The 137,573-nt window shown below is 51.1% G+C and overlaps 7 protein-coding genes and 1 non-coding gene across 11 annotated transcripts; 1 reads left to right on the top strand and 7 right to left on the bottom strand.

The window, feature by feature from the left end:
* Positions 1 to 15,714: 15,714 nt before the first annotated feature.
* Positions 15,715 to 29,887, bottom strand: LOC123345776 (zinc finger protein RFP-like). Of its 2 annotated transcripts, none has more exons than XM_044982824.1 (7): positions 29,202 to 29,887; positions 23,067 to 23,162; positions 21,968 to 22,198; positions 21,256 to 21,278; positions 20,054 to 20,181; positions 18,233 to 18,265; positions 15,715 to 16,849 (listed from the first exon to the last, which is right to left on the bottom strand). In XM_044982824.1, exons 1-7 carry the CDS (start codon positions 29,616 to 29,618, stop codon positions 16,335 to 16,337), a joined length of 1,443 nt encoding a protein of 480 aa, XP_044838759.1. In that variant the 5' UTR covers positions 29,619 to 29,887; the 3' UTR covers positions 15,715 to 16,334. The 2 variants fall into 2 exon arrangements, with proteins under 2 accessions (XP_044838759.1, XP_044838760.1); XM_044982825.1 differs by having other exon boundaries at positions 20,054 to 20,169.
* On the bottom strand, positions 23,959 to 24,030 carry TRNAR-UCU. The gene has a single exon. It is a non-coding gene; the product is annotated as a tRNA-Arg (tRNA).
* A 4,888-nt stretch (positions 29,888 to 34,775) lies between the features above and the next one.
* LOC123345778 (E3 ubiquitin-protein ligase TRIM7-like) lies at positions 34,776 to 45,686 on the bottom strand. Its single transcript, XM_044982828.1, has 7 exons — positions 45,273 to 45,686; positions 44,005 to 44,100; positions 41,971 to 42,201; positions 39,893 to 39,915; positions 38,018 to 38,133; positions 37,433 to 37,507; positions 34,776 to 36,600 (listed from the first exon to the last, which is right to left on the bottom strand). Exons 1-7 carry the CDS (start codon positions 45,678 to 45,680, stop codon positions 35,723 to 35,725), a joined length of 1,827 nt encoding a protein of 608 aa, XP_044838763.1. The 5' UTR covers positions 45,681 to 45,686; the 3' UTR covers positions 34,776 to 35,722.
* A 5,725-nt stretch (positions 45,687 to 51,411) lies between these two features.
* On the bottom strand, positions 51,412 to 82,567 carry LOC123345777 (zinc finger protein RFP-like). Its single transcript, XM_044982827.1, has 7 exons — positions 82,112 to 82,567; positions 81,162 to 81,257; positions 55,233 to 55,463; positions 54,884 to 54,906; positions 53,676 to 53,791; positions 53,032 to 53,061; positions 51,412 to 52,171 (listed from the first exon to the last, which is right to left on the bottom strand). The coding sequence occupies exons 1-7, from the start codon at positions 82,526 to 82,528 to the stop codon at positions 51,999 to 52,001; spliced, it is 1,086 nt and encodes a 361-aa protein (XP_044838762.1). The 5' UTR covers positions 82,529 to 82,567; the 3' UTR covers positions 51,412 to 51,998.
* A 3,260-nt stretch (positions 82,568 to 85,827) lies between these two features.
* On the bottom strand, positions 85,828 to 94,899 carry LOC123345023 (zinc finger protein RFP-like). Its single transcript, XM_044981575.1, has 7 exons — positions 94,399 to 94,899; positions 92,854 to 92,949; positions 90,827 to 91,057; positions 89,826 to 89,848; positions 89,046 to 89,161; positions 88,400 to 88,429; positions 85,828 to 87,491 (listed from the first exon to the last, which is right to left on the bottom strand). Exons 1-7 carry the CDS (start codon positions 94,813 to 94,815, stop codon positions 86,971 to 86,973), a joined length of 1,434 nt encoding a protein of 477 aa, XP_044837510.1. The 5' UTR covers positions 94,816 to 94,899; the 3' UTR covers positions 85,828 to 86,970.
* Positions 94,900 to 100,453: 5,554 nt separating this feature from the next.
* On the bottom strand, positions 100,454 to 114,430 carry LOC123345899 (zinc finger protein RFP-like). Its single transcript, XM_044982959.1, has 6 exons — positions 114,023 to 114,430; positions 112,149 to 112,244; positions 108,997 to 109,224; positions 107,524 to 107,546; positions 104,890 to 104,999; positions 100,454 to 101,018 (listed from the first exon to the last, which is right to left on the bottom strand). Exons 1-6 carry the CDS (start codon positions 114,428 to 114,430, stop codon positions 100,510 to 100,512), a joined length of 1,374 nt encoding a protein of 457 aa, XP_044838894.1. The 3' UTR covers positions 100,454 to 100,509.
* Positions 114,431 to 118,456: 4,026 nt separating this feature from the next.
* LOC123345897 (zinc finger protein RFP-like) lies at positions 118,457 to 132,019 on the bottom strand. 3 transcript variants are annotated; one of them, XM_044982956.1, is made up of 8 exons: positions 131,896 to 132,019; positions 129,223 to 129,645; positions 126,040 to 126,135; positions 124,852 to 125,082; positions 122,940 to 122,962; positions 121,155 to 121,270; positions 120,436 to 120,468; positions 118,457 to 119,745 (listed from the first exon to the last, which is right to left on the bottom strand). In XM_044982956.1, the coding sequence occupies exons 1-8, from the start codon at positions 131,971 to 131,973 to the stop codon at positions 119,240 to 119,242; spliced, it is 1,506 nt and encodes a 501-aa protein (XP_044838891.1). In that variant the 5' UTR covers positions 131,974 to 132,019; the 3' UTR covers positions 118,457 to 119,239. The 3 variants fall into 3 exon arrangements, with proteins under 3 accessions (XP_044838891.1, XP_044838892.1, XP_044838893.1); XM_044982957.1 differs by having other exon boundaries at positions 131,888 to 132,013; XM_044982958.1 differs by lacking the exon at positions 131,896 to 132,019 and adding an exon at positions 131,766 to 131,895.
* LOC123345900 lies at positions 131,794 to 136,804 on the top strand. The gene is made up of 4 exons (XM_044982960.1): positions 131,794 to 132,326; positions 133,010 to 133,105; positions 134,825 to 135,375; positions 136,258 to 136,804. Exons 3-4 carry the CDS (start codon positions 134,853 to 134,855, stop codon positions 136,707 to 136,709), a joined length of 975 nt encoding a protein of 324 aa, XP_044838895.1. The 5' UTR covers positions 131,794 to 132,326; positions 133,010 to 133,105; positions 134,825 to 134,852; the 3' UTR covers positions 136,710 to 136,804.
* The last annotated feature ends 769 nt before the right edge of the window (positions 136,805 to 137,573 follow it).

Raw genomic sequence — 137,573 nt, 5'->3', positions numbered from 1 at the left:
TGCCAGCCGAGGTCCCCTCCACAGCCCCCCTAACCTTGCTTCCAGTTGGAGTTCCAGCACAGGCCCCCTGCCAGACAAGGTCCAGGCTTCCGGCCCTGCTCAGCCCTACTAGCCGCCAGCTCCACTCACTTCAGCTGCTGATCTGGGGTTCCAGCCGCTGACCTCCTGCCAGCCGGTTATCAACTTATAACTCAGAAGCCTGTGTGCAGATTAAAGTATCTAAATCGGTGCCACCAGACATTGGAAAACTCAGCAAGGAAAAGCAAGGGCAAGGATCACACTAAACTAATAAGATCTGCATTTTAATTTAATTTTAAATAAAGCTTCTGAAACATTTTGAAAACCTTGTTTACTTTACATATAACAGTAGTTTGGTTATATATTATAGACTGACTTATAGAGACACCTTCTAAAAAATGTTCAAATGTATTACCGGCACGCAAAGCCTTAAATTAGAGTGTATTCATGAAGACTCAGCACACCACTGCTGAAAGGTTGCCGACCCCTGACCTAAGCTCTGCCCTTTCTACTTTATCTCCTACCGACCCTCCATCCTCCTCTCCCACCATCCTTTCTGTGTCAGGTGAGGAGAGGCCCCTAATGAAGGAAGTTTTGTGCAGGACTTCAAAGCAAAATCTTAAACCTGTTCAGTCAATCTACTGCATTTGCAAAGTTTGCCTCGGGCGTTAAGGCTCAGAGTCAGTGCAATCTGTGCCCACAGAGGCACACAAAGTGGTAATGAAACATTCAGTGATAATTAAGGCTTCGATTTTTTCACAGAGGTTGCGGAAGTGACGGAATCTGCGACTTCCTGTGACCTTCATGAATTTAGCCCTGTTGGCCGGGAGCTGCAGGGTCCCCCCCCCCCCCACCTGCTGCAGCAGGAGGACTCCACAGCTCCCCATGGCAACGGGTAACAGGGGGCCCCCGGAGCTCCCAGCCACTGCGGGCAGCAGAACCTCAGCTCCTGGCCACAGCGGCAAGGGCCCCCCTGGAGCTCCAAGTTGCTGCAGGCAGTGGGACTCCCGGCACAGCTCCTGGCCGACACAGGCGGTGGGACCCTTTGCAGCTCCCAGCCTCCGCATGGGGCAGGGGACCCAGGAGCTCTGAGCTGCTGATGGCAGCAGGGCCCCAGGAGCTCTGAGCCGCAGCAAGCACCAGGGTCCTTCAAAGCTCCCAGCGGCCACAGGTGGCAGGGGTACCCCAGAGCTCCGAGTGAAGGGACCCTGGAGCTCCAAGCCCCCACAGGTGGTGGGGGCCCCCAGAGCTTGGAGCAGCCCCTGCAGCTGCCTAACTTTTTCAGGCAGTGTGGGGACTGCAGCTGGGCTCCCCAAACTGTAGGGGTATTTTTAGTAAAAGTCACAGACAGGTCACGGGGGGCTTCCATGCATGTTTTTTTATTGCCCATGACAAAATCTTAAGTCTTAGTGATAATATATCAGATGTTTGGGGAAAGTCAATGATCCCCAGTCAGATCCCTCGCCCCCCTGCATCTCCTGCCCTGAAGAATTATGGCAGAGGCCAGACAGCAGGAGCCGTGGGACTCACGGCAACCCGCATGGACATTAGGGGATGCCCAGGAAAGCAGGGCTATCCATGTAATGTCCCGGGGTCCCTGCACCAGATCAGACCCCCAGGCTGGAACCACTAGGGATCTCCCTTGGCTACAGCTGCCTGCAGACACCCAGATGGCGCACTCAGTGGGAAGGGTACCATGGCCCAGACCTGTGCATTCTTCAAGTTCTAAAGTAAGTTCTAAAAGACATAGTGGAGCTGATATGCATTCCCACCCAGCTGGCCACAGCTCCACCTGGACCCCCTTGTGGCTTCAGTACAATGCGGAAAAGCCTCAACAGGACTTGGGAGAGCTGACGCCACACAGGGTATGTCTACACCGCACACTAAGCTTGGGCTGTGACTCAGGTTTGAGCCCAAGCCCCATTTCCGTCCACACACAAATCTGTGTGACTCGGGTCAGTGAGTGTCTAGGGCCCCGTTATGGGAATAGCTCAGAACCCGAGTCCTGCTGTGGCTCGGGTCCAAGCCTTGTCATGGTGCAGTGTGGACACAGCTCAAGCCGCAGACCCGAGTCAGAGGAGACCTGGGTTTACAAGGCAGTGTAGGCTTTTTATTTATTGACTAGAGCACATGAACTTGGGAGATTCTTGCTCGGCCCTGGCTCCTAATGGAGAGAACACAGTCCTTTCCACTGAGTGACAGGGAGCTTCAGGGGTAACTGCCATGGGTGACAGGTATTAAGGACCAGGGCAGGCTAAGCTTCCCCTGACCCAGGCTGTGACCCCACCGATGTTCCCCGGGACCCCCACCCTCCCTCTCCCCAGAAGCCAGCGGGGGCTCAGCTCCAGCCAGCAGACTGAAGCTCACGCCCACCAGCAGCCAGGGGCAACACTTAGGCTGGCCCAGGAAGGGGGTCAGCTTAGTGGCCCAGTCTGGTGCTCGTGGCTGGCCTGGTGCTTGGGGACGTTGGCAGCTTACCTGGGGGCTGAGGCTGGTGGGCTGGGGCTCCTCCGGTTGCAGGGGGGACATCTTGGGGCTCAAGCTGGCAGGGGGGCGGGGGCTTGAGCTCAAGGGGCGGAGCCAGTGAGCTAGCCTCCCCAAAGGGGGGGGGGGGGGGTTCGCCCCCCACCCCTGGTAATAGGGTGACCAGATGTCCCAATTTTATAGGGACAGTCCCGATTTTGGGGTCTTTTTCTTATATAGGCTCCTATTACCCCCCCAGCCCCGTCCCGATTTTTCACACTTGCTGTCTGGTCGCCCTGCCTGGTAATTGCTTTGGCCTCTTTCTTATTGGTAGATAAAATCAGGACGCAGAACCCAGCCCCAGCCCAGAGCCTGCACCCCCAGCAGGAGTCCTTACCCCCCCTGCACCCCAACCCCCAGCCCCAGCCCAAAGCCCACCCCCCCACCCCAAGCCCCTCATCTCCAGCCCCACCCCAGAGCCCACACCCCCAGCTGGAACCCTCACCCCCCTCCCACACCCCAACCCCAACCTCAACCTCCTGTCCCAGCCCAGTGAAATGAGTAAGGGTGGAGGAGAGTGAGCGGGGAGGCAGGGCTCGGAGAAGGGGCAGGGCGGGGGTGTTCAGTTTTGTGCGATTAGAAAGTTGGTAACCCTAGTTACACAGAACAAGCCCCACACTCCTCCACGGTAGTTAGGGGCCTTACTTCCACTGATTTCAATGTGAGTTTGGGGCCTGAACACCTTTAAAAATCTAAGGCAGCCCTGCCCTAAAGAGCTTCCAGGCTAATTCAGAGCCGGGCTAAGAACATAAGAATGGCCAGACTGGGTCAGACCAAATGTCCATCTAGCCCAGTATCCTGTCTTCCGACAGCGGCCAGTGCCAGGTGCCCCAGAGGGAATGAACAGAACAGGTGATCATCAAGTGATCCATCCCCTGGACCCTTTCCTAAAGTGTGGGGAAAACAGTTTCAGTTTTCAACAGCTGAATGGAACTCTGGGGACCCGTCACAACCCAAACTGTATGTTACCCACGTTCATCTCCCCAGAAATGTAAAATTGAGAAGAGAAACCTGCAGGGTCAGCCTTACGGGTGGGCAACCACCCAGAAAGCCGTGGTCAAGAGGCAAGGATCAGGGTAGGCCTGGAGTGCAAGGCTGTGGAAGGGAGCTTGGGGCAATGGGGGATGGGGAGGCAGTGAGAACTAGGGGTGATAGGAGGAGGAAGCCGGGGAGGCTGTGGGAACATGGGGCAATGGAGGGATGAATGAGGTGACAGCAGGGGCCAGGGGCAATGGGGGCTGGGTGGGGAGGCATCAGGACCAGGGATGATGGGGGATGGGTGGGGACCCCAGGGAGGCAGCGGGCGACAGGGATGATGGGGGGATGGGTGGGGAGCTAGGGGAGGCAGAGGGGGCCAGGGGGGATGGGTGGGGAGCCTAGAGAGGCAGCACCCAGCCCCAGCCCAGAGGCCTGAGGGGTGGGGGGGATCCTGGAGAGGCAGTGTGGGTCTGGGGGGATGGGTGGGGAGCCCAGGGAGGCAGCAGGGGCTTGATGGGATGGGGGGATGGGTGGGGAGCCCAGGGAGGCAGCAGGGGCCTGGGGGGATGAGCAGGGAGCCGGGGAGGCAGTGGGGGCCAGGGACAATGGCGGGATGGGTGGGGAGCCTGGGGAGGCAGCAGGGCCTGAGGCCCCACCCACCCGCCACTCCTCTCCGTCTCCTCCCCCGAGGCCCTGCCCACCTGCCACTTGCTCCTCTGAAGGAGCAAGGGGCAGGCGAGGGAGGCGGTGGAGCGAGGATGAGGACTTGAGGGAAGAGGGGGAGCAAGGACAGGACCCCGGGAGCAGAGCGCAGGCCAGGCCACAGTCCAGGCACTGGAGGCCCCCCCACCCTGAGCCCAGGCTGTTGCGTGAACTGCTCCAGCTGGGAGCAGCCCTGGGAGGGGTGTTATTGGGGGATGCGTTTTGCACACACCCCCTCTGCCCGCTGGGGGGAGGGAGGGGGGAATTGCTGCAGCCCTTCAATGGATCTGTGCACCGCCCTCCACTTGCCGCGGCCAGCTGGATAATACCACAGTGCAGCCATTTTGCCCCACTGGGGCTGGATTCGCTGGGCTCCGAACCGGCCGCTTTGTTCCAAAATCACTTCCCTCCACTCAGAGCCTCCGCTCACCAGTTTGCCTCTTCTGCTGTCCAGGCAGATACATGAGGCTTTGCCTGGCATCCGCTCACAACGTCCTGGCATCCACTTCCCGTCTCTGCAGCCCGTCACCAGCCTGCCTCTCCTCAGGGCATCGCTGCTGACTCACTGTGGAGCTTCAGGTCCGTGCGCTGCTTCTCAGTGCTTCGTGGTGCTTTCTGCCCTCTGGCTTAGAGGCGGACTCTTGTGTCAGCTGAAGGGCTGGTGAGAGTGTTCCTGAAACCTGTGCATGAAACAAGGGAGCTGGGCCGAAGTTTATGTGCACCGAGGCCTCTTTTCAACTTCACCCCTCGGGCAGTGTGAAGGGGCCTTAAAGTGGGCAGTCACTGACCCAGAGCCAACAGGGAGCCCATGAGGCTAGCCCAGGGAGCCCAGAGCCACCCAGCCCCGCTCTGCCCGCAGTTCCGCTCCGGCCCGGGCCCCCCAGTCCCAGCTGCCAGGACACTAAAAGTCCGGTTACTAACCGGCCTCCACCACCAGGGGGTGGGAAGACCAGCAGCTGCTGCTGAAGCCTGGAGGAGCATGCAGAGCCGGCTGGAGGCTCCCTCATCCTGCCCCGAGCGTGGCTCCCCCTCCCTGTCCCAGTCACCTCCCCACCTCTGGAATGGAGCTTCCCCCTCCCCCATCCTGCTCCATCACCCCCCTACCCCAGCTCCCGTGGGGGGGCATGGACCAGATAAGGGGGGCGCAAGTGAAAAAGTTTGGGGACCACTGCTTTAGGAGGATGGATCACAGAGCCTCAACACCAGGATTTTGTGCCACCGAGGTCAATGAGGGTATGAACTATGCCACTGCCCCGGGCAGTTTGCCGATGCCTGGGCCCCTTCCCAGCACGGTGCCGGGGGGGGCGGGGGGCGGGGGAGTTGGAAGGAGCCATGTGCATGATCAAGGTATTTCCAATGTCCTAAGAGGGAGGAAGAGAAAAGGAAGTTCATTCCCAAGCTGATAATAATCATAACAGTGACCAATTACACACGGCACCACGCAACCATCAGGACGTTCACTGAGCTGCAGCCAGCTTGTCCCTTTGAAGCACAGCTCGGTGGCTATACAGTAACACCACCTCTGTTTTGCAGCGGTGCATGTACACAAGAGGTGAGCCATTGGCCTGCAGTACAATGCCAGTGTAGGTAGGCTGGTGGTGTCAGGGATAGCACATGCAAGCAATGCCCTGACTCACAGGCGCCGACTTTCTCATTTCTCCAGGGATGCTCGACCCCCCAGTCTGCCCCAGGCCCCACCCCACCCCTTCACCCACAGCTCCGCCCCCCAAACGCGCCCCGCCTTCACTCCGCCACTTCCCGCCCCACCTCTTCCCATCCTGTTCCGCCCCGTCCCCCCTGAACGCACCCTGAACCCCCCTTTTCCTGCCCCTGCTTCTCCCCCTCCCCACCCAGTGCCTCCTGCATGCTGTGGAACAGCTAATCAATAGCAGGCGGGAGGCACTGCGGGGGGAGGGGTGAAGCTAATTGGTGGGGCCAACCAGTGGGTGCTGACCATGCACAATTTTTCCCCCAGAGCACCCATGGAGTCGGCGCCCATGCTCTGAGGTCTTTTTGTGTCCAACACGGAGCAGGAGAGGAAAGCTTCAAAGCAAAGAATTTAAAATATCTGTAATCATACCCCTCTCCTAGGACCTCACCACCCCAACAAATCACAGCTGGAAAATGAACTAAAATAATGATCATATAAAGCCATGGAAAACAAGGGAGAGTTTATACTTAACCACCTATAGTGAGATCTATGAAGTTTCAGTCCTGTGTGGCTTCTGACTTTAACCTTTTACCCCTTCTCTATATTTCCCTGCAAAGATCTGAGGTCTCACCGGCAGGAACTCACTCACTGGCTGCCAGCACTTCCCCTCCATCTCACGATCAACTTGCTGAGATGGGAAAGCACCTCCGAGAGTGTGGTGATATTTTCCTCCTGTATCTTCATAGTCTCCTCCTCCAGCTGGGCCAGCAGGAGCCGCTCTTGTTCCTCCAGACAGTGGTGCAGGTGCTGAAACAGAGCCAAAATCAGCTGTCTCTCAGACTCAGTCTGTTCCTGCAAAGAGGAGCAAAAACAGGCAAAAAGATAGTTCAGAAAGACAGGGTGGATGAAAATCATCATTAAAAAATAGATTTCATGTGATTTTTTATATTGCAGTTGCTGGTTCTTTCCTTTCTTCCCATGTAAACCTGTTAAATTGCTAACAATTATGTTTTGAGCCTGTTTGTTTAGTTTCCCAAATTATTCCTAGAGTTTCAGATTTTATAGAGAGGTTGATCCTAGGACATTTCATAGTTAACATAGCACAGAGCCCAGGGCCTCCTTAACATCCTTACTGGGAGAGCAACAAACTCAAGCACAAAGTGGATAAGCAAGTTTACAACCAGCAAACACCATCATCCAAGGGATTGAAATGCCTACAGTCAACAAAGCTGAAGCCAGGAGGCCATGCTACACTTCTCCATTAGGGTTTGTAGTGAGAACTCAATGGGATTTGTGATTGTAAATAAGGGAAGGTTCCCTTCATTCCTTCCTAATATCCTGCTTTTTTAAGCCTCCTTCCAGGTGAGGCAGAGAGGCACCAGCTGTCTCTCTCCCTCCCTTCCCATGCAGGGGGAGGGGAAGAAAAGTACTTTGGGGCAGAGGAAGAAAGAGCACATGGTGGAGAGAATGGGGAGTGGAGAGGGGTGCAGTCAGAACCCCTGGTGGAGTGGGGGGGGGTTTAAGGGACCCTGCCATTGGGTTAAGGGTGAATGAGGGTGCACCCAAAGCTGCTGGTGTGGGGGAGATTGGGGGAGTTGCAGGGAGTCCCTGAAATAGAGGGGGACAGGAGAGTGGCCCTGAAGGATGGGGGGCTGGAGAGATGCAAGGAACCTCTGCTGTGTGCCATGAGCTTTGGACAGAAGCCACAACATTGTATTATACATTTAATCTTAAATTCCAATATCCCCCGTTTGCAGATTAAGTTCGCCAAGCCACAGCCTGACTACTGTAAAATAAAATAATAATTGCCTGGTGGAATCTGTCAACCTTAAGCAATGCTGATTTGTTGGGGGTGCTGAATCTGGGGAACCCCCGGCAGAAGTGACCTCACATTTTGTCCTGCAGCCCCATGAGACCAGAATGGATAAAAGTCAATGATAAAGAGGAATTTTTTAATAAAGAGGAAAAATGGATTTTGATTTAAACTGGATTTTTTTTTTATTATTTTAATCATATTTTTTAAAAAAATAAACCTGTTTAAAATGAAATATTTATTTAATATAACATATATTAAGGCCTAAACTGATTATAATGTAGTTGTAAATGTTTAAGTAAGGTGGTTTTGTTTTAATAGAAATAAATTGCATATGCTGTTTTGTGCGTTTAACTAAATGCCAGTTACCTTCCTAATGCAGCTTGACAAGCATGTGAACAAAAAGTTAATTAGTTAGTAAATAAGCAATATATCAGTCCCCACTTTCTAACACACTAAAAATGTACAATTCATAAGAATCTGAAAATATCTTGCTATGCAATTGCATATATGAATGTACAGAGAGTGCACCCTCTTAGGTAGCAAAATGAGGTACCAAACTTAGTGCAAAGGCTCTTTTGAGCTGTAAATCTGCATGTTTCAGTGGTGCTCTCAAACAGTGAGAATGTCCCTTTCTTCAGAAAATAAGTGAAGTACAAAAGAAAGTTGATTCAAACGGATGGTTTAAAGCCAGGCTTCCCATGTGGTGATTTGAATCAATCCACCCTATATGAGACACACCCAATTGCAGCACAATCTGAGGAAGCAGGCAGGTTTCAGAGCCCTTAAAAAAGAGCATTAGCTTCTCCAGATTCCAGGGTGCCTATAGTACAGCTGCCTATAGTACTGGCTGCTTATTATCCTGGGACTGGCCAAGACACACAAGAATGACTCCACACCAATGGTTCTGTCAGGGGTACATGTACCCCTGGGAGTGCACAGAGGTCTTCCAGGGGGTACATCAACTCATCTAGATATTTGCCTCCAAATGGGCCTGGATTTGGTCCTGAGCAAAGAGAAAGAGACGGGGGGGGGGGGGGGTCAGTTGATGGGTGTGCGACATGCACACAAGTTTAGTTTGGAGATTTTTTCATGGGGCGGAGGAAGTTGGTCTCTTTCTCTTGTGAGGCCTCTGCATCAGGGATGACTCCTGCCCTCTGAAATACTAGAGGAAGCAATAGTGATCAAACCTAACCTGGCAGTGGTACAAGTTCTGTAGCCCTAGAAAAGGATCTTACCTTTTCTGGGTACAGGAATGGGCAACAGGGGATGGATCACTTGAGGATCACCTGTTCTGTTCATTCGCTCTGGGGCACCTGGCATTGGCAACTGTCAGAAGACAGGATACTGGGCTAGATCAGTGGTTCCCAAACTTTAACAACCTGTGAACCCCTTTCACTAAAATGTCAAGTCTCATGAACCCCCTTCTAAAAAGGAATATTTCTAAGGATTTTCTCCTTTATCTGAGTATAAATTATAAAAGCAGTGATCTTGGAAATATAAAATCTGTTTTTGTGACATGCTTATTACACACTATTTATTATTAATTATTATTTATCATTACAGTATTTTTATTACATTATGAAAATGGCAACAATCTTCCAAGATCACACTTTCATAGCTTGTATCACTTTGCATAAGCCTGTTATAAGACAAGGCTCCTATGTTTCATCAAGGAGTATCAGATGTGAAACAGCATGAAGGTATTTAAGGTATTTAAACATGAAGGTATTTAAGAAGTCAACTCAAAGTCCAGGCAAACAACACATGTTACAACAAAGCTTAAACTTGTTCTTCATAATAATTTTTAAAACAACACTAGCTGCCTATTTAATTTTAAAAACAGCAAAAAATATCCACTCCCTTTCCATTTCTTATATGGAGTCTTGAGGTTTAAATCTCCTCAGTGTGATGGATATGCTTGCTTTGATCTGCTTAGCTCTTGGAAGTCCAGGGGCTCTGCCTTGTGCTGCCTGGGGTCTCTAGAGACAGCTCTGTCCACCATTAGGGATTTTTTTTCCTGAGAACCCCCTGTAACATTTCACAAACCCCCAGGGGTTCACAAACCCCCGTTTGGGAACCACTGGGCTAGATGGACCTTTAGTCTGACCCAGTGTGGCCATTCTCAAGTTCTTACCTTATAACCCTGGACAGCCCCCTCTATGGGAGCCCCTACATGAGCTCGGGGAGCCTTGGACTCTCTGCAAACCAGACAAATGGGCAGTCACAGAAGAGTTTCAGGGCCTCCTGGCATTATTGCTCACATCCTCCCTCCCCTCCTGAGCTTCTGGCTGCCTGCAAACTCAGACTTCTGGCTATTTCAATAACATGCCCCAGCTCCCCAGTGGGCCTGAAGTTTCTTCTTTGGGCTGTTTTTCTGCACAGCGGGCAGGAGACGTTTCTACCTACCCGATCCCTCCCAGCACTGGCTGATGCAGGGTCAGCAGAAATTGTGCCCGCAGGGTATGGACACCGGCTCTTTGAAATAATCCAGACAGATGGAACAAGTCAGCTCTCTTTGGAGACTCTCTACAGTGGCTGAGGGCTCCTCCAGGCAGCAGCAAATCTAGCTAGCAGGGCAAATTCTTTGTGACATTTTTACATGTTCTGCCTGTTGCAGGAAAGGGGTGTTTCCATGCCTGGGCCAGCCCTGGTTGGCTGGGCTGCAATGAGTCCTGAATAGCAGTTCCAGGCAGCCCCCGGGGTAGTGGAGAGTCATGTGACTCCTCTCTATGCAGGGAACCTTAACATCTTAAATCCCTGGGTGGTGACACTGTGGGAGGAAGAGAATAAATCCGTTTGGTGTTTTGTCATGGGGGGGGGATGACCAGACCGCAAGTGTGAAAAATCAGGACGGGGTGGGGGGTAATAGTAGCCTATATAAGAAAAAGACCCCCAAATCCCTATAAAATCAGGACATCTGGTCACGCTAGGGGAGAGTGGGGTTACCACTTGGCCTGTATTTGACCAGCCTGCAGTGGCGCTGTTTAATAGTGCGGGTGCCGAAAGCCAGCCCCCTTACCCCTGTCTGCAACCCCCCTTTGCGGCCCACCCCCACCCCCGAGCTGTGACCAAGAGCAGGGCCATGTCTCCAGGAGGCAGGCACCCAGACAGGGGTAAGAGGGATGAGGCCGGAAGCTGGGACCCTAGCGCAGGGCCGGCAAGGCAGCCAGGACCCTTGGGCACGGGGCCGGGACCTTGGGCGTGGGGTCGGCAGCTGAGCCCCAGGAGCGGGGCCAGGACCCCATGTGGGGGGCCAGAAACGGAGCCTCAGGTGTGGGGCCAGGAGCAGAGCCCGGGTGCAGGGCCGGCAGCCAGGACCTACATGCAGGGCCAGGAACAGAGCCCCATGTAAAACCTGCAGGTGCTGCAGCACCCCCCCCACACACACACCCCTAGATCCTATGCCTATGCCAGCCTGGGCTTTTTTTTTTATGCATATGCCTGTTGCCAGAAAAAATAATCTAATCTGCCGGGTTTGTTTTATGTGGGTCTAAAGCTTTGCATTATTCTCACAATACACTGGCTGTCTAATGTTAAAAGTTTCTGTGCCCGGCTAAAGATGCTGCAGTGTCCCCACTGCCACAATTTAAGCGACAGATCAACACAGCAGCTGTCTGCCCACCAACACGCAAGCGCACCACGCGCATGTGTACGAGAGAGGGTTTGAGTCAGCGAGGAGACAGGCGGAAAAAAAGCTAGCCTCAGAAATAGCACATTCAATGACAACTGGCTAAATGAAACAGACTACAAAGACTGGCTGGCAAAATGTGCTGATAAAACAAAGGCCTGTTTGTTATCAATGATGTTACCAATCTTAGCTATATGTGTTCTTGCTCTAGATACTATAAGTGGCTGTTGAAGGGGGGTGCAAGGTTGCCTTGTGGTTAGGGGTTGGGGTTGCCGTGGGCTTGCCTTGTGAGGGGGCAGGTGCTGGGTTTTTTCCATTTCAAAGGTGGTAACCCTAGGCGAGTGAGGAAGGTTTGCAATATGTGAACAGATCAGGGTCAGATTGGGGCCCTGTGGGTCTGGGTGGACACAGCTGGTAACTGACCACAGTCGAAGTTTAGGGCCTGGGGAGTCTGGTATTATTGCTGATGTATTTTTGTTTATTGACAAGGGACATACAAAATCTTGTTTCTCTGAACACAGGAGGAACTAGAAACAAAAGGAGATGGTAATTTCTTTGCTTTCAGCTCCCAGCATGATACGTGGAAATTGGCAGTATGCGCTTGTTACCCAGGGTTCTTTCAACCCAAAGCTCTTGGTAACTTTACTCTGTGCGAGGAGGTGTCAGGAAATAAATCAGGGGAGACACGGCCGTCCGACCGATAGATGGCTGCACAAACAGGACAACACAAGAGTGCTTTCACTTAAAGCTAAACTTTGCTTAGTCTTAAGCACTTACGTACGACCACAACAAGTTACTAAAACACCCTCAACCCTTGATAATTACCAAAGCTGAGTGTGGCTTTCGAGTGATACAGCGGCAGCCCGTCTGCTGCTGGGGAATACAAGATGCATCCAGAGGGAGAGGCCAGTCCAGAAACAAGTCCCACCCGTCTCAAGCTTTTCCCTCTTATTTATACATTAGTAATTAAAGAAACCTTGTTAAGTAAGCAGTTTCAAGCAAGAGGTACCTTCTGATTATTGATTAATCAGGTGTGGGTTTTTCCAGAACTTGCAGCCTTGAGACCTCAATAGACATTCCTGGGGCATATCCTACTCTTTGAAAATTCATGTATCAGCAATTTTAACTCAATTCTTATCAGGAAGGATGTGAGGTCAAGCTGCCCTTTCGGTGGCACCCTAAACCCACCCCGCCTTGGTCAAGCTGAGACTTGCTTTTAACAGCTTGCTGACTAGGCTGTCTTTAACAATAAGCCATAGTGGTTTCAGGCACTTTACTGGTTTGCCAAAGTCTCCCTGTACACGCTCTCTGTCTCTCTCTGGTCTGGTTATTCCCTCTGGGCAGTTTACGTAAGGCAGCTTATGTTGACCTAACTATGAAAGTGTCTACACGAAAATTTCACTCCCTCTGATTAAACTTCCCTGCTATGGCAACTTAATAACTCCACCTCCATGGGCAGCATAGAGTCATGGCTGATGTAGTTAGGTGTCAGTGTAGACACTGCATTGCTTCTGTTGACTGCTACTGGCCTCCAGGAGCCATCCCACAATGCCCCATGCTGACAGTACAATCGGTACAACTGCTCCCGGTGAGGACACGCATTGCTGACACAAGGAGCAAAGTGCAGTGTAATTGCTGTGGGGGCTGTACACCAATATGAATTAGGTCGACTTAATTTTGTAGTGTAGACGTGGCCGCTGCTTGTGCAAACCAAAGGCCCACATGCCTGGAATGTCCATCAAGCTGACATTTCCAACTAGGAGGAAAATTAAAGAAACTCTCATCTTCCCTCCACTGCTTCATCCCTTTTTCTCTCAGTAATCGCACAAAGCAAGACAAATGACCACAAAGGTGTGTGTGGGGGGGGGGGGGGGGCTCAGGGAAGAACAGGAGAAGGTAGAAAAGTACAGCCTCACTCTCTGGGGTGCAGCTTAGTTGTAGGCAGGCTGCAGACCCAGCTAAATGCTGCTGGACACCAGTGTTGCCCCCCCTGCCCCACCCCCAGAAACAATCTGACTGAGTTGCTCTGGGTTTTACTGTTGTACCTGCTAGTGGTCCATTCCCCCAGGAGACTGGCCACGTCTACACTGCGGGCATCACAGTGGCGCAGCTACAGCGCTGTAGCTGGGCCCCTGTAGTGTTGTCATGCAGATGCTTCTTACAGCGATGGAAGCGGGTTTTCTGTCGCTGTGGGTTAGGCACCTCTCTGAGAGGCAGGAGCTAGTCTCATGACCAGGGCCTAGGTGCTCATGGCCTAATGGTCAGAGCAGTGGCAGTCAGGCCTAGCAGTGACAGCAGTGGCGGTCAGAGGCCAAGAACAGCACCATAGGTCAGAGCCAAAGTCAGGGACCAGACGTCAGAGCCAAGGTCAGGCGTCCAAGCGCGGGCCAAGAGGCAGGGTCATCACTACAGCGGGCAGGGAAGTCCTGCTTGCTGTGCTGACGGTTCCTGGAACTCCTCCTGGTGTTTCTCTCCACAGAGGCCATGGGGTAACACACACAGCCCTATTGCAGAGGTACAGAGAGGCCGACTGGCCCACAGACCCGGGTTCTAGCCAGGGGCACTGGAATGGGGGGCAGAGCCCCAACCTTTTTTTCTTGCCTTAAGAGTGAGCAACAGGGGGAGGGGCAGAGAGGATTGAGTGGTGGGCGGGGAGGGGAAACAGGAGGAACGGGGGGGGAGGGAAAGAGGCAAGCAAGGGCGGGGCCTCAGGTGAAGAGGCGGAACAGGGGCAGGAGGAGGCCGAGCAAGGATGGGGCCTTTGGGGAAGAGGTGGGGTGAGGACTCGGGGCAAAATGGGGGAGGACTGAGGGTGGGGCCACAGGGGGAGGGGTGGAGATCAGGCAGGGCCCCGAGGGGAGGGGCAGTCCAGGTGTCGGTGGCCAACCCATTTCTAGGGAGCTTCCGGTGCTCATGGTTCTAGTTCCCACAGACCCCCTCCACTTATAAAAGTGATGGAGCCATGGCCTCCTGGCCCCCCTGTTCCAATGACCCTGATTGGAAGCCTGCTCATTGAGGGAGCCTGCCCTGAGCTGGGATGCCTTCCTTCACTGTAGCCATCTCACAGTGCCACACCCCTCTTGGGTCACATTGGAGCCAGCCTCAGCCCTTGCACAGACATGACCGAATAAAGACCATCATGGCAGCTGCTGCAGGGTTGAACGCGGCTACGGCCCATGTGGGTTTGGGACAGTGGCAGCCAGCACCACAGAAACACACAGGCACAGAAAGGGGAATCCTGTTCAGAGCCCTCAACTCAGATCACACTAACCCGGCCAAGACAAACTGGGCCAGTCTCTCCCACACCACAGCTGTAGTCACCCTTGCCAAGACACGCTGGGCCAGGAGCAGCCCTGGCATACAATGAGTGCATCTGCCATTGAACTCACCGGTGCTAGCATCTATTTATTGATTTTGCATGAAGCGATGCCCAGTAACTCATGACAGGATACAAGATACATGGCCTGATTCCACTCTCATTCACACCAGTATCAATCAAGAGTCTCTCCCATTGGAGTCACCGGGGCTGATTCCCCTCTCACTCACCTCAGTGTCAATCAGGAGTAGTGTGACCGGGGTCCTAGTGGGGGCCAGCTATGGTCACTCGATTAGGGTGAACTCCAAAGAATGGGGCAGACAATCCCCATAAAACTGGTGGATATTCCAACACTTAGATTTACCAAGCCAGCATAAAACAGCTTCTTTATTACCTTACTGGTTACTCAGAAGTCCAAACAACACAGTTCCCTTAAAGTGATCCAGCCTCAGGCCTCCATCCACGTACTCATGTCAAATATGATGAAAATTTCTGTAAATCTTATTTCGTCATATAAAAGAAAAGGTTCCACCAATGCCAAAGTATCGGACACATTACCTCCCAGGTTAATGCATGTTTCAGATCTTACCCAAACACACGTTACAGCCAATTCTTATTAACTAAACTAAAATGTATTAAAAAAACAAGAGAGGGAGAGAGTATGGTTAAAAGATCAATATACAAACAAACATGAGTTCAATTTATTGAGGTGCAGATTCATGGCAGAGATGGTGAGCTCTGTGGTTGCAAAGAGTTCTTTCATTAATAGTTCAAAGATTATAGTCCAATGTCCAATATCACCTTTGGTGAGTGTCAGCATAACTGGGACCTCAATCTTGCGACTCAAACGTCCCCTGATGAAGTATAAGCAGATCTGAGATGACAGAATCAGGATCCAAGGATCTTTTGTACAATTTCATGTCTTTTGACAAGTTGGAGTTCCTCAGGGAACAAAAGGTAATTAGGATGACTTTGAAGGAAGTCCATCACCGGTACTTAGCTATACGAATTAACACAAGGCCATTTGCTTGTTCCTCCACCATTCGCAGTACATTTCAAAGAGAGATGACTATCGAGATATCCCATGTTTACAATTCATTTAAGTGATAGGTTCTTCTTTTGACCTCTGAATTCTCAGAATACAGCATAGGCAGAGACTGTTGATTACATTGTAGACCCTACTCATGCATATGTAAATACAAAAAAACATGGGATGTGTAACCTTTTCTAGCCATGTCTCCCATTGGAATAATTGGGACTGATTCCCCTCTCATTCACACCAGTGTCAATCAGGAGTCATTCCCATTGGAGGTGATTCCCTCCTGGCCTCATTCACTCCAGTGTGAATCAGGAGTGACCCCCTCAGGAGTCACTGGGGCTGATTCCCCTCCCCCACCCTAGTGTAAATCAGGAGTGAAGTCACTGGAGTAAAACTGCTCTCCAGCCCCCACCTTTGTCCCTACCCTCAGGCTTCCTCTCCCTCCATCTGCCCAGCAGACTGCCTGAACTCTCCAGAATCAGAGTGGATAGGACCAGACTGGACAATAGGATTGGGCTCTCTGCCCTAATCACATCCAGCAACCTAAGGTTGTGTCAGTTCAGAGGCTCCCTGCACTTGGCCAGAGTCCCAGAGATGAGGAGCCAGGTGCCAGGGGAACCTCTGCCTGGAGGAAAGGTGCAGCGGTGAATTTCGCCCTGCGTCTCAGGGGCACAGCCTTAGCTGCGATCCCATCTCCACCCAGAGCCAGGGGCGGACTCGCTCCCCCATGAATGAGGCCGGTGGGAAAGTGAAGATTGGGGCTTCACTATCAGCATCAAAAAATGCCACCTGCCCCTGTGTATAGTCCAGAGAGACCCGGATCCTCCTGGGCACCCAGCTCAGGGACAGGGGTCTCGCAGGAGAGGTGAGAACCAAGTACCGAGTCCTCCACAGCCCCACAGCCCAGATCCCCTTCTCGGGTTGAAAGATGAACTCTCCCTTCCTCCTCACAGACTCTCTGGCCACCCCCACAGCCCAGCCCCCTTCATCCCCCACCTCCACCTCCCAGCAATGTCGCCCCGAGGTGAACCCCACACAGCCCAGCACGCAGAGCTCAGCGTCAAATCTCTCCAGATTGTAGGGAAGATGCTGCCGCGTGTGTCCCCGCTTCACGCCTTTCCGATCCTCAGACAGGACGAGTTCGGGATGAGCCGTGTCTGGATCCAGAGTCACATTCGCTGGGGGGTGGAGAATCAGAGTGTTAGGGCCCTACCAAATTTATGGTCCATTTATGTGCCATCTCCTGCTTCCCTGTGGGTGCTTCAGCCCCAGAACACCCACGGAGTCGGTGCTTATAGGGAGGGCAGCTGGGAGATGCCTTCCCAGCCCCGCCAGCCAGGAGGGAGGAACCAAGAGATGGCACATAAATGGACCATAAATTTGGTAGGGCCCTACTCTGGTCAATGTCAGTGTCATGGGGTTTTCACGGTTTCTGGTGTTTACATCTGAAATTTGACAGTGTTGTAACGGTGGGGGATACCAACCCAAAAGGAGGTCATGGGAGGGTCACAAGGCTATTGCAGGGGAGTCGTGGGATTGCCACCCTTACTTCTGCGCTGCTGCTGCCTTCAGAGCTGGGCAGCCGGAGAGCAGCGGCTGCTGGCTGGGCGCCACCACCAGTGCGACCATCAGCAGCAGCGCAGAAGTGAGGGTCACAGGGTATGGGGTGGGGTGAGTTATCATCCATCTGGGTTTTCCCCGCAGCCTTCCTGCCTGGGTCAGAGGCTGAGAGCTGGAGCCGCAGCCTCCTGACTGGGTCAGGAGCTGTCCCAGCCAGCAACTGCAGAGCTTCCTGCAGCTGGGGGAGGTTCCCAGAGGTGGGTCTGACCCACCTTTTGGGGCAGCCCCTGCAGGAGAAGAGGAAGTCCTGTCCCTCCCCAGCCTGGACTGGGACTAGCCACTGGAGCCTGGCCCACAGTGGGAGCCCAGGCCTGCTCCTCCTCTGTCATAGCCAGATTTCACGGGGGAGATCAGATTTCAAAGTCTGTGACCGTGAATTCAGTAGGACTCTACACAGGAGGGACAGTGTGCAAACCCCACTCCAGAAGGAAGAGGCTGGGGATTGACACTCGGCGTGGGGCAGAGGGAGGGGTCAGCAGCATGTGGAAGGCGGAGGAGGGGATGATGAGACACACACACACACACACACACACCCCAGCGAACGGGGGACGGATGGCAAGGACAAGAAAGAGCCCCCAGCCCACAAGGGGAGGAAGAGAAGGAGGCACCAGCCGGAGAGGGTGGACAAGATGGGGCAGCATCCAGGAGTTCCCAAGGACAGGGTGAAGGGAGACCCCACAACCCAGCAAGAGGGAGAGAGATGGAAGAGGATGACTGGAGACAGCAAGGGGCTCGGTCCGACCAGTTAAGGAGTTAATATGCTGGAGTGTTTAAAGCTGTCCCCCTCTCTGGAATGCCCATTCTCTAGTCATAACAGCTTCTGCTTTGTTTGATCTCAGAAGCTTCTTCTGCAAGTGAATCCAGGGTCACCAACACAAACTGTTATGATCTCTTCCCATTTGCAGCCTTCTTCCCCAGCCCCACCTTTCCCAGAGACTCACCCCATTCTCTCTCCAGTTCGGAGGGCAGGGTATCTAGAGAGAAAGGAGAAAGATGAGATATTATGCTGTCACATTACGGTGTGATTTCTGCTGTCCATAGCCAGAGCTGGGATGAATTTGGGGACATGGTGAGAAGAAGTGTTGAAATATTACCCGATGGCAAAAGGGAAAGAAAAATGTAAAAGTGAAAAAACAAAACAAAAATACCGCCCCTTGTAGTCAGTGCCAAAAAAAAAAAAGGGTGGGGGGGAACCTGGAAAATCAAAAATTAGAGAATTTGGGGGGGGAGGAGAGAAACAAACAAAATTGTTTGTTTCTGTTTGTTTTCTTTGTGGATCTGGAAGGGTTTTTTTGAGCAGGGGGGATTTTCCATCAAACTTTTTTTGAATTAAATATTTTGACCAGTTTTAATACTGGTGTCATGGTTTAACAAATAATCAGGATACATGTGCTTGAGGACTGGGCCAAACGCAGAAGGAAAGGGACAGAGATACCCAGATAGAAAGAGAAACTAAGGGTATGTCAGCACTGGGAGTGAGCTCTCCCAGTGCTCTAAAAATCCCACCTCCACGAGGGGAGTAACTCCCAGTGCTGGAGCACTGTCTACACTGCCACTTTACAGTGCTGAAATGTGCAGCGCTCAGGGGAGGTTCACACCCTCTGAGCTAGAAAGTTGCAGCGCTATAAAGTGGCAGTGTAGACAAGGCTTAAGAGTGAATATGAAATGTCTCCCCTCTCCCATGTAGAATGACCAACCTATGCATGACTTAAGTCCACTTAATATGGTGTAAGGAGGACTGATGTGACAAAGTGGGACTGTTCTTAATGTTTCCTCTGAATACTGTGTGGGTGCCTCAGTTTCTGGCCAACACTCTGTCTCCTGGCAGCTAATGGCCCTGGCCCTTCCCCCCTGCAAGGGGATGCTAAAGGTGTGGGAAAACAAAGAGGTCAGGTGACCTCCTGGCCCGGGAAAGGAACTCAGCAGAGAAGGAGGGGCTGGAGGGACTTTCAGTATGGAGCAGGCTGGGGATGGGAAATAAGGGCAGACGGGGTTGTCTGGCTCGCTGGGCCCCAAAATGGACCTGGCTGAGGGGCCCCGTTCTCTGTACCTAAAAGCTCTGTTTTAGACCATGTTCCTGTCATCTAATAAACTTCTGTTTTACTGGAAGAGTCACATCTGACTGCTAAGTGCGGGGTGCGTGCAGGACCCTCTGCACTGGGCGGACCCCCGCCTGGGCGGACTTGCTGTGGGAAGCGCACGGAGAGGCATACGCTGAATGCTCCAAGATCAGACCCAGGAAGGTGAAGCCGTGTGAGCTTCTTGCCCTGAAGACAGTCTGCTCCAAGGGAGAGGAGGCTCCCCAAAGTCCTGACTGGCTTTGTGGGGAGCAGTTCCAGAGCATCGCCCGGGAACTCTGTGACAGCTTCATGCACCAGACTTGTCCTCTCTTATCAGTCATGAACTTTATTTATCCGCAGAGAATTTCTACTGAGGCCAGACTGAAACTGAACCCAGGCAGGAATATAATCAGAGCACTCTGTATGGCCGTAAGGCTTGCTTCATCCAAAGAGACTGCATTCCTCTATAATTCAGGCAAACAAGTTAAGGTGACAACGATTCACATTCATATTATGGCTGTTTCTCAATCAGAATTTCATTTGCCCTAGAAAATTCTCCAGCCCAGTCCCCTCATTCAAGAATTTTGATCTATCTCTTTTTTGTTATTTTTAAATTAGCAGCTGATTGGTCACTGCTCAGCAAATCCCACAATTCTAGAGACAAGTTTTTATTTCCCTTCCTAGATCCCTTCCTGGTCCTACCTTTCAATTTCTTCAGAGTCTCCTTTAGAACAAAGATTTTCGGACAGAAATCACAGAGTCTCTTCTCCAGCTCAGGAGAAATCTCCACTGGCTGCTGAAACTGCCCCTTCTCGCACCTAGGAGACAAGCTGTTCTGATTCATCATTTGATTACTTAATCGCTATTCTTCATTACTTTGGTATTCATCATTTAATATCAGTCGCATGTCAGTGGAAGCCGATGGGCTGTGAAAGCTGTTAAGTTGAGCACATTTCTCTGTGTAACCCAACCTCAGGCCAGGTCCAGCCCAACCAATGGTCACAGTGACCCTTGTGACGCTGGCAGGCCAGATGCCAGCTGCTGCCCAGGCTGCAGGCATTAGCAAAGAACTGGCAAACTCAAAGTTTGAGACCAGACCAGTTCACTTGTGTGTTAGTTTTGCCCACAATAGCTATTAGTCTTATAAGAATGTATTTAGTATTTAGATTCTGTGAAATGCTGGTAAGTTGCTGCATGCATTAATCTCACTTGTAATGTCGATATTCCATGCTATAAAAATATGTAGGTTTTGCTCTCTAACTTTGAGAATGTTTGCTGTGAATTTGGGAACCCAGACATGGGAATGGTCCTCCCAGCCCACACAGAAGAATTGTCAAAATCAGATGGGCCATCAAGAAACATCACAATACAAAGGATTGGTTAACGCCCTATTGCACCTTGGAAATGCTACCTGCAAGAAAGCTCAGTCCTGTGGGCTTGGAAGCTGAAGGATGGAAATAAAGCAAAGTCACAGGAAAATTTTCCATCTCTTTGCTGTTTGATATCTGACGGGGCCAGAATCCTGAAATACACTTTGGGTCCACCCTGACAGACACTTTGAGTTGACAGATCACTACAGCTCTGTCACTCTTTGGATTAATTCCAGGTCTACACTATAAACTTACATGGGTATAACTCCCTCACTCAGGGGTGGGAAATATCCATACCCCTGACCTAACCCCTGGTGTAGGCAGTGCCAGTTCTTCTGGCACAGGTGGAGCATGGAGTTTTTATAGCATGTTCCTATATTCAGGTTAATAATTAAAGAGCATCAAGCCCAAGTTTCAGCCCAAGCCTGAATACCCTGCCCTGCATGCTTTGCTGCTATCTGTGAAGGAGATGAGGATTGGACAAGAGCCCAAGCACAGTGAAGCGTGAGAGGGGACTGAGAAGATGCCACGTACCTGGTCAGGGTGTTTCTGACGTCCTAGAGAGAAGAAAGGAAGCTCAGTCTCACAGTGATAACAGCGAGAATGAATAATGCCTAATCATCGAATCTGTTTCTATGTCCCACGGGTGGAGGGGGCACACACCACGTTCCCAGGGAGGTGTGTCAGCAGTGTCACGGTTAGCACCGCCACATTGCAGAGACAGAGCCCGGGCTCCTGTTCCAGCCAGCAGACTTGCGGTTAAAGCACTGAACTTGGACGCAGGAGATCTAGGCTCTATTCCTTGAACTGCCCTAGACACCCCTAGTGACTTGGGCAAGTTACATCATCTGGCTGTGCCTCAGTTCCCCAGCTTTATAATGGGTGCAATAGTGTGATTCACGTAATATTTCCCAGCCTTCCAAGTGGAAGATAAATTCGTTCACTATTCAGGTGCTTAGACTCCACAGCGATGTGGGCCATAAACATTTCTAGATACATGTGCATGAAGAAATAAAATCTCTATAGACTAAGCAGCGCCTTTTCCCTGATCTTGGTCGCCTGATAAACTATGAGTCATAAAATTCAGAACAATAAAATGAAGACCAAAGGGAAGTGATAAAGAAGATTTCCATATAAGCAATATGTACAGTGAGTTACAGAGGGAGGTTTGAATCCTGGACCCCGTCTCACAAGTCTCACTTCTATGTTGTTTTCCAAAATTCTATACCAGGAGCCAAGATCTCACCTGCAGGAATTCACTCACTGGCTGCCGGCACTTTCCCTCCATCTCACGGATCAGCTCACTGAGTCGGGAAATCTCCTCGCAGAGTTTGGTGAAATTTTCCTCCTGCATCCTTGTCATCCCCTTCTCTAGCTCTGCCAGCTGGCCCAGCAGGAGTCGCTCTTGTTCCTCCAGGAACTGGCGCAGCTGCTCAAATTCAGACACAATCTTCTGCCTCTGGGCGTCTGTCTTCTCCTGCCATGAAAGAGTGAAAAGGCAGGTCAGGGACGTGGAGAAGATTGGGGGATATTTCCCTGGGCCCTGAGTGTGCAGTGGGGCGAATTTCATTACAGATCCAAACTTCAACACTTCCCATTTAGAGAAAAACTTGATTATGAACCATCTCCAAGTTGTCAGAGAGAAGATTTTGCCCAGAAATCCATCTTGGTCCTACTTTCTCTGATGTCTGGGAAGAGAGGAGGTAGGGCCATGGCCCCACAACCTGCACTGGCCAGAGAAGCAATTGCATCCCTCCCTTGGCTGCAGCAGCTGCTGCGCTCCCTCAGGGCTGTTCTGGGATCCTGGGGATCTGGTCCAGCCCCACTGAAGAGCAGAAATCATTGGCACAATCCAGCCCATGGAGAGACAGGAATATCCACAGAGGGCGACATGCACAGACACAGGAAGCACGATTCTCAGGCCTTTTTAAACTGCGCTGAGACTAACCCTGTGCTGTGGGTTGCCTCGACCAGGGGAGAATGGCATTTATGTTCCACAATAGTCCTGCTCCCGGCCCATGGGATAAGAGGTGCAACAGCAGTGTGGAAAAAGCCCACTGCATCCCAGCTGGTCTCTGCTACTCATGCCCCTTGGGGAGTCAGAGCCAGCTTGTGCAGCCCCGAGGCTGCTCTAACTTGCATGGAGGGCCCAGAATTCAGGGAGGGCAAAGGTCAGTTTAAGCCATGTGAGACCATCCCTAGGCAGGAACTGACTTGTGTATTGGTTCCCCGCGATCCCACCAAACGTGGTCAGAGACACACACACACACACCCATCCCCCTACTCATCCAGGGAGACAGACTCCTACCCCATGTCTCTGCTGGCTGATAACATTGGACACGTACCAGATACTCCCGGCTTCTCCCTTCTGCTGATACTTTCAACCCCAGGAGCTTTTCTCTCTCTTCCTTCAGAGTCTGCAGCCGGGTCTGGAATTGTTTCTGAGCAAAGAAAAATAGCGTGGCTGGAATTGACTTTCTGTGTTTGTTTGTGGGCAGTTTCCTCAGCAGAGATCGAGGAGTCTGTCCTCCCTACAGAACCCTGGACACAAGACAGGGCCTCCCTCTGGCACTGGCTGGCCTGGACCCTTCTCCCCTCAGAGTGGCCAAGCCCACCTCTGGCACCTGAACCCTCCCGCTGGGACCCCACCTCTCGATCAGGGAAGCCCCCTGCGCCAGAAGCTGTGAGGTTCTTTCCCAACCCCCTAAAGTGCAGGTCTCGGGGGAAAAGGCCAAGGCTTGTCCCAAAGTCTGATTTTCTGGAGATGGCAGCCAGGGAGCTTCTCAGGTTGGCACCTAGGCCTTGCTTTCACCACCTCTATTCAGAGTGAAGATGATTAAACCACCTTTAGCCCCAAAGGTTTTGTCCACCTTGAGCTCAACTGAAGACACCCATGCTAGGGGTGAAAGCACGCCTCCTCGCACTGCAGAGACTTCTACCACATGCTAGCCTGGTCCGCCTTTCTGTCCTTGTCTTGGCCCCAGTTGGCTGCACTCAAGTGGCTGCCTATTCTGTAGGAGCCACACTAGCAGACAGCTAAAGAGACTCTGGTGGGATTTGAGCCCACAACCTTTGAATGATTGTCTTAAACCATGCTATGCACTGTTCCTTAGAAGGCCAACACACATTCTATTGCACCACAGAACCCTTAGATGAGTTGGCTACCTCATCGCCTCTCTCTACTTTGCAACACTGCAATTGCTGTGGTAAAAGCAGGGGAAGCTATGAGGAAAACACAGCACTGGCTGGGAATTAAACCCAGACCAACTACTTAGAAGTCAGCCATGCTAACCACTACACCACCAATGCTGCGTTGTTAATAGCCCTTAAAACCCATAACTATGCATTACCCAGAACCTGTCTTCGGCCAGACTGCAGCCAAAATGACACTGGCAGGGTTCAATCATCTACACTGCAGTTTTTTTCACTTCCCTCCTGAGGCCGGGAGCAAGCCCTCCCAAGGGACTCTGGTGGCTGGCTCCAAAAGTCTGGTACAGACCAGCTGTCACCCACTCCAGGCGCAGTCTCAGGTGGGGACATTCACTAGGTGCTACACCAGCCACATCCTCGCCCAGGTGTCTTACAGCCAGCTCAGGGTGGACAGAAACCTTCCGTGGAGCTGAAGGGCTAAAGGTGGTTTAATCTTCATCTTCATTCTAATAGAGGGGGTGGAAGCAGAGCCTGGGTGCCAAACAGAGCAGCTCCCTGGCTGCCATCTCTGGAAAATAAGCCTTTGAGACAAGCCTTGGCCTTTTCCCCCCAAGACCTGCGCTCCAGGGCGGAGCCCTCCAACAGGTTGGGAAAGGGCCCTGCAGCGCCTGGTGCAGGGGGCTTCCCTGCTCGGGATGTGGGGAGAGTGATCCCGGGGGGAGGATCAAGGTGCCAGAGGTGGGCATGGCCACTCTGAGGGAAGAAGGGCCCATATGAGAGGAGGAGAGCAGGGCGAGCCTGCCAGGATGAGTGTCTGGCCACCTCCTCTTTTCGCCTCTCTGGGGTCCTGGGAAGAGCAGGTGGATGAATGGGCCTGAGGCCCCAGGCCACGGTCCTGCCACCCTCCTCAGCTGCCTCCCCGACTCGTCGGAACACCAGCCTGAGCTTCTGGGGCCACCAGCTCAGCCCTCTGGACACACGAGCTCGACCTACCGACCGCAATTCTTTCCGGCCCAGGTTTCCTCCTCAAATGGAGCCCTGCAGGGCCCGTTCTCCCCAGCAGGAGAACCCAGGCTAAATACTGCGGCTGCAGCACAAGGTGGAGCGACTTAAGAGTCAACACCTAAGTTAGTGGAGAGGCTTAAACATTTGTCTCTTCAGTGTGAGGCCAGGGATTGCTGGACCCCAGCTGCCCACCGCTCAGTGGCAGCGCCCCAACCCTTGCATGGCCAGAAGGGGGCATCCAGATGGGCTGGAAAGGAGCAGCTGCAGAAGGCTTGTACCAGGCCTCAGCCACTGGAAGAGGCTTTCGTTTCTTTTTCTCCTTCCCATTTTTTCCTTAATTCTCGAGGGGGTTAAACACGTCTCCCTGCGCAGCAGAGATGCAGATAGAGGCTTCTACCTACTGCTAGCCAGGCACACCTTTTGGCCTTGTCTTGGCCCCATTTAGCTGCACTCAAGTGACTGACTATTGCTGGGGCCCTACCAAATTCACAGCCATGAAAAATGTGTCATGGACTGTGAAATCTGGTCTCCCCCTGTGAAATCTGGTCTTTTGTGTGCTCTTGCCCTATACTATACAGATTTCATGGGGGAGACCAGCGTTTCTCAAATTGGGGGTCCTGACCCAGGAGGAAGTTGCAGGGGGGTTGCAAGGTTATTTTAGGGTTAGCGGTATTGCCACCCTTAATTCTGCACTGAGTTCAGAACTGGGCGGCCAAAGGGTGGCAGCTGCTGACTGATGGCCTAGCTCTGAAGGTAGCAGCACAGATGTAAGGGTGGCAATACCATATCATGCCATGCACTGCTGCTGGTGGTGGCTCTGCCTTCAGAGCTGGGCTCCTGGCCAGCAGCCACCACTCTCCAGCTGCCCAGCTCTGAAGGCAGTGCCACCACCAGCAGCACAGAAGTAAGGGTAGCAGTACCTCAACCCCCCTCTTCCCCGCAACACACAATAACCTTGTGACCCCTCGCCCCAACTCCTTTTTGGTTCAGGACCGCTACAGTTACAACACCATGACATTTCAGATTTAAATAGCTGAAATCATGACATTTACAATTTTTAAAATGCTATGACTGTGAAATTGACCAAGAGGGACTGTGAATTTGGTAAGGCCCTACCTATTGCATAAAAACCACAATGGCAACAGCTAAACTGACTCAGGTGGGATTTGAACCCACAACCTTTGAATGACTTGGCTAATGGAGGTAGGCCAGGAACTACTCCCTAGAAATCCAACACACTAGCCATTGCACCACAGAGCAGCTATGCTAGCTCCCCTCCTCTCTCTACTTGGCAACACTGCTTTGCTGTGGTAAAAGCAGGGAAAGCGCTGAGGAAAACACCACACTAGTTTGGCATTGACTTCAGACAGACTTAGCCATGCTAACTGCTACACCACCAATGCTACTCCGCTAGTTGTCCTCAGGACCCATGAATATGCATTACCTAGAACAGGGGTGGGCAAATCTTTTGGCATTGGTGTTGAGGAAACTATATGGAAGGCCGAGTAGGGAACGATGTGCCTCCCCAAACAGCCTGGCCCCCACTCCCTCTCACTTCCTGCCCCGACTGCCCCTCTCAGAACCCCTGACCCATCCAACTCCCTCTGCTCCTTGTCCCCTAACTGACCCCTCCTGGGACCCCCCACCCCTAACCACCCCCTGGAACTCCACCCCCTATCCAACCCCCCCTGTTCCCTGTCCCCCTGACTGCCCCGCCCCCTATCATCACCCCCGCCCCCAGACAGGCCTCCCCGGGACTCCCACGCCTATCCAATGCCCCCGTTCCCCGTCCCCTGACTGACCCCCCCTGACAGAACCTCCATCCCATCCAACCGTCCCCTGCTCCCTGCCCCCCAGGACCCCTGCCCCTTACCCAACCCCCTTCTCCCTTCCCTTGCTGCTCAGAGCAGCAGGAGCTCGCAGCCATGCCGCCCGCGCTGCCCAGCAAAAGTGGTGGGCCAGACCACTGGCAGCATGGCAAGCTGAGGCTGCAGGGGAGGGGGAACAGCACGGGAGGAGCCAGGCACTCAGGGGCTGGACAGACTGGGTGTGACCCGCAGGCCGTAGTTTGCCCACCTCTGACCTAGAACCTGTCTTCAGCCAGAGTGACACTGTCAGGGTTCAGTCCAGTGATGAGCTGCCAAAATCTTAACAACTGGTTCCCTACCGGGTCTTCGGCGGCAGGTCCTTCATTCGCTCCAGGTCTTCAGCAGCGCTTCGGTGGCGGGTCCTTCAGTGCCACCGAAGACTCAGAGCGAGTGAAGGACCTGCCGCCAAAGTGCCGCCGAAGACTTGCAGCGCCGCCCGGTGAGGAAGCCCCACGTGTTTTTTTACGTGTTTTTTTTTTAAGTCATCCCTGCCGGGGCCCTGTCAAAACTGTTCAAATCGGGTCCCACACTTCCTAAAGCTGGCCCCGCACATCAGGGTTGCAAAATTGTATCAGGGGCCAGGTAGGGAAGGCTGTGCCTCCCAAAACAGCTGTCCTCCCCATCCAACACCCCCCCATGTCCTGCCCCTGACTGCCCCCCTCAGAACCTGCAATCCATCAACCCCACCCCTGCTCCTTGTCCCCTGACCACTGACTCCCAAGATCCCCCCCACCCTAACTACCCCCGCAGGTCCCCACCCCCTACCCAACTTGCCCTGCTCCCTGTCCCCTGACTGCCCCGTCCCCCTCCACACCCCTGCCCCCTGACAGCCGCCTCCCGAAACTCACTGTTGAATAATAACTGACTGCATCTCCAAATATAATACATATGTAGCCAATAAGTCAGATTTAATAGTCTTTATTGGATTCTGATATTTATTGCAAAATTGAACTAAGTGCTTTGATGAAGCAGTTTTTACAAGCACTAGTATGAATTGAAGGTAGCAGTTACATTAATTTAATCTCTGTTCTGTGGATATGATGAAAAGCTTGGCAAGCATTGAGACAGTAGCCATGGCAAATGTTACAGAACACCATCGTGGGGTAGGGGATTATATAGCTACTGCCAATGGCTGTAAACAAAAGAAATGATGTTTTAACAGTTAGCCAGTGAGAAACTACAGTATTTTCATTATTATACAAACAGGTCTTAAAGTCATTGCCTTTCTTCCTGATGTGTTAAAAGCAATTACATTGGTTAATAAAATTCAAAGACAACTTTTGTTTTTCCTAGTCACAAAGTGTAAAGGACAGAGCCTCTTTAGAATGCTGGGTGATATAGTCTTACCATTATCTCTCCAGCTATTTTTCTATGTAAAACAAGTTACATATTTAACCCTGTCTGAAACAGAGAAACAGATTAACATGAATAGATCATATAGGCTTTAAAAACAGAACTATAGACTGGAGAAAATGAGGCAAAAATAGAAAGGAAATGTTGAGGAGAGGATTTTGCTAGGGGAACAGCAGCTATTATTAAGAACATACAGACAGGCAACTCACTGCCCCCGCCCGGGATCCCATCCCTCCCCTCCCCCCAGCCTCATCTCCTCCCGCCACGAGCCTCGTCATCTCTCGATTCCTCCACCCCCTCCCAGCCCCGTCACTCTCTGATTCCTCCCCTCCCCTTCTTACCTTGGGCTCCGCAGGCTGCCAGCTGCAGTCTGATTCCCCTGGCAGCAGCCATAGCTGCTGCTGGGAGACAAGACACCTCGGCTCTGTGCAGCTGAAGAGCGATGCATCCTTTGGCCGAGCGCTACCTTCCCCCGGTTCGCCCCACAGCCCCCCGAACCTCATCACCCCCAATTCCTCTCCCCCCGGGATTCCTCCCCTCCGAGTCTCGTCTTACCTTGGGCTTCGGCAGGCTGATTGAATCAGACTGCAGCTCAGCCTGCCGGAGCTGATTCAATCAGCCTGCTGGAGCCCAAGGTAAGACGAGACTCGGAGGGGAGGAATCCGGGGGTGACGAGGATGGGGGGGAGAGGAACCGGGGGTGACGAGGTTCAAGGGGCTGCGGGGCAAATGGGGGGAAGGTAGCACTCGGGCAAATGACGCTCTAGCTGCACAGAGCCAAGGTGTCTTGTCTCCCAGCAGCAGCTGTGGCTGCTGGCTGTATGGTAACCCTAACAACTGGTTCTAAACCGGCTTCTAAATTTAGCAACCGGTTCCTGCCAACGGGTGCGAACCATCTCCAGCTCATCACTGGTTCAGCCACTACACAGCTGTTTTTTTCACTTCACGCCAAGCGTCCGGCGCAGGCCGGCTGCTGCCCACTCTGGGGACAGTCTCAGGTGGGGACTTTCACTGGGGCGCTACGGCAGCCAAAATATAGAAAATAACCATCGTCAAAACAAAACAAAACTATTTTAGATGACAACACAGGACACCCAGGCTTTACCTTGTACTGCTGGGCCGCCTCCTCTACTGGGAACACAGAGTGCGCTCTGTGCGCCTGCGACTCTCTGCAGATCACACAAATTAGTTGCTGATCCGTTTCACAGAAGAGTTTCAGGGCCTCCCGGTGTGTCTCACACCCTTGCTCCCCTCCTGGGGTTACTGTGACCTGGAAACTCAGCTGCCTGGTTATTTCCACAACTTTCCCCAGCTCCCTGTTGGGCCTGAAAAGCTTCTGCTGGGCGGTTTCTCTGCACTGGGGGCAGGAGAAGTTCGTATCTGTCTCCTCCCAGCACTGGCTGATGCAGGCCCGGCAGAAGTTGTGCCCGCAGTGGATAGACACCGGATCTTGGAAATACTCCAGGCAGATGGAACAAGAGAGTTCATCCTGGAGACTTAGTACAGAGCTGTGCGCGGCCATGGCTGCGTGACAGGGTTAGTTTCATTTCCTTGTCTTTGGCCTCTGTTCAGCCTATGGGGCGTTCCCCTGCGATCTGGCTGATTCGCTGCTGCTCCCGTGAGCTGTGGCTGAGAGTGTCAGTCTGGGGAGGGCTCTAGTCTGGGGAGAAATGTGACTCTCTGTGTGCAGGGAGCAGGGTGACCAAACGTCCCGATTTTATCGGGACTGAGCGGATATTTGCTTGTTTGTCCCACGTCCGGACCAATGTTAGGTCGGGACACTGGACAAACAAGCAAAGGCTCCAGAGCCCGGAAGGGCTCGCGCCCTCCCCTGCCCCGACTCCACCTCCTCCTTCCCCCATTGGATCCCGCCCCCTCACTGCCCCATTGGCTCCCTCCCCAAATCCCCGCCCCCTCACTGCCCCATTGGCTCCCTCCCCAAATCCCCGCCCCCTCACTGCCCCATTGGCTCCCTCCCCAAATCCCCGTCTCTTGCCAAGCACGCCGTGCCCAGGAGCGCGGGTCGGGGTGAGTATGAGTCTGGCCTGGCCCCGAGCAGACAGGACTCGGGTAGGACGGTACCTGGAGGGAGAGTAGCGGGGCGGCCCGTGGTGCCAGCTGTTCTCCCCACCTGGGCAGCAGGACTCGGGAGCAGCCGCTGCTGCAGCTCCCTCTGCCGCGGGGGGAGGAAGTGGCCAAGCACATGGCGCTCGGCGGCTCTGGCGCCCGGGCCCGAACCGCCCAGGCCTGCTGCGGGGACCCAGCAGCGCGCGCTGCGCCCAGCCCCTGGCCAGTCGCGTCTGGGCTGGCTGCCCAGCTGGTGCAATCCCGCGGCGGAGGCATCGGCAGCCCAGCCCCGTTCGTTCCCCTGCGGGACCCGAGCGGGATTGGGGCGGGGGGGCTGGGGCCTGCTGCCCCCACTCCGGGGCCGCCCGCGGGATTGCACCGGCTGGGCAGCCAGCCCAGACGCGACTGGCCAGGGGCTGGGCGCAGTGTGCGCGCTGGGTCCCCGCAGCAGGCCCGGGCTCGGGGGGTTCGTGGGTGCCAGAGCCGCAGCCGCCGAGCTTGGCCAGCGGCCGCTTCCTCCCCCGCGGCAGTGGGAGCTGCAGGAGCGGCTGCTCCCGAGTCCTGCTGCCCAGGTGGGGAGAACAGCCGCCGCCTGGCCCCGCGGGCCGCCCCCTACTCTCCCTTCCAGGTACCGCGCCCGAGTCCTGCCTGCTCGGGGCCGGACTCTCACTCACCCCAGCCCCGCGCTCCCCTGAGTCTCCCGGGCCTCCCTCCAGCGCTTGCAGAGGGAGGAGGAAGCGGGGGTGGGGTGGTTTTGTTTTGTTTTTTGCTCTGCTGCCATTTTTTTCCCCTCTGCCACGACCCCCCATCCCGATATTTGAGCTGGGTGATCTGGTCACCCTAGCAGGGAGCCATGTCAAATGCCCAGTGGTGGTGCTCAGGGAAATAAATTTCATTCTGGTGTTTTAAGGTGGTAGAGTTTCATAAGAACGGCCACACTGGGTCAGACTAATGGTCCATCTAGCCCACTATCCTGTCTTCCAACAGTGGCCAATGCCAGGCGCCCCAGAGGGAATGAACAGAACAGGTGATCATCAAGTGATCCATCCCCTGTCACGAGGGTGACCAGATGGCCTGATTTTATAGGGACAGTCCTGATATTTGGGGCTTTTTTTAATATGAGCTCCTATTACCCCCACCCCCTGTCCCGATTTTTCACATTTGCTTTCTGGTCACCCTACCTGTCGCTCATTCCCAGCTTCTGGCAAACAGAGGCTAGGGACCCCAGGAGAAGTACCCTGGATCTCAGTACTGGGGAGACAATGGAGGAATTGCTGTGCCAGTGGCTGATATGCAGGAGGGGGCAGAGCCAGTTGCAGCAGCTGCAGAGGGCAGGCACTGCCAGGTCCTCGCTCCCTGCTGCCGAACTGTGGCCGTGGCTGCTCTGAATGGGGTTGCCAGTTCTCCAGGCTTTCCCGGGATTGTCCCTCTTTTGAGAGTGCAGCTCCGGGCACTCCGTAAGGCTGCCAGCTGTCTAGTGTTATGGGTTCAGGAGCATCCTCGATACCCCTGGGGGGGGGTGGGAGGGGTATCTCAGAGGTGGGAACCCCAATTCTGCACCGCTGTGTCTCTCCTGCCTAAGACTCGGCTGGTGCGTGATCTGTCCCACATCTGGAGCAGGCCTGGGAGGGGTGTGATTGTGGGGACAGCCCCTCTGAGAAACAATTCCTGCCCTGCTCCCCTCTGGTATTGTATAGAGGGGGGGGGGCAAGGAGTGCAGTTACAGCTACCTTGGAAAGGATACCCTTAGGCCCCAGATTATCCTAAGTATTTAGGCACCTAACTCCCATGGGTTATGTGCCTAAATACCTTTGGGGCTCTGGGCCTTACTGCCCCTTGCCAGCAGCTCTCTAAGGCCCTGATCCTGCAGACACTTGCACACAGGGGCTTAACTTTACTCCTGTGAGTAACAAGGCAATGGGGACATCTCATGACAGCAGAGATCAGAGGGTCGCTGAAGAGGATGTTGCCGCTGTTTAACCGCACTGTAGAAGGATTGACCGTAACATGAACTGGCTACTTCATTCCCAAGTGGCTCCCACCCCGCCCCTGCTGTTCTCTGGCAGCTGGATGCTGGCACCTCACTCACACACCCACAAGAGGCACAGACAATCCGAGGAAGCATGCAGACTTTACAGCACCTGGGCAAGGGCAAGGGCGGCGGGTAGGGGAGGCTGGGGGAGGCTGTCTCTTCCCAAACAGCCAGGCGTGACCCCTCTCACACTCTGCCCCCAGACCCCTGCTCTGACTGTGCCTCTGGGCTCCAGGGGCTGGAGGGCACGCTGCCCGCCTCCCCGGGGTTGGGGTGTGTGGAGCAGTGCAACAGCACTGTGCACTCTCCCTCCCGGCGCTCTGGGGCTGAGGAGGCTGTAGGCACTAGCCAGCCTGGGGCGGGGGCTCTGGGGGGTGTGGAAGGGGTGGGACTGGAGGGGCTAGCCTCCCCCAGCCAGCAGTTCACGCGCCGCCCATGCATTCAGAGTATGTCAACAGGGCCGGCTTTAGGAAGCGCGGGGCCCAATTCGAACAGTTTCGACGGGGCCCCGGCAGAGATGACTTTAAAAAAAAAAAACTGCATGTAAAAAACACGTGGGGCTTGTACTCACCGGGCGGCGCTTGGCCTCCAAGTCTTCAGCGGCCTGTCCTTCACTCGCTCCAGCTTGGAGTTTGAAGGAGGTGCTGAGTATAGAGCTGCCTGTGTTGGGTCTGTGGTATAGACCAATAAGGATTCCCAGGGTCTGACAGCCTTTCGCTACCAGGAAATTCATTCGGACAAATTAAATAGAATAGAATAGAATGGGCCTGGCTGGTGGGTGTGGAGTCAGCTTGAGGGAAAGACAGGATCTAAGCATTCCCTTTAGGAACATAGGCCCAGCTCAAGGGATTTAGGCACCTTTGAGGATATGGTCCCTACAGGACTAAATCCCGCTCCGGGATTGTCAGACTTGACCAGCATTTCCTGGTACTGCTACCCAATCCTAGGAAATCTTGGAGATTTCCCTCAAAAATAAACCAAAGTGTCTTCATTTCTAGCACATTCCCCACTCAGGAATGCTTTACTGAGTTATGTAATTAATCCCATTCGGGCTTGTAGCCTATAGGGCTATTCTGATTGCTTGCCCATATATCTTTTCTTATGAGTTTGACCATTTGTTACATTAGAAGTATGTTCTTTATTATTACAATAGGTTTATTATAGAAGGTCCTTGGAAATTCTGTGTAGCCAGATTCTGGGCCAAGAACCTTATTCTCTTCTGATCAGATGAATTGGCAAGACTATAACCCATATTATCTATAAATCGGGCAACGTCCTGTTAATCCGTAGTTGAAAATACAACCTACATTACAGGGAAATGCCCTGATGATTCATTGTTATTTCTCCTTGAACCTGGAGCATATCCTTGGCTCTGCACAATAAACGGTCCCTTCCCCGACTGATGAGGGAACTTGGAATCCACTGTGGAAGTGGGACCTCTGCCCAACCAGCGCTTTGGATCAATGTGGTTAAAGCAAAGTATCTTGACAGTAAAAAACATCAGAAGCAAGATCTGCTGAAGGCAAATCAGACTGCGATAAGCGTATCTCCTAATCTCTGCCATTCAAATACGATTTCTCACTTCAAGACAGTCACCTTCCCCACTCCTGGACAGTCTGGGGATCTGAGCTGCATCCAGCTGAAGTCTACAGAAAGACTCCAGGGCCCAAGATATTTAGGTGCCTAACTCCTATGTGATTTAGGCACCGATGGACTTTTGAGGATGCTGGAGCAGGAGCTCTGAGACAACCTGAGTGATCGCAGCAAGCTCCCAGCTAGTCCTGTGGTCACAGTAGAGGAGATGGGAGAGGTTTACAGGATGAAGGTATCTTGTGGGAGTGACCCCAGCCCCTCTCCTCTCTATCCCTGATGCAATTTGAGGGGAGAATCTCGACACATCTTCCTCTCCCCCGCATCTGCTCAGATTTTGGGTAGTGGAGATACAAACATACCCATAAAGGAATAAGGCCCACAAGGTATTTAAACACCTAACTCCCATTGAAACCAAAGGGAGTTAGGCACCTTTGAGGATCTGGGCCTAACTCTTTTATCCCCAGGGGTACAAGCAAGTAATTTGGGGCTGAAGGTCCTAGTTTGGATCCCTATTAATAACCATGTCTGTCCCGAGGCCCATATACAGGGCCTTGAATATGCTCCATTGAGGCTTCGAGATTTGGATCTAGCAGGCTAAACAGAGCACAACAGGGCAGGATACTTCCTAAGCTGCTTCTTTTATATGGCTTGGGTAGATAGCAACAACTACAAAGGTATAGCTAAGTTTGATAGCCAGCACATTGCCGCAGTAGAGAGCTGATTAAAGTCCTTCAGGTCCCTGGGCAAAAGAACGAAGGGGACATTCAGATATGACGTGCTCTATCGCTTGGGCCTGGTGACCAGTTGCATACAGGTGTTTGCCTCATTTTCCCTTTAATGAGGGTTTGTCCACATCTCCCATTTCTAAACTGACAAAGGGGGACACTGTTTGGCTGGCTGCAGCTACCGTTCCCTGTAACCCATCTTGAGGGTAAAGAATGTTTCAATTAAAAAAAAAGGCAAACAAAGAAGAAGCAACTCTTTTTCTGATCACTTCCGAATTTATTTCTGTATTTAATGCTACATGGCCCAGACAAGAGAGCCCTTTAGCATCCCCTAGAGACCCTGTTCTAAAAACTCTTTGGGCCCAGATTGTGTGAATCATTTAAAAAAGAGAGAGAGAGAGAGAGAGAGAGAGAGAATTTGCTAAAATAACCCTGGCTAATGTCCACCAAACCCTCTTTGTAGCTGCGGATTCTTAATTTCTAATGGGCGGGAAATCCTGTAAAATACAAAACGGTGCTGTAAAGAAAGAGAAATACTTCAAGTGGCAAGTCATTCACTGATGTTATTGTGTAGTATTGGAACTGTGGTAGCACGTGCCGCTCTGGGGCCCCTGGTGCTGTATTTCAAGACATCCCCTGCCCTGAAGAGTTCACAGTCTTGTAGATAAGGAGAGAAAGCAGGTGGACACAAAGTAGGATGGACTCAAGAATCAGCATGTTTAGCACAATAAGCAGCCACTGCACAGCCGCAACCTGGCCCCTTGCTCCTAAAATAAGCAGACTAATCTGTAAAGTACAGAAACCTCAGCCCTGTTCACGAAGTGACCGATACTCCAAAGCCTCCCACTCCAAGGGGCTCTGCCCTCTCTGCTCCCCTCCAGTCACACAACTTCCCAGCCTGCCCAGCGCTATTGACCACTCCCGTAACTCAAGGAGTGACCCTAGGGCAGCAGGGGAGAGGCTAGTTCTTCAGCTGGAAGGCGAGGAACAGAATTCCAGCTCCTCCCTGGTTGGCCACTCCCAGCTGCCAGGGCCCACACAGGCCTAGATCCCTCTGCAGCTCCAAGCTTCTCTCCAGGTAGAGAAAGTGGCTCGTTCTGGGCTCTCACTGGGAGACAGTTTCTAGCAGGCAAAGAGGAGCAGAGCGGCTGGGGACTCGAGATCATTACCTCGGGGCACAGGGACAGTGAGGAGCAGGGCAGCTGGAATCTATTTATATCTTTTCAGGAAGTCGGGCCAGGAATAAAAATTTGTGGGCTGGGGGGTGGCTGCCTGGGCCAAATGGGGCTCTGTTCCCCTTACAGGATAGGTGGCACGGGCTGGATTGCGGTGGGCCCGCCTGCGCGGGTGATAAGTGTTTGGCTTCGGTTTCCCTTGCTGGAAGGTACTGGGCCGAGAGTTGCCGGAGGCGGGGATTGCACGCTCTGCTGAGGCAGCGGCTAGGTTTGGTTCAGTGCTGCTCATTCCTTCTGCACTGTGGAGAATCCCTGGGGGTGCGACGCGGACGTGATTGTGACCTTTTTGGGGGAAATGACGGTTGGAGACGTGGCTTTGAAACCTCATTTCTGAAGGAGCCAGTCGGAGCCAGGACATCTTTCCCACCACCCAGAAGAAAGGGAAGACTCTCTCCTCAGTGAAAGAGGCTATCAGGTAGCGGAAGATGAGGGACTTGTGATCAGCATCGAAAAATGCCACCTGCCCCTCTTCATAGTCTAGAGAAACCTGGATCCTCTGGGGGACCCAGCTCAGAGACAGGGGGATTTCTTCAGGCGAGGTGAGTGCACAGTACTCACCTCTGCGCAGAGCTACAGCGCAGATCCCTCCCTCAGGGCTATATTTGACCGGTTCCTTCCTCTTCACTGACTCTTTGGCTACCCCCACGGCCCAGCCTCCCTCTTTGCCCACCTCCAGCTCCCAGTAACATCTCCCCGAGGTGAATCCCTCACAGCCCAGCACGCAGAGAGAAGAATCAAATCTCTTGGGATTGTGGGGCAGATCCTGCTGGGCAGATCCATATTTCACATGTTTCCAGTCCTCAGACAGGATGAGTTTGGGATGAGCCGTGTCTGGATCCAGAGTCATATTCACTGGGGAGAGAGAGAATCAGAGTGTTAGGGGCAGAGCTTAGCCCTGGGGAGGCTGGGACCATTTCTCACATTCCCCAGCATCCCTGTCCTGGCTGGGAGCCTCCCTGATTTCCTGCCTGTCTCAGGTCCCAGGGAACTGTCCCTGCTGGGGGCTAAGCAGCCATTTCACGGCAGCTCCCTTCTGCCATGCGAAGGTGCTGTAAGAACTGACTCTGCTTCTGCTCCTACCAGGGCTGCTGCTCTCCCACAGCTAGGACGGGAGTGGGGGCAAAGTTGAGTGAAAGAGGGAGCGTTTTCAGCTGTCCACCGGGGAAGCCCTCTGGCTAGCCCAGAGGGAAGGGGAGAGGAGGGGCAGCATGGGAAAATGGAAGTGACACTGGGTGGATGGAGAGACCCACCGCCTATGGGGAAGGAAGGCAGTGGGAACCCTGTAGAAGAGCATCTAGCCCGTGGAAGGGCGGGAAGTGTGGGAATACGGCATTTGAGTCCAGGAGGAAAAGACAGGAAAGCAATGGGACTGGAGGAGAGAGAATGATGGGAGTTATGCCCCAAGGAGACACTGGAGGCTGATCAGGCTGACCAGACCAGCCCCGCCCCCTCCCAAAAGAGAACAGAGACATCACACCACTGACTCCCAGCCCATCTGTACATCACCCCTACTGTTTACAGCAGTAATGGCCTCTCCACCCAGCCCCTTTCCTACAAGTCTCCAGAGGTGGGAAACTGACTCTGTTTGATCCCAGAATTTTCTTCTGCAAGTGAATCCGGATCTGCAAACCCATCTCCTCTTTGTTTCTTCTCATTGTTACGATATATCCCTGGGAAAACTTACCCTTTTCACCTAAGTTTTCCATCTCCTTTGCCAAAAATTGACTCCCTTCCACCTCCAGCTCAAATACCAGCGTGTCTAGAGAGAAGACGGGGGAGAAGAGATGTGTTTTCATATGCTCATAATTATGCCAAGGTTTCCTACAACTGATGTGCTCTATTTCTGTGACACAAACACAGGGGAAGGGAGCTCAGATACCCAGAGAGAGAAACAAAGGAAGAGAGCGTGAATAATAAATTTCACTCTTATTGTTGTTGGTTCTCTATTGTATTTTCTCTTCCCTTGGCCCTTCCCAGGAATGTATAACCTAGTCTTTTACTCTTATTGAGTTGGGCTTGACATCAACACTGTTTATCCAGAACCCATGTCCTCCCACAGTGACATTTTGATGTGCCCTTCTTGGGGGGAGGGATAGCTCAGTGGTTTGAGCATTAGCCTGCTAAACCCAGCATTGTGAGTTCAATCCTTGAGGGGGCCACTTTTAGGAATCTAGGGCAAAAATCTGTCTGGGGATTGGTCCTGCTTTGAGCAGGGGGTTGGACTAGATGACCGCCTGAGGTCCCTTCCAACCCTGATATTCTATGATACCTTTGAATTTCCTCAGACTCATCTCCAGAACAATCCTTTTCTCAGAGAAATCACCAATTCTCTTTTCCAGCTTGGAAGGACTCTCCCCCACCGCCTGGGCCTTCCCTTTCTCACACCTAGAAAGAAACAGGCTTTGCTAAGGAATCGCAGTTTGCAGTGTAATTATTTCTTTTAGGCATGACTCCTTCGCGTTCGTTATGTTCTGATCATCTTGGAAGTGAAAGCTGTGGAGTCGAGCAGCCTGCTGGATAACTTGCTCTACTCAGGGCAAGTAGGCCCAGATCCACAAAGTTACTTGAGCAACAAAACCCCAGATTTTGGTGTCCACGTCCCGATTTTAGGTGCCACAATCCACCTGCCCCAGCTGCTGCCAAACTCTACAGGCACCTAAATTTGCTCAGCACTGCCATGTTTGTAGGTGCCTATGTTCTTGCTTCTCACCAGGTGCCCAGATGTCCAAGCCCCAGAGCAATCCACTAACTGGGGGAAGAGATGCATTCCTCTGCCTAAGAACCCCGTGAGGCCCGATTTGGTAACCTTGCTCAGACATCACCTCTGCTGGATCGGGTCCCTATTGGCATAGGTGGCACGTGAGTTTTCCATTTGGGGAGGGGCTCACATGTGACCGCCGGAAGCTGCCTAGAAGTGGGGCGGGGGCCATTGATGGCTGGACCATGGCTCCACCCTTGAGACCATGTCCCTGAGTCCCCACCCCTATTTGGCCTCTTCACCCTGAGGGCTCTGCCATGACCCCATCACTTTTTCCTGCCATAGGCGAGCGACCCGGTCGGGGGGGGGGAAGAGAAGGGGTGGGCGGGGCAGAGAGGAGCAAGCAGTGGGCAGAGAGAGGCCTCGGGGGCAGAAAGACACAGCAGGGGCGGAAAGAGGCAGAGCAAGGGCAGGGCCATGGGAGAAGAGGCCGAGTGGAGCTGGGGCGGAGCGCAGGCAGGGCCACGGTCCAGGCACCGGAGGGGGACCCCTCTACACTTCTATGGAGCTTTGCTTCTGGTTCTCCAAAGGCAGTGGCTGGCCAGTGCGCCTCCGGATGGGTCACCCGTGCTGCATCCGTGACATTTCCCCCCTGCATGGCCAGCCTTTTTGGGAGGCTCAGCCTTCCCTGGCCTCTTATACACACCACCCATGCCTATTGGAGAACTTACACAAAATGGCTGTGGGGAGAAGAACTTCAGAACTTCTAGCCCAGTGATTACAGTAGTCACCTGGGATACTGAAAACCCTCAGTTCAAGTACTTCCTCCAACTGAGGAGGGGAAAGGGTTAGGCCCAGACTGTCAAACATATTTTTAGGTGCCTATCTTCCACTGAAATCAATGGGAGTTAGGGGCCTAAATACCTTTGAGGTTCCAGGCCCCAAGAGTCTAAGTCTGGTGCTATTCAGGCTCCTAAGTCACTTGGGCACTTTTGGAAATGGTTTTGTCAGTCTTTTGTTTGCAACTTTTTTTTTCAACTGGAAAAAAAGCAAAATACTCACGAAACATAAGTAAATAAATGACAATGGGTGAATTAAGGAAAAGGAAACGCTGTTTTTTTAAGCTTGTGGAACAAAAATGACTTTGCCATGTTTGTATTTCCCACTACCCCCCCCCCTTTTTTTTATCATAAGAACATAATTACAGTCATACAGGAACAGACCAAAGGTCCATCTAGCCCTGTGTCCTGTCTTCCGACAGCAGCCAGTGCCAGGTGCCCCAGAGGGAATGAACAGAACAGGTGATCATCAAGTGATCCATTCCCTGTCTCCCAATCAACTCTACCCATCACGTTTTTAAGCAGGGAAGGTTAGTGGCTGGGAAGATGCGGGTGCAAGCCCTTTCCAAGCATAGCGAGGGATCAGAGGGAGTGAGGAGCCACGTACCTGCTCAAGATGCTTCTGATATCCTAGAGGGGGGGGAAGAGAGAGAGCGAAAAGGAGCTCAGTGTCACAGTGACATGAATCAGAGCTAATAAATTATCTTGGTGCCCATTTATTTTTTTATTTATCTCATAAGTAAACTAGAGCAACAGAGCCTAGACAAACCTGCTCTAAGATCCGTCCACAACTGGCTGAAAAACCGTACTCAGAGAGGAGTTATCAATGGTTCATAATCAAGCTGGAAGGGCATATCAAGTGGGGACCCACAGGGATCTCTCCTGGATCCAGTCCTATTCAATATCTTCATAAATTATTTGGACAATGGCATAGAGAGTACACTTATAAAGTTTGTGGATGATACCAAGCTGGGAGGGGTTGCAAGCACTTTGGAGGATGGGATTAGAATTCAAAATGATCTGGACAAACCGGAGAAATGGTCTGAATTAAATAGGATGAAATTCAATAAGGACAAATGCAAAGTACTCCATTTAGGAAGGAACAATCTGTTGTACACATACAAAATGGGAAATGACTGCCCAGGAAGGAGTATTGCGGAAAGGGATCTGGGGGGTCATAGTGGACCACAAGCTAAATATGAGTCAACAGTGTAACACTGTTGCAAAAAAAGCAAACATCATTCTGGGATGTAATAGCTGGAGTGTTGTAAGCAAGACACGAGAAGTAATTCTTCTGCTCAACTCCGTGCTGATTAGGCCCCAACTGGAGTACTGTGTCCAGTTCTGGCCAGCACACTTCAGGAAAGAAGTAGACAAAATGGAGAAAGTCCAGAGAAGAGCAAAAAAAATGATTAAAGGTCTAGAAAACATGACCTATGAGGGAAGATTGAAAAAAATTGGGTTTGTTTAGTCTGTAGAAGAGAAGACTGAGGGGGGAACATGATAACCGTCTTCAAGTATGTAAAAGGTTGTTATGAAGAGAAGGGTGATACATTTTTCTTAACCACCGAGGACAGGAGAGGAAGCAATGGGCTTAAATTGCAGCAAGGGAGGTTTAGGTTGGACATTAGGAAAAATTTCCTAACTGGCAGGGTGGTTAAGCTCTGGAACAAATTACCTAGGGAGGTTGTGGAATCTCCATCACTGGAGGTTTTTAAGGCCAGTTTAGACAAACACCTGTCAGGGATGGCCTAGATAATACATGGCTCTGCCTTCATGCAGGGGACAGGACTACATGCCCTCTCGAGGTCCCCTCCAGTCCTACTTTCTATGATTCTATTTAACAGTGTAATCTCATGGATATCCTCTGTACCTAACTGCTTAGTTAACTGTACTTCCCTGTCACAATCACTTTGGAACACAAATAAATGTAACAGTAATTAACAATTATCATCCTCAGCCCAGATCTGTGTTTGAATGAAGTAGCCACACAGGACTGGGTATCTGGCTACACACCATCCCAATGCTGCTGAGTTGGTGTTGTAGTGGTTAGCAGATCTGCCTTCTAAGCCCTTCTCCTGGGTTCTTTACCCAGCCAGCAACGGGCAATGATGTCTGTAGGAGAGGATGTTTGGCCTTGTGGCAAAGCACTCGACTGAGGTGCAGGAAATCTCCATTCAGCTCTTGGGCACAGACACAGTTGCACTGGGACAGCTACACTGCAATCCGAGGTGTGACTGCAGCATGTGGAGACGTACTTGAACTAGCTTCGATCGATCGAGCTAGCTCCAATCAAAATAGCAGTGAAGCTGCTGCAGCAACACGGATTATACACCCCAGCCAGGACCCTTGGTATGTACTTGAGCAGTGAGTCCATGGTGCCACCTGCACTGCTCTGGCTTCACGGCGATTGTTATTGGAGCTAGCTAGATCAAAGCTGGCTGAGGCATGTCTACATGAGCTGCAGTCACAACCTTGCTGGCAGCAGAGATATACCCTTAATCTCTTTGGGTCTCAGTTCCCTACTCTCAGGAGGAGGAAAATTCATTAATAGCAACATAGATAATTTGTTTTTAAAATACACACTATGAGTTCTATACTGAGGTTTGAATTTTGCACTCCATGACTCATGAGTTTCATCCTCTACCCCTTCCCCAAATGCCTTGCAAGAATCAGGGGTCTCACCTGCAGGAATTCACTTGCTGGCTGCTGGCACTTCCCCTCCATCTCACTGATCAGCTCGCTGAGACGGGAAATCTCTGCTGAGAGTTTGGTGACATTTTCATTCTGCAGCTTCACAATCTCCTTCTCCAGGCCTCCCAATTGGGCCAGCAGGAGTCGCTCTTGTTCCTCCAGGAACTGGCGCAATTGACGAATTTCAGACATTATTTTCCGTCTCTCAGCATCTGTCTTCACCTGTAATGGACAGACACAAATAAGGAAAAGGTAGGGCAGGGGGACATGTCGTGGGATACCTTGCACCAGATGTAAATAAACTAGGGCTGTCAAACGATTCAAAAAATTGTGAGATTAAAAATAATCGCAGTTTTAATCACACTGTTAAACAATAATAAAATAGAGAGAGTCAGGAGTGCACAGCGGGCCCACCACAGTCCCAGACTGCAGGCCGGGGGGATCTAGTCACACAGAGCGTTGGGGTTCTTAGGGATTGGCTTGTTTTGGCCTTGTTTTGAAACGTGATTAGCTTGATTTTTGGCTTACTGTGAAAGTCGGGGTGCTTATTTACCACGTGAAAGTGGGCAACTGTGACGCACACATGGCTGCAAACATGCATGCAAAGAGAAAGAGAGGAACAGGGCAGTTTTGCAAATCCAAGAGACATCCCGGAACAGGGCCACTTGCCCCATGAGCTGAAGACCGTGGGGCTAAGCCAGAGGTCTCCAAATTGTGGGGCACTCCCCCCTGGGGGGCAGGGAGGACCCTTCAGGGGGCACAGCAGGGCAGCTCACACGGGGGCAGGGAGGAAGCGCCACCCAGCCCCTCCCTGCCCCCAGCTCTGCTCCAGTCCCACCTGCAGCCGTGGCCCCAGCTCCCAGCCCCACACCTGGCCCCAGCTTCAGTTCAGCTCTGTTTCTGGCCCTACCCCTAGGCCCTGGCCCTGGCTTCAGCCCCAGCTGTGGCCCCAGCCTCTGCCCCCTTACTCCGTCCTCTCTCCCCCACCACCCAGAGCCATGGCCCCACTCCCAGCAGGGGCAGGCGTGGACAGGGATAAGGGGGGGGCATAACCCTCAAAAGTTTGGGGACCACTGGGCTAAGCCAATCCAGACTTGGGAATAAGCCCCACCCAAGGGGAATCAGGCAACTGCCGACAAAGAGCAGATAGAGGTGGCTGTGCTCAGGGAATGGCTAGTGCAAAGAGGAAGGCCATGTCTACAGGTACAGTGCTCTGTGCTCTCCTGTCGGCATAAGAAAAGCAGCCCCACGAGCAGCATAAGCTATGTCAGCGGGAGAAGCACCGTGAACATGTCGGTGTAACTGACGTCTCTCAGGGGGGTGGAATATTCACCCCCCTGAGCGACAGAAGTTTTGCTGACCCTAGGCGGCAGTGTAGACATAGCTGCAGAGGAAGGCTCCAGCAGGACCATACCACCAGGAAGCTAGGAGAGTAAAGCCCAGTGAGCAGGAGGCTCAGGGCGCTGGGAAATGCTGACTGTGTTTGGGAGTGGGTGTCAGAGCTCCAGTGAGGGGAAACAGTTTGGGAGATCAGACCAGAATAGAAGAAGAGCCCTGAGGGGGGTGAGAGAAAGTGCCCGAGCTAAATATCTTCCATAGCTGGTCAGGATATTAGACAGACACGGTAGGTGAGGTGACATTTTTAGTGGACCAGCTTCTCAAAAGCTTGTATGTTGCACCAACAGAAGTTGGTCCAATAAAAGATATTACCTCATCCACTTTCTCTCTCTCTCTCTCTAGAGCTAAGTATGGACTTTTTCTTTGTGTTGTTCTAATGGACTTTAGTTTGGGACTCTGGCTTGTTGTAAACTGGTTCTGGTATGAAACTAGGGGTACCATTTATCAGAGAAAGCCTGTGTGAGTTCTGACCCTGAAGAGAGGGAAAAATGGAGGCCGGGGGGCTTTAGAGACACCCCTAGTCAGTAAGTAGTCGTGTTATTACGCCCTTCCACCCCACCCCCACACTACACCACACCACACAGCGTACCACCACCTCCCATCCACAGATTCATAACAGGCACCTACCAGGTATTCCTGGCTTTTCCCCTCCTCAGCCTGTCTGTATTTGAGGAGTTTTTCTCTCTCTTCCTTCAGGGTCTGCAGTTGTGTCCAGATTTGCTCCTGAGCAAAGAAACACAGTATGTGATCTGTTCTGCTGGGAGGGGCATCCTGGGTGTCTTCTTCACAGAAAATAATTTAAATAAACAAAACCTATGGATCCAATTCAGACTTTAGAAAGAATTGACACAATGTATTCAACTTTATAGGAGTTGCTGGTGCTGTTTGTAGGAAAACTCACTTCCTGGAGCTTTTGAACGTAACCAGATTTGCATCTACTGGATTGCTTTATTGGTTAGCAATATTATAACCCTGGTCTGGATAATCCATGTAACCCAGAGGCTCTGAATAGTCCGCTGTGCTGGTTTATGATTGGCCAGGATGTTTTGGAAGGAAGAATTGGGTTATTACTCTTTGGAGCCTGAAATGACTGGCACAGACAGAGGCAGAATAAATTCCTCTCTGGTTGGGCTGTTTTTCTTTTTCCAGTGAGAGGCTACCAGCAGCTGAGCAGCTACTAACAGATGAGAGATTCATTCTTCTTTTCCTTGGGTGTGACTGAAATACTTCCCTGATGGTTGTATTTCCTAATGGACAACCTACCCCAAATTCTCAATTCTTGGGGGACTATCTTCACTCATTGATATATTTGCTTTCCACAACCCACTCTCTGTATATCTTTTCATGAGTGATGCACCCAAATACTTGGATGCTAACAGCTAAACTGTGTTGTTAAATTTATTCACCTAAATTTGGGTTATTGCTGATTATGTACTATATGTATCATATGACTTTTAAAACAAACTCTGTATTTGTGGATAATCTAAGCACTATACCCAGATGTACAGACATGTTTTTCTTAACCTGTGTACTATGAAATTTGTTAACATTAGCTTTAATTAATGTTTTAATCTGTCCCGCTCCTACAGGACCTGGTTAGAGAGCAAGCTGTTCAACAGGCAAAAGGCAGCATGACTTAGGTCTAATTCACAGGCCCTAGGGTGACCAGATGTCTCCATTTTATAGGGACTGTCCTGATATTAGGGGCTTTGTCTTACATAGGACTCTATTACCCCCCACCCTGCTTTTTCACACTTGCCATCCGGTCACCCTAACTGACCCCGTACACCAAAAATAAATCCTTTACAGTAAAGAACACAGATTAGTAATTCGAAGGTCAGATTTTATCCAATTCCCGCCATCTGAGTTTCAAATCCTCGATGGCGTTTTCCTACCTTGTACTCCTGGGCAGCCTCCTCGATGGGAATCACAGGGTGGTCTCGGTGAGCCTTGGATCTGTCACACACCACGCAGATGGGGCTTTGCTCCTCCTCACAGAAGAGTTTCAGAGGCTCCTTGTGTTTCTCGCACACTCGCTCCCCCCCTGGCTCTTTCCCCGCTTGTAACTTCAGCTGTTTCACTAGCTCCACCATGTTCGCCAGCTCCCTGTTGGGCCTGAAGTTTCTCTGCTGGGCGGTTTCTCTGCACTGGGGGCAGGAGAAGTTTGGCTCCGACTCCCCCCAGCACTGGCTGATGCAGGCCCGGCAGAAGTTGTGCCCGCAGTGGATAGACACCGGGGCTTTGAAATACTCCAGGCAGATGGAACACGTGGCTTCATCCTGGAGTTTTTGCACAGCGGCCATCGCTCCCTGCACTGCAGCTGTGTGGGACCAGGATAGTTTCACTTCTCTGGTACAGCCCAGCTGCGGGTCTTATTTCCTGGATCCCTCTCATTGGCTGAGCTGTATCTGAGACTCCCAGCCCCTGGGGGCTCTGCTCTGGTGACCCTGGCTGCGCTGGGAGCTGTGTGATTGTGCTGGTGGACAGCCCCGTTCAGTTCTAGAGAGGAGAATACATCTCTCTGGTATTTTAGCCCAGTGGGTCTCAATCAGGGGTACGTGTACCCCTGGGGATACTCAGAGGTCTTCCAGGGGTTACATCAACTCCTCTAGATATTTGCCTCCTTTTACAACAGGCTACAGAAAAAGCACTAGCAAAGTCAGTGCAAACTAAAATTTCATACAGTGACTTGTTTATACTGCTCTATAGACTATACACGGCAATGTAAGTACAATATTTTATATTCCAATTGATTTAGTTTACAATTATATAGTAAAAATGAGAAAGTCGGCATTTTTTCAGCAATAGTGTGGCTGTGACACTTTTGTGTTTTTATGTCTGATTTTGTACATTTTTAAGTGGTACGCTTTGGGGTATGCAGGACAAATCAGACTCTTCAAAAGGGTACAGTAGTATGGAAGGGTTGAGAGCCACTGCTCTAGGGGAGCTGGTGAAACTGCACCTGGAAGAAGAAATGCAGTTGCCGTGGGGAAGCAGGTCCTGGCTGCAGATGCTAGTTCCGGGACCCGGAAGGGGATAAATACAGTGTTCCAGCCACGGCATCTTATTGTAATGGGAGAAATACATTTGAAGCTGAACTGGTGACAGGGTTGCCACGTAAACTCCACTGAAATGGAGAGTTCTCTCTGCCCCCGTCAGACCTCTGCATCCCTCCCTCCAGCTCCTGGGACTTCCTCGTGGAAGTGGTCACACCCAAGGAACTGAAGAATGGATCTCTCATCCGCTAGGAGCTGCTCGGTTGCTGGTAGCCTCCCACTGGAAAAAGAACAACAGCCCAACCATTTTGTATCTTCTTTCCACTCCTTGCCCAATCTCCTCATGAGAGCCTACCCCCACCTTCTCCTGTCAGAATGACACCAGCGAAAGGCCCTTCAGCATGTTTCATCCCTGGGACACGACGCCCTTCGCTGAAATCACAGCGGCATTAATGTCAGGATTTTGCAACCTTCTTCATTCATGCGGGAGGACAGGGGGAAAAATGGTGGGGGGAGAATCCGTAACTCCCCAACAGAGTGCAGCCAGAAATGGCCTGCTGCAAAATTCTCCATGTGCAACTCCACTTCTGGGCACATAACCATAAAGGACCAAAATATTTTTCCAAAATGCACTGTGAGGTAGGGTGACCAGGTGTCTGTTTTTTGACTGGAAAGTCCAGCCAAAAAGGAGACCTGACTGTGTCCGGTCAGATCTACTGACTGGACACCTGAAGTCCAGTTACTGCAGGCAGGGGAGGCACTGAGTCATCACCCACACCAGCCCCTACTCAGCCGAAGCTGCCTCCTACCTGCATCAGGCGGCTGCAGGCAAATCCCTCCTGACCCACTCAGGGAGTGGGGAGAGGGGAAGAACAGTGAGCATAAAGGGGAATGGGAAAGAGGAGTGAACAGGTGATGTGGCCTCAGGAGGAAGGAACGGGGCAGGGGTGAAGCCTTGGGGGAAGAGGCAGGGCAGGGGTGAAGCCTGGAGGAAGGGGTGAAGCAGGGAAGGTTCTGATACTCCTGCTAGTGTGTTCGGTTTTTATATATTACAAAGTTGGCAACCCTACTGCGAGGGTTGGGAAGGAGTGGCTTGGAATAGCGCAGTGCTGAGAACCAAGGGATATGCCCCCACCCAGAGGCAACGTGGGGGGGGGAGCGTATGGGGTCACCTGTCTCCCTCTCCCCTCCAATTTCCTGTTCAGTTTGCACAGTAACACTGCTGAAGCCGGCCGCCCTCACTGTGTCCCCCCACAATTGACAGGCACGGGTCATCTCTGCCCTCACCTTCACTCCAGCCAACATGACCGCAGTGAGCACATGCAGCAGTAACTCAACAGCCTTTTGTGCTAGGCCACACTTGCTCCAGTGAAGTTAGCAACACCTACATGCCTACAATCGGAGCTGTGATCCTGGCCCCATCCGGAGCCAAGGGAGGATTCTCTCCCCGGTGAAAAAGGCCAGGGACAAGGTGAGGATTGGAACCTCACTATAAGAATCATAAAATGCCACCTGCCTCCCCTCATAGTTCAGAGAAACGGGATGTTACCGGGGTTCCTGCTCAGATGCAGACGGGTCTCAGGGGAGGTGAGAGCAAAATACTTAACCTTGCACTGCGGCAGAGCCCAGATCCACTCTGCAGGGTTAAACCTGATTCATCCCTTTCTCCTCACAAACTCTCTGGCCAGCCCCCAGCCCAGTATCTCCCATCCCTCACCTCCACCTCCCAGTAACATCTCCCCAAGGTGAAGTCCTCACAGCCCAGAGCACAGGGCTCAGCGTCCAAGCTGTGGAAGTGTCTTCACTTAAATTTGGCTCCTACTGATGACAGCTCAAAGGAGTCACTGCTTTAAGGCAAGGGGTCGGGCTTGTGAATTCAGGGCTGAAGTTCCCACTTTAGATCCCCACTCATAACTTTGACATCTGCATATCTGCCAGATTCACCCGCAGGACCATGGGCCAGTTTCATGGGCCATTCTGTCTGGTCTCCGAATGTATCTGTCCCCGCAGCAGACCAGCTCTACAAAATGGGGTCCTCTGCACAGTGCGTCCTCTCATACACCATAGGAATGAGGTCATAGTCTCAAAAACACACTACTAACAGGGTCCAGACGCCATTTTGTAGAGTAAAATGGCATCCTCTGCACAGCATAACCTTGCACACGCTGTATGTGCAAGATCATGTCAAACAGACGAGGATGCCCTTTTGTTTCTGAATGCAGCCAGTAGAGGTGTCGTAAATCTACGCATGTGACCCTGGTCACTGAAAAGGTTGGACGAGGAACTAGCTACATGTCACTGTTTGTCTGAATGCCTGATGCACCCAGGCTGGGAAATTTGGATCCAGCAGACACTGGATGAAAGCACCTGAATATGGCCCAGCAGAGACATGATCAATACTGTTGTTGTGATTCCAGAGGGGTTGTTTTACTTGCAATTCCAATGGCCCATAACCCACCTCGATCCCATTGAGCAGGTCAGGGAAAAGCAATCAAACCCCCCACCAGTTTATCAAGTAGTTCTGATGGCTCCTGGGTTTATTACTATATTTACCCAACTGGAGAGACAAGAGAATCCATTGTGAGCCACAAAAATTTCAGCATCTTTGCAGCTGGAGATACAGAATCCACTTGGTGAAAGAACAAAAACGCCTGCAGCAGCCAATGATTGTGAAAACAATAAAACACAACCAGAGGCTAGAGAATCCCATTTCACGGCCTGCAGGGGGATAGTTAACCTTGTGTACCAGGAACAGAGTCTCAACTGGGTTTCACTGTACCAGACACTGAGACAAGGGTGGATTCTCTCCCCATTAAAAGAGGCTGGGGGGAAAGTGAAGATCGGGGACTTGTCAGCACAGAAAAATGCCACCTGTCCCTGGTCATAGTCCAGACAAACCCAGACCCTGACCTGGCCCAGTGACACTGTGGTCTTAGGGAAAGTGAAAGCATGATATTTTGACCCCCACACTGCTGCTCCACAACCCAGATCCCCTCCTCAGGGTTAAAGCAGATCTGTCCCTTTCTACTCACAGACTCTCTGGGCACCCCCACAGACCAGAATTGCCCATCCCCCCACCTCCACCTCCCAGCAATGTCTCCCCGAGGTGAACCCCTCGCAGCCCAGCGTGCAGAACTAAGTGCCAAATCTCTCAGGGTTGTCAGGCAGATGCTGCCAGCAGGGCCTCCCTTAGGATTTATGGGGCCCTACACAGTATTATTGAACTGGTGCCCCTGTGCCCAACAGCAGCCAGGGCTCGCAGTGTGGGGGCGGGGAGGGATGAGGCAGCAAAGGATACGCAGACGCCCAGCCTCATGGCAGCAGAGAGTCACAGCTCCCCGCAGACCCTCGTACCCTTCTCCCTTACGCAGAACGTGCTGTGCCGGCACATTCGGCTCTGTGAAGACGGCCTCTGCCTAAGGAGACTGCAGCACACGCTGGGTGTGTGGGAGCCGAGCTGCTCTTACCTGTTGTCATGGGCAGTGGGTGAAGCTGCTGCTTGGGGAGGTCAGCTCCCCAGCCCACCTCTTCTGCCTGTGGCCCCGCCCATACTCCACTCCAAGCCCCGCCCCACTCCACCCAGGCCCCACCCTCTCCCCACTGTCTCCTTCCTCTCTTCCCTCCTGCACCATCCATGAACCCAAATGATGCAAACGACATTTGAAAAAATCACTCTTCTGCAATTTCTTTCTAAAGAAAATGGAGCATGTTTGCCACTGCATGCCACATGGTGAAGACTGGACATGCAGAAGGTACCTAATTAAAAGCACTAAACTTGGGAATAAAAAATGTCAGTCACCGGTTTTTTGATATGCCCTGAAGTTTGTCAGAGATTTATTTGCAAAAACTCCAGGGCTGGAGCACCCATGGGGAAAAATTGATGGGTGCTCTGCACCCACTGGCAGCTCCTCGACCCACCCCTCTGCCTCAGCTCTCCTCCACCTCCACTCTGCCTCTTCCGTGAGCGCGCCACGTGCCCGCTTTTACCCCCCAGCTGTTTCGTGCAGCAAGCGCTGGGAGGGAGGGGGAACGTGGTGCTCTCGGGGAAGAGGTGGGGCTAGGGCTGAGATTTGGGGAGGGGTCCAATAGGGGCAGGGAGGGGGTGGAGTTGGGGCGGGGACTTCGGGGAAGGGGTTGGAATGGGGGTGGGGCAGGGCTGGATTGGGGGCGGGCAGGCACGAGTACCCCCGGCTGGCACCTATGGTAAGGGCGAGTCATCTGTCCTGCTGAATACAACATTAAATATGATGGAATACATGATGCAGCTCTTCTCTGTTTTACATTTTCTTAATCAGTATTTCTAAGCTGATTTTATATTTTAAATGTACTCTTAAGCCTTCATAAAGTAATCATTCCAGATTACTACATATTTATCACACTGAAACAAAGACATTATTTTAAATTAATCAGTCACAGAGGTTTAATGTGTTCATAACAATGTTCATTGCTTTTAGAAAAAGGGAACAGTAATTTACTTTGTGTGATCTCCATAACAATATATATGTTTATGACATTTCACCAACTTTAAAAAATATGTTTCCAAAGATTTTAGGCATAACAAAAGGATTTTGTATCTTACTAAGGTACTGATTTTGCTGGAGGGTTCTCTTAAAACTAGTTCATCAAATAGTCAGAAGTAAAGAAAGGGAAACTTATTTGTCCTGCTATCTGGAAGGAAAGGGGTGTTGTCCCTTTAAGGGCTTTCTTCAACAGCCAGGTGAAGGGGGAAAGGAATGGACAGAAAGGCCAGGAAGACTTTGGAAGCAAGTTTTCTGTAGTATAGTAATTAAAATTAAAATGTGTATTTTAGATAAGGGTGGTCTTGAATGATTTATTTAAAAACGATATGTCTGAAGATCCAAGCATTTGAGGCTAAATATGATTGTGCATCTAAAAATCTATTCAAGGATTTTTTAGAGATGTGATTTTATAATCTTCACTAACTCACTAATGAAATATTTTTAAAGCAAAATTTAAACTAAGGTCCTGTAGACTGACATGTTCTGAGTAAACTGAGATAATGTTTTCACCTCTAGCCAAAAGGCCGAGAAGCGATACAATCATGCACAACTGTTTTTGTCAGTAAATTCAGAAACTAACAGTACATACCAGGGGGTTGGCAAATGCCTGTTAAATGGCTTCATGACCACTTGAATGGCTCTTTAACAGTTTCAATGTTGTGATAATTGGTCTGGCAGGCTGGAGGCCTTTTCATTTTTAAGCCTTTTTCTATACTACACAGCTTTTGGAACACGGCCATGTTGACATGGTCCTGTTGCTAAAAGCTGGGGAGTGTAAACCCTGTTTGTCAGCACTCTTGCGGACAAAATACTTCCACCTGCTACGAGTGGGGTTCTTGTTGTGGACAGGAGAGCGCGCCTGCCGACAAGGAGCCATTTACACTGCCACTTGCCAAGGCAAAACTTTTTCTCTGGGGCTAGGGAAGGGGAGGCTTCTTTAAGCACCTATGAACGACAAAATTTTTGCCCTTCAATTGGCAGTGTAGACAAAGCCTAAGATACTAGATCATCCCCAGAGGAAGACTGGCCAGGCTGCAGCAGTCAGCTGTGGTGGGAGCCTGCAGGAAGGGTCAGAACAGGGATAGGAAGACGCGGAAGGTGGACACTAAGACCCAGGGGTGCCCCAAATATTGGGGGGCCTTACACCGCTGTGCATGCTGCGTATGACCCGGATGCCTGACGGCCCTAGCTCCCGTCTGCCTCGCCATCTCAAACTTTTCTGAACCTCAGACAGATAGGACCAGGGAGGAGCTGTGGCTGGATCCAGAGTCACATTCACTGGGTGGGGAAGAGAGAGAATCAGAGCGTTAAGGGCAGAGTGGGACCATTTCTCACATTCCCCAGCAGCCTTGTTCTGGCTGGGTCTCAGGGAGCTGCCTCCGTGCTGGGGCTGAGCCAGGATTTCACAAGGGCTCCTTCCTCCCAGGCCCTAGAGGTGCCATAATTGCTACAGTTTTGGCTGCATCTCCCTGCTCCCCCTTCTGGGGCTGACCCACTCCCAGCAGCAGGGACAGGGCAGGGCAGGCAGCTGAGCCTGGGGTGGGACCGAAGGGGCATCATCCTCAGCTGTTGGGGAGACAACCGCAGTCAGCGGGAATCAAGGAGGGAGCAGAGAGAGGAGCACACACCCTAGTCCAGGTGGGGTGGGGGGAGGAGGTAGCAGCCCTGGGCAGAAAGAGGGGGGCCCCCAGCCCATAGGGAATAGACGAGAAGGAGGCAGCACCGGGGAGACCTCCCAAAGATAGAGAGGATGGAGGAACCACGTTGGCAACACTAGAGCCCAGGGGGAAGGGAGAGGTGGAACCTACAGGGAGAGACAGAGAAGGGGGTGATGTCCTACGGGGACACCGAGGGAGAGTCAGACCAGGCACCGACCCTCTCAGCATAACAGAGGGGATCAGAGCCCTCACTCAAGCAGTGCACTGCACAGCAATTAAGGAGTTAATAATAGATTGGAGTGCTCCAGCCCCCTCCCCTGCAATGCTCACTCTCTATAGATGAGGGGCCTCTGTTTTGTTCGATCTCGGAAGCTTCTTCCTCAAATGAATCCCGCGCCACAAACACAAACTGTCCTTTTCTCTCAATCCATCTAAAACCCCACCCATTCCACTACCCCCTTTTGCCAGAGGTCCACTTACTTGCTGTCTGCAGTTCAAACATCAGAGCGTCTACGGAGGAGAGGGAGAGAAAGAGATTGCATGGTATCAAAATTAGGTTTCATGCAGGATTTTTACAATTAATTGGAACAACTGTGCTTTAGTTCTGGGCCATGAACAGAGGTAAAAAGGAAGGGAGACCCAGAGAGAGAAATACAGAGAGACACATAGTGGAAAATGTGCCAATATGGAGATGGGCCAGTATCAGGCGTATGGACCCCTTTCTGCACAAATAACATGGTTATAAACATGGCGTAAGTGGCATTTAGTGTTCCTTGCCTTTCTACAAGAGAAAAGTCCTTGACAGGTCAGACCAGAATGAAACAGACTCAGGAAGAGAAGATGGAGCCCATTGCATTAGCACAGAATTTATCTCAACCAAGGTCTTTGCAGTCCTCAAGAATTAGGGCAAACAAGGTGACAATGAATCACATTCAGACTATGCTTGTTTCTCCATAAATATCTTGTGTCTTGAAAAAAATTGCTTAGTTAATTCAAGACTTTGTCTATATTTCTTCCATGTTCTTATATTGGGTTTTACATTCGCAGCTAATTGGACAGGGCCGTTTCCTCCAACATTCACAGGGATCAGACTCCATTTTCCTTTTTCAATCCCTGCTCAGTACCTTGGAATTTCTTCAGAGTCTCCTTTAATACAATGTTTTTCTGGGTAAAATCACCAAGTCGCTTTGCCAGATCAGGAGAAATCTCCACCGGCTGCTGGAACTTCCCCTGTTCGCACCTGGAGAGAAACAGAATTCTCTAATTGATTGATTGTAAATCATGAGTTTATCCTCTTTTCAGATTAATTTCATGCCAGTGAAAGCTGCTGGACTGCGGGGCCTGGAGGTTGGATTGTTCTATGTATCCCGGCCTCAGAGCAGGTACCACTCAGGCAAGGGCAGCACAAGCTTCACCCGCAGCAGCCCAGTTTGTTTCCAGCATGACCTGGCGAGAGACGACATCGAGGGGAAGTGGAGGAGGCAGATGGGCCAACAAGCTGCATTGACTCCGCTACGCTTTGTGATGTGCACACCTGCCCAGTCAGAAATGAATGGAGACCACTAACGCCAAATCACCTCACACAGGGCGCCAAACAGACACAAGCTGGACATATTTGACTACTGCTGCTCTGGAAGCGTCCATATTGCCGTTCCCCGGGACATAAGAGATTTAATGGACCTGTTAACTTGCCCTCATGCTTCATCATTTCAGCATCTTGAATAAAAAGCATCAATCCCAGGAGTTTCTGAAAATTTCCACTACATGCATCCGATGAAGTGGGTATTCACCCACGAAAGCTCATACTCCAATATGTCTGTTAGTCTATAACAGGGGTAGGCAACCTATGGCACGTGTGCTGAAGGCGGCACGCGAGCTGATTTTCAGTGGCACTCACACTGTCCGGGTCCTGGTCACTGGTCCGGGGGGCTCTGCATTTTAATTTAATTTTAAATGAAGCTTCTTAAACATTTTAAAAACCTTATTTACTTTACATACAACAATAGTTTAGTTATATATTATAGACTTATAGAAAGAGACCTTCTAAAAAGGTTAAAATATATTACTGGCACGCGAAACCTTAAATCAGAGTGAATAAATGAAGACTCAGCACAGCACTTCTGAAAGGTTGCCGACCCCTGGTCTATAAGATGCCACAGAACTCTGCTGCAATCCCAGGAGTAAAGTCAGCAGAGGGGAGATTTGGATCTGAGGGGTAACCCTGCCCCACACAGTTGGCCGTGGTACCCTGAAGAGATGTGGGCCTCAAATGGGGTTCAAGCCCCTCCCCTGCATAGTGACGTCTCCCTGAGAGTGAGACGGAGCCACGTACCTACTCAAGGTGCTTCTGACGTCCTAGAGTGGGGGAGACAGAGGAAAAAGAACTCAGTTACAAGTGATATAGAAGCTGTTCAAACCCCTAATCAAATTATTAATAATAGAAAAGAGAATAATAAAACAGAAGCAAGTGGAAGTGATCATAAACCAGAGATTTCACAACTTTAACTGTACAGTTCCTAACAATAAAATAAGGTAACATTAAGCGAGAGCGAGAGAGAGGATTCCTATGTAAAAACTAGAAACAGTGAATTTCATTGTAGCGTTAGGATCCTGCACTCCAAGCCACATGGGTCTCCCCGTTCATCCATTTCCCAAATATCTCCAAGGCTCTGAGGTCTCACCTGCAGGAATTCACTCGCTGGCTGCTGGCACTTCCCCTCCATCTCACTGATCAGCTCGCTGAGACGGGAAATCTCCGCGGAGACTTTGGTGATATTTTCACCCTGCAGCTTCACAATCTCCTTCTCCAGCTCTCCCAGCTGGGCCAGCAGGAGTCGCTCTTCTTCCTCCAGAAACTGGTGCAGCTGCTTAAACTGAGACACAATTTTCTCTCTCTCAGCTTCTGTCTTTCCCTGTAAAGAAGAGGGACAAACAGGGAAAGGGCACATCATGGACACATGGACAGGCAGGGGAAATTTCACACAGCCCTGCGTCAGCAGGAGGGGGAATTTCATTGCAACCTCTAAGTATTCAGCACCTCAAAAACAGACAGAAACTTTCCCCATTTGACCAGAGAGAATATTTTCCTAGAAAGTCCCAACTTGCCCTAAATTCCCTTCCCATCTGACATGGTTTGTTTCTGTTGTGATCAGTGATCTCTGACAATCTCAGTCCTTCCAGCAGTAGAAAGGGCAGGACTCCAAAGTACATGAGCAGAGACTCCTGAGAGAGACTGAACGGGGTAAAGAAAAGACAAATTAAAATAAGAAAACAAACCAAAACTCCCAAGTTTCACTGAGGAACTTCCTGATATTCACATGCCCCAGAAGGATGCCCAGTCCCACCTCTGAAGAGACATAAGAATTCAGTGCCTAAAAGCTAACTGTGTTAGTGCAGAGCTCAGGATCTCTAGTGCACAGGGGCGGCTCTAGGAATCCGGCCGCCCCCAGCAGGGCAGCACGCCCCAGGGGGCGCGCTCCCGGTCGCCAGTCCCGTGGCTCCGGGGGACCTCTTGCAGACGTGCCTGCGGAGGGTCCGCTGGTCCCGCGGCTCCGGTGGAGCTTCCGCAGGCATGCCTGCGGGAGGTCCACCCGAGCCGCAGGACCAGCGAACCCTCTGCAATCATGCCTGCGGGAGGTCCGCTGTCCCGCGGCTCTGGTGGACCTCCCGCAGGCATGACTGCGGAAGGTCCGCCGGAGCCGCCTGCCGCCAAAATGCCTCCCCACGCATGCGCTTGGCGTGCTGGGGTCTGGAGCCGGCCCTGCTAGTGCAGCCCCAGAACATAAACTTATACCATGAAATCAAGAATGAAGCGAAGACAAACACAGCTCTGAAATCAAGGGAATGCAGAGTTAAGTTCATGCCTCCCACAACACACTGCCACCCAACCTTAACTCTGCCCTCTTTTGCACAGCTGCCTGCTACCGCTATGCGCACTGGCTTGAGATGCAACTGTCTCCTGGAGCATGCTCACATCACTTTCCCACGTGCATATCCGAGATGTATGCATATTTACAGAGACTGAAAGACCCTTTAATAACTTCTAAGATGCTGCTTCCCTGGTGTGGCCCAATCCAATTAGACCCAGCTCAGTTTGGGGCTGATCGGTGCTATGATCTGAGCCATAGGCAGGCACAGAAAAGTTATGAGAATGGGAGACAAATTGAATGTCAGGTTCTTTTCCTGAGCTCTTCACCTCTGCATCCCATTGGCCATATGACTCCTGATTCGGTCCAATAACCCTGTCTCAGGCCTGGATGGGGCACAGTGATTTCCCAAGACAAGGTGAGGATGCAGGTGGGTTTTACAGCCCTGTGAAACCATCAGCGCTTAGCATGAGAGCTTGGCTATCACTCAGCTGTTGACTCTCTAGTGCTCACCTATAACAGAGAGAGAGACAAGGGGCTGAGGTGATATCTTTGATTGGAGCAACTTCTGTTGGAGAGAGAGAGAGAGAGAGAATCTTTCCAGCCACCCAGAGCTCTCCAGCCCAGACTTGAAGAAGAGCTCTGGGCAGCGTGCAAGCTTGTCCCTCTCACCAACAGAAATTGGTGCAGTCAAATATCTCACCTCTCCCCCTTGTCTCTCCAATATCCTGGGACCGACACAGCTTCAGCTGCACCTTATAGCGCACCTTATAGCGCAAACTTTTTGGCGCCAAGGGCCACATCTGAGTGGGGAAATTGCATGCAGGGCCATGAATGTAGGGCTGGGTCAGGGGGTTGAGGTGCAGGAGGGGGTGTGGGAGGGGGTTCAGTGTGCAGGAAGGGGCTCAGAGCAAGGGGTTGGCGCTCAGGAGGGGTGCAGGGTGTACAAGGGGGCTCAGGGCAGTGGGCTGGGGTGAAGGAGGGGTGCAGTGTGTGGAAGGGGGCTCAGAGCAGGGGGTTGGGGTGCAAGAGGGGTGTTAGGATATAGATATTCAGGCCTGTCTGCAAAGGCCTGTACTTTAAGAATTTAGGTGTATTCTTATCACTTAGCTAGTTATAGAGGTATAAAAGAAAGAATCAAAATCCCTGTCTGTGGAATGGCCTTCTCTTACTGTGACAGGCTAAGGCCTTCAGCTAAGACGTAGTTAGGCAGCCATAAGCTGGGAAGTGTATGGTCACATCCTCACATTCCAAACTAGTCACATTGAAATAAGGTGCTATTGGGCTGTTAGGAATACAATCCTGTCCTGATATTCCTATCACCTCCAGAGAAAGGGTAGAGCCTAGAAGATGTAAAAGGAAACTTAGGGCTTGGCTACACTTACAAATTTGCAGCGCTGCAGCAGGGTGTGAAAACACACCCTCTCCAGCGCTGCAAATTGCGTCGCTGCAAAGCGCCAGAGTGGTCAAAGCCCCAGCGCTGGGAGCGTGGCTCCCAGCGCTGTACGTTATTCCCCACAGGGAGGTGGAGTACGGACAGCGCTGGGAGAGCTTTCTCCCAGCGCTGGTGCTTTGACTACACTTAGCGCTTCAAAGCACTGCCACGGCAGCGCTACCGCGGCAGCGCTTTGAAGTGCTAAGTGTAGCCACAGCCTTATAGTTTAATAGCATCCTGTCTGGTAAGAACACAGCTAGAAAACCCTTATGTTTGTATAGATGTAGTTGAGAAATCCTCACTTCTGTATTGTTTTGTATGTTTATTTGCATGGTCTCTATCTGGTTCTGTAATTGTTTCTGTCTGCCGTATAATTAATTTTGCTGGGTGTAAACCAATGAAGGTGGTGGAATATAACTGGTTAAATAACCATGTTACAACACGTTAGGATTGGTTAGTTAAATTTCAGTAAAATGATTGGTTAAGGTATAGCTAAGTAAAACTCAGGTTTTACTATATAGTCTGCAGTCAATCAGGAAGCGGGGGGGGGGAAATGGGAACAGGGACTGGGGATGAGGAAATTGGGATCATGTTTTACTAAGGGGGGAAATGGGGATGGGAACTGAAACAGGGACACAGGCAAGGCTCTGTGGTGTCAGAGCTGGGAAGGGGGACACCAAGAAAGGAAACTGGAATCATACTTGCTGGAAGTTCACCCTAATAAACATCGAATTGTTTGCGCCTTTGGACTTTGGGTATTGTTGCTCTCTGTTCATGTGAGAAGGGTGAAGGGATAAGCCCCCTAACATCTTGGTGCCGGTGACTCGGATGCATCGCGTTGGATAGGTGAGTGGCAGCCTGTAAGTCCCCCTCCCCAACAGTCCGTGCAGCTGCTTGGAGGGGGTATGGCGAACTCTCGTGATGGTAGTTATGAGTTCTGGCAAGCCAGGGTAAAGGATTTTTTGGATAAATGGATAAGGAAGAACCAGAGCCCATACCAGGTGCAGGGGTCAGCCTGGGATGAGATTAAAAAGGAAATGGAGGAAATGTTAGGGGACCCAGAGGGATGAGGGGTGGCTGAGGAGCCCACCCTCCTTTGGTATATGGGTAATGGAAGAAGATCCCTGCCCATGGGGACTGGATGCCTTCCAGGGAAAGGAGGCAGTTCAGTCCACTTGTGAGAGGTTTGAAGTAGGGCAGCATTATGGGAAGCTGCCAGTAATCTTTCAAGTTTGGTGCTGTTTCAGCAGGGGCTGCTGAAGTGTTGTAAATTAGTGGTTAAAGGTGATTTGGCACAACAGGGTTTAGAGTCAGAAGCAAAGTTAACAGACCACTCCTAGAGACAGGAGCTGGGACCTGGTCCTGGGCAAGTGAAGGAAAAAAAGAAAAGGTTTTAAGGTGGAAAATGGCAGGGTTTGCAGGAGCAAGTAACAACCCCCACTCTTCTCCCAGAGCCAGGATGAGAACCTGGGGGTGAGGGTTCCCAGCTGTTTCAACCCAGGGAGCCTACTCTTGGTTCAGAGCTATCTATATCCTTTTCTTCCTTTCCTCCTTCTTTCCCTCAGTTTACTTAAGCCTGGTCTACACTAGGCGTTTAAACCGGTTTTAGGAGCGTAAAACCGATTTAACGTCACAACCGTCCACACTAGGAGGCACCATATATCGATTTTAATGGCTCTTTAAACCGGTTTCTGTACTCCTCCCTAACGAGAGGAGTAACGCTAGTATCGGTATTAACATATCGGATTAGGGTTAGTGTGGACGCTGATCGACGGTATTGGCCTCCGGGAGCTATCCCACAGTGCAGCAGTGACCGCTCTGGACCGCAATCTGAACTCGGATGCAGTGGTCAGATAGACAGGAAAAGCCCCGCGAACTTTTGAATATTTCCTGTTTGCCCAGCGTGGAGCTCCGATCAGCACGGGTGGCAATGCAGTCCGAAATCAAAATAAAGAAAGAGCTCCAGCACGGACCATGCGGATGTGATCGCTGTAAGGGCAGGCAAATCCGTTCTATCAGCGCTCCGTTACAGAAGATGAAATTCAGAATCCTTTTTTAAAAATCTCCAGACAGACGCCATAGCAGGGACTCAGCGCACTGCAGCGTGACAAGCGTAACGGAAAGCCAAAGAATCAAATGGACGCTCATGGACTGGAGGACTGAAGCTATCCCACAGTTCCTGCAGCCTCCGAAAAGTATTTGCATTCTTGGCTGAGCTCCAAATGCTTCTAGGGTCAAACACAGTGTCCGCGGTGGGTCAGGGCATAGCTTGGCAATCTACTCACCCCCCCCCACCCCCAGAAGTGAAAGGGAAAAACATCCTCTGACTCTTTTACATGTCACCCTATCTTTACTGAATGCTGCAGATAGACACGATGCTGCAGCCGTCAACACCAACATCCTCACTCCCCCCTGCCATGGGTGGCTGATGGTACAAAAGGACTGGTAACCGTCCTCGTCATCAGCCTATTGGCACATGGGGCAGTAACCATGCTGACTAGCATCCGTCAGGTCGATCAAGGGCGCCTGGCCCTAATTTTTTCTGGTGGATGGTGCAGTATGGCTGGTAACCATCGTCATCATAGCAACAGGGGGCTGAGCTCCATCAGCCCCCACCCTTCATGTGTAAAGAACAGATTCAGTTGCCCCTGGACTAGCAGAGGGATGCTGGGCTTCTCTCCTACACACTGCTTAATGTCCTGTCTGGACTATCATAGCAGCTGGAGGCTGCCTTCCACTCATTTCTCACTAACAAGTCACCATGTCTTTTTATTCCTGCATTCTTTATTACTTCATCACACAAGTGGGGGGACAATGCTACGGTAGCCCAGAAAGGCTGGGGGAAGAACGGAATCAACAGGTGGGGTTGTTACAGGAGCACCCCCTGTGAATAGCATACAGATCATAGTTTCTGCAGGATCTGACACAGAGCAGCTGTGCTCTCTGGTTCTATGATACAGTGGTTATCTAGTACACTTACCTATATTCTAGGCAGGACTGATTCTATTTTTAGATACCAAAAAGGAGGGATTGACTCAGGGAGTCATTCCCAATTTTGGCTTTTGCGCCCCTGGCTAAGAGCAGCCAGGGGCACTTATGACAGCAGCAAATGGTACAAAAGGACTGGTAGCCATAATCATCCTCAGTTCCAATTTATGGAAGGGTTTGGATGGTGCAGTATGACTGGTAACCATCTCTGCTGTCATGCAAAAGCAAAAGCATGCTTCTGTGTAGCACTGCTGAATCGCCTCTCTGAGCGGCATCTAGTACACATACGGTGAGAGTCACAAAAGGCAAAACAAGCTCCATGATTGCCATGCTATGGCATCTGCCAGGGCAATCCAGGGGAAAAAGGCGTGAAATGCTTGTCTGCCGTTGCTTTCCCAGAGGAAGGAGTTACTAACGACATTTACCCAGAACCACCCGCGACAATGATTTTTGCCCCATCAGGCACTGGGATCTCAACCCGGAAGTTCCAAGGGGCGGGGAGGCTGCGGGAACTATGGGATAGCTAGGGAATAGCTACCCACAGTGCAACGCTCCAGAAGCCGACGCTAGCCTCGGACCGCGGACACACACCACCGAATTAATGTGTTTAGTGTGGCCGCGCGCACTCGATTTTATAAAATCTGTTTTACAAAACCGGTTTATGCAAATTCGGAATAGTCCCGTAGTGTAGACGTACCCTTAATTTGCTGCTGGTAGCCTGTACTTTAAACTGACCTACAGGCTTAATTGGTATCTTTCCACCTCTTCCCCCTTCTCTCCCCCTGCCTTTCCACAGTTTTGTTTTTCTGAAGTTTTAATGAAGGGTACTTTGGATACTTATGTGAAATGTTTTTGGGTTTCGTTTGTTTGTTTTTGTTTTGTTTTGGACAAAGTATGACAGGTCTGCTGTATTCCACTGGAATTTTTGGAGGAAAGATCCATGGGCAACCATGGAGACAAATGTTTTACTGCCTTTTTAAACAGTCTCAGGGTAAAGACAGCACAGGTTAAGGCAGCTGTGTGGCAATAATTGTACTTAGTGGCTAAGCTGTTAGAAACAAAGTGAACTACTTTAAAGAACTAAATGTAGGAGCAAGTAATTTAAAAAAAGTAAGTTAAAAGTTACAAATACCTTTTTGCAAAAATTAATAATACAGGGTTTGGAGGAAAGTAAACATTTGGGAGTTGTGAAAATGGTACAGGTAACAGTTGTGAAGATGTTAAAGGTAACAGTTGTGGTGTTACAAAAAGAAAGTTTTTGGTTTCATAATAAAACCCAGTTATATAAATGTAACTGTATGTGCAACTCTGTGCAGTCACATTGGATGGAAGCTTGGTAATTAAATTATACAGGGGGTCAGGTAGAGTGGCTACCACCACCACTATGCTTCTGTCCCCAGAAGCCTTTACAGCTATTTTGAGGGAAAATGGGCCCTTTTCCACCAGAAATGGTCTATAGGAGACTGCTGCAGGCAGCAGGTGGAGGATTAATCTGATCAAAATTATTTGACTACTGGGTAATGTAATAAAAATCACTAAAGGAATGTCAGGGGTTTCTATTGGAACTTAACTTGACTGTCCCTGGCTGTCTCTGGTTGTACAAGATGGGAGTGTAATCGGGGTACAGTTGTGTAAAAAGAGTAATCACAGTGCAAGGGATGTTAGACAAAATAGAATTTTGTGTGTGTGCACAGAAAAGGAAAAGGGGAACAATGACGGGAACATTGAGCCTTGGGGTGGCTCTGGGACATGGGACTGTCACTTTGGGGGTGCATGAAAACTCTGGACATGGGGGAGGCAGTCACACCTTGTGTAAAATTAATATGGCTGATATAATGGAGGTTAAACTATTTCCCAGGACATGTGCAGTGTATATTGGACAAGGGGTAAAAGAAATGCAAACAAAACATGGTACTTAATTAAAATCCTGCTAGGGCTCCAAAAGGAGCCATAGTAGATTGTGCTTTCTTTTTCAGATCTGTGTGTTTTGGACCAGGAGATGAAAGTGAAAAGTAATCAGAACTCTGGTGGAAGTAGAATGTGTCCCTTTTAAAACAGTCTCTGAGCTGCTAATAGCTCTGAATCCAGAGGCAAGCCAAGAAAGCCTCTGTGTGGATGCAAATTACCTAGCTGATGGGGGAAGGAGGAAACTGCCCTTTGCAGCACAAAGAACCTGAGAATAATGAATACATCTGGTCAGCAAACAAGCTACTAGAAGACTCAAATTATGGCCCTCCAGAAAAGGGAGGTGAAAAAAAACAAACAAGTCAAGCCTGAAAATAAGGGGGACAGGTTAATCCTAAGGGGGGGGGGGGAATGTGTGTGTGTGCGCGCACGCACATGCACGCGCAGAGTAGAAATCTGAAGCTGTCTCTCAGCTATTACCTGAAAATAAACGTAAATCTTGGTACAGCAAAGAAACTATTGCAAACCTGGTCTGTTGTACAAGAGGGGAAACTGAGGCACACCACCTCATAAATGACCAGTGAGTGGGGTAATTCACTAGCCTGACTATAGAACAAAATAAAGACAGCCTGGAGGTAATTCTTCTGTTTTTCCTGCAATTAGCAAGGAAATTTGTAAAAGGAATTGGTATTATTATTAAGCAATAATCTGTCCCCACCAGGGGAATGGAAATTGTTTCTTTTGTTTTTCAGACACTCTACAAGCATGCTGGCGCCAGCAAAAAAATAACCCAGAATACCATAAATCTATGTTTTGTGTTGTTTGTCTGTAATGTTTGTCTTGTTGCTGGCATGACATGGGTTCAAAAGGCTGACCTGTGGGGAGGGGGAGATGTGTATGGGAATGCAAAATGCTCAGCTAGAAGGCCAGCACCTGTGTAATGGCTACTATGGTGCCTGGAAATAAAACGGCAACTAAGGTGGGCCCTACAAGCCCTATGGGAATAATGAGAAGGGGAGGAGCTCACTGGGAATCAGTGGAGGGGTGTGTAAAATGGTGTAAATCAAAGAAAATGTTTGGCTGTGCCCCTCTCCTGTGACTATGCAGGAGCAGAATAAATGGCCTATGGCAAGGGGTGGACAATTGGGTGTACTGTGTATGAGGTGTTTTGCTGAAAATGTACATATTCCTGGGGGCACAATTACACCAGCCCCCAACCAAACTACACACCTCTGCATGCTGCTATCTGGACTTTGGTGCACAAATGGATCTGTAAATCTTATTGCTGTGAATAATCTAACCAGGGCATACGGCCTGATTCCATACCAATGGTTAAGTTGGTTTGGACAATAACCCATTTCTCTGTGGACATTCAATGTACTTATACTATGGACAAAAGCATGTAAAACTTGCAAGGGCAGCTTGTTGCAGCTGCCAGCAACTGGACACATTAAGATCTTAACCCTGTCGAAGGAGGAGAGGGAGTGTTTAGGTCGTGGCTCGGACGTTGGACCATACTGCAGTGGTCAGGACTCAGTGTTGCTGTCCATTGTATATTGTTAACAGTACTTGTGTTACGCTGCATATGCAGATAACCTATAAGTAATGTAGTAAGCCCTCCTCAACCCGCAGTGTGCAAGACAACCTGGACCCAACCTTCTCGGGCCCAATATAATGGGAAGTCTGGGACACTAATTGGAATAGGTGTGGTATGCCCATACGAGAGAAGGTGCAGGGCACTATACTACACAAGGGGCAGTGGGAAAAATGGAATATCGACACCTTCCATCTTGATGCCTGGACCTATCAGGAAATGTGTCACCATATGTCCTGTGCTTTTCCAGGGATACGTGGGCAGGAGGATCCCAAAAGAAAAAAAGGGGTGGAGTGTTAGGATATAGATATTGAGGCCTGTCTGCAAAGGCCTGTACTTTAAGAATTTAGGTGTATTCTTATCACTTAGCTAGTTATAGGGGTATAAAAGAAAGAATCAAAATCACTGTCTGTGTAATGGCCTTCTCTTACTGTGACAGGCTAAGGCCTTCAGCTAAGATGTAGTTAGGCAGCCATAAGCTGGGAAGTGTGTGGTGACATCCTCACATTCCAAACTAGTCACATTGAAATAAGGTGCTATTGGGCTGTTAGGAATATCAGGGCAGGATTGTATTCCTATCACCTCCAGAGAAAGGGTAGAGCCTAGAAGATGTAAAAGGAAACTTAGTTTAATAGCATCCTGTCTGGCAAGAACTCACTTATCAATAGACACAGCTGGAAAACCCTTATGTCTGTATAGATGTAGTTGTAAAATCCTCACTTCTGTATTGTTTTGTACGTTTATTTGCATGGTCTCTGTCTGGTTCTGTGATTGTTTCTGTCTGCTGTATAATTAATTTTGTTGGGTGTAAACCAATGAAGGTGGTGGAATATAATTGGTTAAATAACCATGTTACAATATGTTAGGATTGGTTAGTTAAATTTCAGTAAAATGATTGGTTAAGGAATAGCTAAGCAAATCTCAGGTTTTACTATATAGTCTGCAGTCAATCAGGAAGAGGGGGGGGAAATAAGAACAGGGACTGGGGATGAGGAAATTGGGATCATGTTTTACTAAGAGGGGAAATGGGAACAGGGGATGGGAACAGAAACAGGGACACAGACAAGGCCCTTTGGTGTCAGAGCTGGAAAGGGGGACACTAAGGAAGGAAACTGAAATCATGCTTGCTGGAAGTTAACCCCAATAAACATTGAATTGTTTGTGCCTTTGGACTTTGGGTATTGTTGCTCTCTGTTCATGCGAGAAGGACCAGGGAAGTGAGAGGGTGAAGGAATAAGCCCCCTAACAAGAGATGCAGCAAGGGATTGGGGTGCAAGAGGGGTGTGGCTCGGGGCTGAGGGTTGGGGTTTGAGGTGCAGGAGGGTTTTGGGGTTTGGGCTCTGGCCCGATGCCACTTACTTGGAGCAGCTCCGGGGTGGCAGTGGCGCGCACCGGGGCCAGGGCAGGAAGCGGCTGGCACCACATCCCTGTGGCCCCTGGATGGGGCGGGGCAGAGGGCTCCGCACGCTGCCCTCGCCTGCAGGTACCTCCCCGAAGCTCCTATTGGCCGCAGTTCCCTGTTCCTGGCCAATGGGAGCTGCGGGTGGCAGTGCCCGCAGGCGAAGGCAGCACACGGAGCCATCTAGCCCCCCCACACACACACACACACTGGCTGCTGGGACGTGGTGCTGTTGAGTCTGAACTTTTGATGATCTTAAACTTAACCCAGACTTGATGTCTCTGTCTGAAACTTTTAATCAAAGCTCTGACCTGCGAACTACTCATGACACCCCCCCTCCCCTTAAGTAGCCATCTCCCCTTTTGTCTTTTTAAATTTACATTTTAACCTGTTTTATCCTGTAGAATCTTGATTGATTATGCATGACCATTATGATCTGTTAATCACTTTGTTTACTTCTGTGTATAAATATTGATGCTCACCCCTAATAAACTTGCCACACTTACTCCGAAGCCTTTTAAGCTAAGGATAGTGTGAGCCCGTTGATCAACGAATTGGTGTCTGGTCTCTGACAGATTGTGAGCCCCATACCAACTCCGCACGAACTCGGGTGCTGGAGAGGTGAGTAAGGACTTGCTTTTTACCTAACAATTTGGGGGCTCGTCCGGGATTTTCTTCTGGTGCGGTGCCTCTGTCCAGTGGTCAGACCACTCATATATGAATTGGCAGGCGCCACGGGAGATTTCTCCCAGCCAATTCAATATTGAGGGGTCGTGTACTGGACAGCAGGATAAACACCAGTTGGAGGGCTCCTGTCAGACACCATGGGTCAAGGGACTAGCGTGCCTCTTGAGAGTCTGCTGGGGATTGTAAATAAGTTATGGAACGAAGGGAAACTCCCAGTACAGACAGGAATGTCTAGGAGGAAGTTGTACACACTGTGTGTAAGGAATTGGACTGGGTATACCGCGGTATTGGCCGACCCGGAGATGAGGTGGCCTTCGTATGGCTCTTTCGAACAGGCTGCCTTAAGAGGAGTAAGGAGCCAGATCGAAAAAGACCATCCGGGACAGTTATGTTACTGGTTTTGTTGGGACACAGCAGCAGAGCTGTGGAAATCTTTAAAAATTATGGCAGTCAGGTATTCTCCCGAGAGTGAACCCCCTCCATGTTATTTCGATGAAGGGTGTAAACCACGGCGTGTTTTAACTCGTCAGTTGGTCCCCACTGCACCTGCCCCTATTCCTCCACAGGGGGACTCTCTCCAGAGCACAGAGGGGAATCTGCAGGACTCCAGATTGGAATCTCTGCAGAGGGATAAGGAGGAAATGGAGGGGCACACCTCGGGAGGAGTAATTACTAGGCAAAAGATCAAGCAAATGCAGCAGGATGCATATCCCTCCCCTGAGGATAGCCCAGAGGCTGCCTCCGCCAAACCTTTTATGAGTAATGAAGGTGTAAGTAGAGAAATGCCTTTACAGGTGCACGACCAACCTTTTGTGGACAATAATGCCCAGTTACAACATACTAATATTGTGGAATATAAAGGATGGCTAGAATGGGACTTGAAAGAGTGGGGATGGTTGTCAGGGTCCTTTGGGGAAAATCCCCGAAAGATCACAGAACTTTTAGAAAGATTGTTTTCAAGTCATAATCCTACTTATACGGATGTAGATCAGTTGTTGAGTAGAGTTTTGACCGGAGAGGAACGTAGTAGATTGTGGATGGCAGAAAGGACATGGGGGGATAGCGATGCGGTTAATACCACTTGGATGGATAGGCGGGATCAAGCCGCTGGCTGGAATCCCCTAGACTGGAGTCAGCAAAGGCTGACTCAACTGCAAACAGATCGAGAGCGATTGTTAGAGAGACTCAAAGAAATGGCTCGCCGCTCGCCTAATCAGGCTAAGTTCATGCAGATTCGGCAGGAATCTGAAGAGCCACCCAGAAAGTTCTGGTCGAGGCTATTGGAGGGGGCCCGAATGTTCACTCAGATGGATCCTGAGAGAGAAGCAGACCACCCTACTCTTATTTCGTTTTTTGTGAATCAGTCAGTACCCCCTGTAAGGGATTATTTCTTAAAGTTTCGCCCTGGTTGGGGAGGTGAGTCAGTCACTTCAGTGTTGGACGTAGCTGATTTTGCATGGGAGAAAGAAAGGGAAAGTAGTAAAAAGAAAGAGAAAAAGGAAGAATATAAGTTGATGGCTTTAGCTTTTCGCGGCGGTATTCGAGGCAGAGGCCGTGGCCGTGGCAGGGGATTTCAGGGTGCTCGGGGAAGAGGGTCCTGGCAACCCCAGCCACCAGGAAATTGTTTTCAGTGCGGACAGCCCAGTCACTTTAAACGTGAATGCCCCTGGGGACGCCCAGAGGGTCCGGTCGCATCCGCAGATACTTACACCAGGGACAAATACACCCCTGCACCACCAGCCCAGCCCGTTCCTCAGGCCTGGATCAACTATGGGCAACAGCAGCAGCTGCAGCAAACTCAGCCTCCTCAATGACGGTACCCCGGGGGCGAAGGCAAACAATGTGATGGTCTTATTTCCTTAATGTCTTTAGCCGGCTCCTTCCTCACTTTCTCCCCTCCCAGCAAAGAGCCTCGTCTAACCCTTTCAGTCCAAGGACTGCCTGTCTCTTTCCTCATTGATACTGGAGCTACTTTCTCTCTTTTAAATCATGCCCCCTCTCCCTGGCTATCCTCTGAGGTTAAAACTGCAACTGGGGTGGAGGGCAACCCACAGTCTCTGGGACTCACTTTACTTCTAAATGTTATTTATGCTGATAAATGTTTTTCTCACCGTTTTCTTTTTTCCCCAGCTTGTCCAATCCCTTTGATGGGCCAGGATTTACTCTGTAAGCTTGAGGCTACTTTAACCTGAACTCCTGAAGGGGTAGGATTATTGATGACAGTGTTAGGAGATTCGGCCCCAACTCAGGGTAATTGGGAAACCCCCCCTCTCTCTCCCCTGACCTCACTGACTTGCCTTTAACCCTCTGGGGAATTTCTGACACTGATGTTGGCCTGCTCCTTTCGGCAGAGCCAGTAAGGATTCAAGTGAAGCCCTCCTTAGCCCCCCCGTCAGTCCCCCAATACCCCCTGTCGCTGGAAGCCCGGGAGGGCATCCGCCCCATTATCGAGGGATTCATTGCACAAAAGTTAGTCCGCCCTCAGCGCACTCCCTGTAACACCCCTATACTGCCTGTCAAAAAGCATCCTAAAAAGGACGGAGAACCTATTCGTTGGCGCTTTGTACAGGATCTACGGGTTGTTAATCAGTATGTGGTCCCTCTTCATGCAGTAGTTCCTGATCCAGCTACTATCATCAGCCAAATCCCCTGGGATGCTGAGTGGTTCACTGTTATTGACTTAAAATCAGCCTTTTTTAGCATTCCCGTGCACCCAGACTCTCAGTATCTCTTTGGTTTCACCTGGGAGGGACAAAGTTATGTCTGGCAACGACTTCCTCAAGGCTACAGAGACAGCCCCACGATTTTCAGCCAATGCCTCCGCCACGACTTGGAAGGCTTCACCAGTCCGCAGGGATCCACGTTAGTCCTATACGTAGATGACATCCTATTAGGTAACCGCGAAGAAGCTGCCCTCCGCATCGATGGTAAGGCACTTTTATTATACCTACACACCAGAGGCCACAAGGTAGACCCTAACAAGATTCAGTGGGTCTCACAGAAGGTCCGATATCTGGGCTTCCTGTTAACCCCAGAGGGGAGACAAATGGACCCGGTCCGCATAAAGACTATCCAAAACTGCCCTCTGCCAAACACCAAGAAACAACTTCGAGGTTTCTTAGGATTAATTGGCTTCTGTCGCCCCTGGTTGCCGTCCTGCGGGGAGTTAAGCAAACCGCTCCACCGACTCACTGCTAACCTTGCTCCTGACCCTTTGCAGTGGTCCCCAGACACGATCCAAGCCTTTCAGTTACTCAGGGACAGTGTGGCCTCCTCCATGTCTCTCCGCCCCCCCCAATTACAGCAAACCCTTTCACCTTTTTGTCCACGAGAGGGGCGGAATTGCTAGTGGCGTCCTTACCCAGCTGAGCGGGCCCCACCATTTCCCGCTTGCTTTTTACTCCCAGCAGATCGACCCTGTCGCTCAGGGAACCCCATCCTGCACCCGGACTCTGGCAGCAGCTGCCCTGCTGATCACAAAGGCAAAGAGCCTGACCCTGGGTCATTTTACCACGGTCTGGACCTCTCATGCCTTGTCAGCCCTTCTGCGTAAGGGCACGACCCAAGTCTTTTCGGCCCATCGTCAGCAGCAGCTAGAGGCCGAACTCCTAGAAGACACTAACCTAATTTTTGAACGGTGTGGGCCCCTTAATCCAGCTACCTTGCTTCCTGACCTGCCAGTCCTCCAGGATCAGCACGACTGTGTGGAAGTAGTTCATAGCATCTTACAGATAAGGAACAACCTGTTTGACGTGCCACTGGACAACCCCGATTGCATCCTCTTCTCGGATGGGAGCTCCTTCTATGTTGATGGCAAGCGTTTCACCGGTTATGCAGTCACCTCTGAATGGGACATTCAAGAGGCCGCCTCACTGCCAGGCAACTGGGGATCCCAAGCCGCCGAACTCTATGCCCTGGCCCGAGCTTGCCAGTTGGCTGCTGGTAAGACCGTTACCATTTTTACTGATAGCAAGTATGCTTTTGGAGTTGTGCATTGTCACATCCACCTCTGGAAGTTTCGAGGTTTCCAGACAGCTGCCGGTAAACCCATTCAGCTCCTCCCCCTCATCCACAAGCTTTTGGACGCCCTCCAAGAACCCTCAGTCCTGGCTGTAGTTCACTGCCGGGCCCATACTAAAGATGATAGCCCCGTCACCCGTGGGAATGCCCTGGCTGACGCCTCCGCCAAAACGGCTGCCGTCTTACCCTTAGCCATGCCCACGTTGGCTATTGTAACCTCCTCCTTTACTCCGCCGCACCCTGTACCAGTACCCGCTGCTGAACTACAGTCATGGGAGAGCCTCGGAGCCACTCTGGTCAAAGGGACCTGGCTTATGCTGGATGGCCGAGCCTGCCTCCCTCGCTCCACATACCCCGTGGCAGTTCGCTGGCACCATGATAAGGGGGGTCACTACGGCACACACGCCCTTGTGGACACCATCGCTCGCTTTTGGTATGCTCCAGGCATTCAACCCTACTGCCTGTCAATAGTGAAAGCATGCAGCACATGTCAACGTAATGGACCTGCTCCGCCCCTTAGCAAAATTAAGGGTGGAAGACCTCCGCCTGCTGCTCCATTTCAACATCTTCAAATTGACTTTGCAGATATGCCAAAGGCTTTTGGGAAAAAGCACCTCCTTGTTTTGGTTTGCCCTCTGACTTCATGGGTCGAAGCTTTTCCTACTGCTAATTGTACTGCTGCCACAGTGGCAAAGATTCTCCTTAGAGACATTGTACCCCGTTTTGGCATCCCTCTCGTGCTTGACTCAGATCGCGGACCCCACTTTACTGGTAATGTCCTTGGCCGTTTAGAACAAGGACTGGGCATTTCACACTCCTTTCATACACCCTACCACCCCCAGTCTAGCGGGAAAGTTGAGCGTATGAATAGGGAGTTTAAGCTCACATTGGCTAAATACTGTCAGGAAACAGGGTTAAAGTGGCCTCAGGTACTTCCCTTGGTCCTGTTTCACCTTCGTACTCGCCCAACCCGCGTATTGGGATTATCCCCCTTTGAACTGCTCTATGGACACCCCCCTTTCAAAGGCGGGGCGCTACCACGTGCTGATGTTTCACTATTGGGAGGGGATCATATGACTGCGTGCCAGTTTCTCTCCCTACAGGCTCGCCTCCGTACCCTTTGGAAAGCCTCGCAGTTTTCCCAGACCGTGCCACTAGAAGAACAGATCCACCCGTTCCAACCAGGGGACTTCATCTGGGCCAAAAAGTTAGTTCGTGGCGACACCCTCCAGACGAGGTGTACTGGACCCCACCAGGTTCTTTTAACAACCCAGACTGCAGTGTTCCTGGAAGGACGCAAATCCTGGATCCACTACTCCCACGTCAAGCCAGCCGTAGTGGACCACAGTGACGGACCAACAGCTCTTGCCACCACTGAAGACACTGCCTCTGACCAGTGGACCAGCTTACCTCTTTCAGACATCAGACTTAAATTGACTCGGAAAAAATGAGAGGACCTTTTATTCTGACAACTGTATGTTTTTTATTACGCCTTTTTAGTTTATTTTCTGCTTATGAAGATAATGCTTTTATTAGATATTCCCACGAGGTTAAAACTCGTATTTTAGGAAATAGAAGTAATTGCTGGGTATGTACTCAATTTCCAGTAAATGCAGAACAGGGACTTCCCTTCACACCCATTCCCCTGACCACTGCTAATATGACTTGGATGTCACCGGCTAGAGTAAAAGATCCAGTCCAACACAATCTTACATGGGACAAAACAGGAGTGCCAATTAACAGATATCTCAGGGTAACCAATCAGACAGGATCACTGTGTTTTGTTAAAGAAAAGGGGTCAACTTTTGTGGGAACAAGTAAATGCAACATGTATTTTAATGGCACCGCCTTTAGTAAAAATCTTGGCTTCAAGCCTTGCGCATCCCACTTATCCCATATGTGGATCCCTCACCCCGATCCAACTTTTTCATGGGTGGGCAAGCCTTCAGAGTCAGCTTTTAAGAAGCCCTGCTCAGATCACGAGGGTGTCCAACTAATTGTTAAGGGATATACGATTGCCTTCTACAACTGCTCAAGCAGTACTACACTGCACTTTGAAAACACCACTACCAAATTGTGCCTCTGCAGTTCGCACAACGACCCCTCTGCGTTACCAGGGGAACAGTGGTCCAACGGGTGGTGGGTTACCTCCTACTTTGAGAAATGGAATACCCGAAACGCAATGTATGGAACATACTGGGTGTGCGGGCCCAAAGCTTATTACTTTCTCTCCCCTGATTGGGCAGGGTCATGTTATTTAGCGTGGCTCACACCGCCTTCTCGCATCTCCCTCACCCCCCCCCCATTTTCCCCACGTTCGTAACATCCGTGAAACCTTCAGAGATATTAATATCCGTGATGGTTTGTCGTGGCAGCGGTGGGCTGGTCTCATTAGCTTGAGGGGTGGTGTCATCCATCTACAGGGACTACTAGAATCTTTAACCAATGAAACTGCGACCCTATTTGAGAATCAGGCCGGGAAAATGTCCCAACTGCGCCAGTTAGCTTTGCAAAACCGAATGGCTTTAGACATAATGTTAGCAGCCCAGGGAGGAACTTGCGCCCTCATAAATGAAGAATGCTGTGTTTTTGTAAATGACACCTACCCTGACACCTTTCAACGTACCAAACATCTAAGGGAAATGGCTAAGAACTACTCCTCTGGCCAGCCACCTTATGATTGGTGGGGAGCCTTATGGAATTGGCTGCCTGGATTTGGGTGGGTTAAAAAACTCCTGGTGGGTATTGTTGGGGCCATAGTAATCCTTATAATACTGTGTTGCTGTATTCAGTGTGTCCCCTCCCTCATATACTCATGTGGGTCAGTTTATTCTTTTCCTACTTCAGCCAAAGGCCTTACTCTCTTCGAGTTGGCCCAGGCTGAAATTGCCAAGCGGCCCTTGGCTCCTTAAAATGGGGTGTAGCTTTTGGTAAATAGTTATCCCAAAGCTACAAATGGAGGAATGTTGAGTCTGAACTTTTGATGATCTGAAACTTAACCCAGACTTGATGTCTCTGTCTGAAACTTTTAATCAAAGCTCTGACCTGCGAACTACTCATGACACCCCCCCTCCCCTTAAGTAGCCATCTCCCCTTTTGTCTTTTTAAATTTACATTTTAACCTGTTTTATCCTGTAGAATCTTGATTGATTATGCATGACCATTATGATCTGTTAATCACTTTGTTTACTTCTGTGTATAAATATTGATGCTCACCCCTAATAAACTCGCCACACTTACTCCGAAGCCTTTTAAGCTAAGGATAGTGTGAGCCCGTTGATCAACGAATTGGTGTCTGGTCTCTGACAGATTGTGAGCCCCATACCAACTCCGCACGAACTCGGGTGCTGGAGAGGTGAGTAAGGACTTGCTTTTTACCTAACAGTGCCGGCAGCCCCGTGGGTCAGATCCAAAGCCCTGACGGGCCACATCCAGCCCGAGGGCCGGTTCGCCCACCCCTGGCATACAGCGAAACACACAGTGTGTGCAGACACAAAGATCAAGCCTGAAGCCGAGCCGAACAGGCCACTCCGATAGCTGGGGATGGACCATGAACGCAGCCTTGGCGCTGCTTGAGCTGAAGGGAGGAGGTCGGGCCATGACCCCTGTCATAAGTAGTTAGTTAAGGGTTAAGGTCTACCTGTAAAGGGTTAACACAGACCTGGTGAAACACCTGACCAAAGGACCAATCAGGGAAGAGAATTTGAAAATCCCAGAGAGCGGGAACTTGGGTCTCTGTGTTCTTTGTTCTGAGTTCTTAGCCGTCTGGACCTACACCAGACCAGACGCTTAACCAAGTCTGCTCATCTTTCTGAACTAATTTCTTCTATTCAAGCTAGTGAGTATTAAAAGAACTGGGTAATTGCATATAAGAATCCTGTGTCTGCAATTCTGTGTGTTTGCATTGATTATTCGTAATTTTGCCTGTATTGTTTGTACTGAGGAAAAGGGAGAAATTTCTCCAGGGATTAATAAGATTAGACCCTATGAATGTCTGTCTTGGATTCATAGAGATTGTGTATTTTTTCTCTTCTTTCTTTTATTCTTTTAATAAACTCTTTTAAGTTCAGGACTTGGTTAAGTTCCTTACCTGTGGATTCAGGGGAAGGAAGCTAGGCACCACTCGGTGGAGACAAGGGTTGTCTCCAAGCAGAGAGAGAGCAGGAGAGGGAGGGGGGAAGTGGGCTGCTTCCCTGTGTGTAGAGATTCAAGGGGTTTGAATCTGGGTTCCCCAGGGGAAGCTTGGGGGACAGGCAGTGTGTCAGACACTTTAACCTGACTGGTGGCAGCGCAAAGGAGACCTACCCTAAGGGTTAGGGTGGGGGAAGAATACATGCGGGTCCCCATCTTTGAACCCACAAGCTCAAAGTGGGGGTGAGATCCCATGACATGGTGGCAGCGGAGTTTCGAATCCATTGTTAGAAGGAGTTTTTTCAGCTGGGCTACGCTGAAGGAAGCTATTCTCTTCTTCTAGAGCAGGAAAGCAACCTGAGAGAAGAGGTAGTTTACTAGTCTTCTGTTTCTAAGTGGTATTGTTAGAAGCAGTTCCAGCAGTTTGGCTGGAGGGAATTAAGTTTCCAGCAGGCTTTGGTGAAAGCAGTTTCTTTCGGGTGGCATAGAAAAGCACCTTGGAGGAAAAGAAAGTGTGTGCATTCCTTAGGTGGGGGGAAGTGCCCTCACAGGTTGCAAGGAGGTGTGTCCCTCCTTTGTGTGATCAGGATTCCTTGGGTGGGGGGAGTGCTCCTCCGAGCTCATCCCGTCCAACAGGGAAAACAGGTTTGGTGAGGAGAGAGAGCTCCTGAAGCCAGTTTTTTTGTCCTGTGACTTTTGAAATGCAGAAGCCAGGAAGCCGAGATTTTCACTAGTCTTTTCTCACAGAGAGACAGAGTTTTTTAGATTTTCCCTGTTGCTCAGTACAGAACAATAGAGAGTTGCAACACACAATTTGCTATACACAGAATTAATTACCCTTTCTCTACTCAAGTTATCATAAACAGGGAGGGGGTGTCCAGCACCCCAAGGCACAGATATGACGGAAACAAGTGACCAACTAGAGCTTGCTCGATTGCAAATAAAAATCCTGGAAGCCAAAGAGAGAGAACACCAGATGGCCATGGCGGCCATGGAGGCAGACCAGAAAGCCAGAGAGGCAGACCACATCAGACAAATGGAATTAAGAGAGAAAGATCTGGAAATCCAGAGGCAGGCTCTGGAAGTAGAACAGGCTAAGCAGCATAATCCACCACCCCATCCACCTACTGATCACACTTTTCGGAAAAAATTTCCCGCCTACAAGGCAGGGGATGATGTTGAGGCCTTTTTAGAAAACTTTGAGAGGGCCTGTATTGGATACCATCTTCCTAAAGACCAATACATGATGGAGCTGAGGTCACAGCTCAGCGGACAATTATCCCTTGTGGCAGCTGAAATGCCTAAAGACCAGATGGACGACTTTCCACTGTTCCTAACCAAGGCCAGACTCAGAATGGGCATCACACCTGATCACGCCCGTCAGCGTTTCAGAGCCCAGAAATGGAAACCAGAGATGTCATTTCCAGAGCACGCTGCTTACCTGGAAAGACACTATTTCTCCTGGATATCAGGATCCAAGGTTGAGGAGCTAGACGACCTACACCTCCTGATATTGATGGAGCAGTTCCTAGATGGTGTTCCTGAGAACATTAGACGCTACATCCAAGATGGTAAACCTAAAACTCTCACTGAGGCAGGAGAGATTGGAGCCAGATGGATGGCATCGGTAGACAACACGAAAGCTACTGCCAAAGGGAGCGATTCACACAAGGTACCCACCGAGACTAAACCGTACCATCGAGGGCCAATCAAGCCCACACCTACAACCCAAGCACAGTCACACCCTACCTCTTCTTCTACCTCACCAGTTTCCAGTAAACCAACACCACCCCGTGACCCATCAAGCGGGCGATGTTTTGGATGCAATGAACTGGGGCATATCAGAGCCAAATGCCCAAAGAACCTGAACCGGGTCCAACTCCTTGCACCTGCACACCAAGGAAACCCGGAATTAGATATCTCTCAAATACCCATATGCTTTAGGGAAACTTTGAGAGTGGACGGAAAGGAAGTTATCGCATGGAGAGACACTGCAGCACATGTGTCAGCTATCCACCGAACCTTCGTGGACCCCAAATTCATCAACCCGAAAACCAAAGTGACAGTTCGCCCCTTCATGTCAAAACCTGTAACATTACCTACAGTGCGTTTACCTGTCCAGTACAAGGGCTGGTCAGGGACGTGGACTTTTGCTGTCTATGACAATTATTCTGTCCCCATGATACTGGGCAACCACTTGGCCCATCACGTTGAGCCGCCAGAAACAGTGGGAGTGGTTACACGCAGCCAAGCCAGACGAGCTGCTGCACCCATACCTGTTCCTGAGCCATCCACCAAGACCCCGTCTGTGTTACCAGAGACCCAGACAGAGGTGGTGGAACCGGATCCCATGCCAACACCTACAGCAGCCATACTACATCCAGTCCCAGAACCGGAACTGGAAGAGCAACCAGCGCCAGCACCGGCGCCAGCGATTACAACTCCACCGCCAGAGGGCGACAACGGGCCTGGACTGGAAAAACCAGCACACAAGCCTACCCTAGAGGCTCAGCCGGAGCCTGAAATAACACCTCGTGGACCAGCGGAGAGCGGTTCACAGTCAACAGAAACAATCTCATCACCTACATCACTTCCAGAGGAACTGGTGTCTCCCGCCTCAAGGGAACAGTTCCAGACAGAGCAGGAAGCTGATGACAGCCTCAAGAAAGCATGGGCGGCGGCACGCAGCAACCCACCGCCTCTCAGCTCCACTAACCGATCCCGGTTCGTTGTGGACCAAGGACTTTTATACAAGGAAAGTCTTTCTGGTGGACACCAGGAGGGCTGGCATCCTCAAAAACGGTTGCTAGTTCCGACGAAGTACCGGGAAAAGCTCTTAAGCTTAGCCCATGATCATCCCAGTGGCCATGCTGGGGTGAACCGAAGCAAAGACAGGTTGGGAAGGTCCTTCGACTGGGAGGGGATGGGCAAGGACGTTGCCAAGTATGTCCGGTCTTGTGAGGTATGCCAAAAGGTAGGAAAACCTCAAGACCAGGTCAAGGCTCCTCTCCAGCCACTTCCCATAATTGAGGTCCCATTTCAGCGAGTAGCTGTGGATATTATGGGTCCTTTCCCAAAAAAGACCCCCAGAGGAAAGCAGTACATACTGACTTTTGTGGACTTTGCTACCAGATGGCCGGAAGCAGTAGCTCTAGGCAACACCAGGGCTCAAACGGTGTGCCAGGCCTTAACTGACATTTTTACCAGGGTGGGTTGGCCCTCTGAGATTCTTACAGATTCGGGAACAAATTTCCTATCAGGGACCATGAAAGACCTGTGGGAAACTCATGGGGTGCATCATTTGGTTGCCACCCCGTACCACCACCAAACTAATGGCCTAGTGGAAAGGTTTAATGGAACATTGGGGGCCATGATCCGCAAATTCGTCAATGAACACTCCAATAATTGGGATCTAGTGTTACAACAGTTGCTGTTTGCCTACAGGGCTGTTCCACATCCCAGTTTAGGATTCTCACCATTCGAGCTGGTGTATGGCCATGAGGTTAAGGGGCCATTACAGCTGGTAAAGCAGCAATGGGAGGGGTTTACACCTCCTCCAGGGACTAACATTCTGGACTTTGTAAGCAACCTTCAAAACACCCTCCGAGACTCTTGGGCCCTTGCTCGAGAGAACTTAAGAGATGCTCAAGCAGAGCAAAAGGTCTGGTATGACCGACATGCCAAGGAGCGGTCCTTCAAGGTAGGAGACCAGGTCATGGTCTTGAAGGCGCAACAGGCCCATAAGATGGAAGCGTCCTGGGAAGGACCATACATGGTCCAGGAGCGCCTGGGAGCTGTTAACTACCTCATAACATTCCCTGATTCCTCTTTAAAGCCTAAAGTGTTTCATGTTAACTCTCTAAAGCCCTTTTATCCCAGAGAATTACAGGTCTGTCACTTTACAGTTCAGGAAGGAGATGACACCGAGTGGCCTGAAGGTGTCTACTACGAAGGTAAAATAAATGGTGGTGTGGAAGAGGTGACCCTCACCACAACCCTGCAACGTCTGCAGCGTCAACAGATCAAGGAGCTGTGCACTCACTTTGCGCCCTTGTTCTCAGCCAACCCAGGACGGACTGAGCAAACCTGCCACTCCATTGACACAGGTAATGCTCACCCGATTAGGACCCCACCCTACAGGGTGTCACCTCATGCCAAAGTTGCTATTAAACAGGAGATTGACAACATGTTGGAGATGGGTATCATCCGCCCTTCTACCAGTGCATGGGCATCTCCAGTGGTTCTGGTTCCCAAACCAGATGGGGAAATACGCTTTTGTGTGGACTACCGTAAGCTCAATGCTGTAACTCGTCCAGACAACTATCCAATGCCACGCACTGATGAGCTATTGGAAAAGTTGGGACGTGCCCAGTTCATCTCTACCATTGATTTAACCAAGGGATACTGGCAGGTACCACTAGATGAAACCCGCCAGGGAAAAATCTGCCTTCATCACCCATGCAGGGGTGTATGAGTTTACTGTGCTTCCATTCGGACTGCGGAATGCACCTGCCACCTTCCAAAGGCTGGTGGATGGTCTACTAGCAGGATTGGAAGACTGTGCAGTTGCATACCTCGATGATGTGGCCATTTTCTCTGATTCATGGCCTGAACACCTAGAACATTTGAAAATGGTTTTTGAGCGCATCAGGCAGGCAGGACTAACTGTTAAGGCCAAAAAGTGTCAAATAGGCCAAAACAGAGTGACTTACCTAGGACACCAGGTGGGTCAAGGAACCATCAACCCCCTACAGGCCAAGGTGCAGGCTATCCAACAGTGGCCTGTCCCAAGATCAAAGAAACAGGTCCAATCCTTCTTAGGGTTGGCCGGATATTACAGGCGATTTGTACCACACTACAGCCAAATCGCTGCTCCACTAACTGATCTGACCAGGAAAACCCAGCCAAATGCAGTTAAGTGGACTGATGAGTGTCAGGAAGCCTTTATCCAGCTTAAGGCGATGCTCATGTCTGACCCTGTATTAAGGGCCCCGGACTTTGACAAACCCTTCCTAGTTACCACCGATGCATCTGAACGTGGGGTAGGAGCGGTACTAATGCAGGAAGGACCGGATCACAACTTCCATCCTGTCGTGTTTCTCAGCAAGAAGCTGTCTGAGAGGGAAAGCCACTGGTCTGTCAGTGAAAAAGAGTGTTACGCCATTGTGTATGCCTTGGAAAAGCTACGCCCATACCTTTGGGGACGGCAGTTCCAGCTACAAACCGATCATGCTGCACTAAAGTGGCTTCATACTAACAAGGGAAACAACAAAAAACTTATCAGATGGAGTTTAGCTCTCCAAGACTTTGATTTTGAAATTCAACACATTTCAGGAGCTTCCAACAAAGTTGCTGATGCACTCTCTCGTGACAGTTTCCCAGAATCTAGTGGCTAAAAAGTGTTCTTTACATGTTATATGCTTAGTAGTATATGTAATAGTGCATGTGTTTATTACTCTGTTGGTTTTGCAGTTTAGGAGGAAATCGCCGCCAGTGGATCCCACTGTGACGATTTGGGGGGCGTGTCATAAGTAGTTAGTTAAGGGTTAAGGTCTACCTGTAAAGGGTTAACACAGACCTGGTGAAACACCTGACCAAAGGACCAATCAGGGAAGAGAATTTGAAAATCCCAGAGAGCGGGAACTTGGGTCTCTGTGTTCTTTGTTCTGAGTTCTTAGCCGTCTGGACCTACACCAGACCAGACGCTTAACCAAGTCTGCTCATCTTTCTGAACTAATTTCTTCTATTCAAGCTAGTGAGTATTAAAAGAACTGGGTAATTGCATATAAGAATCCTGTGTCTGCAATTCTGTGTGTTTGCATTGATTATTCGTAATTTTGCCTGTATTGTTTGTACTGAGGAAAAGGGAGAAATTTCTCCAGGGATTAATAAGATTAGACCCTATGAATGTCTATCTTGGATTCATAGAGATTGTGTATTTTTTCTCTTCTTTCTTTTATTCTTTTAATAAACTCTTTTAAGTTCAGGACTTGGTTAAGTTCCTTACCTGTGGATTCAGGGGAAGGAAGCTAGGCACCACTCGGTGGAGACAAGGGTTGTCTCCAAGCAGAGAGAGAGCAGGAGAGGGAGGGGGGAAGTGGGCTGCTTCCCTGTGTGTAGAGATTCAAGGGGTTTGAATCTGGGTTCCCCAGGGGAAGCTTGCGGGACAGGCAGTGTGTCAGACACTTTAACCTGACTGGTGGCAGCGCAAAGGAGACCTACCCTAAGGGTTAGGGTGGGGGAAGAATACATGCGGGTCCCCATCTTTGAACCCACAAGCTCAAAGTGGGGGTGAGATCCCATGACAACCCCACATCCCCTCCATCATGGGCAGAGGGAAGCACAGGCTGCACCTGCTGCTGGATTCGATCAGCATCTGCCCTGTCCCAAGGCTGCCCAGAGCCCCTGGGGAATCTGTCCTAGCCCCAGAGCCAGGCAAGGAGTCCCAGTCCCACTCCAGCCCACAGAGGGGAACAGAGAGAGACACACACAATCCCAAACCAGAAGCACACAGCCCCAGAGACGCACAATCCTCCCACACATTCATCCCCACGACCCTCCTGGGTAACAACACTGGGCTCCTACCAGGTACTGTGAGCTTCTCTTCTCTCCAGTCAGTTTCCATCCCAGGAGCTTTTCTCTCTCTTTTTTCAGAGCCTGCAGTCGGGTCTGAAATTGTTCCTGGGCAAAGACAAATGGGAGCAGCGGGGGGGTGTTAATTTTTTTTCTTTTGGAGCATGAGGAGCAATGATTTCCCCCTCTCCCCCTGCAATAATGTTGCTGCAGGGATTTACGTTTCCAGCTTATTTACAGCAGCTGGCCAGGAGAGCACCCACATGGCAACTCAGGCCAGGCCATGGATGCTGCAGGAACTGGGGGAAAACAGCAGGTAGCAGAGGAGAGCTAGTTCATTCTGACACCTGGGGGCTAGGAGCACAAACTGGGTTTCATCATCTGTCCACCAGTCAGGAGCTCTAACTACACCACTGCCTCACCTCACATCCCTCAGCATCTTTTTGGGACCAAGAATCAAGTTATTTCTCCATTGGTTTGAAAGGACTGAAGCAGAGCGTGGAAGGATAAATTCCCAGAGTCTGACTGAATCTTTTCAAAGATCTCAGGATTTTAGAACGGTGGGGGCTGGTAGTGCTGGTTCCGGTGTGTCCCGCTCAGCAGGAACGTGGGTTGGAACAGAAATATTAGCTCAGGAAAAGGGAATCACAAGAGAATGAATATTTTCCCCTACCCACTTCTGGAAATTGGTCCTCACATCAGAGCAGAGATCCATGTGTAACGTTCTAAATCTTTATCACAACACTGTAGTTAGCAAAAAAAACAAAAAAAACCATCCTTTATGACAGCAGGACATAGGAGTTCTGTGACACTAGAAGGAAACCCAAACATTGGAAGTCTGGGAACCCACAGTTATGGCCGCAGGCTACATGGTGTCTGCATGAGCAGCTGTACTATGGGCCTGGAAATAGATTTGAAAAACCCCTAGGTGCAAATACTGATTCTGGGTGGAGATTTCCTACCTTGTACTCCTGGGCAGCCTCCTCTATGGGAACCACCGTGTGAGATCTGTGAGCCTTGGATTTATCACACACCACGCAGATGGGGGTTTGATCCTCCCCACAAAAGAGTTTCAGAGCTTCCTGGTGCCTCTCACACACTCTCTCTCCCTCAGGCTCTGTAACCGCCTGGAACCTCAGGCGTTTCACTAACTCCACCACGTTCCCCAGCTGTCTGTTGGGCCGCAGGTTTCTCTGCTGGGTGGTTTCTCTGCACTGGGGGCAGGAGAAGTTTGTTTCTAACTCCCCCCAGCACTGGCTGATGCAGGCCCGGCAGAAGTTGTGCCCACACTCGATAGTCACCGGGTCTGTGAAATACTCCAGGCAGATGGGACAAGAAAGTTCATCCCGGAGACTTTCCGCAGGGCTCTCTGCAGCCATGGCTTCTGGCAGGAAGGGTAACAAAAAGTTACTTTCAATTTCCAGCTGTCTGGGACAGAAATTGGGTGTCTCCCTTCCTGGCTCTGTCTCATTGGCTGACCTAGAATCAGCTGTGTCTGTGAGTTCTCCCAGCCCCTGGGGGTTCTGATGAGAAATGGGACCCTCTCTCTGCTGGGAAGAGTGCTCATCTCAAAAATAAATACATGAAAGCTGAGTTAAAAAGTTGCTAACCATATCCCTTATTTTTATTACTAGGGCACATTTTTAAAATAGTGAGTCTACTTCAAAGGGCAATTCATTCCCTCTCTGCCTGTGTGCATGCAGCCACCGTATAAAATGCAGCAAAGGAAGAGGATGGAAAGATTGGGGGAGGTTTGGAAGCCCATGAAGCATGTAAACAGAAAAAAGAAGTATTAATGTACCCACCTGAGCTCCCTTCCCCATTCCCAGTGGGTTATGTGTCTGGGCTTGTCTGGAACTGGAAGAACTCCGGGTTGTTTGCAGGCAACCTCAGTGAGCTCAGGGGGAGGGATAGCTCAGTGGTTTGAGCATTGGCCTGCTAAACCCAGCGTTGTGAGTTAAATCCTTGAGGGGGCCATTTAGGGATCAGGGCAAAAATCTGTTTGGGGATTGGTCCTGCTTTGAGCAGGGGGTTGGACTAGATGACTTCCTGAGGTCCCTTCCAACCCTGATATTCTATGAACATCACTGGGTGCTGCTGAATTTCCTTCCTCCAGGTGTTCAGAGTGGGGGTGTTGTCTGTGCCAAGCATGATGGGCCCAGAAGTCAGCCTCTGCAAGACCATTGGTCTCCTTTGCCTAGTGGTACAACTCCCAGAATTTCTTCCCCTTTGTCTGGCATTGCTGCTCTTCTCTGTCCTACCTCAATGTCTGGCTCGCCTTTGAAATGTGAGAATAGACACCTTTATGTCTGCGGGGATTCTGTAGCAGGGCTTGCACTGCTCCCCACCCCAACACAGGCTGAAGACATCTACTCCAGGGTGTCACGACTCAACCCATGGACTGGGACCAAAAATTGGATCACCAGAATGTTTCAAAGGGTCGCATGGCAGCTCCTATCTCATGGGACTGGCTGGGCTCACCTCCCTGCTCCAGGCACCGCAACCTCTGGGGTCCCAGCACCACTCAGTTTGGCCCAGCCATCATGGTAACAGGAGTCCGGGTAAGCCAAACCTGAGTGAGTGGCCCTGCAAGCCCATGAGCCAGGGCACAACTCCACTCACACAGATTGGGTCCAGTCAGGGGGGGATGGGGAGGAAACCAAGCAGCGCTGTAACCCCGGAGGTTGCAGTGCCCAGAACGGAGAGCCAAGCCCAGCCAGCCCCACAGCACAGGAGATGCAGAAGCCACCACTATGCGGTGAGTGCCTGGCTGGACCCTACCCCCCCGGAGGGCAGGATCTGACCAAAACCACCCTAGGGTCTCCACCCCCAGACTATTTACTGGGTCACAACAGGCTATAAACATTGACAAATGGCTCCTGAGCCCAAAAAGGTTGAGAACCACTGGGCTAAGACTTCTTTCCTGGACCAGATGGCAACAGGACCTTTAGCTGGAGCAGCAGATAGAGCCACACCTGAGCTCACCAAGGTGGGCTGCAGGGACAGAGGTATTTCCAAAACACACGGGCTAAAGTTGCGGGAGTGGGAGGTTCCAGCCACTGTGACCCCTTGGCAGGAGGGTTCCAAATTGTGAACAGAGCAGTCACCTGGGCAGCCACAGGGACATTGCTGGAGGGTTGTTTTTGCTGGTACCCGTCCTGCAGCCCCCACACCGGCGTCATACTGGACAAACAGGGCCAGGAGAGGGCTTATGTCATTTGCAGTGGTAGTTTTACTTCATCAGGGTTTTAGTGACAGGACTCAAAATTGAGCATGTAGGCGGGCAAGGATGTGCCAAAATAAGGCAAATGTTACTGGTAAAGCTTTGGTGAGTAGGCCTACATTAAGGCTGCGCACCTGCTTGGTGTGTGGAGCAGCACCATAACTGTTGTTTTCATTAGCCTCTACACGCCACAGCAGCCACTTCCTCACTCACATGCTTAGTCTGTCCTATGATAACAGGAGTTGAGTGTTACTACACCAGGGCCTGGTCTACACTACGTGGTTGGGTCGACATAAGCTGCTTTGCGTCAATCTGGGTGTGGAAGTGTCTTCACTTAAATTCGGCTCCGGCTGACATAAGTGCCTCTCTACGCTGACATAAGAACACCACCGTCTCAAGTGGTTTCATGTCACAGGCGATGTAGTTAGGTTGCTTACGTCGACTGTTACTGGCCTCCAGGAGCCATACCACAATGCCCCCTACTGACAATCCAAGCGATACAAGCGCTCCTGGTGGGAGAGCCATTGCCTTTCTTTTCTCTTCTTTTAATTTAAGAGCAGCTACACAAGAAAGAGAAAGAATGAAGCTCCACTGATTTACTCCCCCTGGAACTCTTGCCCATGGAGCAACACCAACGTGCAGCAGAGGGGGATCTGGCCCCTCATTGAATGAGATGGCCACCCACTTAGCGGCAGGGAGGAATTTGGTCCATTGCCCTTAAACAGAAATGGCTACAGCTACCCATGGAGAGTCTGGCCCATGTGTCTTGGCCTCATTAAGAATGTCTGAGACATGATCCCTTGGCCCTGGTTTGTGTGTGGTGTTTTAATTCCACCAGTTGCCTTTGCCCAAATCCCACAGGCTTTCACAGTCATTTGCTCATTGATCTGAACAGCAGGAGACTGGAGTCTGACAGGACTTCTCTCTCCTCCAGCCTCAGCTTCCCGATCTCCTGCCTGCTCATCCTAGGGGTTCACCCCATGGCCACTACCTCACAAACCTGCAGCCACTTGGCTCTCTGCGCGTCCTGTTGAAAGAATTGCAGAGAAGAAACCTCAGGGCCCCTCCAGGGAAAAGCAGAGCTGGAGGAGACAAGGGCAGTGCTAGGACACGTCCCCTCTGATTGGCTTTGTAGTTATTTCATACATTGGTTTAATGCAAGAGATCATATCCCCCTAGTGGCCAGCCCCAGTCACAAACAACCAGCTCATGGCTCGCCGTTCAAAGATGTTACTGCTTCAAGGCAAGGGGTCGGGGCTTGTGATTTCAGGGCTGAAGTTCCTACTTTAGATCCCCACTGGTAACAGTGACATGTGTGTCCGCAGCCACGCTCTGTTACTGTTACACAGACAGGAACTTTGAACCTCCTATCTGCCTAGCTTCTTCTGACCGACAAGCAGAGTGACCACTTTTGCTGCATAGAAACAAGGGAGACCACATGAAAGATAAGGGGCAATTCTTTATTTTCAAGGACATTTTAGGCAAATACCATTTCCCGTAGCACATCACGCACGTTTCTCTCAAGAGTTAATTCCTACTGCCCTTAAATATACAATGCAATCATCATCATCAATTTAATGCTGACTGTGGTCAAGGGACATCCCTTTAAATAAGGGATGGGTGGCCACCCTAAGGGACACATCAATGAAATAAGAGACAGGCCCTTGATATAAGGGATGGGTGGTCACCCTACCTATAAAGCTAGTTCAGCTGGTGGCCCATGGGCCAGATCCACCCACAGGACAATTCTGTCTGGTCCCCGAACGCATCCGTCCCTGCAACAGACCAGCTCTACAAAATAGTATCCTCAGCATGGCATGACCTCTCATACACCATACGAGTGAGGTCATGACCTCACACATACTGTACGTGAGGGGTCAGGACGCCATTTTGTAAAGCACAAACCATACATTCAAGGTCTCGAACAGATGATGATGCCCTTTAGTTTCTGAACACGGCCAGTAGAGGTGCCGCACAACTACATATGTGACGCTGGTCTATACAAAGTATAAACCAGTAGCTAGCTACATGTCCCGGGCTGGGAAATTCAGATCCAACAGACTCTGGGTGAAAGCACCTGAATGTGGCCTAGCAGAGGCATGATCATTACTGTTGTTGCAATTCCAATGGCCTATAACCCACCTTGACCCCACCGAGCATGTCAGTAAAAAGCAAACAAACCCCACACTGGTGAATCAACTAGTTCTGATGGCTCCTGGGTTTATTGCTATATTTTACCCAGCAGGAGACGAGAATTTGCTAAATTCTAGAAAACTCTCATCAAAAGTGAAGATTAACCATTTTCTCCTGTCCCTCCCCTGCCCCAAAGATTTGCCACCTGTACTGTCCTCCCTCACCCAGGACAACAACTCTTGCTCTCTGACCACACAGAATGCTAGAGTACTCCGGGATCATAGAGAACAGTGACAAACAGGCTGGTCCATGTCCCTGAGGGTTGGGTGGTTTTGTTTGGTTGGTGTTTTGGAGGGGGGAGAACAGGTCACCAGCCCACTCTAGATTCCAGGGTGTAGAAATGAGGGTGCCAGAGGCTAGAGAAGCCCATTTCATAGCCTGCAGGCAGACAGATAACCCTGTGTATCAGGAACAGAGTCTCAACTCGGTTTCAGGTTCACTGCCCCAGAAACAGAACCAAGGGCGGATTCTCTCCCCCTTGAAAGACGCTGGTGGGAAAGTGAAGACTGGGGCCTTGTTGTGAGCACTGAAAAATGCCACCCGCCCCTCGTCACAGTCCACACAAACCCGGATCCTGCTGGGGACCCAGCCCACTGACACTGTGGTCTCAGAGGAGGTGCGAGCCTGATATCGATCCCCATGCAGCCACTGCACAGCCCAGATCCCCTCCTTAGGGTTAAAAGTCAACCCCCGCTTCCTCCTCACAGACTCTCTGGCCACCCCCACAGCACAGTATCGCCCAGCCTCCACCTCCACCTCCCAGCAATGTCTCCCTGAGGTGAATCCCTCACAGCCCAGCACGCAGCGTGCAGTGTCAAATCTCTCAGGGTTGTTGGGCACTTGCTGCCGTGTCTCCCCCAGTCTCACACTTTTCTGATCCGCAGACAGGATGAGTTGGGGATGAGCCGTGTCTGGATCCAGAGTCACTGGACAGAGAGAATCAGAGTGTTAGAGGCAGAGCTCAGCCCTGGGGGAGGTTGGGACCATTTCTCACATTCCCCAGCAGCCCCGTCCTGGCTGGGACCCTCCCTGATTTCCTGCCTCTCTGTCCTGGGTCTCAGGGAGCTGCCTCTGTGCTGGGGCTGAGCAGGGATTTCACCGCGGCTCCCACCTCCCAGGGCCTAGAGGTGCAGTTGGAGATGCAGAAACTGCAGCTATATCTCTTCCCCTGCTGCATCTCCCTGCTCCCCGTGTTGTGGCTCTCCACTCTCAGCAGCAGGGACAGGCAGCAGAGCCTGGGGTGGGACCAAGGAGGCATCAGCCTCAGCAGCCTCTTGGGGAGACACCCCCAGTCAGAGGGAATCAAGGAGGCAGCAGAGAGGGGAGCACGAACCCCAGTGCAGCTGGGACAAGGGGCGGAGGCAGTAGCCCTGGGTGGAATCAGGCAGGAGGGAGTTGGTGGGTACATCAGAGCAGGGCCCCCAGCCCATGGCGAATGGGAGAGGAGGAGGCCTAGTTGGCAACCCAAGAACTCAGGGGGAAGGGAGAGGTGGGAGCCACAAGGAGAGACAGAGAAGGCGGTGATGTCATATGGACACACCGAGGAAGGGTCAGACCAGGCACCGACCCCCTCAGCATAACAGAGGAGTCAGAGCCCTCACTCAGGCAGTACATCGCACACCAATTAAGGGGTTAATAATATATTGGAGTGCTTAAGGCCAGCCCCCTCCCCTGCAATGCTCACTCTCTATAGATGAGGGGCCTCTGTTTTGTTCGATCTCAGAAGCGTCTTCCTCAAGTGAATCCCGCGCCACAAACACAAACTGTCCTTTTCTCTCAATCCATCTAAAACCCCACCCATTCCATTACCCCCTTTTTCCAGAGATCCACTTACTTGCTGTCTGCAATTCAAACATCAGAGCGTCTAGGGAGGAGAGGGAGAGAAAGAGATTGCATGGTATCAAAATTAGGTTTCATGCAGGATTTCTACAATTAATCAGAATAACTGTGCTTTAGTTCTGGGCCACGAACAGAGAGAAAAAGGCAGAGAGACCCAGAGAGAGAGAGAGAGAGAGAGAGAGAGTGTAAAATTCGCCCATATGGAGATGGGCCAGTATCAGGCTTACGGACCCCTTTCAGCACTAATAACATGGTTATAAACACGGCTTATGTGGCATTTAGTGTTTCTCGCCTTTCTACAAGAGAAAATTCCTAGACAGGTGAGACTGGAATGAAACAGAGTCAGGAAGAGAAGATGGAGCCCTTTGCATTAGCACAGAGTTTCAGTCAACCAAGTACTTTGCAGTCCTCAAGAATTAGGGTAAGGGAGGCGACAATGAATCACATTCGGACTATTGTTATTTCGCCATAAATATCTTATATCTTGGGGGACATTTCTTAGCTAATTCAAAACTTTGTCTATATTTCTTCCATGTTCTTTAAATTGGGTTTTACATTCGCAGCTAATTGGACAGGGCCCGTTTCCGCCAACATTCACAGGGATCAGACTCCATTTTCCTTTTTCAGTCCTTGCTCAGTACCTTGGAATTTCTTCAGAGGCTCCTTTAGTACAATGTTTTTCTGGGTAAAATCACCAAGTCGCTTTGCCAGATCAGGAGAAATCTCCACTGGCTGCTGGAACTTCCCCTGTTCGCACCTGGAGAGAAACAGAATTCTCTAATTGATTGATTGTAAATCACGATTTTATCCTCATTTCAGATGAATTTCATGCCCGTGAAACCTGCTGAACTGCAGGGCCTGGAGGTTGGATTGTTCTATGTATCCCGGCCTCAGAGCAGGTACCGCTCAGGCAAGGGCAGCACAAGCTTCACCCGCAGCAGCCCAATTTGTTTCCAGCATGACCTGGCGAGAGACGACATCGAGGGGAAGTGAAGCGGGCAGATGGGCCAACAAGCTGCACTGACTCCGCTACGCTTTGTGGTGTGCACACCTGCCCAGTCAGAAATGGATTGAGACCACTTACCCCAAATCACCTCACCAGGGCACCAAACAGACACAAGCTGGACATATTTGAACACTGCTGCTCTGGAAGGGTCCATATTCCCGTTCCCCGGGACACACGAGATTTAATGAATCTATTCGGGTCTATTAACTTGCCCTCATGCTTCATCATCTCAGCGTCTCGAATAAAGAACATCAATCCCAGGAGTAACGTCAGCAGAGGGGGGATTTGGATCTGAGGGGTGACCCTGCCCCACACAGTTGGCCGTGGTGCCCTGAGGAGATGTGGGCCTCACATGGCGCTCAAACCCCTCCCCCGCACAGTGATGTTTCCCTGGGAGTGAGACGGAGCCATGTACCTGCTCAAGGTGCTTCTGACGTCCTAGAGAGGGGGAGACAGAGAACAAAGAGTTCAGTTACCAGTGAGAACCACGAGAAGGAAGTCGGCTGGTGGAGAAGAGGCTGGGGTGGGCCATACTGTGATCCTGGTTCAGGGGTGTTGGTGGTGTCATGGGGAGAACGGCAGCTGGCTTGGCATGATTTCCAAACCACAGTCCCCCTTTCTCTCCGTGAAACGGGGATCACATTATTTAAATAATATTTCCCTCCATCAGGAGTGCAGAAGAATTCATGTGTGTTATTAACGGGCTCCGCTCCCGCAGGGATGTGGGCCAGACATGGACCCAGAACACTGTAAAAAAGACCATTAAAATCTAAACCCTACAATAGGGCCCCTCTCCCAGGATCCTTCAATCCGTAACAACACAAGAACGGGTTGTGTCCCTGACCATCTTGGCTAACAGCCATTTATGGACCTATCCTCCATGAACTTATCTAATTCTTTTTTTAATCCTGTTATACATTTGGCCTACACACCATCCCGTGACAATGAGTTCCACAGGTTGACTGTGAGGTCTATGAAGAAGCACGTCTTAATGTTTGTTTTGAACCTGCTGCCTTTTCATTTCATTGGGTGACTTTCTCCGCACCATCATGATTTCATAGACCTTCATCATATCCCCTCTTAGTCACCTCCTTTCTAAGCTGAACACTCCCAGTCTTTTAAATCTCTGCTCAAATGGAAACTGTTCCATACCCCTAATCAAATTACTAATAATACAAAGGAGAATAATAAAACAGAAGCAAGTGATAGTGATCATAAACCAGAGAATTCACATTTTAACAAAACAGTTCCTAACAATAAAATGAGGTACCATTAAAGAGAGAGTGAGAGAGAAGATTCCTACGTAAAAATTAGAAACAGTGAGTTCCACTGTAGTGTTAGGATCCTGCACTCCAAGCCATATGGGTCTCCCCATTCATCCATTTCCCAAATATCTCCAAGGATCTGAGGTCCCACCTGCAGGAATTCACTTGCTGGCTGCTGGCACTTCCCCTCCATCTCGCTGATCAGCTCGCTGAGACGGGAAATCTCCGCGGAGAGTTTGGTGATATTTTCACCCTGCAGCTTCACAATCTCCTTCTCCAGCTCTCCCAGTCGGGCCAGCAGGATTCGCTCTTCTTCCTCCAGAAATTGGTGCAGCTGCTTAAATTGAGACACAATTTTCTCTCTCTCAGCTTCTGTCTTTCCCTGTAAAGAAGAGGCACAAACAGGGAAAGGGCACATCATGGACACACCGACAGGCAGGGGAGATTTCACACAGCCCTGTGTCAGAAGGAGGGGGAAATGTCTAAATATTTAGCACCTCAAAAGCAGACAGAAACTTTCCCCATTTGCCCAGAGAGAAGATTTTCCTAGAAAGTCCCACCTCAGCCTAAATTCCCTTCCCCTCTGACATGGTTTCTTTCTGTTGCGATCAGTGACCTGTGACAATCTAAGTCCTTTCAGCCGTAGAAAGGGCAGGATTCAGAGGTACATTCGCAGAGACTTCCTGAGAGAGACTGAACGGGGTACAGAAAACAAAATTAAAAATAAGAAAACAAACCAAAACTCTCAAGTTTTACTGAGGAAGCTCCCAATATTCACATGCCCCAGAAGGATGCTCAGCCGCACCTCTGAAGAGACATGAGAATTCAGTCTCTAGAAAACTAACTGTGTTAGTGCAGAGCTCAGGATCTCTAGTGCAGCCCCAGGCCATAAACTTAAACCATGAAATCAAGAATGAAGCAAAGACAAACACAGCTCTGAAATCAAGGGAATGCAGAGTTAAGGTCGCGCCTCCCACACCACACTCCCACCCAACCTTAACTCTGCCCCCTTTCCACAGCTGCCTGCTACCACTCCGCACACTGGCTTGAGGTGAACCTGTCTCCTCGAGCATGCTCACATCACTTTCCCATGTGCGTATCCAAGATGTACGCGTATTTACAGAGACTGAAAGCCCTTTAATAACTTCTAAGGTGCTGCTTCCCTGGTGTGGTCCTGGGTGCCGGTTGCTAGCCAAGGTGAAATCCAATCAGACCCAGCTCAGTTGGGGCTGATCGGCGCTATGATCTGAGTCATAGGCGGGCACAGAAAAGTTATGAGAATGGGAGACAAATTGATTGTCAGGTTCTTTCCGTCTGAGCCCTTCACCTCTGCAGCCCCTTGGCCACATGACTCTGATTCAGCCCAATAACCCTGTCTCATGCCTGGATGGGGCACAGTGATTTTCCAAGACAATGTCAGGGTGCAGGTGGGTTTCAGAGCCCTGTGAAACCATCAGCACTTAGCATGAGAGCTTGGCTGTCACTCAGCTGTTGATTCTCTAGTGCTCATCTATAATAGAGAGAGAGAGACAAGGGGTTCAAGTGATATCTTTGATTGGAGCGACTTCCATTGGTGAGAGAGAGAGAGAGAGAATCATTCAAGCCACCCAGAGGTCTCCAGCCCAGACTTGAAAAAGAGGTCTGGGCAGTGTGCAAGCTTGTCTCTCTCACCAACAGAAATTGGTGCAATCAAAGATCTCACCTCCCCCACCTTGTCTCTCCAATATCCTGGGACCGACACGGCTTCAACTACACCACATAGAGCGAAACAGACAGTGTGTGCAGACACAGACAAAGATCAAGCCTGAAGCTGAGCCCAGGAGGCCTCTCTGATAGCTGGGGATGGACCATTAAGGCAGCCTTGACACTGCCAGAGCAGCAGGGAGGAGGCAGGGCCATGACCCCACATCCCATCCATCTTGGGCAGAGGGGAGCACAGGCTGCACCTGCTGCTGAATTCGATCAGTATTTGCCCTGCCTCAAAGCTGCCCGAAGCTCCTGGGGAATCTGCCCCAGAGCCAGGCAAGGAGTCCCAGTCCCACTCCAGCCCAAGGAGGGGAACAGAGACAGACACGCAGGATCCCCAATCAGCAGCACACGGCCCCAGAGAGACGCACAAACCTCCCACACTGACATTCATCCCCACGGCCTTGCTCGGTAACAACACTGGGCACCTACCAGGTACTCTGAGCTTCTCTTCTCTCCAGTCAGTTTCCACCCCAGGAGCTGTTCTCTCTCTTCCATCAGAGCCTGCAGTCGGGTCTGGAATTGTTCCTGGGCAAAGAGAAAAGGGGGAGGGGTAGTGTTGAGTTCCAAAAAAAAATAAAAAAATTGAGGAGCAATGAGCTCCCCTCCCACCCTGGCTGCCAATGCACAAACTCTAGTGCAGAGGTGAGCAAAACTACGGCCCATGGGACCCTCCTGCCCGGCCCTTGAGCTCCTGGCCCGGAAGGCTAGCCCCCGGCCCCTCCCCAGCTGTTCCCCCTCCCATACAGCCTCAGCTCACCAGCACAATGCTCTGGGCGGGGGGGGCTGCGGTGGGCAACCGTAGCACAGCCAGCTACCAGTGCTCCAGGCAGCGCAGTAAGGTGGCAGGGAGGGGTTCGATAGGGGGCAGGGGAGTTTGGGGTGGTGGTCAGGGGGTGGGGGTGTGATAGGGGTTGGGGCAGTCAGAGGGCAGGGAACGGGGGGTTGAATGGGGCAGGGGTTTCGGTAGGGGCGGTCAGGAAGGAGAGGGGGGGTTGAATGGGGCGGTGGGGGGCAGTCAGGGCCAGGGGTCCCGGGGGCAGTCAGGGAGAAGGGGTGGTTGGATGGGGCAGAAGTCCTGGGGGGGGGCACAGTCAGGGGCAGGCGATCTGGGGCGGTCAGGGGACAGGGAGGAGTGGAGGGGCAGGGGTCCTGGGGGGGCCATCAGGGGAGAGAATCAGGGGGGTTGGATGGAGGAGGGGGCCGGGCCATTCCTGGCTATTTGGGGAGGCACAGCCTCCCCTAACCGTCCCTCCATACAATTTCAGAAACCTGATGAGGCCTTCAGGCCAAAAAGTTTGCTTCCCCCTGCTCTAGTGCTCAGTAAAGATCTCTTTCCTACAACTCTGCTCTCACATTGCTGATCCTAGTAAAACAAATGGTGTCACGTTTGCTCCAAAAATACTTCATCATCTGTCCACCAGTCAGGAGCTCCGACTACACTCCTGCCTCACCTCGCATCCACCAGCATCTTTTGGGGACCAAGAATCAAGTTATTTCTCCATTGGTTTGAAATGAATGAAGCAGAGCATGGGAGGATCAATTCCCAGAGTCTGATTGAATCTTTTCAAAGATCTCAGGATTTTAGAATGGTGGGAGCTGGCAGTGCTAGCTCCGGTGTGTCCCGCTCAGCAGGAACGTGGGTTGGAACAGAAATATTAGCTCAGGAAAAGGGCATCACAAGAGAATGAATATTTTTCCCACCCCTGGAAATTGGTCCTCAAGTCAGAGCAGAGATCTATGTGTAAGGTTCAAAATCTTTATCACAACACTGTAGTTAGCAAAAAAAAAAAATCCTTTATTAAAGCAGGGTATAGGAGTGACACTAGAAGGAAACCCAAACATTGGAAGTCTGGGAACCTACCATTATGGCCGCAGGCTACATGATGTCTGCATGAGCAGCTGTACTCTGGGCCTGGAAATAGATCTGAAAAACCCTGCAGGTACAAACACTGATGCTGGGAGGAGATTTCCTACCTTGTACTCCTGGGAAGCCTCCTCTATGGGAGCCACCTTGTGAGATCTGTGAGCCTTGGATTTATCACACACCACGCAGATGGGGGTTTGATCCTCCTCGCAGAACAGTTTCAGGGCCTCCTGGTGCCTTTCACACACTGGCTCCCCTCCTGAGCCTTTGGCTGCCTGGAAACTCAGCCCTCTGGCTATTTCGATAACTCTCGCCAGTTCCCTGCTGGGCCTAAAGTTTCTCTGCTGGGCGGTTTCTCTGCACTGGGGGCAGGAGAAGTTTGTATCTGTCTCCTCCCAGCACTGGCTAATGCAGGCCCGGCAGAAGTTGTGCCCACAATGGATAGACACCGGCTCTTGGAAATACTCCAGGCAGATGGGACAAGAAAGTTCATCCCAGAGACTTTCTGCAGGGATCTCTGCAGCCATGGCTCCTGGCGGGAAGGGTAACAAAAAGTTACTTTCAATTTCCAGCCGTCTGGGACAGGAATTGGGTGTCTCCCTTTCTGGCTCTGTCTCATTGGCTGAGGTAGAATCAGCTGTGTCTGTGAGTTCTCCCAGCCCCTGGGGGCTCTGATGGGAAACGGGACCCTCTCTCTGCTGGGAAGAGTGCTCAGGGGGAAAAGCAGAGTCAGGTTAGGGGGAATGTCACTGTTTTCAAAAAAGTGAAGAGTTGACTTGAATTCTATTATTTGACTCCCAAATCCACACACCCCCTTGTTGGGCGGGGCTTTGTTCATTGCAGCAGATCTGATTTCTTAGTCTTGGGATGCTCTCCTAGCAGGGCCGGCTCAAGGTTTTTTGCTGCCTCACGCAAAAAAAAATTTGGTTGCCCCCCCACCCCAGCCCTGGGCTCCCGCTCCCCGCCCACCAGTGCCACCCCTGCTGCCCCAGCACTGGGCTCCCCCCCCCCAAAGTGACCTCCTTGTTCACCACAGCAATCCCCGTTTACACTTGCAGTGGGGATCAAACCGTTTCTCCTGTTTTTATTTCACTTTCGTATAAATCTCGCCCCCGTCCCCCGCAACCCCATCTTTAGGGCTCCAAATGCACATGGATGGCATAGGGACTAACCCTCAAACCTTGTACCCGGAAAGGGATGGGGATCTAGTAAAGAGGGTTAGGACAGAGGAGCAGGTGTGGGGGTGCTGGGGGCTCTACACTGGCAGAGAAGCAGGGTGTGATGTACTCGCAGAGGAGGAGAGGGGGTATCAGGAGGGTTGCAGGAGGAGGCGGGCGTGGCGATGTTGGAGAGGGGTGAGTTGTGGGAAGCAGCAGAGTCTGGGAGATTTCTCCTTTGCTTCTCTGCTAGGAGCAAGAAGAAAAGGGAGCTGGGGAAAGTCACAGCGGGGGAGGGTGTTAGATGAGTCTCTGCAAGCCCTATGGGGAGCCGCTTTCCATACAAGGAATAGGAGGAACTCCCAAAGTCAGCATCTGATCTCCCGAGCTTGGGAGGGAGTGGGGGGCAAATGGTGCCTAGCCCCAGCCCGCAGCCAGCCACATGCTAGAAAGCCCTGCACAAGGCAGCCTTGTAGGCCAGGCTCCAAACTGGTCCGGGTTTGCTCCGCAACGCACTTTGTGTTTTGTTTTATTGACTGGCCCTGTGCTGGAGCCGAGGCAGCCTGGGAACTGGAACGCAGAATCAAGCGAGACTCCGGCTCGCCGCCTGGTTCGAAAGCCTCTCCAGGCTTGTCGCTAGCGGCCCCCTGGGCATGAGCGGCTGGGTCTCTGCACCTCCCGGGTGGCCCCCTGGGCATGTGTGGCTGGGTCTCTGCACCTCTCGGGCGGCCCCCGGGTCTGATTCTCCCAGGCAGCCCCTGGAGCCGAGCGTGGGCTGTGGCGGCAGCGATACGGGCTCCTGGAGTGTGTGAGGAGCCGGGGAGGGAGGGAAGCAGGGCCCGGGATGCAGGGAGGATGGAGGGGTCCTGCTGCTCTGCTCTGAGTCTCCCCAGGGTGGCGCCGCATTTCCCCTCTGGAGTGGGCTGTGCAGGGCGCCGCCGGGCTGGACAGGGGGCACGGATCCCGGCTTGTGCACTTACAGGGCGAGTGGCTCTGGCCAGTGCTGCCTCCGGCTTTTTGCCACCACAACCAAAAAAAAAAGGGGGCGGGGGGGAAGGGGCGCGAAGTGCTGCCCCTTTGAAAGTGCCGCCCCAAGCACATGCTTGGAGGGCTGGTGCCTAGAGCCGGCCCTGCCACTTGTGAGTATCTGAGTTAAATTTAAGCCCCAATCCTGGAGGCTCCCTCCACACTGCCTGGCCGGCTTTGGGCCTTGAGAGTAGAGTTTCCCAGGTTCAGATCTGACCCCACTCCACTTCCCCCAGAGGATTTACCCAGACCAGTTACCACAGGGTAAAGCTTGTCTTCATTAGGATTTAAATGCAGGTTTAAGAATGCATTATTTTTTACCCCCGGAGTGAAGAAGAGGCTTCTGGGGGTGGGGCTGGGAGAAAGAGCTTAGTTTGATTCTTTTCCTTCATTTCAGTGTTTTTATTGCTAACTTTTGTTTGCTTCTCTTCTCTGGTTTCACTGGCATTTTTGTTTTTCTTTTGTCACTGAACCGATGATTTGAAAGGAATTTCTGATAGCCGATGGCTCTTCAATCTAGCAGAAAAAAAGACATAACAAGATCCAGTGGCCGGAAGATGAAACTGGACAAATTCAGATTAGAACTAAGATACACACCTTTAATGGTGGTGATAAGTAACTGATGGAACAACCCTCCTAGGAATATGGCAGATTCTCCATGCTTTGAGGCCTTTAAATCAGGCTGGACTAGCTTTCTAAAATGTATGGTCATAAGAACGGACATACTGGGTCAGACCAATGGTCCATCTAGCCCAGTATTCTGTCTTCTGACAGTGGCCAGTGCCAGGTGCTTCAGAGGGAATGAACAGAACAGAAGAATTATTGAGAGATTCATCCCCTATCATCCAGTCCCAACATCTGGCAGTCAGAGGCTTAGGGAAACCCAGAGCATGGACTTGCATCCCTGACTATCTTGGCTAATAGCTATTGACGGACCTATTCATTAGCTCAGCCACAAGGTATGGGCTTGATGCAGAAATCACTAGGTAAATTGTACTGATCTATGTTATGCGGGTCAGACTAGATTATCATAATCATCCCTTCTGGGCCTAAAATCTATTAATAATGGCAAAAAATTACTATTCTCCCTTTTAAAAAAAGGACAAAAAAACTTCAAGTGTAGCCTGTGGATTACATATCAGTGAAATGTGGGATCTTTGAGAAGTCTGCAGTCTTCCGTAAGCTCATCATGATCCAAAAAATGGCTGACAGAGGGTTCACACAGACTCCATTTTTAACGTATAAGCCAACTAACCGATTTGTTTGTAAATTCTCAGAACGTGCACTCTCTATTTGAAGAATAAATGTTTCAGTCTTGGGGAGGATATGCTAAGCTCTCTAGTTTATTATGTGCCTTTATCTTGGTAGCATATGAGCATCTGACCCAGCCAGGCTTGCACATTTAGATGCAGCATATCACTGAGAAAGAGCAAGGGGCTGGTGTAGTTCCCATTCAGTGGAACTCATCTCAGTGGTTACAAAGATGCCGGCAAAAAAAGCATTCCCAATTTATAAAAGGGATTGGAGAGCTCCTGTACCTCTCTCTCTCTCTCTCTCTCCCTGCCCCCACACACACACCTGGGGTCGGGATGGATCATAAAAATGTCAAATCCGTTTCCTTAATAAATAAATGAAATCCTGAAATAAAGTGACCCAAAGAAGAGCTCTATGCAAAATCCAAAGCTTGTCTCTCTCACCAACAGAAGTTGGTCCAATGAAAGATATCCCCGCCCTGCCTTGTCTCTGTCTATAGAACCATGTGAAATACTCTTCAGATAGGGAGATAAATAATTTTCTCCACCATCTTCAGGTTGCCACTCCAGTCCCACCATCTCCTCTCCCCTCTCAATGGGGTCCCCAACCACAATCCCATTGCTCAGAGAAATGTGCGTTAGGGGCAGAGCTCGGCCCTGGGGAAGGAGGGGACCTTTTCTTGCACTCCCCAGCAGCCTCATCCCAACTGGGTACTCTGAAACCTAATGATGGCATTGTTAATTATTTCACCCAACAGAAAAACGACAAACAAATCAATAACACACACACCCAGCCCCAAAAGAGCCTTTTTGAGCTATTGAGACACTTTAACACAGTCAATTTTGTGAATCCTGAAAAGGTCAAACCCATTTCCTTAAAAAAACTAAAACTTCAAACTTGGAAATGATTTGTTTTCTCCCTTCTCTTCAGGTTCCCCCCCTTTGGCCTTCTCTCCTCCCTTCCCTATCTCCCTCCACCTCCAATTGCTCTGAGAAATATGGACTCCCCCATGGAGTTCAGTGGGTTTTTAACTCAAACATAAAGATTAGTGTGGTTAGATGTTCGGCCGCATGTGTGTGTACTCCCTGTGTACTGCCCCAGCTCTGCGCAGACAGCCGGCACAGCAGACCTCAAGCGAACCGCCCAATGACCACAAGATCCATGAAGGGATGAAGGCACCAGGCCAGGTTTATTGTCGACAAAGCACGGTAATGGCACCTGGCAGACTTTACAAAGATACAAAGACATGTACGCCCGTGACAATGGATGTAGTTCAGTGAATGGCGGGACTTTCCATTCCCCCTCAGCTGGACCAAGACACTCTCTCAGAGATGCACCTTTATACCCTGATACAAACCAATTACGTACTGCCCCTCTGACATAGTTAGTTATTGCTCCCTGACGTAGCTAGTTATTACCCATTTCCTTGTGCATACTGGTTTGACTAAAACATCTTTATTTATTACACTGTCATCCTGACCTTATCTTTTAGGAGGGGTCAGTGTGTTCCTGTCATCCTTGGGGAATGTTTTGGTACCATCCTTGATATTGGGGGTGTTCTGGTACCACTCCTCTGGAATGTGTTTGGGTGAGTGCTCTGCACCTAGCACTTATATCTTAGGGGCCTGATATTTGCTCACAGCCTGACTTTTGCTAACTTTGCTTTATATCAGCAAAGCTTGCCCACTACTTTAGCTCAGGCCTCCTACCAGGGCTTATATCTTAGGTTCTCTTCCTACTAAATTCGGCATTGTCAATGCTTTCACTGCTGATCTTTTTCACCAAGACCTCCAGCTACGCCAAACAGCCTCTCATCCCACCCCAGATGCCACTGGCCCAGATGCTCAAAAGTATTTAGGTGTGGAACTCCCATTGAAATAGACTCCTATATAACTTTAAGGTCCTGTGCCAAAATCACCAAATGTCCCCCATCCAGAAACTAAAACCTCCAGCCCCCCCTTAAAAAAATCTCTCCTGTAGCTATGCATTCTCAGCACAAAGATGTTGGGATATTGGAAACTGATCACCTGGGAATAGTGTAAAATAAATGCAATACAATATCTTGCTGCACTAATTGCACCATTTAAATCTATTTTAAAACGCCCTTTAAAATGGTCTCTGACGTTGCTGCAGATGTTGCAATCTCCCCTAGAGGTTGCAGAATCACAGGTGGCTACAGGCAGCATTTCTTATTCTCTGACCTTGCAAAATCCCTGGGCCTCCAGAATCATAAAGAATTGACAGACAAATGCCATTTGCTTCGCCTTCATGTCCATCTCTCTGCCATTTTGACTGGCCAGAAATACGCTCTAGCCTCAGTGTCGTGGAGTCACATGTTAGAGAAACGTATTTTATGGTAGTCACATGCATAGGCTCCAACTTTTATTTTTCCCCGGGGGTGTTCCATCCCCACTCTGCCCTGAGGCCCCACCCCCACTCTGCCCCTTCCCCCAAGGCCCCACCCTTGCTCTGCCTCTTCCCACCCCCGATCCACCCACTCCCCAAAGCCCCCGCCTGCCCACCACTCGCTGTTCTCCGCCCTCCCCCCAACATCTCCCCGAGCTGCCAAACAGCTGTTTGTTGGCACCGCCATCAGCTGTTTAGCAGCGCCCCCAATTAGCTGATATGGGGCACTGCCAAACAGCTGATTGGCTGCGCCACTGAACAGCTGTGGCTGATGGGTGCTGAGCACCCACTGTTTTTTTTCCAGGAGCACTCCATCCCCGCAGCACCCGTGGAGTCAGCACCTATGGTCACATGGGACCATTCCCCTTTGCCCCTATCTCAGGGACACAGCCGGAGTGGGGATCCCGCCAAGAAGAAAGGGAAGAGTCTCTCCCCGGTGAAAGAGGCTGGTGGGAACATGAAGATCAGGAACTTGTTGTCAACATCAAAAAATGCCACCCGCCCCCCTTCATAGTCCAGAGACACCCGGATTCTCCTGGGGATCGTAGGCAGGGGCAGAATGGTCTCACCGGAGGTGTAAGCCCGGTACTGACCGCCCCAGTGACCCACAGCCCAGATCTCCTGCTCAGGGTAATTGCTCATCCGTCCCTTCCTCCTCACAGACTCCCTGGCCACCCCCACCGACCAGATTCCCCCAACGCCCACCTCCACCTCCCAGTAGTGTCTGCCTGAGGTGAACCCCTCACGGCCCAGCACAGAGAGAACGGAATTGAATCGCTCGGGATTGTCGGGCAGATCCTGCTGCTCGTGTCCCCGTCTCACGCCTTTCCCATCCGCAGACAGGACGAGCTGGGGGTGAGCTGTGTCTGGATCCAGAGTCACATTCGCTGGGGAGAGAGAATCAGAGCGTTAGGGGCAGAGCTCGGCCCTGGGGAAGGAGGGGACCTTTTCTTGCACTCCCCAGCAGCCCCATCCCACCTGGGTCGCTCCCTGATTTTCTGCCTCTCTGTCCTGGCTCTCTGTCCTCTCCCAGGCTCTAGGGGTGCTGCTATATCTGCTGCTGTGACTGCTTCTCTCTGCCTCCTCCCCTGCTGTGTCTCCCTGTGGGGGCTGCCCCACTGCCAGCAGCAGGGACAGAGCAGGGGAGGCAGCAGAGCCTGGGAGCCACCAGCTGTGCCTGTTAGGGAGAGACGCCCCGTCCCCCACTAGCAAAAGGAAGGAGGCACAACCCTGGGGAACAGCACCCAGCCCACTGCGGAATGGAAGAGAAATAAGGGACTCCGACCGCTGGAGAGCTGCCTCCCAGCCCAGCTGGATGAGGGGAGAAGACGGCAGGCGGTGGTGTAGCCCATAGGGCAAGCCTGCCCATATTCACTGTCTTGCCTTCACTATATTTAGCTGCTTTCATTATATTCAGCTGTAATGCAAGAAACCTACAGGCCCGTGTACCGTAAATCTGGGGTTCTCAAACTCCATTGCACTGCGACCCTGTTCTGACAACAAAAATTACGTATGACACCAAGAGGAGGATCTGAAGCCTGAGCCCGTCCGAGCCCTGCTGCCCTGGCCCTCCATACCATTTCACAACCCCAGTGTGGCCCTCGGGCCAAAAAGTTTGCCCGCCCCTGGCCTAACAGTTACATTTAGATGTTGGGAACTAAGGAGAGCTTGCTCAGTGGTACGAGTTACAATGTTCCAGTCAGTGCTACCACAAGGAACATAAGAAGGAATAACCGCGAATCCGCTGGAGCAAGGGGTGACGGTATGATCATGAGCTGAAATGGCTGTTACATGTTAACCCAGCGTTTCTCAAACTGGGGGTCCGCATGGGTACTCCAGGGGGTCTGCCGGCCCCACTGATCAACTCCTCCCCCTCCCTTCCTCAACTCTTCCCCCTCCCTCCCAGTGCCTCCTACACGCCGGGGAACAGGTGCTCAGCGGCATGCAGGAGGCACTGGGAGGGAGGGTGAGGAGCAAGGAAGGGCCGCGCTCAGGGGAGGAGGTGGAGAGGAGGAGGGGCAGGGGTGAAGCAGGGGTGGGAAGAGATGGAGCAGTGGTGGGGCCTTGGAGGAAGGAGTGGAGTGGGGTGGGGCCTGGGGCAGAGCAGGGGGCTTAGGGGTCCGCAAAAATTTGTAAATCAAAATGGGGTCCTCGGGTTGCTAAAGTTCGAGAACCGCTGTGTTAGCCTATAGATGCCAGAGACGGGGCTGGTCCTGTTGTCTCTTATGACCAGGTCCTCAACCAAGGCTGAGTATGCAATTCTGGGAGCTTATGCGTCGAGTGATACCATAGATAACCCCAGTCCTGCATGATCTCTGCCTTGTTATGTGGCTTGGGTCTTTTCTAGCTTTCTCCATTATTTTCATAAAGGTATCTAAGGTTTTACTTTGCCCTCAGGGTACGTGTCCTTGTCATCCAACCTGAGACTCCCCACAAGACATCGAGCTCCGTAGTGTTAGGTCTGATTCTGGGGGAAGACCCTTATCACACGCCGATCGATTGGCTGCCAATCCAAACATGATTAACCTTCCCAAGGGTCAGGCAACAGCGGAGAAGTCTTAAAGAGCCAGGGTGAAGGGAGGATCATAAATGGAGACCTCCGCAGTCCAGTGGGAAGAGAAAATGGGAGATCCAGGCAATTGAGGGAGAGAAGCAAGTGCCCCGGGAGGACACTGGGGGAGGATCAAGCCAACAACACTGAGTCCCATTGAGTCAGTGGAGATGCACTGCTGGCCCCCGTCTCACTTCCATGCCGCGCTTGTCATGTGGGAACAGCAGTTAAGGGGTTAATATTGTAGGCTGTTTAAGCCCCCTTCCCTTTTCCTGTTCCCCTCTCTCCCTCTGTTGGCAGGAGGCTGTTTTGTTTGATCTCAGAGGCTCTTCTGCCATTCAAGCCGGAGCTACAAATGCAAACCAGGAAATATCCCTGTAAAAACTCACCCTTTCTTCCTATGGTGTCCACTCCCCACGCTAGAGATCTCCCTGCCCCGGTCTGTAGTGCCAGAGCCAGGGTGTCTAGAGAGGAGAGATGTCATGCAGTCAGCGTTATGCCCGGCTTTCCACTCTGAATTAAATAAGTCCGCTTAATGAGGGAAGGGAAACAGAGAGAGGGAAAAGGGCAGAGATATGGAGAGAAAAAACTTTAGTCAAGCCAGACGTACCTTAAACAGAATGAAGAATATTCCAGGAGGATTTTTATGTGACTATATCACTTGTTTCCTTGAAGGATCTCAGAACATCAGTACATTCCTAGACTGAACATTAGAGAACCCAGTGCAGACTGCAGTTCTCATCGTCTGTTGGCCTGACCCACCAAGCTTTGATCAGCCCCACTAGACACAGTTGCTCCCTAGTGGTGAGGGGCTGGGCTGACCTAAGTTGGGAGACTTGGTGTAAATCATCACTTGCTAGGTGAACTAACGGGAGAGCTTGGCAGGGAGCCGAGAGAGGGCATGCGAGAAGCTTTCCTTCTCCGTGCGGGTTTCAAGATGGCCAGCACTAGAACAGCAGCGGTGACCTACCATGGATGCGCCATGTTTTCTTTCCTGCCGGAAGCCAGAAGGGACTTCCTGTGCATGAAGTGCAAGGGAATGGCTGTGCTGGAGAAATAGAACACCGTGATTTTGGAGATGGGGAAAGTGAGGCACAGAGAACTGAATTGATTTTTCCAGGGTTGCTCACCGAATTGGTGGAGGAGCTAGAACAAAACCCAGGTCTCCTGACTCCCAGCTCTATCTCCTTGATCTGTTCCCTCTTTTTCTCTGTTATTAAACCATTGTTTACTGGATCTCTTTCTCTGTTCATTCATAAGGAGGGCCCAACCAAATTCATGTCCATTTTGGTCAATTACACAGTCATGGGATTTTAAAAATCATAAATTTCATTATTTCAGCTAATTAAATCTGAAATGTCACGGTGTTGTAATTGTAGGGGTCCTGACCCAAAAAGGAGTTGTGGGGGAGGTCACAAGGTTATTGTAGGGGCGATTGCAGTACTGCTGCCCTTACTTCTGTGCTGCTGCTATTGGCAGCGGCGCTGCCTTCAGAGCTGGGCAGCTGAAGAGCGGTGGCTGCTGGCTGGGAACCCAGCTCTGAAAGCAGCATCACCGCCAGCAGCAATGCAGAAGTAAGGATGGCACAGTATGGTATTGCCACCCTTACTTCTCCACTGCTGCCTTCAGAGCTGGGCCCTCAGTCAGCAGCCGCCACTCTCCGGCCGCTCAGCTCTGAAGGCAGCAATGCAGAAGTAAGGGTGGCAATACCGCAACCCCCCTAAAATAAACCTTGCAACCCCCCTGCAACTCGCTTTGGATCAAGACCCACAATTTGAGAAACACTGGTCTCCCCCATGAAATCTATATAGTATAGGGCAAAAGCACACAAAAGACCTGATTTCATAGGGGGAGACCAGATTTCACAGTCCATGATGCATTTTTCATGGCCATGAATTTGATAGGGCCTATTCATAAGCAGGATTCAGCCCCTTTTGGATCTGGCACTGCTCCCTTCACCTGGATCCCAAATTTCTCATGATGTAGGAAAAACAAGTAAATAAAACATTGAACCATATTCATGTTATTTCATTTCTGAATCCTCACTGGAAACTTCTTTAGTCCTGGACAGTTCCCACCGCCCCGTCCAATGGACCTCTACTGTACTTTTGCTGGGTTTTACATTGGCTGCTAAGTGGCCAGAGCCCATCCCCTCTTACAGTGACAGAGACACATCTCGATTCTCTGCCTGGCTCCCGTTTTGGTACCTTTGAATTTCCTCAGGGTCTCCTTTAAAGCAATAGTTTTTTGAGAGAAATCACTTAGTCTCTTTTCCAGCTCAAGAGAAATCCCCGTGGGCTGCTGGAACATCTCGCACCTGGAGAGAGAAAACTCTCTGAAGTTAATTGTATTAATTACATTAATTACTCCTTATTATGTATTACTTAATTGCCTTTTAATATGAAGCTCGTGCCAGTCAATGCTGCTGTACTGGGGGCCATGGAGAATGAATTCCTCTGTGTGTCCTACCCTCACAGAAGGTGACACCGAGGCACTAGCTGTGCATGCTTCCCCCACAGTTACAATCCATCCTTAGGCTACAGAGACTATTAGGCCCAGATCCTCAAAGGGATTTAGGCACCTGAGTCCCAGATTTAAGAGGCATTGCAACCCCCTTCATCTGCCACCTAACCCTGTAGGTGCCTAAGCTCACTCAACATCTACCTTTTAGCCACAACGCACAGTCAACCTGTGGAACTCTTTGCCGAAAGATGTTGTGAAGGCCAAGACTATAACAGGGTTTGAAAAAGAACTAGATACATTCATGGAGGATAGGTCCATCAATGGCTATTAGCCTGGCTGACAGAGATGGTGTCCCTAGCCTCTGTTTGCCAGAAGCTGGGAATGGGCGACAGGGGATGGATCACTTGATGATTCCCTGTTCTGTTCATTCCCTCTGGGGCGCCTGGCATTGGACACTGTTGGGAGACAGGATTCTGGGCTAGATGGGCCTTTGGTCTGAGCCCATGTGGCCATTCTTATGTTCTAAAAATGCCCTAGGTGCCTATGTTTCTGCCTCTGGGCACAGGTACTGTTACCTCCCAGTAGGCGTCTCCTGCCTATGCTGCAGTGCAATCCTCAAACCGGGGAGGTGTCCCCCCACCTATCTTGCCTGTAGAGGTGCTGAGACAAGCCTAACGGCACACAAAATGGGTAACCTCTGGGGTACGGGATGTTCTGCTGTGGGTCTCGCAGTCTCTCCTGTCCAGGTCATTCAGACAGAGAATGACTTGCTAGTCCCAGGAGGTGGAAAACCTATCGTCAAATCTCATCATTGCAATGCCTTAGAAGATCCGGGCCTATGTGTATGGGTAGGAAGGAAGTTGCATCATGGCCATTTTGGTCGATATCCTCCCTGCTCTGATGGCCAGGATGTTCCCATGTTGCAAGTGGTTTTTGCATTGTAGACCTCAAGCCCAAAAGCAACTGGAGTCAGACCAGTCCCTCCCCAGACACAGCTCACTCCACACAAAGGGTTCATCTGCACGGTTCTTTCAGCGGCGTATAGAGTGCATACATGGGGAGGCCCCCTTAGCATGGGTGTAAAGAGCTGTGCAGACCATGATGCACGGCTTAGGTGAGTAAAGACACTCCCGAAGGGTGAGGGTGTACACGAGAACATACCCCACATGCTCTCTGCTCACCCAAGCCATGCCTCCCCGTCCACTCAGCGCTGTTTTCAGCAGAGTAGCATCCCGCTGACTGCCTGCAGCTGGAGCCTTTCCCCGCTGCAGGAAAAAAGACTCCAGAAGTGGGGTAAGGCTCCGGCAATGGGAGAGGCAGCAGTTTCTCATTGTGTTGTGTAGCTACACACCCTATATGCCACCACCAGTGGTGTGTAGTGTAGACGTAGCCAAAAAAAGAGTCAGCGGTGCTGGATTGTAACCAGTGCCCTAGAGATGAAAGGCCTCTTATTCCATCCCCAGCATCCTGACACAGCCAGTGCCTTAGAGGTGGAAGCAGTGCTTAATTTATGCCAGGGCTTGCCAGGGCTCAGTGTTGGCACCTCTAGGCTTGGCAGTTCCTAGCCCCGGCACCTTTAGGTTGGCAGTTCATAGCCCGAGCATCTCTAGGCCTGGAAGTTCATAGTCCCGGCACCTCTGGGCCTGGCAGTTCACAGCCCCGGCACCTCTGGGCTTGGAATTTCATAACCCTGGCCCCTCTGGGCCTGGCAGTTCAGTCCCAGCTCCTCTGGGCCTGACAGTTCAGAGCCCCGGCACCTCTGGGCCTGGCAGTTCACAGTCCCAGCACCTCTGGGCCTGGCAGTTCATAGCCCCGGGCCCCCGGCACCTCTGGGCCTGGCAGTTCACAGCCCCGGCACCTCTGGGCCTGGCAGTTCATAGCCCCGGCGCCTCTGGGCCTGGCAGTTCACAGTCCCGGCATCTCTGGGCCTGGCAGTTCATATCCCTGGCATCTCTGGGCCTGGCAGTTCACAGTCCCGGCATCTCTGGGCCTGGCAGTTCATAGCCCCGGCACCTCTGGGCCTGGCAGTTCATAGCCCCGGGCCCCCGGCACCTCTGGGCCTGGCAGTTCACAGTCCCGGCATCTCTGGGCCTGGCAGTTCATATCCCTGGCATCTCTAGGCCTGGCAGTTCACAGCCCCAGCACCTCTGTGCTTGACACATCAGTTATGAAAGTAAAATATATGGCTCCTCATTGCCTGAGCCAGGGCACTTCTTTCATTACAAAGTAAGCCCTGGGTGGAACATATTTAAAACCACTTAATTAAACTTAACATTGGGAGAGTTGTGATTGTGCCCCCTACACCTTGCTGCTGGGCCCTGGGGTTTTAACATGACAAGAGAATGAAAGGCGAGGGGGAGTGAGACGGAGCCATGTACCTGCTCAAGGTGATCCTGATGTCCTAGAGGGAGAGAAAGAGAGAAAGGAAGTTGATTGCACATGTGAAATGCCAAAGATCCCGCCTGCGGGAAATGAGCTTTCACCCATCAAGTTCCATAGGTTAAAGTCACAACCTATTTCTACATATTTATTAAAGCATTTGGATCACGGAGTTGGATTTTCCAAAACGGCCCCTAAATCTTCCCCTGGGGTTAGGCGGCACGTTCTATTGGGGACAGAGAAACAATCCAGGGTGTTTTCAAAAGGCAAATGCTAATCAGGAAGATTAACATTTCCCACTCCAATCTCCCCCTCCATCGCCACAGCAGATTCCTGGGTTTGGCACATGTTATGTTACCTTAGCAAAATGTTTAGCCTCCTACTTTGGAGGCTGGGTTATGGGGTTCATTTGCTGGCTCTGCTGCAGCCTCTCTCTGTGCTTGGCACATTGGGGCCTCTGGAGGCTACTGCAATACAAACAATACTTTAAATATTTATGGGCTCATTTTGGATTTGAACTTCCGTAGGACACTAGCTGGGTGCAGCGCTCCGGCAAGCAAAGTTGCCACGGGGCTCTGACGCATTCTGCATACACAAGGCAGCCGTAGGCAGCATCTCAGAGAACTGGGAGAGCAGATTCCACATCAGAGAGAATTTTGGGGGTAATTTTGGCATCATCCCCTGTGAAAATAGTGCAGGATACTGTGCAGAGGCAACTGGGGTGTCTCTAACAGAAGTGGGGAAAGGCTGTGGCCAGGGCCGGTGCAAGGATGTTTCGCGCCCTAGGCGAAACTTCCACCTTGTGCCCTCCCCCGTCCCCGAGCCCTGTGGCGGTTCCCTGCCCCCTCCCCCGCCCTGAGGCGCACCCCCTCCCGTGGCAGCTCCCCCCCCTCCATCCTGAGGCACCCCCCCTGCGGCAGCTCCCCACCCCCCCTCCGCCCTGACGTGCCCCCCCCGCCATGGCAGCTCCCCCCCCCTCCGCCCCGGCCCAGGGAGCCGTGCGGCAGCTGCCCGCCCCAGCTCACCCCTGTTCTGCCTCCTCCCCGAGCACACCGTGGCTGCTTCACTTCTCCCGCCTCCCAGGCTTGCGTCGCCTAAGCTGATTTGCGCCGCAAGCCTGGGAGGCGGGAGAAGTGAAGCAGCCACGGCGTGCTCGGGGAGGAGGCAGAGCAGGGGTGACCTGGGGCGGGGAGTTCCTGTGTGTGCTGCCCCCCCCTTACTTGCTGCAGGCGGTGCTCCCTGCACCCCCCTGCCCCAGCTCCCTCCGCCTAAATGCTGGCGGCGACCGCGGCGGCCGGATCTTCAGCCGCCCCGGTCACCGCTGAAGAAAATGCCGCCCCCCAAATCCTAGTGCCTGCGGTCACCTAATAGGTTGCACCGGCCACCCTGGCTCTGGCAATGGGAGAGGCAGTGGGGAAAGGCTCCTGCAGCTGCCCACTGCTGGAGCCTACCTCCACAGAAAGGAAATTCACCTCCAGGAAATCACTCGCTGGCTGCTGGCACTTCCCCTCCAGCTCACTGATCAGGCTATTAAGATGGGAAATGTCCATGGGAAATCTGGTGACCATTTCCTTTTGCCACTTCATAATCCTGTCCAACTCTTCCAGCCGGGCCAGCAGAAGGCACTCTTGTTCCTCCAGAAACTGGCGGAGCTGCTGAAATTCAAACCCAATTCTCTGCCTCTCCTTTTTGATCTTTTCCTGTAACAGACAGATAGAAATGGGGAATGGGCAGGTAAAGACCCGGCAGAGAGATCAGGGGTATTTCATACAGCCATGTGTCTGCCACAGGGAAATTTCTCACTACCCCAAAAAGTCATTTTAAGACTTTTTTTGAGACAAACGTCCTATGGATGAGAGAGACATCTTCCTAAAGCTTCCTTAGTCAGTCCTAATTTATGTTAATAGCGTGTGAGCTTTAGCATGGATTCATAGATTCCAAGGCCAGAAGAGACCATTGTGATCATCTAGTCCAGGGGTAGGCAACCTATGGCATACGTGCCGAAGGTGGCACGCAAGCTTATTTTCAGTGGTACTCACACTGCCTGGGTCCTGGCCACCCATCCACGGGGGCTCTGCATTTTAATTTAATTTTAAATGAAGCTTCTTAAATATTTTAAAAACCTTATTTACTTTACATACAACAATAATTTAGTTATATATTATAGACTTATAGAAAGAGACCTTCTAAAAACATTCAAATATATTACTGGTGCGCGAAACCTTAAATTCGAGTGAATAAATGAAGACTTGGCACACCACTTCTGAAAGGTTGCCGACCCCTGATCTAGTCTGACCTCCTGTGTAACACAGGCCATCGGATTTTCCGAAACATTTTCTCTTTAATTAGAGCATATCTTTTTCTTTTCTTTTTTAAATCTTGATTGAAAAATTGCCAGTGATTAAGAATCCGCCAAGACCCATGGTAATATTCCAGTGGTTAATTACCCGCACTGTTAGAAATATATGCCTTATTTCCAGTCTGAATTTGTCTAGCTTCAACTTCCAGCCAGAGGATGGTGGTATATTTTTGTCCACTAGTTTCAAAGAGCTCATTATCAAACGTTTGTTTCCCACGTAGGTGCTTGCACACCATGATCCAGTCACTTCTGAAGCCTTATTTATGTTAAGTTAAATAGATGGAGTTCCTTGCATCTATGACTAGAAGGCACGTTTTCTATTCCATTGATCACTCTCGTAGCTCTTCTCTGAACCCTCTCCAGTTTATCAACATCCTTTCTGAACTGAGGACACCAGAACTGGACATGGGATTCCAGCAGCGGTTTCTCCAGGACCAAATACACAGGTAAAATAATCTCTCTACCCCTACTCAAGAGTCCCACGGTTACGCATCCAAGGATCACATTTTGGCTACAGCGTTGCATGATTAGGTTGTTCTCATTTCACTGGCCTAGTGAACTCCAGATTCATCTAGCAGCAGAAAGGGCAGCAGGATGCAGGACTCAGGTTAACATTCTCTCTCTCTCTGGCTGTGTCTACACTGAAACCGCTACAGCGGCACAGTGGCAGCGCTGCAGCTGCACCGTGCTAGTGCGTCAGTGTAGACACTCACTGCAGCAACAGGAGTGGGTCTCCTCAGAGGCAGATCAAGGTCTCCTGGGGCCCTGGGCCAGAGCAAGTGAGGGGGCCCCGACGTCAAAACTGTGGCCCTACCCCACCTCTTCCACCTGAAGTTCCACCCCCGTTCCGCCCCTTCCACCTGCGACACCGCCCATGGCCCCACCCTGTTCCGCCCCTTCCCCTGTGGCCCCACCCTTGTTCTGACCTTTTCCCCGTGGCCCTGCCTCTGTTCCGCCCACAGTCCCGCCCCCATTCCACCCCTTCTGCCATAGCCCCACCCCTCCGCTTGCTCCTCCCCCCCACTGCGGCACCGAGACTGGGGAAGCTCTGCACCGAGGTCGTGGTGGGGAGTGAGAGCTCCTCCTGCCCTGGGGCAGTGGCAGGGGGAGATTTTTCCAGCCTGTTGGCCCGTGCGGTAATCCGGCACTGGTTTTCCCATTGCTGTGCTAAATCCACCTCCCTGAGAAGCAGTCGCTAGGGTGATGGAAGAATTCTTCTATTGACTTAGCACTGGCTACACCAGGGTAGGTCAGCTTAATTACGTCTTTCAGGGGCGGGGGTGTTCACATCCCTGAATGACAGCTGGGTCAAACTAACATGTTAGTGTAGACCTGGCCCATCTCTCTATCTCTCTCTCTCACACACACACACACACACACACTCTGCACTGGCAGAGACTCTTGGGCAAAGGGAGGTGCGGGAAATTAGAAGCATGACACCAACAAAAAAATCCAATGAGAAAAATCATGATATCAGCACATCAGTCATTTAAAAAACAAATACAAACTGCAGAGACAAATGCTCATGGACGCACATGAGAGAGACACCCAGAAACTTCCTATCAGGTGCTCCCAGGGACAGAGACGACTCGTGCCTGCCACTAGTGGGGGGGGCGTGTTTGGGCAGAGTGAGGGCAGCTGGCTTCCGCAGTGTTACTGAGCATGCTTAGTCCATGGGAGCATGCTCAGTACAAACCATGCAGCAAATCGGGGGGGGGGGGCACATGACCCCCTTATGTGTTGCCTCTGCATGTGGAAATGCAATCACACATGCATCACACTCAGGAGCATGTGGTCACCACAAAACACAGATACCACCCCAACACGGAAGCTGTAGAGTGAGAGACACCCTGACACACACACATTTATTGTCTCAGATAAAAAATAGTGACAAATAGTCACATCCCAGGCTCTTAAGCTTGGGCTCCACTTAAAAGTTATATCAGCATAACCACAGTGGTCAGGGGTGTGAAAAATTCACACCCCTGAGCAGCATAGTTCAGCCAACCTAAGTCCCCATGTAGCCAGCGCTAGGAAGAATTCTTCCGTCGACCTCTCAGGGAGGTGGATTACCTACGCCAATGGGAAAGCCCCTCCTGTCAGCATAAGTTGTGTCCACACTGAAACGCTACAGCTGTGCCGCGGTCGTGTTTTCAGTGTAGACAAGCCCCAAGATCTAATAGCCCATATTTTAATCCTCGTCTAGACAAGGCCAGCGATACTCACTCACAGGCAGAGATACCCATCTCTGCTTTGGGCACCTACCACATACTCCCAGCTCATCCTCTCGCCAGTCAATTTAAATCCCAGGAGTTTTTCTCTCTCTTCCTTCAGAGCCTGCAGTCGAGCCTTGACTTGCTCCTGAGAAGAGAAAAAGGGTTTGGTGGGATTTCTGTTTTGGGTGGGGGAGGAATGGATCCAATTCAGATTTCATTTAAATAAACGCTTTACCAGCTACTCTAACTCACGGGGGGAACTTTCTTAATGTCACTTGCATGTAAATTCCCTGGCTGGATGGGACCAAGTTTGCCTCCCATAATTCACTGGGGTTTTCCCCCCAGTAAGTAATGCTGGTCTGTATAATCTACACCAGGGGTAGGCAACCTATGGCAAGCGTGCCGAAGGTGGCACGCAAGCTGATTTTCAGTGGCACTCTCACTGCCCTGGTCCTGGCCACCGGTCCAGGGCCTCTGCATTTTAATTTAATTTTAAATGAAGCTTCTTAAACATTTTTAAAAACCTTATTTACTTTATATACAGCAACAGTTTAGTTATATATTATAGACTTATAGAAAAAGACCTTCTAAAAACATTAAAATGTATTACTGGCACGTGAAACCTTAAATTAGAGTCAATAAATGAAAACTCGGCACACTGCTTCTGAAAGGTTGCCGACCCCTGATCTACACAAACCAAGGGCTCTGAATACCCTGCTTAGCAGTCAGGGGGTCTGGGGAGCAAGGAGTGGGTTATTGCTTTGTTGGGTATGAAATTAATGACACCAAAGAAGAATAAAACAACTTTAGTCAACTTTATTTCAAATAGACCAGCTTCAGAAAGGGACTTGCAACATCTAAAGGGCTCATCTATGCTAGAATCCTACAGCAGCGCAGCTGTGCCAATGTTGACCAGTTGTTAAACTAGATATCCAGTGTACAAGAATTGGAGAAATGTATTACCTTATTGGGAGTGAAATAAGTGGCAAGGAGCAAGGAGTATTACTCCAGTCAGTTTTATTCACAACAGTTTTATTCACAACAGGTTCCGAGTGCATGAGGAATGTAATTTCAGGGTGAAATAGCCCTGATACTGCGACACACAGGTGCTTAATTTACTACTCTGAGTAGCCTAATTGATATGGTAATATAAATCGAAGCATGTGCATAAGGACTTATCTGGACTTGCCAGTCATTGCGGGTGTGAATTTAAAGCACAGTACATGTGTGGACACTTTTACTCCAAAACAACAGTGACATATTCCTATTCAGCTTAATCCATTTTACAGGAGCAAGGGCACTCTTGCTCCAGAATAAGAGCATTCACATACGGAGTTGATCAGGAATTTCTCCATGTAATGGACAAGCCCTAATTAGCGTTTGGAAGACTGCAACCTGCGATGCAAAGGTCGTTTAGGTCTAATTTCCAGACTATGTAACATTTTCTTTAATGTTAGGTGCACAGACCGGTAACTTAACAGCACAACCCCTTGCAGGAATGCTTGTTAGCAAATTGAATGAATGAGACGTTAGGCGCTCAGGTTCCACTAGAAAAAAAAACCCAGTTATCAGGAGCACAGATCAAAAATTAAGTGGCTAAGGCCTTGCTCCTCAAAGATTCCTAGGCTCTCAATTTCCAGTGATTTCAATGGAATCCAGAAATCTAAAGACCTCTGAAGCTCTGGGCCAAAATTCCATGCAAGAACTCTGTTGTGAGCATAAATCGATCATCAATAACACAGGAAATGAGGCGTTCAGGTTAAACTGGAAAGAAACCCAAACGTTTAGTCTAGAAATTGCCCAGAGAAGGGCCCAAATTACACTAGGATTTACTGAACTCCTGCCATTTTGATTTTGAAAAGGCAACCAACCAAAAACATAAATGAGGCCTAAATAGACACTCTGGAGAGAGAGATTCCCTACCTTGTACTTCTGGGCAGCCTCCTCGATGGGAACCGCAGCGTGAGCTCCATGCGCCCAGGACTGTCTGCAGACCAAACAGATTAATTGTTGTTCCTCCACACAGAAGAGTTTCAGAGGCTCCCTGTGTTTCTCACACACTCGCTCTGCCTCTGGCTCTGTCATTGGAGGCAACTTCAGCTGTTTCACTAGCTCCACCATGTTCGTCAGTTCCCTGTTCAGCCTGAAGTTTCTCTGCTGGGCGGTCTGTCTGCACTGGGGGCAGGAGAAGTTTGTAGCCAGTTCGCCCCAGCACTGAGTGATGCAGGCCCGGCAGAAGTTGTGCCCGCAGTGGATAGACACCGGGTCTTGGAAATACTCCAAGCAGATGGAACAAGAAGCTTCCTCTTGGAGTTTTTCCACAGTAGCCATGGCTCTCTGTGAGGACAAGTGTGACAGCAGGTTAGTTTCACATCACTCCCCTTTGAGTGCATCCTGACAGCATTTCTTCTCCTGGAGCCGGCTCATTTGCTGGGCTGGAATGAGCCCCATCTAGTTTCAGCCCCTGAGGCCCTGGAGAGCAATGTGACCCTCCCCATGCAGGGAACAATGCTACTTAATTCCCAGGTTAAAAAAAAAAAACCTCTTTGAAACCGCAATTAAGAGAATGCATCTCTCTGCTACTGAAGGGCAGAACGGTGAAATCCTGCCCCCAAATGTCAATAAATGACTGTAATGTAATCATTTATTTAAATCCAGACACAGTAAGAAAAATTATTGGTGGTTAGGAGTCAGATTTCAACTAACAGATAAAGATTATCCATCACTGGGGATTTTTAAGAGCAGGTTAGACAAACACCTGTCAGGGATGGTCTAGATAATACTTAGTTCTGCCCAGGAGCGGTGCCAGGGTTTCTGGCACCCTAGGCAGAATTCGGGAGGCGGCATTTTGTGCGCTCCCTACGGGGCGCGCAGGAGCTTCCGGTTCCACTCCCATTGCGCCGCCAAAGAAGGACTCTCTGCCGAAATGCCGCAGGCGACAGCGGCAGTCATTGAGCTGCTCAATTGCCTGCCGCTCTTTTCCGCAGCACGTTGGCAGAAGATCCTTCTTTGGCGGCGCGACGGAAGCGGAACCGGAAGCTCCTGTGCGCCCCGTGGGGAGCGCACAAAATGCAGCCCCCCGAATCCTGGCACCCTAGGCGAACGCCTAGGGTCGCCTAATGGAAGTGCCGGCCCTGGTTCTGCCATGAGGGCAGGGGACTGGACTAGATGACCTCTCGAGGTCCTTTCCAGTCCTATGATTCTATGATTACCAAGTAGGGAAGCGCTCCAAGCTAAGCGTATCTCTGTCCCTGTCCGTCTTTATTCCCTGCTGATCTCCCACCTTTGTGCCACCCAAATTGCATTTATATTATTTATTGATATTCCGAGACCTGTCTCAGTCAGGCTCAAAGTCCTCTTGTGCTGCAGGCCAGACAAACTTGTAATAAAAGTCCAGATCCTCAGGTATTTAGTCTCCATTGGAAGTCTCCATTGGTCCATACATTTCAGGACCTGGGTCAAAGCAAAAATCCTTCCTCCGTATTCATTAACATTCCCATGATTCCCGGAGCGGGGAAAGGAGTGGATGCTGCAGACAGGGCTGTATATCAGCCAAGGCAGACCGTTAAAGGCAAGACAAACTGTGCTACCAGAGCAACAAGCAATCAAAAAAATAAATAAATCAGAAACTGAAGCCTGGTCTGCACTAGGGAATTCAGTCCATATAACGACATCGCTCAGGGGATGTGAAAAATCCACACACCTGCCCCACCCCCCGAGTGACACAGGTAAACCAACCTAGCCCCCAGTGTAGACAGCACGGTGTCGATGGGAGAATTCCATAGCTACCACCCCTCTGGGAAGGTGCAGTACCTACGCCAACAACAGGAGAAGTCTTCCCGTCCGCATTGGTAGCATCTTCACTGAAGCGCTACAGCAGCACCACTGCAGCATTTTAAGTGGAGACCTGCCCTCAGTGGGAGGAGACAGGGATGGTCAGAGTTTAAGACCATCCTCGCCCTGAGGATGCTTTGGTTTAGGCTGACCAGTCAGACGATGGGTGGGGGAAGGGGATACAGGAGACAAAGCAGAGCAGGAAGTCGGTGCCCTGACGTTTAGGGCTTGGCTACACTTGAGAGTTGCAGCGCTGGGAGTTACAGCGCTGGTCGTACAGCTGTGTAGGGAAAGCGCTGGTGTGTGGCCACACTCACAGCTACCAGTGCTGCAGTGTGGCCGCATTTGCAGCGCTGTTGGGAGTGATGCATTATGGGCAGCTATCCCAGCGTTCAAGTGGCAGCAACGTGCTTTTCAAAAGAGGGGGGTGGGGTGCAGTGTGACAGGGAGCGGGGGAGAGAGAGAGAGTGGATTTTTGGAGCCGACACTGTGTATCAGCTCCCTGCCTTGCAAAATCAGAAAATTTTCCCGACCCCTTACTCTTAACTGCAAACAGCCTGCAGACCAGATAAGCAGCTGCTCCAATGGACTCCCTTTCTCCGCCCCGCCCCCGCTGTTTCTCTCGTCAAGCAAACACTCATCCCCCCTGCCTGCCTCATTCACAGGGGTTATCTCATTTGATTGTTCACAGTCAGTTACAGATTGATCACAGCAAACAGGAGCTGTGTTTGTTTTTTAGATAAGCAGCTCCCGGAGCCCCGAGTTCACAACAAAACAAAGAGAGGCTGCATAACAAAACAAAGAGAGTAATTTAGTTAAAAGCATTCTGGGATATCTCCTAATACCCTGGAGGCCAATAACAGCGCTGGTGTGTGCCCACACCTGACGAGCAGCACTGCATCACCAGCGCTGCACTCGTTACACCTCAAGCAGACCAGGTGTACGGCCAGCGCTGCAGCCAGGGAGTTGCAGTGCTGGATGTGCCTTGCAGGTGTGGACAGTTACTAAGTTGCAGCGCTGGAAAGCCTCCACCAGCGCTGCAACTCTCAAGGGTAGCCAAGCCCACAGTCTATTTGTCTGCAGGTTGTTGTGATTGTTTTGTCTATCTGTCTATGGACCTTTCCAGTGGAGGACAGGAGAGGCTTAAGCTCCCTAAAAGTAGGCAGGGGGCAATGGTGCCCAAACCATGGCCCTGGCCCCTGTGCTGCCCCTCCCACCCAAGGCCCCCACCCCCACTCTGTCCTCCCCCAAGGCCCCGCCCCCACCCCTTCTCCCAGAATAAGGAAGATAATACATGTGCTTTGTGTGACTACAGGGCTTGTGTCAGCTGAGGGCTTTTCATTCATGGATAATTAGGGCAAAGAAGCTAACTGTGAGGTTCTGCAGGGACAGATCTAGAACCCAAGTCGGTAGAACGGCCGACGCAGTCACACCACTAGCTGGCAGCCATGGTAGGGCTCTCTGGGTTGTCACAGACGCCACTATGAGATAAACACCTCAGGAAGCACCACCTCCAAAGGCCAGACTGACAGCTTCCCTCAAGGCCCCTGAACATAGGCACCAACTCCATGGGTGCTCTGGGGCTGGAGCACTCATGGAAAAAAAATAGGGTGCTCAGCACCCACTGGCAGCAGTGCCAATCAGCTCCTCTCCCTCCCCCAGCACCTCCTTTCCGCTAGTGATCAGCTGTTCACTGGTATGCCGGATGCCCTCACGGGAATGGGGGAGGAGTGGAGGGAGGAAGAGGCAGGGCAGGTCGGGGCTTGGGGAAAGGGGTGGAGTGGGGGAAGGGCCTGGGGCCGAGTGGGGGTCGAGCACCCCCTGGGAACTCAGAAAATCGGCGCCTCTGCCCCTGAACCTTGTTTAAGTCCAGGAAGCGTTTCGAGAAGTGTCCGCGCACTGAGCTGAGCTCCCCAGCCAGATGTAGTGACGGACGTGCCTCCATCACTGGACATTTAGATCCCGAAGGAACCACATGAAGACACTTGACTATTGCCCAGTAAACGCGTGGGCATTTCTAAAAAGAGGTGAGAAAGTTCTTTTCGTTGCCATTCCCTTTCACTGGAGTGACCCACCCTCATGGCAATGGGCATGTCAGTAAAAAGCAACCACCGCACCCGTTAGACAGTTCTGAGGGTTCCTTGGCTTATTTCTCTCTGGTAGAACCTCAGAATTCCAAACCCCTCGGGAACGGAGGTTGTTCATCACTCTGAAATGTTCGTAACGCCGAACAAAACTTTATGGTGGTTCTTTCAGAAGTTTACAACTGAACATTGACTTGACACAGCTTTGAAACTTTACTAAGCAGAAGAAAAATGCTGCTTTCTCTTTATTTTTTTTTAGTAGTTTACATTTAACACAGCACTGTACTGTATTTTTTTTTTGTTAGCTCTGCTGCTGCTTGGCTGCGTACTGCCGGTTCCAAATGTGGTGTGTGGTTGACCCATCACTTTGTAATTCTGGTGTTCGTAACTCTGAGGTGCTACCGTATTGTGTACTAAACAGGAAAGACCAGGAAGCCCATTGGAGCAATCAAGACACTTTAATACAATCATCTGGTGGATCATAAAGACATAGAATCCACTTGCTAAAACACTAACACTATAAAAGTCCATAAAATTTTCTCCATCTCTTTCCAGGTCCATCCTTCAGGACCCATCTTGTTGTCGCTCACCCATCCTTACCACACAGCCTTGAAAAATGTGGAGTACATCATTGAAGTCAACGGGCTTTAACTCGGAAACCTAAAGAGGGCGATTTCATTCGTCAACATTGTTAACCCTTTGACTGCCAATCACTTTAAGCAGAAACATCCACAGACCCAAATGTCCTTAAAGGCCCTATTAGTACTAACCAGCAGCCAAAGCCTTCAGATTCTCCTTCTCCCAACAATGTCAATAAACACATGAACGGGAGCCTGGAAACTGACCGTGTGGGAGCAGAGTAAAATAAACCCAATTCAGTGCCAAAAAAAATACCCCATTTCACTTCAAGTCAAATACTCCATAGGAAACAATTAGCTGGAGTTCCCATGAAATTTTGCCCAGGGGCTACAGAATCCAGAGAACTTGCTATAGAATTTCTAACTTGCTCACCCTTCTGACATCTACAATCTTCCCCAAGAACGGAGGATGAAGACACACAGGCTAGGCCATGCGGTTTGCTTCTCTAGCCCGACCCCTTCACTCTCTTTCTCATTTTGACACCTCAGAAATACACGTCAGTTTCCAGGATCATAGAGATGGGCTTATCAGAGGCCAGAGGAGCCCGGTTCATGGTCCACACTGGGATAGACTAGCCCATAGCTCAGGGACACAGCGTGAGCTGTGATTCCCAGACCCAGAAGAAAGGGAAGATTCGCTCCCCATTGAAAGAGGCAGGATGGAAAGTGAAGATCGGGTCTTCATTATCAACATCAAAAAAAGCCACCTGCCCCCTTTCGTAGTCCAGAGAAACTCGGATCCTCCCAGGCCTTCTACTCAGAGGAAGCAGGGTGTCAGGGTAAGCCCGGTACTGTCCCCCACAGAGCCCTACAGCCCAGATCCCCTGGGCAGGGTCCAGACTGATCCATCCCTTTCTCCACACAGATTCTCGGGCGATCCCGACAGTCCAGAATCCCTGCTGCCCCAGGTGTACTTCCCAGTCGTTCCTTCCCGAGGTAAATCCCTCCCGGCCCAGCACGCAGCAGTACGTATCAAATCTCTCGGGATTGTTGGGCAGATCCTGAGGCGTATCCTCCCACCACACGCTTTTCCGATCCTCGGTCAGAACGAGGTGGGGATTCGCTGTGTCCGGATCCAGAGTCACATTCGCTGGGGAGAGAGAATCAGAGCGTTAGGGGCACAGCTCGGCCCTGTGGGAGGCTGGGACCATTTCTCACACTCCCCAGCAGCCCCATCCTGGCTGGGACACTCCCAGCAGTAGAGAGAGACAAGAGAATCATGCTGCCTGCTGAAGAGACGTCCTGTACCCAGCCAGAAGGCAGCCGAAGAGAGAACGCAAACCACAGTGTACATGGAATGACCCTGGAGGGTTGGAATCAGTGGCCCCAAATGAGAGCAGAGGCCTCTTGTTTGTATCAAAGAGCCCAGGTGGTCACCCCAGCCCACAGGGAATGGAAAAGGCACCAACTCAAGACTCTTCTCCCCAGCCCAGGGGCAGGGTGGAATTTGGAGACACAAGAAATTGAAACAACTTCCAAATTTTCCAATTTTTAGCAAAGCTGTTTTGCCATTTTTCAGTGGCGATGGGAGCTGGCCAGTCTCCATATGGTCCGGCAGCCCCCTTCTCACTCCCATGTGATAACAGCAGTTACTAATACTGGGGTGCTAAAGGCCTTCCCCCTTTCCTGTAAACCTCCTCCTTCATTGCCAAGAAGCTACTTTGTCCGATCTCAGAAACTTCTTCTGCAAGCAAAGCCTGAGCCACAACTCTCATGGTCTTCTCAGTAGGGAAATATCCCTGACACAAGTCACTTTTCCAGCTGTTTTCCAGACACTCACCCCATTCCACCTCCAATTCAGATGGCAGAGAATCTAGAGAGAGAAGAGAGGCATGTCATGGTGTTATCTTTAGGATAAGATTTCTGCAGTTCACCAGTCTAACAGGGTTTTAATGATGGGAAACAAATGGAGGGGATGGGACAGAGCTATCCAGACAGAGAGAAATTAAGGTGGACAGAGCGTGAATTCATCCCCCTACAGAAGGGCCAGGCCAAGATCTATGCACCTCTTGAATCTCCATAATACAATTCAAGTGAGAGACAATGGACCATTGGCTCTCAGCAGAGAGGTGAGTTTCACCTCCTGTGCATTCCTAGGCAGTTTGAAATAAAATAGAATCAAGGATATGATTTGATTCCTTTGTGTTAGGTAGAACTAGGGTGACCAGATGTCCCGATTTTATAGGGACAGTCCCGATTTTTGGGTCTTTTTCCTATTACCCCCCACCCCCTGTCCCGATTTTTCATATTTGCTGTCTGATCACCCTAGGTAGAACTGATGTCATCCCCAGTATATCGCACTCCTCAGTAATTGATAGATAAACAAATCCATCTATGAGAACACAATGATAGACACCTCTCCAAACCTTATCCCTAATTCAGGGATGATGAAATATTTCTTTACTGTTATTTAGCTGGGCTTTCCCTTAGCAGCCAATTGCATAGTGCCTAAATCCTCCCCGTCACAGACACACATCTGGATTTCCACCCCCTTGGTACCTTTGAATTTCCTCAGTGTCTCCTTCAGAACAATATTTTTTTGAGAGAAATTGCTGAGTTTCTTTTCCACGTCTGGAAAAATGTCCAGTGACTGCTGGAAGTCCCCCACCTTGCACCTGGAGGGAGACAGGCTTTTTTATTGGTTGGTCTTCATTTTATCAGCTTGTAACGTGACTTTCACGCCAGTAAATTCTGCTGTACTAAGCAGCCAGGGTTAGGGTTAGGGTTAGGGATAGGTGCATAACTCCAGTTGAAATCAATGCTATCTGGGGATGGCAACTGCCCAGAGCCCATGGCAAGAGAATGGGCCTGTACTGGATTAGTGGTTTGACTGAAGCCTAGGCACATGGTTCTGGGTGTTGAGACAGGCCCTTGCAGATAGGAGCCTGCCTGCTAGGAAGGAGGTTGGAAGCAGACCCCAGCTGGACTGATGATTCTTTTGTCTGGCGTTTCTGTTGGATTTTGACCAGAGGACTCTGTTACCCTGGAAGAGGTTGAACAAGTGTCTTGGCTGGAGAGCTAAGCCACCTCTACAGGGGAAGCTGGCTGAAGATCATGTGGAGAAACTGAGGCATCACCACTCTGCACCAGGGGGAGGGGGGGCATGCTGGGACGCTACCTCTGTCACAAGCTTGGACAACTAATTTCTCTGTGGCCCCCTTCCTCCAAAAGGAAATAGAAAGGCATTTAGTCATCTCAGTCTTTTGGATATCATTGCCACCAAATGTGTCCAGCAAGAACTGGACTAAGAACCCCAACCCAACTCCCCAAAGACTCATCGGGTGAGGAAGATTTCTGATCATGTCTGATCTGGCCAGGGTCCTCACCCATGACACAGAGGTGAAACAACCCAAAGCCCACTGCCAGACGTGTCAGTCCCTCAGGTATCCAAGTTACTCAATAGACACATTCAGATGACAGACGAGTCCTTTCCCTAGGATGGCTAATTCTATAGTCTAGTAGAAATGGAATCTACCCTGGGGGTTTGTTCAGCAGTGGGAGATTGCTATACCAAAGGTGACTCTGCCCCACAGGCTGAGCTCGGGAGACAGAGCTTTATTTATTCAGGGTATGGCTTATACTGCAATCCTGGGATGTGATTGCAATGCCAGTTAACGTACCTAAGGTAGCTTTCATTGAGCGAGCTCAGGTACCGGACTGTAAAGCCATGGCAGAACATGCTTCAGCATAGGTGAGTAATGACCCAAGGTTCTGGGTGGGTTTATACTGCCTGTGCGAAAGCACATGCCGATGAAGGTTGGTTGCTCTCAGTACGTGAGCTGTAGGCCAGCTAGGAGCGAAAACCATACCTCGTGACTGCAGTATGGCCCCTTAGGCCTGGTCTACACTGGGGGAGGAGGGGGGATCGATCTAAGATACGCAACTTCAGCTACGAGAATAGCGTAGCTGAAGTTGACGTATCTTAGATCGACTTAGATTTACTGACTTCGTGTCCTCACGGCGCGGGATCGACGGCTGCCTCTCCCCCGTCGACTCCGCTTCCACCTCTCACCCTGGTGGAGTTCCGGAGTCGACCGGGAGATGAGACGCAATACATCGATCCCCGATAGATCGATCACTACCCGCCGATGTGGCGGGTAGTGTAGACGTACCCTTAGTTTATATAATCAAATTGACTCGTGCTTCCTTCGGGAATCAGAATCAGCCAGTCATCCCCAGCTGGAGAGGAGAAGCTGAACTGTTACCCTCTCCCATGTGCTTTGCTGTTGAGTTTTGGGGCGAGCTTCCCACACAGTCAAGTGGGAGGGAGAAGGAGCCACGTACCTGTTCAAGGTGCTTCTGATGTCCTACAGGGGAGAGAGAGATACAGAGAGCTCAGATCCACAGTAATAACAACCAGAAAGAACAAGGAAGGGTCTTTGCACCTCTCCATGCATTTTATCCTCATGACCCTCCGCTCTATTTGGTGAGCACCAGTGCTGTGTTAATTTCGCACCTTCCTGCCACTGCCCCTTTTAAGCACAAATCAGTTATTATGAAATAAGGAATGGATCAATCAGTTCTGGAGTGGAGCAGACCCCCAGGGGTTGGGATCTGGCCACATGAGGATCTGAACGCCGCAGCGCTGCTGGTGTGCCCGGCTGACACAACCAATAGACCTTTATTGGCTAACACAGAGTGACTACCCTTGTGCTTAATGGCCTGGGGCAGACTTAGATCCGGGTTCAGTTGCTGGCCCGGCTCCTTCCTCAGTGGCCTTGGCAAACTTTACTTCATCTTTCCGCGCCTCGTGTGTGAAATGAGGATACCAGCCCCTAAACTCACACTGCACCTACATTTTCACTGTACAAGTCCCCCAAGCTTCTGGCAGGCAGCGTCCGGTGTCCGGGGACCTACGTCACGTCCAAGCCTCTGTGAGATCAATGAACCAGGGGAGAAGAGCAGCTCCTATTCCTAGCTTTCCCATAGGGCCGATTGGGTAAGCACAAGAGCCAGGGAGGGGGCCGGAGGAAGGGGAAGAGGCCTCACTGTACTGGAGGGTGATTCTCATTCTGTCTCTGGTCTAATTAATATGTAAATAAAGCACAATAGCTTCAACCAGCAAGACCCACTGCAGTCCATCCCCTAGGGCAGACACTCACCTAACAGGTGGCAGACGCCCTGCTCATCAGAGCGGGATGGGAACCAGGGTCACCCACAGCCTAAACAAGTACACTAACTGCTAGGCTACAGGCTTCTGAGGGCAGAGCCTGCTTCATCCCCTCACCCAGCCATTTTGTCTGGCATTAAGCAGGTGCCTAAACCAGTGATTCTCAAACTGTGGGTCACAACCCCATTTTAATGGGGTCTCCAGGGCTGGCACTACTTGCTGGGGCCTGGGGCCAAAGCCGAAGCCTGAGCCCCACCGCCCGAGGCCAAAGCCCAAGAGCTTCAGCCCTCGGTGGTAAGGCTCAGGCTTCAGCTTCAGCCCTGGGTGGTGGGGCTCAGGTTACAGCCCCCACCCCCCACCCCAGGACAGCAGGGGTCGGGCTTTGGTCCCGCCTCCTGGGATCATGTAGTAATTTTTGTTGTCAGCAGGGGGTTGCAGAGCAATGAAGTTTGAGAACCCCTGGCCTAAGCCCTTCTCGCAAGAAATGCCTAAGTGAGGAGAGTGGGACCCGTTTGTGGCTCCCAAGCAGAGCTAGGAGCCTCCCTGCATCCCAGGTTTAGGCTTCTAACTCCGGGCTTAGCACACATCCCTCTCATCAGCATCTCCCATTGGCTGGCTGAGGCAGCTCCCCGCCGAGTGTGCATTGCACAGGGAGCCTCCGCGGCTAACCCAGCTTTGTGGGCGCCAGTGATTTTCAAGGGGCCAAAAAGCCAGGTGTTGCAATGCTGAGTGACAATCCCTTTGGAGTCCAGGGAGATTACTGGGGAACCCAGGAAGCTGAATAGCCACCTCCTCAGCCGCCCCAGAACCTGCATGGGGCATAATAAAGCAAAAACTTTGCCGCCAAACCCTGCAACCGCGGCAGCACCAGGGGAGGCAGACCCTCCTCTGGCCTATTATCCCTGCTGCCCATCTCGCCCAGGATCTCAGCACCATGACAAAATGCAAAGTAAAAAAATCAACATATTTGAATGAAATACAACAAATCCCAATGAAAAGTGATTGGAAAACAAAGATAATATACATCAAAAGTGACAGACACTGAGTTTCCTAGGCTCCAGTTCTTGCCTAGAACGGAAGTCTCACCTGCAGGAATTCACTCACTGGCTGCTGATACTTCTTCTCTAACTCACTGATCAGCTCACTGAGACGGGAAATCTCCTCCGAGAGTTTAGCGACACTCCCATTCTGCCAGTTCACAATCTCCTTTTCCACCTCTCCCAGCCGGGCCAGCAGGATCCGCTCTTGTTCCTCCAGTAGATGGCGCAGCTGCTCAAATTCAGACACAATCTTGCACCTCTGGATTTTCGTCTGTTCCTGTAATGAACGGATTAAAACGAAGGGAAAGGAAAGGCAGGTCACGAACATAGAGACTCAGGGGACATATAACTGGGCCCTGAATGTACAGGACGGTGACTTTAATTGTCCTTAAAAACCTACAAGGTCAAGGATTCTACACCCACCCCAGTTAACCTCTCCCAGCACTTAACGCTCTTCAGAGTTAGGAAGCTCGTGAGTCAGTGGCCAGTTGCTATCGCTGATGTCTCTTCCCTTCCTCCCAGGGTCACACACAATTTATCCTCATCATGTTTGGCTGAGAAACCTTCTATGGTTGCTCATACTTTTGAGGCAATATCTGTCTCCTGCTTCCTTGTATTTAGTCCGCTGGAGTAGAAAGTGTCTCGCTCTGTCCCGTTGCCTGCTCAGCCCATCCTCTCTGGGTTTAGACCAGAGGTTCTCAAACTCTTTTTTTCTGGGACCCCCTTTGAAAATACTTCAGGCTGTGACAACCCAGCCCCCACATTCCATGCCATGCTTACTTCTGCACTGCTGCCTTCAGAGCTGGGCGCCTGGCCAGCAGACGCCGCCCTCGCAACTCCCCCACAATAGTCTTGCAACCCCCTTTTGGGTTGGGCTTCCCAGTTTGAGAAACGCCGCTTTCAACTGTGCTTTGCACCTCCCACTTTCCACCCCTAGTTTGTGGCCACCGATTTTGCATTTGGAGCAAGTCTGCTTTATTGTGGCACAGGGCCATTCCGGTGAAGTAACTGCCAGGGTGATAGCTCCGTGCAAGCCATCGGGAGCAGCCTAGCTTGTGGCTGTTTGAGTTCTTCTTCCCAGTGACCCCTGTGTGTTTTGCTTTAGGTGCTGATCTAGCAACGTGAGAATCTTTTGATTTTTATTGTTCACTCTACTGGTCAAAGAGTGAGACTGACCCAGTGAGAGAGAGACCCACGTCCCTGTCCCTGCTGGGTAATAACAACAGGCACCTACCAGATATTCCTGGCTCCTCCTCTCTCCAGTCACTTTAAACCCGAGGAGCTTTCTTCTCTCTTCTTTCAGAGTCTGCAATTGCATCTGGATTTGTTCCTTTGGGGGAAATGGTCTGGATGAGATTTCACTGGGGAAGGGGGGCTATTTTCTTCTGTGACTGATTTTCTTTGAACAATACATAACAAAAGGGGGAAAGGGGAAGTAGATAGTAATCAATCTTAAGTAATGAAGTGTGGAAAATTGATAAGGGAGGCCAGAGACGTTAGGGGGGAAGAAATCACAACTGGCATAGCTAAGGACAACAAGGAGGAGTTTTTTTAAGCATATCAGAAAAAACAAACCCCCCAACAATGGTATAGGCACATCACTACATCATGATCATGATAAACCTGCTAAGAACAATGCAGAAAAGGCAGAAGTCCATTAATATTTCTGGTCTGAGCTTGGGAAGAAGCAGGATGATCCATTCCACATGTGAGGATGATGAAGTATTTCCCAGCCCATTTGCAACCAAGGCGAATGTTAGAAAACATCTAGGAGGGATAAACATTTTTAAATCAGCGTTCCCAGATAACTAACTCCAAAGGAACTGGCTGAGGAGATCTCCGGCTAGCTGGTGTTCATTATTAATAACTCTTGGAACGGTAGGGAAATTCCAGAAGACTGGAAGCGTTCTAATGTCATGCCAGTAATCAAAAAGGGCAATCGGATGATCTGGGTAATCTCAGGCTGGTTAGCCTATCAATTCCAGGCACAATGCTGGAAAAACTGATATGGGATTCAATGTGAACACAATTAATGCCAGTCAACATGGTTTTACGGAAAACAGGTCGTCAAACCTGATTCAATTTTTTTAAATGAGATTTACAAGTTTAATTGTTGACTGTACAGATGTACTATACTTACACTTCTGGAAGGCATTTGACTTTTAATCAGAATGTGGGGTGATAACGCAATCAGCACTATGCAGTGTCAACAGAGCCCATGTTACATGGATTAAGGACTGCCTGACCTGCCTCAAAAAATAGTTTTCAATAGGGAACCCTCAATGAATTGGGGCGTTCTGCAGGGATCGGTGCAAGGCCTAAAACTATTCAATATTTTTATCAATGACCAGGAAGTGAATATAAAATCAGTGCTGACAACATGTGCAGATGATGTGCAGATTGGTGGAGTGGTAGATAATGATGAAGATAGGGCAGTAATATAGAGTGATCTGGATCATTTGATAAGTTAAGTGTATTTTACAATCAAATTCCAAGTTATATGTCTAAGAGCAAGGAATGCAGGCCAGACCTACGGAAGGGGAGACTGTATCCTGGAAAGCAGTGACCCTGTAATGCAGAGGCCCCCAAACTGTGGGGCATGCCCTCCTAGGGGGGTGTGGAGGAATGTCCGGTGGGGGGGGGGCGCAATGGGATCTGGGCCAACCCCCACAGAGGGCAGGGAGGGACCACCACCAAGCCCCTCTCCACCCCCAGCTCTGCTCCAGTCCTGCCCTTAGCTGCGTCCCTGGCCCATCCCAGCCTCGGTGCAGCTCCAGGGCTGAGGCTGGGGGATGAGGCCAGGAGCAGAGCCACACCTGGCTGCGGGCCCGGCTGCTGGACCCCACCTCAGCTCAGCTGCGGATCCGCTCCCGCACCTGCCCCCAGCCTTGGCCCAGCCCCGACCCACCCCCAGCTGTGGCCCCAGCCTCAACCCCCTTACCCCTGTCTGCCCTCGCTCCCCTGCCTAGAGCCGCAGCTCTGCTCTGGGTCCTGGCTCGGGGAGGAGCCAGGGGGACACAGACAAGGGTAAGGGGGGGCATGACCCTCAAAGGTTTGGGGACCACTGCTTTAAAGGATTTAGAGGTCAGTGTGGACAAACAGCTCGACATGTGTTCCCACTGTGATGCAGAGGCTGATATGATCCCTCGATATATTAACAGTGGAGTCGTGACTAGTTTGTATTTTTTTTTTACCTGTGTATATGTTCATGGTGAGTCTGATCCTGGAATACCACCTCCCCTTCCAGGGTCCACATTTTTAAAAGAACGATGAAAAATCAGAGAGGGTGCAGGAAAGAGGCACAAAAACGACCGAAGGGCTGGAAATAACGACTTAGGGCTATGTCTGCACTTGAACCGCTACAGTGGCTGCTGTAGCACTTCAGTGTAGACACTCACTAGAGCCATGGGAGAGGTTCTCTGGCCGTTGTAGTTAATTCACCGCCCCAAGAGGCGGTAGCTAGGTTGAGCAAAGAAGTGGGGTAGCACTGTCTACACTAGGGCTAGGGGGATTTTTCACATCCCTGAGAGACGTAGCTATGTCAGTGTAAGTTTTCAGTGTAGACCAGCCATTTCAGCGAGAGATTTACGGATTTCAGTCTGATTATTTTATCATGACTATTGAAAGGTGACTTGATTAGTGCATAAATACCTTCAAAGGGGGGGAAAATGCCAGGTACTAAAGGACTCTTTAATCTAGTAGATTGGGTGATAATGCAACAAGAACAAATGGCTGGAAATTAAAGACAGATCATTTCAAATGACAAATAAGGCACAAAATGTTAACAGTGAGGGTGGGTAGCCAGGGAAGTGGCAGAGTTTCTCCAACTCCTGAAGTTTTCTGTTCAAAACTGCATGCCTCTCTGGAAGTTGTGCTTTAGCTAAACGCAGGTCACTCGGTTCAATCCAGGAGTAATTGGGCAAAGTTCTTTGGCCTGTTTTATATGGGAAGGCAGACAAAATGATCATACTGGTCCCTTCTGGCCATACGAGAATGGCCAGACTGGGTCAGACCAAAGGTCCATCTAGCCCAGTATCCTGTCTACTGACAGTGGCCAATGCCACGTGCCCCAGAGGGAATGAACAGAACAGGTGATCATCAAGTGATCCATCCCCTGTCACCCATTCCCAGCTTCTGGCAAACAGAGGCTAGGGACACCATCCCTGCCTATCCTGGCTAATAGCCATTGATGGACCTGTCTTCCATGATCATATCTAGTTCTTTTTTGAACCCTGTTATAGTCTTGGCCTTCACAATATCCTCTATTAATCTAACAGCAGCGTGGTCACCTTCCCTCTACAGATTTGTGCACGTGAGAGATTATCTGACTCCCGCTCTGTGTCCTTTGAAATAGAGAAAAGAACAAGGTTTTAAGAAAAAGCTGGTACAAAAATGGCTCTAAACCGTAGTTTCTTACCTTGTAATCCTGGATAGCTTCCTCTATGGGAGCCACAGTGTGAGCGCGATGAGCCCGTGACTCTCTGCAGATCAGACAGATGGGGGTTTGATCCTCCTCACAGAACAGTTTCAGACCCTCCTGGTGGGTCTCACACACCCTCTCCTTTCCTGCCCCTTGGGCAGCCTGGCAACTCAGCTGTTTGGCTATTTCGGCCACATTTGCTAACTCCCGGCTGGGCCTGAATTTCCTCTTCAGGGCTATGCCTCTGCACTGAGGGCAGGAGAGTTTGGCCTCCGATTTCTTCGAGCACTGCCTGATGCAGTCGCGGCAGAAGTTGTGCCCACAATCGATAGACACCGGGTCAGTAAAATAATCCAGGCAGATGGAACAAGAAACTTCTTTTTGCAAAGACTCCACAGGATCCGGGGCTGCCATGGCTGCCTGCCAGGGGGAGAATGAAAAGGTTAGTTTCACTTTACAATCTCTTCAGCCTTGGTCAGCAACTGGGCGGTTCCCTTGCTGAAGCTCCTTCATTTTCTGAGCTGTGAGGAGTTGCAGTCCCTGGGGAGGGGAAATCCCCCCCCACTCTGGGCAGGACACAGTATGAAATTGCCGTGTGACAAGCCACGTCAATAGGACTGAGGCTGGTCTACACACAACACCACGAAGCTTGGTCAAATTCTGTTCTGGCAGCTGAGGGCGCATCTACACTGTGCCACTGCAGCGTGTAGTAGGAGGATGTTATGTTTGTATTTTGTATAATTTAGAATAACAAATAAAATAATGTGAATAATGTAGCATGTATTAAATGTATTAATGTATCCAGGGCTTTGGAGCTGTGCTCCGGCTCCGCTCCAGCTCCAGGCAAAAACCTGCAGCTCCATTGCTCCGGAGCTGCTCCGCGCTCCAGCTCTGGGCTCCTCTCCAAAGCCCTGAATGTATGATATGATCCATATTCTGCCAGCCACTCTTCCTGAAAGCAGAAAGGAAGGGTCTAGTGGACCATTGGAAAAGATGCATCAGCCAGAATCTTGTGCCTGAAGCAGGGCCTTGGAGCCTCAGCCGGGCCATGGTAAGAACTGTGCAGGAAGCTGTGGGGAGCCACAGGGGAGCCCCAATGTCCACACTGATATTTTAAAGCCCTGCAAACCCGCGTCAGCGAAGCCAGGCCAGCCGCAGCCAGGCCACAGTGTGGTGCAAACACACCTGTACTCCCAGCCCCTCTGCTGGAGCCTGCTCGCTCCTAGCAGCCTCTGATCTCCCGGACCATCCTGCCCCATGCCTCCTGCTGCGCCCTGTATGGAAACCAGGAGATTCCTGCCTCCGTGCTGATTAAATGGCTCACAGTCAGCCAGGTTTGCCGGAAGCTGGGAATGAGCAACAGGGGATGGCTCACATGACGTGATGATCACCTGTTCTGTTCATTCCCTCTGAGGCACCTGGCATCGGCCACTGTCTAGGGTTGCCAACTTTCTACTAGCACAAAACTGAACACCCTTGCCCCACCCCTGCCCTGCCCCTCCTCCAAGACCCTACCCATGCCTCGCCCCTTCTCTGGGGCCTCGCACCCCCCTCACTCCATCCCCCACCCCCAGTCACTAGCTCTCCCCACCTTCACTCACTTGCTCATTTTCACCGGGCTGGCTCTGGGGGCTGGAGTGCAGGGTCCGGCTGGGGGTGTGGGCTCCAGGGTGGGGACAGAAATGAGGGGTTCAGGGTGCACGAGGGGGCTCTGGGCTGGGGCAGGGGGTTGGGAGGCGGGGGATAAGGGCTCTGGCTGGGAGTGCCAGGCTCTGATGTGGGGCTGGGGATGAGGGATTTGGGGGGCAGGAAGGGGCTCTGGCTCGAAGTGTGGGAGGGCGGTGCTTGGGGCAGGGGGCAACGTGCGGAGCCCCCTGGCTGCCCCTATGCGTAGGAGCCGGAGTGAGGACATTCCAGCTGCTTCCCAGGAGCCACACGTCATGGAGGCTAGCCGGGAGCCTTGCCAGCCCTGCTGTGTGACGCCGCCAGCTGGACAGTAAACATCCTGGTCAGCACCACTGACTGGAGCTGCCAGGATCCATTTTCGATCGGGTGTTCCAATCAAAAACCAGACACGTGGTCACCCTACCACTGTCAGAAGGACACGGGGCTTAATGGACTTTGTCTGAACCACTATGGCTGTTCTCATGTGGTGATTTGGGAGTCAAATAAACGATAGCTCATCTCAATTGATTAGACTCTGCCTGTTGGTATGCATACTTCCACCTTTTCATGTTCTCTGTATGTATAAATATCCCCTGACTGTGTGTTCCATTCTATGCATCCGAAGAAGTGAGCTGCAGCTCACGAAAGCTCATGCTAAAATAAATTTGTTAGTCTTTAAGGTGCCACAAGTACTCCTGTTCTTTTTGTGAATTCAATGTATTTATTTTTTTCAAAGAGGGACTTTAAAGTCACTTTAAAGTCTGTTTTCCCCTAAGGGAACAAAAATCTCTCTGTCTGACTTTATTTCCAGTGTAAATGTCCTATTAACCTGAGTTTAACACTGTCCCCAGCACACACAGGATCACATTTCTCACCAGATCTCCCAGGGGCTGGGACAAGTCACAGACGCGGCTCAGCCAATGAGACAAATCCAGGAAGGGAAACACCCAATTCCACCCTGTGTTCCTCTGCCAGACTGCTGAAAATTCAAACTAACTTTGTTACCCCTTTCCGGCCGGGATCCATTGCCTGCAGAGAGCCCTGCACTGCAGAAAGGCTCCGGGAGGAAGCTTCTTGTCCCATCTGCCTGGAGTGTTTCCAAGAGCCGGTGACTATCCACTGCGGGCACAACGTCTGCCGGGCCTGCATCAGCCAGTGCTGGGGGGAATTAAATACAAACTTTTCCTGCCCCCCGTGTGGAGAAACTGCCCAGCAGAGAAACCTGCAGCCCAGCAGGGAACTGGCGAGAGTTATCGAACTAGCCAGAGGGTTGAGTTTCCAGGCGGCCAAAGGCTCAGGACGAGTGAGTGTGTGAGACACACCAGGAGGCCCTGAATCTCTTCTGTGAAGTGGACCAAACCCCCATCTGTGTGGTGTGCGATAGAGCCAAGGCTCTGAGCCAGGATCTCACAGAGGAGTCTGCCCAGGAGGACAAGGTAGGAAATATTTGCCCACCAACAATATTTGTACCGGTGGCTTTTTTCCAAACCTAGATTTCAGAGGCCAAAGCTCAGCAGTTCAGACAGACTTCATGGAGTCTGGCACCTTACTTGTGAATTTCCAGATGTTTGGATGTTGGGGTTCCTTTCACTGGACTCCATATTTTCTGCCACATTATTGGTTGTTATTTGTTAATTACAATGATCTTATCAGGATCATTAGGTTAAGTTACTGATCTTGGCCCTCAACTTTAGGAATAATTGATGATGAATTTTTGGAGCAAACCTGCCTCCCTCTGTTTTACTAGCAGTCAGCAATGTGGGAGCAGAGTTATAGGAAAGAGATCTCTACCAAGCACGCTGAGAGGCCAGGGCTACACTAGGGTTTGTACATTGGAGGCCTGGACCCGGCTTGCAATCCTAAAATGAACTAGGTCTCCTCTGTGACCTGCGGTTCTTCCCCAGTTCCTGCACCATCCATAGTCTGGCGTGTGAGTTGCCATGCGGGTGCTCTCCCGGCCTGCTGCTGGGTTAAATAAACTGGAAAGCTAAATCCATGCAGCAGCGCTATTGTTGGCAGGGGGGGGGGGAATCACTGATCCTCATGCTCCAAAAGAAAAAAAATTAACACCCTCTCCTGCACCACCATCCCCCCGCACCTCCCATGTCCCTGTGCCCAGGAACAATTCCAGACCCGACTGCAGGCTCTGAAGGAAGAGAGAGAAAAGCTCCTGGGATTGAAACTGACCAGAGAAAGGAGAAGCCCAGAGTACCTGGTAGGTGCCCAGTGTTGTTACCGAGCAAGGCCGTGGGGATGAATGTCAGTGTGGGAGGTTTGTGCGTCTCTCTGGGGCCGTGTGCTGCTGGTTGGGGATCCTGCGTGTCTGTCTCTGTTCCCCTCTGTGGGCTGGAGTGGGACTGAGGCTCCTTGCCTGGCTCTGGGGCTGGGGCAGATTCCTCAGCCCCAGCCCTGGGGCAGGGCAGACGCTGATCAAATCCAGCAGCAGGTGGCCAGTCCTGCATTTCCAGTGGCACCATGGAGCCGGGCCCAAGCTCAGAAGGTGCCCCGGCCTGCTCTGCTTGCACTGCGCCCCGAGACCCTGCCAGCCTGCTGGCTCCCACCCCACCCATCACTTGCTCTTCTCAGCCGGCTCAGGGCTCCTCTCCACCCCATGGCCCTGCCCGCCAGCTCCTCTGAGCCCCCTGGCCTGACCGCAGTGCACCTCCGGCTCCGGGCAGTCTGCTACCCACCACCTGTGGGGCCCCACCTGTCTCCCTGGAGCTGAGCCGCCTGGGACTGGTGCAGAAGCCTGGCCAGTCTCGGACAGTTGTGGGGGGATGACCGTGTGTGGGGCTTGGCTGGGCCCCTCCAGGCTAGTGGGTCCTGAGGGAGCCCGGCCGGAGAAGCCTAAGCGATTCCCGGCCCTGGGACCAGCCCTGGCTGTGCTGCCAGCTCAGCCTGGCAGACACAGTCGCCTCCCAGCTGGGCCGGTGAGTGCGCTGGGAGGCAGGGCATGGGGGAGTGGGTCTGTGGGGAATCTGGGGGGGGGTCTGAAGATCTGTGTTTGTTGAGGCACTAGGGAGTGGGGGTTCTGTGTGGGGTGCTGGGTGGCTGTGGGAAGGGAGGGCGCTGGGCAGGGTGCTGTGCATTTGTGATGGGGACCTTGGGGGGGGTGCTGGGCAAAGCAGATCCAGGGGGGCTCTTGGCATAGGGAGTTGGCGGGGATATTTGGAGGGAGGTGCTATGGGCACGGCATGGGCCCACCCCCGAGGGAAAGGGGCACGCTGGAAGCACAGGGCCTTGCGGGTCAGTGTGCCTCTGGCACCTGCCAGTTTGTAAATAGGGCCCTTGCACTGGGCTGGGCGGAGCAGGGGCCGCCCCTGCCATGTCATGCCCCGTTGCCCCTGGCTAGCCCCTCACGCTGGGGACTGACCTCCCTGTGCCATGCTCCATTGCCTCCAGGGGGGGCCACAAATATGTTTGGAGCCAGGCCCACACAAGGTGAATCCAGCCCTGAGGTGGCCAGAGCGATGAGGAAGTGGGATCATGGCCAAGGCTGCATTATGGTCAGTCTCTGACTATCAGAGAGGCTCCCTGAGCCCTTCCCAGCCCCATCACACACTCCTCAGGCAGCCTGCTGGGCTCGGCTTCAGGCTTGAGCTTCCTGCCTGTGGCCTGGCCTACACTACAGAGTTAGGTCGACGTAAGGCAGCTTATGTCGCCCTAACTGTGTACACGTCTACACAACCAGGTCCCTCCTGCCAACGTAACTCGCCCGCTACGTCGACTTTATTACCCTGCCTCCGCGAGACGCATAGCGCTTAATGAAGTCGATGCAGGGATTGCTTACGGCGGCTTAAGTGGCCTCTGGGAGTTGTCCCACAATGCTCCGTGGTGACCGCGCCGGTCAGCGTTCTTAACTCCGCCGCCCTGCAGCCGGGTACACAGGTACCCCTCCCCTGTTAAAGGAATTTCCCATGTCTTGTTTGTTTAGCGTGGAGAGCTCGCCCACCCAGCTGAGCATGCGGGGTCCACGCGCCAAACGCTCTCCTGCCTGGAGTAGGCAGGAGATGTTGGATCTCCTTGGCCTGTGGGGAGAGGAGGCTGTGCAGGCACAGCTCCAGTCCAGCCGTAGAAATGCAGAGGTCTATGAGAAGATCTCTCAGGGCATGGTGGAGAAGGGCTACCAGAGGGACCTGCTGCAGTGTCGCGTGAAAGCAAAGGAGCTGCGGCTCGCGTACCAGAAGGCAAGGGAGGCGAACGGTCACTCTGGTGCAGCACTGCAGACGTGCCCGTTTTACAAAGAGCTGCATGCTATCCTCTGCAATGACCCCACCCCCAAGAAGGAGTCTTCGGAGGAGTCAGAGTCCCAGGGCAGTGGTGAGTTGGAGCTGCTGGATGAGGAAGAGGAGGAGACGAATGGGAGACAGGCGAGCGGGGGATCCGTTGTCCCAGGGAGACAGGAGCTGTTTGTAACCCCGGAGCAGTCCAGCCAGTTGCAGCACTGCAGCATGGCTGACCGTGATGCTGGGGAGGGTACCTCTGGTGAGTACGCACTTAGCATTAATATTGTGGGGACACATGTTCTTCTTTGCTATTTTTTATTGAAATAATCGGTGGAGGTAGAATGGCTCTCTGCTTCTCAGTGCCCGGACCAGCTAGGCAGAAGGTGCCCTGCGAAAGAGATTGTTTATGTACACGGGGATGTCCCAGGAATCCTCCACAGAGATCTTCAGGAAACTTTCCTGGAGGTAGTCTGCAATCCGTTGAAGGTTTCTGGGGAGGGCTGCCTTATTTCTTCCACCACGGTAGGACACTTTCCTGCGCCACTCCAGTATTGATTCGGCAGGCGTCATCTCAGTACACAGGATAGCAGCATACGGACCCGGTCCGTACCTGAACGCATGCAGCAACTGTCCCCTTTCCGCCTCTGTTACCCTCAGGAGGGTGGTATCAGCTAGGGTCACCTGTGGGAGATAGTGCTAGTAGTCATTTCAATTGCTCAAACCGCAAACACTAGTGCCGGTTTCCCTTCTCTCCCTCCTCTTCCCCCCACCCCCTGCTGCCTTGTGATAGCTTGCCCCTACCCCCATCACCGGACAGGGGCGCCAGAACCCGGGGGCACAATGGGGAAGGGGTGCCAGAATCGGGGCGGGAGGGGGCATGGCCACCCGCTGTTGAACATGGCTGTAATTTGGGTGGCAGGGGTCTGTGTTCCCCCACCCCCACTTCTGCAGAAGCCCCAACGTCCCTGTCCCTGGGCCGTACTCCTCATGGCTAAGACAGCAAACTGGTCCAATGAACACCTTGCAGAAATGCAAATGTTCTGCTGTACATTTGCGGGGATTCAAGGGGGTGATTTTTATGCAGGAAGTCTGCCCTGGACCCTGGCTCTGCGCTGACAATGGTTCCTTTGTGCTTTTACAGCCAGGAGCGCGGCCTGGGGCTCTCCCTCCACGCCATCGGCGGGGCTCTTCCAGATAAGACGAAGGCCAAAGAGAACACGTGATGACGTGCCGCATGAGACAATGAACGCCTCTGGGAGGGCGCACACCGAGCCAAGGACCGCCGTCTCGGAAACAATGGCCGTTATGAGCAGGGCGCAAGCCAAGGAGACTGAGCGTTGCATGCAGCAGGAGGTGCTGGGGATTCTGAAGGAACAAACAGACATTTTGAGGCGTCTGCTTGACCTTCAGGAGCGATACTTTAAGTCTCAACTCCCTCTGCGGCCCCTCCAGAACAACACTCTAACATCGCCCTACTTCCCCTCCCCTCCTCGCACACATTCCACTTGGCGGAGGGACCCGATGCAGTATCCCTTCTGCTCAGTCCCCGGGGAGGGTGCGTGGAATCCCAGCCGCCCGTTCACTGACGTGTGACAGGCCAGGCTCCTGCGCTTTTAAATAGAAGGTGAATGTGCATTCCCCCTCCCAGTTGTATATTCCCCTGGGGTTTCCAGGTTTTACCTCCGTGGCACGTATTTCTGTTTCTGTGTGAAATAAAAGTCCATTTCTTGAAAACGAAACCATCTTTATGACTTTGAAGTGAAGGGGGGAGGGAAACTGAGGCACTCAAGGCGGGTGAATGAGGTCACACAGAGCCGGACCTGTAGATAGAACCCGGGAGTCCTGGCTCCTATCCCCTTCTTGCTCTAAGCATTGGCCCACACTCCCCACACCCACAACAGCCACTGGAGTGGCCCCTGTGAGGTATGTATTGTAGGGTCTCAGCCCATTCCCCGGGCATCGTTTCCCCCGTCACTGGCAGTGCCTTTGGAGGGGTCAGGGGCTGAGTGGAGTGTGGGGTGGTCTCCCCAGCTGTAGCAAGGGAGGGGGCTCTAGTGGTTGCAGCAGGTGGGGGCTAGGAGTCATTTTCAGAGCAAAGTAAGAGGTGTATTTCCAAGGTTACATTACTACACATGCAGCCGTCAAAGCAAGGTTCAGACTATTGGCAGGCACAATGCAGAAAAGCAACACCCATTACCGTGAGTCATTAATCAAATGGATTTTCAAAGCCACCTGGAGCTGCATTGCTCCCCACTGAGCTCCTGATAGCCCTGGTAGCTGGCTGCTCAAAATTAGCAGACAGTTGATCCGCCGCCATGCCCCCACCCCTATGGAAACGTCTCTCCCTTTGCTCCACAGAAATGATGGAGCATACAGCAGGCAGTGATAACAGAAGTTAAGATTCTGTCACGTTTCTTTTTAGTAAAAGTCACGGGCAATAAACAGAAATACACGGAC

This window comes from Mauremys mutica, chromosome 12 (genome assembly GCF_020497125.1).
Source record: "Mauremys mutica isolate MM-2020 ecotype Southern chromosome 12, ASM2049712v1, whole genome shotgun sequence".
NCBI lineage: Eukaryota > Metazoa > Chordata > Testudines > Geoemydidae > Mauremys > Mauremys mutica.
Note: the sequence above shows the minus strand (reverse complement) of the source record. Positions and strands in the feature narration are given on the sequence as shown.

What these genes read in the sequence shown, in the direction of transcription:
- LOC123345776 (XM_044982824.1), bottom strand. Translation starts at nt 29,618, where the DNA reads ATGGCCGCGCACAGCTCTGTACTAAGTCTCCAGGATGAACTCTCTTGT. An exon ending in AGGCGGCCCAGCAGTACAAG is followed by an intron (nt 23,163 to 29,201) that starts GTAAAGCCTGGG and finishes TTCTTTGCTCAG; the next exon opens with AAACAATTCCAGACCCGGCT. An exon ending in CGAACTGGAGAGAGAATGGG is followed by an intron (nt 16,850 to 18,232) that starts GTGAGTCTCTGG and finishes TCCACCCCCCAG; the next exon opens with CGAATGTGACTCTGGATCCA.
- LOC123345778 (XM_044982828.1), bottom strand. Translation starts at nt 45,680, where the DNA reads ATGGCCGCTGTGCAAAAACTCCAGGATGAAGCCACGTGTTCCATCTGC. An exon ending in CAGCAAGTGAATTCCTGCAG is followed by an intron (nt 39,916 to 41,970) that starts GTGAGACCCCTG and finishes CCCCCCCTCTAG; the next exon opens with GATATCAGAAGCATCTTGAG. An exon ending in GGAAAACTTAGGTGAAAAGG is followed by an intron (nt 36,601 to 37,432) that starts GTAAGTTTTCCC and finishes CTCTCTCCCCAG; the next exon opens with TGAATATGACTCTGGATCCA.
- LOC123345777 (XM_044982827.1), bottom strand. Translation starts at nt 82,528, where the DNA reads ATGGCTGCAGAGAGCCCTGCGGAAAGTCTCCGGGATGAACTTTCTTGT. An exon ending in GACTCTGAAGAAATTCCAAG is followed by an intron (nt 53,062 to 53,675) that starts GTACTGAGCAGG and finishes TCTCCTCCGTAG; the next exon opens with ACGCTCTGATGTTTGAACTG. An exon ending in GTTTGAACTGCAGACAGCAA is followed by an intron (nt 52,172 to 53,031) that starts GTAAGTGGACCT and finishes TTCCCCACCCAG; the next exon opens with TGAATGTGACTCTGGATCCA.
- LOC123345023 (XM_044981575.1), bottom strand. Translation starts at nt 94,815, where the DNA reads ATGGCTGCAGAGATCCCTGCAGAAAGTCTCTGGGATGAACTTTCTTGT. An exon ending in AGGCTTCCCAGGAGTACAAG is followed by an intron (nt 92,950 to 94,398) that starts GTAGGAAATCTC and finishes CTCTTTGCCCAG; the next exon opens with GAACAATTCCAGACCCGACT. An exon ending in GCCTCTGAAGAAATTCCAAG is followed by an intron (nt 88,430 to 89,045) that starts GTACTGAGCAAG and finishes TCTCCTCCCTAG; the next exon opens with ACGCTCTGATGTTTGAATTG.
- LOC123345899 (XM_044982959.1), bottom strand. Translation starts at nt 114,430, where the DNA reads ATGGCTACTGTGGAAAAACTCCAAGAGGAAGCTTCTTGTTCCATCTGC. An exon ending in AGGCTGCCCAGAAGTACAAG is followed by an intron (nt 112,245 to 114,022) that starts GTAGGGAATCTC and finishes TTCTCTTCTCAG; the next exon opens with GAGCAAGTCAAGGCTCGACT. An exon ending in ATCAGGATCACCTTGAGCAG is followed by an intron (nt 105,000 to 107,523) that starts GTACATGGCTCC and finishes TTCTCTCTCCAG; the next exon opens with GTGCGAGATGTTCCAGCAGC.
- LOC123345897 (XM_044982956.1), bottom strand. Translation starts at nt 131,973, where the DNA reads ATGGGACAAGAAGCTTCCTCCCGGAGCCTTTCTGCAGTGCAGGGCTCT. An exon ending in CAGTGAGTGAATTCCTGCAG is followed by an intron (nt 122,963 to 124,851) that starts GTGAGACTTCCG and finishes TCTCCCCTGTAG; the next exon opens with GACATCAGAAGCACCTTGAA. An exon ending in ATCAGAAGCACCTTGAACAG is followed by an intron (nt 121,271 to 122,939) that starts GTACGTGGCTCC and finishes GTCTCCCTCCAG; the next exon opens with GTGCAAGGTGGGGGACTTCC.
- LOC123345900 (XM_044982960.1), top strand. Translation starts at nt 134,853, where the DNA reads ATGCGGGGTCCACGCGCCAAACGCTCTCCTGCCTGGAGTAGGCAGGAG. An exon ending in TGCTGGGGAGGGTACCTCTG is followed by an intron (nt 135,376 to 136,257) that starts GTGAGTACGCAC and finishes GTGCTTTTACAG; the next exon opens with CCAGGAGCGCGGCCTGGGGC.